This window comes from Peromyscus leucopus, chromosome 13 (assembly GCF_004664715.2).
Source record: "Peromyscus leucopus breed LL Stock chromosome 13, UCI_PerLeu_2.1, whole genome shotgun sequence".
Taxonomy (NCBI): domain Eukaryota; kingdom Metazoa; phylum Chordata; class Mammalia; order Rodentia; family Cricetidae; genus Peromyscus; species Peromyscus leucopus.
The window spans coordinates 24,417,548-24,561,726 of NC_051074.1; the positions used below are offsets into that span (position 1 = coordinate 24,417,548).

At 41.3% G+C, this 144,179-nt stretch overlaps 1 long non-coding RNA gene and 1 pseudogene across 1 annotated transcript; both read left to right on the top strand.

Moving 5' to 3' along the window:
• Positions 1-44,645: 44,645 nt before the first annotated feature.
• Positions 44,646-45,814, top strand: LOC114704082 (annotated as a pseudogene).
• Positions 45,815-56,172: 10,358 nt separating this feature from the next.
• LOC119088896 lies at positions 56,173-116,336 on the top strand. The gene is made up of 3 exons (XR_005092646.1): positions 56,173-56,474; positions 97,663-97,764; positions 115,580-116,336. It is a non-coding gene; the product is annotated as an uncharacterized LOC119088896 (long non-coding RNA).
• Positions 116,337-144,179: the final 27,843 nt, after the last annotated feature.

Consider the following 144,179-nt stretch of genomic DNA (forward strand, 5'->3'; position numbering starts at 1 on the left):
ATACAAGGGCAGCGGCAAAAAGCAAAACTTCTTCCTCAGTCTTCCTTTTTGTCTGGGCTTCCACCAGAAGGTGCCAGCCACATTTAGGGTGTGTCTTGCCATTTTAAATAACTTTATTGAGAAAAATCTTTCACAGGTATGCCCAGTTAGCTTATCCTTTAGTTGATTCCAGATCTAGTCAAGTAGACAATCAAGATCGTCACAAGCAACAACTGTCATGAACCTTCCCTTGCCAATCAACATCCAATCAATCTCCCTGTGCCATGTTTAATATCCAGATAAAAATAATAATAAGGGTGTAAGTTTTCCTAACATGATATAACTATCCCACATACAACCACAGACATACCCTATTTCCCCCAAAGTCCTGAGAGGAATGCTTAGTCTTTTAACACCCAAAACTTAAAGACAATGATACAGATTTATCATTCTTAACCAGTTTTCTAATTATTCTCATTCCAAGTCCCTGCCCAATCAATGAAAGCATTGGCTATAGCTCATGAATCACTATAGTACTGCAAGTCTGGCCATTTACCCTTCCAAGCAAAATATGCAACCATAAACATCGGCCAAAATGTTTCTCATTGCGAAGGCTTCTCTCCATCCATGTTTTGCATGGTTTCCTTAGGATGGGGATGTAATGCTGGACTGTCCACTCCTAGAAGGTACCTACATAGCATGCAGAATCAGCAGTAAACTGGTCCTAGAAGAGAAAGAGAGAGAGCCTGGGCTTGGCGTGGGCTTTTGAAACCTACCCTTAGTGACACACTTCTTCCAACAAGGTCGTACCTCCTAACCCTTCTAAACCTTTCGAAACAGTTCCACTCCCTGGTGACCAGGCATTCAAATATGTGAGCCTATGGGGTCCATTCTCATTCATACCACTACAGTAAACATTATTATGTATGTGCTACAGAAAAGGAGACTGAAGTATGGTGCCAGTCATTTAAGGTCACCTACACTACAAATCGCTCTGGTGAAACACATCTATACTAAAAAGTCAACCAGTGCCCCAATAAAACATACAATTTTAATTATGCATTTATTCTGGCCCAGAAATTGATATAAACATGTGGCTATTAAAAAATAGAGCCCAATGTCAAAGATGAATAAGGCATTTGAACAAATTCACTTATAGAATAGAATGTAACAGGACAGAACTTGATATCTTCGTAATACCATTAAAACTAAGTTTTGTCTCTCATTCTCCATCTTCAGAATAATCTCTGTGCTTCAACTTTTGGTAACAATTGGATAAAGAACAAAAAATGCAAAGAATAAAAACCAAAGAAGATAAAATGTAGCTTCTCAAACCTGTAGAACCTTTCCATCAAACTTAAGAGTAACGGAGGGCAGAGACTAGGGGTGAAGTTGGCCTTGAGCTTTCCCACATCTACAACCAGGAAGCAATGGCTGAGAAATTCCATTTCTGAGAGGAGAGGGGGCTGAGAGGCTCGAGTAAGGCAGGAGCCATTTGCAGGCAATGAAGGGGCTCCCACATTTCTGGAAAGGTTTGAAAAAAGAGTTTCTGCCACCACCAGAGCCTGTAGATTTCAGCAGACTTTGGCTTAGACAGAGGAGATGACAGATATGGCCACGAATACAGAAACAGGTCCACATCATATAGCTTCAGGGCAGAATATGCAGTATCCCTGATATACCTAAGACACCTTAGGAACCCAGCTTTATAAAACCAGCTATTCTTTAATTGATCTCTAAAATAAATAGTGTTTTCTCTGGAACCTAATAACTGGGTTCTAAAGTACAAAGTTGTATGCTATTTCACATCATTTTGGTTCAAGATAGACTACACATGTAACAATGGTATGGGAAGATTACTAATAGAGCTAAAATCCTTACTGCTTAGTGGCGCAGCTGTCCTGATGAAGCTATTGCAATGTGAGCACATGTTTACAGGTAGCAAAATTATTTCCTGTCAATCATATTAAAGTATCTATAACAAACAGTTATATGCAGTTGTGCTGGCTAGTTTTATGTCAACCTGACACAAGATGGAATCACCTGAAAGGAGGGAACCTCAATCGAGAAAATACCTCCATAGCTGTAGGGCACTTTCCTACTTAATGATCGATAGGGGAGGGCCTAGCCCTTTGTGGGTGGTGCCATCCCTGGGCTAATGATCCTGGGTTCTATAAGAAAGCAAGCTGAACAGGCCAGTAAGTAGCTCTCCTCCATGGCCTCTGCATCAGCTCCTGCCTCCAGGTTCCTGTCCTGTTTGAGTTCCTGTCCTGACTTCCTTCATTGATGATGAACAGTGATGTGGAAGTGTAATTGTATAAACCCTTTCCTCTCCATGCTGCTTTTGGTCCTGGTGTTTCATAGCAGCAATAGAAACCCTAAGTAAGACAACAGTACGTAATGCTTGGTAATAAAGAACTATGTTGAACCAAGTGTTATATCATAATCCTGGAGGCAGAGGTGGAGGGCTGTGAGTTCCAGGCCAAACTGGAAACATAGTCAGAACTTTTGATTCTAACAAAGGAAACTCATAAAAATCAAAACAGAAAACCAGATACATGCCTTTTAAAAACCAAAGCAATAAACCAGAAATACATTACTGGTTGATAGATCTACTTTACTTACAATTTTTATCCTCAGTTTAGAGTCCTTCTAATTATTAGAATTCTTCTACTTATTAAAAAAAAATTTGTCCTGTGAGGGAAATGTGACATGTCCCACCACTTGCCACCTCCTGCCTCTTATGCGGTGCTTACACGTTTCTTGATTATATCGTAAAGGAACGGCTGACCTATAGCGTTCCTGTGTGGGTAAGTACATGTCATGAAGTTCACATGCTGCATTTGCCCAGTGATGAAGTTCTCGGGGTGTGTGCCATCCCTGGACAATGTTTGACAGTGGAGAAGAGTAGAGAACAAGAGGTGATCTCAACAACTTTAGAGAGCGAAGATTGTAGTATTTATACCAGACATTGATCTTAAAATAAATGAAGCTAAAGTTTGCTGGAGGAGGAAATGATCTTTAGAAAGAACCAAGTCACAGCTAAATCTCTGTAGAAGTTAGACATATGACAGAAAGAAAAAATACTAGTGGAGAAATAAAGAATTCAACCAACGCTTTGAGGACAACTGATTGTCATGGGGAAAACATGCTACTCACTACCTCTTATGGCACAAACAAAAATCAGTCTGTAGGTAGATAAAATAGTTAGGTGTCAAAACATACAAAGGTGCATTGATGACATTATTTTTTGAGGAAGGTATAAAAAGAAGCTATTTTATTTGATAATTTAAAATGTGTGAGAAGAGGTGCAAGGAGGAATTCTTTGAATTATCATATATGGACTGACTAAAAAACCCTGAAAGCTAATAACTTTCCACTAGAAAATGATAAAAACTTGGAAGAGTATGCAGCCACTAAAATAAATGTGCTAGACCTACATATTTCAAATGAGTAAAACTTAAGTACCATCATTTTTAACATAAAAACAAAATTACAGAATGGAATGTATAGAAAATGTCATTTACATAGTATTCGAAATCTATGCTAAACTTGCCATATATTTTTAAATTTACATACATATTTAGACATATCATAGCAGTATACAGTCTCAATAAACACTGGATTGGGAGTGGGAATAAGTGTTTGATCAGCAGGGAGGTAGGAGTTTCAAACCCACTAACTACATTCTGATTCCGTCCTAACCACCTGTAAAAAGCCAGAACAAACAAAAAACAAAATGGAAGCAAGTAAGTATGACCAAGTGCTAACCTTTGAGATCCACAACTATGTCTCTTGGATGCATTTTTTATTATTGTCAATAATTTCCTGTCCATGTTTCCTATATGCTTCTGATAATTCTTTTTTTCTGAAATATGCAAATAAAAGATAGAAATTTACAGAAGCCAACCCTCAAGTTTCATAGATAATTCATTAAATGGAGCATTAGATAATTAGTAATTATAAATGGAAGTCATCGCACAGATTGACTTATAATCCCAATAGTTTATTTAATGAATCTAATTTTTTTTTCAAGACAGGGTTTCTCTGTGTGGCTTTGGAGCCTTTCCTGGAACTCACTCTGTAGCCCAGGCTGGCCTCGAACTCACAGAGATCCACCTGGCTCTGCCTCCTGAGTGCTGGGATTAAAGACGTGCACCACCACCACCCGGCTAATGAGCCCAAATTATATCAACATTCAGATGTCACTATATTCATAGAGTAAGTATGAATTATAAAGCACTGTTGGATCCAAGAATTACAAAAATATATCTGCTCATATTATCAATTGTTTTAGCTTTACTTGGAAATATACGTGACAAGCTATGAAAAATACTGGTTATGATTTAGCACAGTAATTCTCTTTGGAGCATTCTGGAAGGAAATAAGCAGTTTCGAAAATTATTTACTTAAAAATATTTATAGTAATGCTATTTGTGATGTTAAAAACAAAAACACAGCAGGGAAAACCCACATGTCTGAGACTAGGAGACGGCTGAGCAAAATATGGCCTTCCACAAGTTTACTGCAGAGCGATAAAAATGTCATCCACAGCGTTCATGCTGCTGCATGAAAATGCCCAGGAAAACTAATTTCACAAAATAGATCTATAAAGTGGCAGCTTTGAAAACCATGCAGACACATACAGAATCATAAATTAAAATTAATTTTGGAAAAGCAGAATCCAGCGCTTCCTGATTTCCACTAAGTGAAAATAATAATCATTGGGAAAATCAGGAGAATGTCTGAAAGGAAATAAGCAAATCAGATTAGTTGTGTGAGCGTCACATTCTCTCTCTTAAGGTTGTCTAAACTGATATATGCTTTTCAATAACGCAGGATGAGCATGATTAGATCGCCAGGGTGATGATTTTATGGGTAAATAGACACATCTGAGCCCATGTAGTATGATTAGCAAGCACTTGCCTTCTCTCCCCTAATGCTGTTCATCCTGCAAGCAGCTGAACACTTGATGACCTGGGAAAGAGCATTTTCCCTCAAAAATATGTGCCAGGTTTGACCCATGTTAAATTTTGTATGATGGTAATGATGGTCTGGGTTGAGAAAGAATATAGCTACTGTAGACTAAAGTATCACATCAATACATATAATATCAGCTTGGATAATTGAAAACAGGCAGATTGCCATTATCTAGAAATCAGGATTTCGTGAACAAACAACTCCATAGGTCATTCTATACCATAACAGATGTCAATTTTCCACCTGGATCACAACACATGAGTCAAAGGAACAAATAAGCCGTGAACAATCTGGCTTGTTCTGTCAGCCACAAAGCTTTTGTTGGATATGAATAAAATTATAAAAGGGGTAGAAGTCTAACAAAAGACAATATTAAAAAAATCAAATAGGTCTTTTAGGCACAGAGGAGATGTAAATATTTTTTTAAAGAATGAAAAAATTTTAAAGCCTCCTGCTTTATCTTAAAACCCAAGCAAATTGTACCTGTATTTCAAACTTATCTGCATCTATTTTAATATAAAATACTCTCCACCATTAGTTAAATAGTTATTTCTCCCACATGCCAAAGCTGGAGAGAGTAGGAGACAGAGACAGATGGAAAATGAAATGCCAATCAGGGGGTAATAAGTCAAAGGAGAGAGAGAGAGAGAGAGAGAGAGAGAGAGAGAGAGAGAGAGAGAGAGAGAGAGAGAGAGAGAGAGATTCTGGAGAGCTGTTTTGTAGTAGTGTGACTTCAAAGAAAGAAGGTGAATACATGCCATTAAAAAATAGATTATTTTGCATATTTTAGCCTCTAAAGAAAACAAACAAGTACTTCAAGGGATAGAGACCTGATTACTACACTTGTTCATGTACTGAAACGTCACACAAGACTACCTAGTATAACTTCTGTGTTAAAGCCAATCATTAAGAATCAAGAGAAGAATACAAACAGACTGTTTCGGTTCTAGGACCAGTGCTGCCACCAGACAAATTCCTGTTGTTGTAGTTCACAGACACCCACTCTGGGGAGGAAAGGACCCCATCTTCTTTGGGGAGCATGGTGCAATAGTACCCTGAGAGTAAGAATTCGAATGGCACCTCGGAGGTCGGGACAGATGGAGAGAACACTGAGAGCTCCTTTGTGTCAAAGATTGTTTTCAAAATTGTATTTTTACAAAAGAAAGTGAAATGAGTACACCTTTTCAAAGGTGACAGAGGTTTATTTATATTGATTATCAGAAATTTGTTTATAAAATGTTTTTCAGATACTGAGTTAGGCTTCCATGTGATGAAAACTGAGAAATGGTATGAACCTATGAGAAAATAAGATCCTGTCGCTGCTGTCCTTTGAATTTCAAACACACCACCTGGCCTAATTTCATTTCTACCACAGGGGAAACACTCTCAACAGAAAGAGTTTGTTCAGCTTATAATTCCAGGTCAGAGTCCATGATGTGTGGGAAGTCACAGTCGCAAGATCTGGTCATGTCACAACCACAGTTCAGAGAAGAGAGAACCAAAACGAACAACATGCTTCCTATTTAGGTCACCCTCTCCACTCTTACACTATTCAGGACCCAGCCCATTCACATTTAGGATGCGTCTTCCCACATCACTCAAGGGAATCATCCTCAAACATGCCTGCAGGTCAACCTGATCTCAATAACCACCAACACTCTCTTCTCATGTGATTTTAGGTTGTATCAAGTTGACAGTTGAAATTAATCATTGTACACTTCAAAACACACATATGGACTTGAGGCCATTGTGTGATTAGAAATTTGTGGAAATGCTGAAGAATGAACTGAGTAGTAGGTTTGAGGCCACCAGGATTTGTCTGCAAAGGAGATTATGGGACATCAATCTTATCTTTATCTTTTCTCTCTTTTATTTTCCAAGCAAGAAGTAAGCAGCCTTGTTCAAACATGTACCCTACAATAACATGCTCATGATGCATCCAAAACAATGGCAACATTTGGACTAAAAGTGACTTTTCTCTCCTTTTAAACATGTGTTCATTTATTGTGGGTGTCTGTGTATGTATGTGCATATGTCTGTATGGTATGTGTTCGTGCATTTGTGTGTATGCACATCTGTGAGTCCAGAGATTGATGTTAGGTGCCTTTTTCTATTGCTCTCCACCTTAGCCATTTTTCATTTTTCTTTTTTTTACTGAAAAAAAAAGAGGAGTTGCCTTGGAGTGTGGCTGATAGACCTAGTGAGACTTCATTGCAGAAAACTGATTCTCTCTGCCACTGGTTGTCAATTGCAGATAGCTTCTTGGTGGGACCCTGTTCTACTTACCCTCTCAACTCTGGAACTGCATCTGGCTTGAACTTATGAAGTCCTTGTGTATGAGGCCACAGTCTCTATGAGTTCACATGTATATCAGTTGTGTTAAGTCTGGAAGACACCATGATTTCTTGGAGTCATCCATCACCTCTAGCTCTTACAATCTTTCTGCCTCCTCCTCCACATGGATCTCTGAGCTTTGAGACAAGGGCTTTGATAAAAGCATCCCATTTGAGACTTAGGGCTCCAAAATCTCTGTCTCTCTGCACATTGTCCAGTTATGGGTCACTGTGTTAAGCCCCATCTACAGAAATTTCTCTGATGGTGGCCGAACAAGGCACTGATCTATAAGTATAGCACTATGTCATCAGGAGTCATTTTATTGCTGTTTCTTTTCCAGAGTCACAGTAGTAAGTTTTCCACTAGGCCCATGATCAATCTAGTCTCAGGTTCTTGACCACTTTATCAGTGATGTGCATTGGTTCTATCTCACAGAGTGGGCCTTAAATCCAACCTGAAAGTGGATGGTTATCCCATAGCATCTGTACCACTGTTACACCAGAAAATCTTGCAGGAAGCTCATTGTTGTAAATCCCAGTGTTTGTAGCTGGGTGATACTGATGATTTCCTTTCTCTCCCTGCACAGCACAGAGTAACTTGAATACTAGTCAGTAGGGGTGAAGCTTCTATTTAGGGACCAGCTTGACCTCTCTGTGCTCAATGACATAAGTGTTATCTCCAGTCTTACCATCAGGTTGCTGCCATCTTATTTTTTGCCTCTCACTAAACCTGAAGATCGCCAGTTGGCTAGGAGCCTCCAGGATCCTCTGGTCTCTGCCTTCCAGTGCTGAGATTGCAGGAATGCACTGCCATGCCCAGGTTTTTATGTAGGTGTGAGGGACTCAAAGTCAGGTCCTTGTGCTTACACAACAAACACTTCCCTCACCATGCTACTCTCCCAGCCTTTTTTCTCTTTTCAAACTGAGGTAATCTCAGGTATTTCTTATAGTAACAAAAAGCTATCTACCTTAAATAATCAGATATTTGATGCCACTAAGTCTTTTAGCCTTAGGTATATTTAAAATAGAAGATTCTAAACATTGTCCTAACTTAGTGAAACATTATTAACAAATAGAAAATCGTTTTCTGTTTAGAAACTAAGAAAAATGATGTCATAGTGTGGTATGAGTTGGTATGAGATATGAAAAGTAAAACATAATTAAAGCCCCATATAGTATGATTGTAGATTGTGTTGTGTTGGTTAAACTGTCTCTCAGAGCTTGAGGTAGAATATAAATATAAGGAATAGGTAACTGATGTAGCATTGATGGAAGCTCTGGGCAGATGATTATTGCAGAAAATAATTTCAAAAAGTCTTGTTCCAATGCAGTTTAAGCCAAGCAAAACACAATTAGAGTGTGAGTCTTTATCTGTGTGCTGAAGTCAATAGAACAGTTCAAGAAAGACAAATCAGTGCACGGTAATCCAGTTTTGTTTTAAAATAACAAGTACACATAATTTATTTAGATTATTAAGACTGTTAGTGACAAAGGAGGAGTCCCACCTGTGGATTCCTCTCCACTTACATTGGTAGTGGCTCACGTTCAGCTTTAAATCAGAGGCTGTGGAAGAGACGTGAGCTCCAATGACAGTCGGTGAGCAGGGACTCTATAATAAAACAGTGATGTCAGAGTCAGGATTTAAGTGTTGAACATGATGTGGTATGAATGAAGCCTGTGGTGTTAAGCCCCATTGTGGACTTGACTGGATTTGGAATTACCTAGGAGACAGACACACCTTTGGGTGTGACTTTGAAGGCATTCCTAGGGAAGTTTAGCGGAGGAAGGAAGACACACTGTAAATGTGAGAGGTGTGTCCCCTCCCCCCCCCACCGTGGGGTGAGGTCCTAGACAGAATAAGAACAGGAGAAGCTCTAGCAATCAGCAATCACCTCTCTGTGTTTCCTGAGGTGTCCACATGCCTGTGAGAAAACCCACTACCACAGTGACTGGTGGCTCCTGCCACTGAGCATCCCCCAAGCTGATCCTATGAGCTTTGAGACAAAAACAAACAAGCAAACACACACACACACACACACACACACACACACATACACACACACACACCCATACACACACACACACACACACACACACACACACCCATATATTTTCTTCTTTATTTTGTTTTTTTGTTGAATATTTGGTTACAGAAGCAGGAGATGTAATAAATACAGAACCTTGGCACCAAGAAGTAAGCATGTTGCTCTGATAACCCTGACCATTTGTGGGAAGAGTGCGGAACAGCTTGTAGCCATAAAAGCCCTCCAAGGCTATAAGCAGAGCCTAATTGGCCATTTTGGTGGCAGTGAATGAGAGCAGAATGCTGAGATAAAGGTAGATAGTAAGGCTGCCCACCAAGTTTCAGAAGGCATAAGAATTCTACAGGGACCTGAACTAAAGGGCATTTATGTTATAATATGGAAAAAAAAAAAAAACCACTCTGGCTGCTGTCTGCCTGAGTCCTAAGAACTTGAGTGATACTGAATTAAAAAAAAAAAATGGCCTCAGGGTCAGCTGTTTGACAGAGGTAGTACCAAGAAAGCATAACATTTCAGGCTGTGCAGCATGGCTGTATTGCTCACCATATTTACTGAGATGTATAATGAGGTCTAAAAGGGAGACGATAAAACTGTGTAAGTTGGTAAGAGAAAGAATACGAGTGTGGTTAACAGTTCAGATGCGATGGACAGAGCAAACAGGGTGGCTTCGGTTGGGAAACAGCCTGGTGCCATTAAACAGAACCTTCAAAGTTTCTATGGTGACAAGGAAGACACCCTGTACCCAAAGGGAGATGCCCAACCATTTAAGGCTCCAGCTTGAAGAAATCCTAAGGGGTTGACCTGTGACGCTTGCCTGAATTTGGGAACATTTCCAGGCAGTTTTAACTGAATGCACCCAGTGCCATCCCAGGGGCTGTGGACTGAGACTGTTTGTAAGGGAAAAAGAGAAAAAACAGACTAGCATCAGCATGCATCATCCCCCATGGCTTCCTGAACCACTCAGACGTGAACAAGCCCCCACTGCTGTCCCTGTACTGCTGTGTCTTCCTCACCATGATGGATCCTAGCCCCTTAACCATGAGCCGAAACAGACTTCTCCATCAAGCTGTTCCTTGCTAGGTGTGTGGTCACAGAGAGAAAAATGTAACTGGTACAGTAAGACTATTTAAGATTCTAAAAGATCAATCATATTGTGAACATGGAAGTTATTAAGTTGCATGACCAGAACTCTATTTAGTTGCTTCTGGGACACTTGCCAACCAGAGACCAAAGAACTGGTATTTAGCACAGAAAAAAATCTAAAAGAGGGAGAAATAAAAGGTGGGAAGGGTTGTGAAGTTAATTTACCAGCCAGAGATACATGAGTTCTGGCTCGGGCAGGACTGTTGGAAAAGGAAATTATGTCTAATCCAGGGTGAAGGTATTAGTCATTTGCATACATTTCACCATCACAATGACTAGAAAAAGTAGATGGAGAAGAGAAACTTTCAGGCTATAAGAGTGAAAACATATAGAAGAATATTAAACAGATTCCTTAGGGAATAGAACATCTTTGTTGTCACCAATTAATTCTTGAGCACCTGGTCACTGGGAACCATTTGAATGTGTCACTTTTCTTCAGGAACACCGTGTGCTCCTGGACAGGAAAGGAGTCTTGGGATTCTCTGTAAAGGAAGAATCACAGTTCACCCAAGCATCAGATCAGGCCTATACGAACTGATGTTCTTCACAGAATATGTGTGTATAATATTATTATATAAAATACGATATTATAACAATATATTAGACATTGTATGTAATAGTAGCATATGTTACAGATTATAGTAATTATAATATATTATACAATATATTATATTGTGTATTATATAATATAGAATGTAATATATTATACATTATATATTATAGTTGTCTATGTTTGTATATGTGTTATATATAGTATTATATGTGATACACACACACACACACACATATAATATTTTAAGTACTAGGAGTCAAACCCATGGTTTACCCTATGCTAGGCAAATACTTTACCACTGAGCCATATCCCAACCCCTTCTCTATATTATACTTCTGGTAAAGCCCCACTCAGTTTCTGCTTGGAGATAATGAAATTGTTCTGACTCCAGAAACTTCTTGGAATACTGTGACACACACAAAGAGCCACACAAAGTGCTGAGAGAACACAAAAGTCAAATAAAAAGCCAGACCTTAGAAAAGTTGCAGCATATAAACAGTGATTAGAACACATGAAAATGAAAAGCCAATCTATATTTCAGAAACAAATGCAAGCACATGGTGGAATTCAGGGGCTGTAACTGATGCTCCTAGGAGTTTCGTGGCCCTGAATGTAAGAGTTGAGTGGTGGTTCCAGCCCTGCCAAAGTGCTCTGGGTGTCCTGTAAAGTCTGCAAAAAGCCAGTTGTTGCCAAGGGCTACAGCATCTACAAATTTCTGTTCTTATAGGGTAGTCTTAAAAGGAAGGTGTAAGACCACATCTAGTCAGCCGGGCAATGGTAGTCAGCCAGGCAATGGTGGTGCACACCTTTAATCTTAGCACTCGGGAGGCAGAGGCAGGCGGATCTTTGTGAGTCTGAGGCCAGCCGGGTCTACAGAGCGAGATCCAGGAAAGGTGCAAAGCTACACAGAGAAACCCTGTCTTGAAAAACAAAACAAAACAAAAGACCATATCTAGTCCTTTCTGGCCTGGTGACTGTGTCTCCATGGCCTTCGATATCATCAGGATGGAAGGCCAGGGTACCAGGAGGAGGCCTGAATCTGACTGTGGGTAAGGAAAGCTGGGGGAAGAAGGTAGGAGAGAGGGGAAGCAGATTCCCACTCAAAAGCTCCCCAAACCTGGGTAATTAGCATTGAAGAAAAACAGTCAACAAATCAAAATTAGGAGGAGACTTTCCTGGCAGTAAAACCAAAGACTTGCAAGAGAGTGTGTTTACAGATCTAGAAATTAAGGAATGAAGTCTATGAAGCAAATCATTATGAAAAGAAAAAAAAAAACAAGCAAACAAAACCGCTATTTTAATAAAAGTTGAAAGAGCAACAGATACGATCCATATTTGTTTATGTATATAACAGAAACACAAGGGATTATGAAATTCCTTTAACCTGAGAAAGGCCATCTCCAAGAGTCCACAGTAAACATGGTGACCGCAGAAAAATCCACGCTAAAGTCATGAGCAAATTGAAATGGCCCAGAACCCTTTCCTATTTCTGTACGTGCAAAATGTGCCACATAACAGTAAGACTAAATGATATTTAAAAACTGTCATGATCTATCTGTGTAATCTTGAGTCAAGGAAAGACTTCCCTAAGAGACCATAAGGACAAAAGATTAAAGTAAAACACTACACACCAGATTCCTATTAGTGGCTGCCTCTGGAGAGGAGGCAATCAGTGAGTGAATGGTTGGGAAAGTTCAGCACCATAGAGTTCTGATTCACTGAGCATGGCCTGATTTGAAGAAGTGTTCATGAGTTAGTTCTCGTGCTGACTGGGGTAGGTCTGTCTGTTAACTATGTCCCTTCCTGCATTTTATAAGGATAGTTTAGAAGGGACAAAACTACAGGTGAATTTAACCTTTAAATAACTTGAAAGATATTGATCCTCTTAAGAAAAATCATAGAGTCCCAAGCGATTCATGTCATCAAATACATTATAATAAAATTAAAGCAATACAAATGCAGTCATCAATCAGAGTGTAAATGTCATGGGATGGAGAAGGACAAAAACAAAGGCAAGGAGATGGCAGCGTCCCCGAAGATTTCAGTAGCTGTGACTGCTCAAAGCTTGGCCACATTTTAATATTCAGAAAAGACCTTGAGGGAGGAGTACTCCCTGATAAGGCTGCTTAGGAAAATGGATCCAACTTGCAACTGTGTTGAGCCCAAGAACTATCTTGTCAAATAGTGACCCAGAGGGAGGTGGAGGTGGTGTGGCCTTGAAGGGTTAGTGACCAGCACTGTGGCTAGGGAGAGACAGGCTAGCTTTTGGGGAATAATAGTTGATCTGAGAGTTAAAAAGATCCACTCAGTGGATAGAGCTGAGAACTGGGGCGGCGAGACACCGGCAGAGGTTGGAGATGTGGGAGGAACTTTGACTTTGCAGACATTGGTTTATGTTTGTTGCCTAGCCTCAGTCCCATGGTGAAGATTGTCTTTGCATTCACTGTCTTCGTTTGTAGAATGAGGGAAATGTTTCTGAGTTATGTCTACCTGAAGAAGCAGCTGGTTCAAAACATGCTCTAAAAACACCTTGATTTGTCTGGTGAAGTCACCTTTTCTTCTCAACCACCTCAGAGGCAATTTTATCCTTCACCAAAAACCAATGGGAGAATTTGCAGATTGGGCTCAGTATCTATTTATTGTCCAACGTTTTAAAGGGGCCAGGAAAGTAGATAATGACAGGACTGAATTTGGAGACCTGGAGGCAATGATGGTTTTAAGAGTGCAGGGGGCAGATATGAGGCTCTTGAGAGTTAAAAACACAGATGTAAACTACAGGAAATTTTAAAGGAGCCAGATAGACTTATTTGTTGTCAAAGACAGACAGAGCATGGCCCAGGGAAAGCTCTGCCATTGTTAAGTAGGTTGTGAAAATGACCCCACTAAGTAGAACATTCCCAGAGTAGTGTAGGTTCATCACTGGGTTACTTGGACACTAGGACTATATGAGTGATAATACTGTATGCTGTCCTACATTTAGGCAAGACAGACTTTTTAAAAACTTCCTTGTGTGTGTGTTCCTGTGTGTTTGTACATGCGTGGTGGTCAGAGGTCAATGTTGTGTCTTCTTAAATGTCCCTGTAACTTAATTTTTGAGATAGGGTCCCTCACTGAAACTGGCACTCACTGATTCAGCTAACCTGGCTGGCTAGTGAGGCCATGGACCCTTCTCCTTGTCTCAGTGCTGGGGTTAGAAGTGTGTCCCACTGTGCCTCATTCTTTATGTGGGGCCAGGATGCGAACTCAGGCTCTCTTGCTCATACAGCAAGCTCTTTACCAACTGAGCCATTGCCTCAGTCCCATTGAATTCATTTTTAAAGATTTTTTTTTGTGGCAGTTGAGATTGAACCCAGGGCTTTGTGTGAGCCAAGCAAGCAGTCTGCCATTGAGCCACACCCTCTGTTCCTCTTGTTTGTTTTTGAGAGAGGATCTTGCTAGGTAACCCAGGCTGCTCCCAAACTCATGACAATCCTTCTGACCTCAGCTTCACGAGTGTTTGGATCACAGGCCTGCACCACCATGACCTGCTGTAGACCTAGACTTCTGCATTGTGCTCCTGCAACTTGATCCCTGGCATCAAGAGAAAATTTTGCACCGTTCAAGATTTCTGGAAAGGCAACACCTAGCTCATTGCTCACAGCGAAAAGAAACAATGGTACTTTATTATATCAATACATAAGCTTGGTGTCCAGTTTGCTACTGCTGAATTAAAAACTCACTCTGCTACTAGGGTACCATCCTGACCCAGGAATCTGTTAGTAGAGAAGCTCCTCAAAGCCCGTGGGTCATTCAATAGTTGTCCTGTTCTTAGTCTCAGGTCCTGTCACCTTTTCCTCCTGTATAGGGTAAGGGCCAAGAGTTCCCACCATCTGACCATTGGGCTTCTATGCTGAGCAGTTCCATTCTGATCTCACCAACATGCTCTACCCTGAGCCACTTTCATAGCATAATTGCGGGGGTGATACAAAGTGGCTCATGATGAATAATGAAATACATTTCTATTGCTCAGAAAATTCTGGTTTAACAAAACCTGTGTCAGGAGTCAAAGACTAAAAGCATTTCTTATTATAAACAAACAAACAAACAAATGAATAACCTTATTTTCAGGTAATATCAATGGCTTGGTAATGAACATTCCAGAATTAGGGAGCTATTGAACATTTCAGTATTTAAGTTCAAGGCATTCTTTGCGTACCTTGTAATCTAAAAGTCTAAAGAAAGGTACAAGTTTTGTCCCTGTGACAAGAGGCCTTTATACTTTTTTTGTGGAAATGCTGCTTGAACAGCTTTAGACCAACACATATTCTAAAATTAGAAATGAATTTTGTGAAGATTTTCATTTTCAGCGTCAAACTGGAAAAGAACAAATGCATATTCAATGCAGAAAAATTGAACTCTATTTTTAATGGAATAATAGATACTTACTATTAAAGTAAAATTATATTCTTTTTACTTTGGTTAATGTTTTAATAAGTAGAGAAAATTAAATCTAAAATAGAAATGATTCAAACAAGTTTAGGTTCAGGCTGATACATAAGGGGTGCCGGTAGATAATCTTTGGACATTTGGGAAGAAAATATGCACCAAAAAGCAAATAAATAAATAAATAAATGACTTATTTTGTGATGTAGCCTCTCCAAGAGATCATTTTAAGTGTGTAGCTGGTGTACTTTTCTAAAATATCCAGATACCATCAAGTTGATCAAGGAGTGACCCAAGGATTAGAAAGCAAGAGAAAAGTAGAACTCATTCATAGCTCCTGTAGCTAAAACAGCCTGGGTCTCCTCAGGATAGATTTTCTTCCAGGAGGATCTGGGTCCCTCTATGAGGATGCTGGGTCCCCCTATGAGGACACTGAGTCTCCTCAGGATAGACTTCTTTCCATAAAGATCTGGGTCCCCTTGTTAGGATGCTGTATCTCTCTCCTCACTATTGACCTTCCTCTGTGAGGGTCTGGGTCCCTCTGTGAGGGTCTGAGTCCCTCTATAAGGGTGTTGTGTCCCTCTATAAGGATCTGGGTCTCTCTGTGAGGATACTGGGTCTCCTCAGGACAGACGTTCCTTCATGAGGATGCTTTGTCAGGCAGTAGACACTTGTTAGCACTGTCCATTAAGAGCAGCCAGCTTGTTCTGCATGTTCTGATTTCCTGGTCACCAGGCAATCTTTGAACAGCGTTTGCCTTACTATGTAGAAGGCAGTGGGGGGAATGCGTTGATTGAAACATTGATCTTTGGTGCATTTACACCAGTCACGCTAATTGTCAGTCTTGTTTCAGCTGCTTCTTTTAGTCTTATCACCATTTCGAGTACTAACAGAATTGGCCTCTTGATGTAAATGTTTCTGCTGTGAACTAAACCTTGTCTTTGAACTTGGTGATCCCTCAGGTAAATTCAGTGTGCTGACTGACACACATCCACCAGAGCCAGCTGATTTCTACCATGACGGTCACGAGCAGAGACAGGAACAGAAACCACTCTCCCAGCTCCTGAGCAGGTGATCTATACAGTACAGGGCGGCAAGGGTCTAGCTATAGCTTTGGGGATGCATATGGCTATTACAGAAAATATGACCTACTTATGATTTAATCTCCCTTTCTTATTTTCTCAGTCCCTTACTTAGGATTGAGCATGGTTAAGTCAACAATACCTATAAAAAACCAGGTGAAAGGGCTGATAGTTTTCCTTCTGGAATTTTTCTACCTTTTCCCACAAACCCTGCATTAGTTTCTTCAGTACTGTATGCAATGGGAAGTGAAGTTTGTAAGCTGATGTGAGCATCCTTGTCCTGTTCAGCTGGCACAGATGAACTCTTATCAGGAATGCCAGTTGGAGATACAGTATTTTTTTAAACAAATTCCAGAATTTAAGGGTGTGAGGTACCCACCACCCACACACCCACATTTTAAGTATTGACCCTAAAGCAGCCCAGGCTAGCCTTGAACTTGGGGTCCTTCTGTTTTAGTCTCTTGAGAAGCAGAATTATAGGTTTGTACCATGAAGCCACCAGCACTTCATTACAGTCTTGTTCTACTCAAAAAGATTGTAAGTATAAATATAAAGCCACACGGTTTTTATATAGGTTTTAAATAATTTATTCAAAATGCATAATACGTATGTTATCTTGGTTATGAAGCCTTGTGTTGCCATTTTAAAACGTAGTTTAAATTGTTCAGTATAATTGACACTTCTTTCTGAACCAATATTTACATTTAAATAGAACTCTAAATTACTTATATTACAGCCCATTAAAGAAAATTTAGTAATAGGTAATCTGCTTAGAAACACATGCTCTAAGGGGGAAGCCGTAATAGAGAAATGATTAACAATGGAGCTAATATGGAAATAAACTTCATGGTGACAATTGAAGACAAATAGTGGCCGAGGAAACAGTGTGCTGCTGTGCACAGCTTGGGTTTGTAGTCAACCAGGCCAGACCAGGTGGAGGTATTCACTCCATGCTCGGTTTCAAAACAAAAGGACGGAACAGCTGCGAATCTCTCAAAGGCCTCCATCACTCCTCATCCCCACTATTGATTCAACAGTAAAGGAATGCAGCTCAATCCTATTCAGAAAAGAGATATAACCACCCAGGCACAAAAAAAAAAAAAAAAAAAAAAAAGCTGACAAACTCAGTGGATTTTAAAAAACCGAAGAGTGCCTTGAGTTAACGTGGTTACTATCTTAGCAAGCGGGAAGGGCTGGTCTTCACCAACTGCACAGAAAACAGACAAGTATAGAGGCTGTGATGTGGTTTCATTTGGAGGAGTTCCAGCTTAGGGCTCCTCCATGTTTTCCATGCCATCAGGGAGTGTCTCAACAGGAAAGCTTCTCCATCCTATCTCATCAGTAACAACGCTGTATTCAGAGTACTTTAGAATGAACTAAACAGAAGAAGGAAAATATCCAACAACCCCACAGTTCTTAAACGTTTCTTTGCTCCCAGGGTCTGTTGGTTAAGTTATAATAATCAACAGTGAGGCATCTGATTTTAGTCTGCAGCTGTTCAAATAAAAAGGATGTACTAAAACAGCCTAAAGGTTCTGTAAGGAGTGTGCTAATTTCTCCCTGCTTGGATTTCCATAAAATTTGAGTAACAGTGCTATTGGAGAGCAGATGCCAGCATCTTCGAGTACACTGTCTGGTCTTCAGTTCTCTTTAGGAGTGTGTTTACCTGGAAGTAGCCCTAAATGGGGTTTTCTGCATTGTTCACTTGTCTTAGTGGAGTGTCCTTTGGTGGGGGAAACTCTGATCCATGAAAATGGAGTATTTGGGAATTTTGTAATTTTCACCCAAATACCATTCATAAACATGTTGTAATATTTGTTTTAAAATTAGTGAAGGTAGGTTATAAAGGTGATGTAAATTCTGCCCACATAGGTCCAATGCAACTTTCCTTGTATAGAATACTGATCGTTTTTCTAAGGGGCAGGTAGAGCACTCTTGACCGTGTGCAAGAATGATGTTGATGTTTATATCTCTGAGATTTTGACCCTTTAAGGCTAAACACTACTGGGATGAACCAGGACTCCACTGCAGGGATTGAAGAGCTCAGCCTCCATCCGGCAGGAGTAATTGCTGCCTTCTCAGACCTGTGCTCCTATGAGTATCAGGGCAGAGGAACTCTGGGTACCCCTTCCTTCACTGGCTCCCCTCTGATTTGATGTGATCAGGTGCACAAGGATCCAACCAACCTTTCCTTCTTGCTAAGATAGCAACCATGTTAACTGGAGACACTCTTCGACTTTTGAAATTCTTCTGGGTTCCTTTGCTTTTTCTTCTGTCTGGATGGTTGTATTTCTTTACTGTTGTTAAGGAAATGAATGGACCACCAGCTCTGTAAGGTGGTCTCAGCACAAACACATTTAAACAGGATACAAATGAGCACACCACTTCACTAGGATTTATTTTACTGCTGTTTGCCTCTCTATCATTTTGCCTCAAATCTTTGTCTTAACTGATTGGAGTATGAGGGATGGGTTGTGTGTATCCTGGAACTTACAACTTCCTATGATCATTGTTCCTAATTAAAAAAAAAAAAAAGGGTATCATATTTTTCTTTTCAGTCCCTGCACATTATGTTTTAGCAAATAACCAATGTTGCCTAAAAGTTGCCAATCCTCAGTTTATGGTAACCAACAACTAACCAAGAAGAGGACTCTGGGTGTTGATCATGTTAAATTAACGGCTTTCTGGATCAAAGCAAAAACCTAATATTTTGTATCCACAAGATAACTATTGTTTGTCTGTTAGCATTTACACACCTCCAAGAAAGAAAAATTCATTTAAAAGTCACAAAACACAGCTTTCAATGACCAGCCATCCAACACAAAAAATGACTTACACAAGATATTCCTCAAATCAGTGACTGTGGCAGGCGAAAGGCCAAAGTTAGTGAGTAGGAGGACTCTAAGTTCCCACAGAGGAAGAGCTGGTCAGCTCAGGGTTCTCAGTGCACACAGCAAGGTCAGTAGCCTCCCTTCGCCCTCCACTCACCCACTCCTTTTCCGTGCGAAAAGCATCCTTTTATCTCGATCCCTTAGGTATCCCAGTACGTGCGTGCCTGTGGTGTGTGTGTGTGTGTGTGTGTGTGTGTGTGTGTGTGTGTGTGTGTGTGTGTGTGTGCAAGTAAAAATCCGGTGGTGGCTGGTGAGAGGTTTCACTATCCACCAGGGTGCAGGAGGTGAAACCCTGTGAGCGCCTGGGACCTGGTTGCGGTAAACCGGGTGGCGGGGGAGTGGTTGGGATGCGCTGGCCTGGCTAGGGCGAGCCAGTGCGGAGACAGCGTTAGGGGTGGAGGGGGTCCAGGAGGTGGGGCTGGGGGACCGCTGCTCGCCCGCCCGCCGGGAAGCCCAGCCCGCGTGCGGGGCTGCAGGGCAGGGAGCCAGGCAGGTGCGGCGGGAGCATGCGCGTGCGCGGCGGGGGCGTTTCCCGCGCCCCGGGGCCGGTGCACCTCGCGGGCGGCTGCTGCGGGCCGCTAGGGGTAAGCGGGGTGCGAGCTAGGGGTGCGGGGCGGGGGTGACGCGGCGGGGCAATGGGCGGCGGCGTGGACTCCTCCCTCCTCTTCGCTGAGAGGCTGAGGTGCACCCTACTTGTCGCCCACTTCGCAAGCTCCGGAGCTGGCGGGGCAGGGCGGGGCCGGACTGGGAGTGGCCCCGCACCCCTAACCTTCCCTAGCACCGCACTTGGGAGCTGGGGGGGACGTTTGGCTTTTGTGTTCGTCTCGGGGACTGAAGCCCTGGTCTGTCTCCAAGCTGTCCACACCGGTTCTGTGTCCTCTTTGCCTCATTGCCCTGGGCGCTTGCTCAGATCTGGGGAAGGGCGCAGGGCAGACGCCCCGCAGGGTCAGACTCTCTGTAACTACCCTGCCTAGGGCCTGGGAAGACCATGCTAGCCTCTGGCGCTCTGTCTTCTCTCTGTTCCCCAGGCCTTGCTGGGTGAGCTTGAGGGAGTGGGCGCGGGAGACACGCGTGGGCTAGCGCAGTTGAGTCCGGTATTGGTGTAAGAGTTTCTCTGGAGGTGGGGAGGAAGCTACCCGAGTATTTCGTGTGCAGCCTTTGATCTGTCAATGGTTAATATCATCAAACTGTTCTTCTTTGTTGTACTTCTGTTCACTTACAGGAACATACTTTTACTCACATTCATTTATTCATTCATTCATTTACTCTTTTGAGAGAGTGTCTCATGGAACCCAAATATCCTCAAACTTGCTAGTAGCTAAGTTATGCTAACCTTGAATTTCTGACAGTCACACCTCCACCTGCCAAGTGCTGGTACAGGGACACCCTAATGCACCAATGCCTTGAGACGCTTCAGATGGCCCGTGTGACTACTGAGACTACTGTGTGTCGTGGCTAAATGAAGTCAGCCTGGTTTGAAACACCCTGCTCTATTTCAGGAGTGTTTGGTTTCCTCAGGCTTGCCAGCAGTTTCTCCTACGGTCCTATGTTCAACTGTTCTTTCTAGAAGATGCTTGTAGCAGGTCTGGGCTTCAATTCTTGGCTAAAAGCATTAGTGGGGTATCCTGATGTTTTCTCATCCTCTTGATTCTGAAAGGAGGTTGAAGTGGTACACAGGTGGTGGGTGGGGGGTGGGGGTGGGGGTGGGGAGTGGGGGGTAGGGGTGGGTGGGGGGAGGTGGATGCGGAGTTTGCTCTTGGTGCTTAATCATGTAAGATGCTATAACTTCCAACTTCACTTATTATTCCTCGTGGTAACTCTAAGATTTCGAGAAAAGACTGAAAGAGGAGAGATAATTTTGAACCTCCAGATGAGTTTAATTCAGTTACACTGATTAATGTGTGCTATGAGGCCAGGGGGAGTTTTCATTGTATGGAGCCCTGGATCATGGGAATCAATGAATCATACGTTGCTGGATGATAGTAAACTCAATCTGATGCTTAAAATAAACTCTCAGCCCATTTCCTCCAAGTGTTGGCGGGGAGGTGGTCCAAAGACAGAACTAAAGTTGACCAAGCTTTCACCAAAAAGAAATGGGTTGTGCTGGTTACAGTGAACCACAAGATGCTCAGGAGAGAAGCCACCCTCTGCTTTATCGAAGCACCTGTGTGATGTGTACCTTGAACATCCGACTCATCTTTAGTAGTAAGGAAAGAGCCTGCAGTGCCTGGTCCTGGTGTGGTGCTGCATATGGTTAAGTACATATTCATAAGAATTGAATCAGTATGCAGTCGGGCAAACCCTGAGTTGAAACGTGGGCATCTGAAGCAGGGATCTGGAAAGTCCACTGATTCTGATGGGAGCTTTGCAGATAAGATGTTCTTACTAGGACGAAGTGCTGTGAGCCAGGCGGGTTAGGACTGCGCCAGTGGCTCACTCTCTGGCTCTTTCATTTATTGTGCCTCAGTTTCCCTCTCTAGATCTGAAGGAGAGGTGGAATGCACAATGATACCACTGTCCACTCTGTTGTTTTAATTAGGAAAGAATGCTGCTGTTGAGGAATTGGGAGAGTTAGGAGAGCCAGCTTCGGTGGGCTTGGGACTAGGGTGACTTCCGATCCGTTTGGTTTATAATTCATTAGAAGAGATACCGAAATCATCTTCAGCAGAAGAGGAGCCCGCATCAGAGAGGAGAGCTGGGAAATAGTCATTATATGTCAGGGTGGCCTAACTTACATCAAAACAACAAAATAAAACAAAAATCAAGCAGCAGCAGAGTGAGGAGAATGGCAGTGAGGAGCAGGGGCAGGGGACTGCACCTGAGGATGGAGTCAGTGAGAGGAACCACGATTTGGCTAGACACAGAGGCAAAGCAGGTGACCCCAGACCAGGAAAGCCCAGTGGCCCACCAGCTTAGGGAACAACCTTTCCACTCAGTTGCTAATGAGAGACCCAAATGGAAATGTTGGGTTTGGCTGGGAAGAGATGGTCTCCACATTACATAGTGCTTCAGTGGGGAATTGTTAAGCCTGGAAATTGTGAGAACAAGACCAAATCCATGATTGTCTAATAAAAAAAAGCTTTATTAAATACTGGTCAGGAAGACAGACGCTGGCCAGGTCCATACCCTGGATTCCCAGAGAATGGCACTGATGTAGGTTCATCAGATGCTTATAAGGGCAAACCCCACAAGGCTATATATTTCTTGCCTTCGTCCAGTGAGGGCAAGCATACATACAGCCTGGCATATTTCCTGCCTACGTACCGCCCACCTACTGTGATCAAGCACATCCTGCGCAGTTGGGGCAACCAACTTTGTTAACTGAAGAGAAAACACATGGCTTGTTATCATACATGAACCACAGCCTCCAGCATTCCAGGTAGTCAGTTATTTGTCCTTGGGCAAGTGGGCCTTACAGGCTAGAGGCAAATTTTTTGTTTGTTTGTGCTATAGACTGCTAAAGCACAGTAATTCAAACTTAAAATCATAACTTGGAGCCCTCATATTTGGAATTATTTTGCTTCCTGCTTTAGGAAGATGGATGTTCCTCTTTGACTTAAGCAGGGCTATGTAGTTGACAAAGCAACATGTCCATCTTTGTGGCACTGGCAGCAATATTTTGAGTATAAGGTACTGTGGGGACATACCTCCAAGTAAAGAAAACCGTTTAGGCCCAGTATTAATCACACAGTATTAATCACACATCCCCAAGAGTGAGTTGTTCGTGAACAAGATAGTGATCTAAGAGATTTGGGGGAGAAGAGAAAATCATCAGTTCCATCACCCACAAAAAACAATCTTTTTTTTCCATGCATTTGCATTGTAACATTTTTCCTAGAGTGGTGTCTGAGGAGAATTTATCCGTTTTATTTTGTAAGTAAGAATGATGTGTGTGTGTGTGTGTGTGTGTGTGTGTGTGTGTGTGTGTGTGTGTGTGTGTGTGTTGCGGGGAGGGCAGTGGAAAAAGCAAAACCTTGACTTCAAAAGCCGCAGGGCTGTCACTGCTTTGCTTTCTTGGCATCAGAAGCATCTTGGGAAGCCTGTCATCACCATGGGGGGGGTCGCTGCTCATTGTCACCTGCACAACCTTTTTTCCCCCTCATTTATGTTGATTTGAGTTCATGTGTGAATGGTTCACTCAGTGAAGCCAGACATGTTGGAGGATGCTACTTGTCTCTCTGGAAGACAGATGTTAAGAATGTTCGAACTGACTGGCCACCGAGCTCCAGGAATCTGCCTCTCCTCCCTTCTCCCCCTACCTCCTCTCTGTCTCTTTTTAACCTTCACTGATAGGATGATGATGTTATGTTGTGCTCAGCCTCCACATGGGTCCTGGAGATCCAAACTCTGGTCCTCATGGTTGCATGGCTGGAGCTTGGCCTACTGAACAATCTCTCCAAGTTTGTACTCCCCATTTCCTTGAGGGGGAATGATATGAGACATTTTTGTCAGGTGCCCGCAATGTGTCCATCGTTTGCTATGCGTCCAGCAGTCAAGGACAGGAGTCTGACTTCCGTGGTGTTTGCAGTGTAGCGCAGGGACAGATAGCAACCGGCCACACAAATAAATGAACCATGCAAGTCAGACTCGACTCTCGATTATGAGTGAGAAAGTCCAGCACGTGGACCTAATTTGCTTTGGGGAGTAGTAAAGGACTCTGAGGATGGGTGGCCTCAAGCCAGGTGGGGACTAGAGCAAGCAGAAAAGACAAGGGACTTTGCAGAGTCAGCAGAAATGTGACATGGTCTGTTTTCTGTCCATAAAGGCCACCTCTGGCCACCATCTGCAGTATCTATGGTGGTGTAAGTAGGACTCCGTGGTGGTGTGTGTCCAGTCAGCATTGCTTGGAGCAGGGCGAGAGGTGGGAGTGGAAATGGGTAGAAATGGAGCGATTCCAGGGGCCATTCGCCAGCATTGCTGATGCATTAGAGAGCCAGGAAAGGCAAAGAACCCAGGGCTCCTCTCCCCAGACCTCCCCCTGAGAAGCTGAGAGGGGGTTAGAAGAGACTGGGAAAAGTTTCCTGACTTTGACCATTTCCTACCAAGAGGGATGTTTATTGTGACATGTGTCAAGTGTAAAGGATCGCTCTGTGTGCATGGTTTTTGAGTTTGTCAGGGGTAGACTTCCTCCTCTGTTTCTGCACCTGTGAGGTTTTGGTATTCTGCTTGGTTCACACCACAGTCGAGGACTCCTGGGTTAAACTGCTAGCCTGGTGTACTTGCCCTTGTATACATGGATGCATGCATCTTAGCCCTGCCCGTGAGCAGGCTCTGAGCTTTTATTACCAACGAGGACCTTCTAAAATTTGGGGATGCACCAAAGGGTCTTTTGTTACTCAGTTTCCCCTGTGTGGTGTCCTGTATAGATCATGGCTCTGGAACTTTCCGAGTCCTGGAAGGGTTTCTGGTCCAGCAGTTATATATAATTTCTTATTTATGGCTGTCATTTTTCAGAATATTTTCAGACTTAAAAATGAGACTTTCTTGCATGACAGCATTTTAAAAACCACTCATAGTTATTGTAACTTATTTATTGTGATTTCTTTTTGATTAAGTAACAAGACACAGACAATAGTCACGACTTCAGGTCTGTGTGGATGATAGCTCAAAGATTCTGCCCTTGGCTTGAGTTTTTTATTTGGCCATGTATTATACATTGTCTTGGGTTCAACAAATGAGATTAAGACCTTAATCAAGATCTATTTGAATGTCTATAGGAAGATAACTGAGTGAAGCAGGCATAGAAAAGAAAACCCAGAGTCCTCTTGATGTCCTGTTGATTCTTGTTACCCATAAAAGGAAGTATTGGTTTGCTGCAAGGATTCTTTAAGTAGAAAGTCAGTGAGATACTCCCTCAGTGCTGTGGAGACATTAGAGGGTGTTGGAGGCTTGGGAAAAACAGGTTTTACAAGATCAGAAAGATAGTCACTAATATAAAAAACAGATAGGTAGGAATCTGCATTTTAGGAAAATGTGAAATCTCTGTACTTAAAATATCAGTTGCATTTTTAGGACATTGCTAACATAAACATTGGATTTCTGCTGACCGGATACCTTCTGTTGTTTATGGTCTGCTGTTTATAGCTTCTCACTGGTAGGTTCTGCTGAATGCTGAATAATTAGCTGGATGTATGTTTTCTTCCTTTTAGTTTTTATTTATTTTATTTACCTTTTTCTTGCATCAGAGTGTCTCTTTGTAGCTCAGGCTGGGGCCTTGAGCTAAATAACAGCCCAGATGGGCCTTGTGCTTAAAATTGTCCTGCCTCATCTTTCAAGTATCAAGTATAGGTCTGCACCCTCATGCCAGGATTTACTTACTTTATTTACTTATTTATGGTATATGTGTACACATGTGTGCACGTGGATGTGTGGGGGGTACGTGTCCACGTCTGTGCTACGGTTGTAGAGGCCAGAGGTCCACACTGGATGTTTTCTTCAGCTGTTCTCCCCCTCATTTTTAGAGGCAGGGTCTCTCATTGAACCTATAGCTTCCACATTTAGCTAGACTGGCTGGCCAGCAAGCCCCTGGGATCCTCTTCTGGGAAAGGATTACAGGCATACACCCCCTGTACCTGGCATTTAGGTGGGGGCCGGGCATGGCACTCAAGTTCCCATGTTTGCAAGAGGCAAGCACTTTCCAAAGGAAGCACCTTCTAGCTCTCAAATTTTGATCAAGTTTTTGTTTTTCTTATTTACCATAAAGTTCTTCTTATCCATAGTGTTATATGTATTAAAACAAAACAAAACCAAGAACTACCACCACCACCACCAACAAAATCCGCCAAAACAAAACTCAAACCCTTGCTGGTTTCTTCTCTCCTTGATTCCTGCCCTTTGAAGTGGCCATATTAAATGTAAGAGCTGCAAATTGGAAACGGAGACCGCTCCGTCCACTTTTTAGGCACATTTGTATGGCAGTGATGTTCAGGCAGCGCTTTGGGGTGATCGTAGGAGACACAACACCCTTTCTGTCTTGTGGGCTTTTGCATATTTGGACCTTTCTTTTTTGTGACTCTTCCTTGAGGAGCTTCTCTAGTCCCTAAAGCAGGGCTGTGACTGCTAGTCAAACATCCCTACCTTGACTGGTGTCACACTGTGTCACTGTGAGACACAGAACTCCGCTGGGCTGTGTTCTCCAGAATATTTTTGGGTTAAGCAAGGGTTTGTTACTCCATATTTCCAAAGTTTAACAACTGCCTGACACATTAGACACCCTGTGAATAAAATCAGAATGACTTCGAGTCCGTTTAGTGATAGCTACACAGGAAAGCAAGTCTACAAAGTTCCTTACATTTGGGATTTTGTGAGTAACTAAGAGTCAGGTTGATTGAAAAACGTAAGAACTGACCTTTAGCCCTACGTTTTATTATTATTATTATTTCAGATATCAAAGAGAAAATCAAGGTTCTTTTGTTTTTTTGCTTTTGTTTTATGGCAGGGAATATTCTCTGATTCCCATGCCATTACACCTCTGTTGACCTGGTCCTTAGCACCATAAAGCTGAATTATTCGGGATGCTACAAAGGACCCAAAGTCTATAGCCTCTTCACTCCATTTCTGTGGATGGATAGACAGAACAAAGTGGTTTTTTTTTTTTTTTTTTCCTTTTCTCACCCACTCAAACTCCCAGAAGTTTGAGTGTTTTCAGGGCATCTTTATACAGTGTTTTAGCTTAGAAAAGGTTAAAGTTAATAGACTATGAATTTGAGGCCCCATATTCACTTCTAGAGGTTGTTGAGGTCGTGTTTGTGTGGATGGCAATGCCCACTCATTTTATCCTGATAGATCATCAGGAATAATTAGGGCATTTTGCTTTGTAAGGCAATTATCATTGTCAGTCTTTCCAGAACTGGATTACATCTGTGTCCAAGACAGAGCCCATCGCTATGAGTGAGTGGAGAAAGAACAAAGGAACTATTTATAGTTAGAGATTACGCACCAACATGCTGCACAGAGTGAAGGTTAAACATGATTATAAGTTGCGTTCATATCTAAAGGTTTTCTTTCACGTTTCTAGAATTTTCAACGAGTAGCTTTCTCACATACCGTTAGCTTATGGAGATACTTCTGCTGTCCAGCCCTGGCAGAGACCATGGAGGAGCAAAGCTTGTTGACTCACTCACAGGCTGATACAACTTAGGGCCAACTAGGACGGTGCCAACAGTAGGCTGGACCCTTCGACATCAATTAGCGGTCAAGACAATGATCAGTCTAACCCCCTACCAACATGTTCCAGGCCATTGCGATATAGTTTTTCCCACAAACGAAGCTTCTCTCAGGTAACCCTAGGCTGGTTCATACTGACAGTTAAAGGGAACCAGGACAGTGTGTCTCAGCTGTGACTTATGAAGTGGTCTGGTTTAGTGTGGTGGGATGGGGTGTGGTGTGGTGTGCTTGAGACAGGGTCTTGTTACATACTCCTGGCTGGCCTGTCATTTACTTTGTATTCCAAGCTAGACAGAAGTTAGAATGTCAACGGAGCCCCAGAGAACCAGCTACTTAAATTAAAAGAAATTCTTAATATGCCCAAACTCATGTTCTCTTGTAAAAATAGTCTCTATGATAGTAGATGTGGCTGTTGATGAGTAGTTAGACAGGAAGTGCTGTTATTCTTAATCCTGGTGTGGGAAGGACCTGAATTATTAATAGCAGCTTGAAGAACTTATCCAAATTTATCCAACAGAGTAATGGCTGATTTGGAACTCTGATTTAGCCTTCCAGAGTCTCAGTTCATGGAGTTTTCTCTATGTAAGATGCCTATGTGTATGTATGTACACAGATATGTGTCCATCTGTCCTCTGTCTTTTGGTGCTGGGGGTCAGATTCACGAGGCATTTTCTTTCTTTCTTTCTTTCTTTCTTTCTTTCTTTCTTTCTTCTCTCTCTCTCTCTCTCTCTCTCTCTCTCTCTCTCTCTCTCCCTCCCTCCCTCCTTCCTTCCTTCCTTCCTTTCTTTCTTTTTTTTTGCATCATATTGACATTTGTTTTCGTAACCGAGTTTTCTAGCAAAGTTATATCCAATAGCTTGGTGGACTTTACTATAGAGTGGTATTTCTTTATGCGTTTGCTCACTTGAATCATGACCCTTCTTCTGTATTTGCTAAGTGAGAGTATGTTCATTCATTCTGTAAACGTTTATTATCAACTTTGACCAAGGCTGTGCTACGCCTTGGGCTGTAGAGATTTCACGAGCCAAACACATACCTAGATTTTAGTCTTTCTCCAGGCAACTCACACTAACACAGGCTGGTTCCTCTGAGTCTCCTCCATGTTGTCATGTGATACTCTTCCCGACTGATTCATTCATCTCCTGTGTCAGAAGTGTTTCCGAGTACAGGTGATGTGATTGGTCTCTGCATGAGTCGTGAGGCACTATGTCTTTTCTGCTCAGGAAATACTGTTGGTGTTTGTGGCTCTTTCAGGAGGGCCAGCTGCTGTGTCTGAGGCCCACAGGCTCTAGGAGAGGGGTTGGAATGGAAAAGGTACTTATGCAAGGGAGGGGGCAGGGAGCACACATGAGATTTAGGACATCCTTGTCAGGTCCATTGTTCTGCTCCACAGATGGCGCTTAGAGGAACCTGTGGAAGGCGATGTAGTGACAGGGCCTAGTTACCTTCACGCCAGCTCTGCTGTTTTGTCAGCTGGATTCTGCGGTGCTGTCTCCAGAGACCGTCTATTGTAGATGGAAGGAGGAGGGCAGGGTTTAATCAACCCTGTGCAGAGATGAGGGACACCTTCCTGGCTTGTATCATGTCTGCATTGTTCATGTGGCCCCTGTTATGGCACACAAGAAGTAAGATCTGTCTTACTCTATGAAAATTGCAAACCCCATCCTTTCGAAGGTTCTCACTGAGTGTTGGGTGGATGAAGATAAGGAATTCAACAGTAGTAACGCCTTCAGATTTCCTTTGGCCTGGGTATCTAAAGATGTCACTTGAATCCAGAAGTAAAAAGAAACAGCTTAAGTTATTTGCAGAGAGATGATTTCATGCACTAACTCTCTGTCTCCCTGTCTCTCTCTGTCTCTGTCTCCCTCTCTCTCTGTCTCTGTCTCTCTGTCTCCCCCTGCCACTGCCTCTCTCTAATCCATGCCACTGGAAATTTCTGTCATGGAGGCCATCATAGTTAAATAGATGTCCAGATGCCATGCATCTTTCTTTCTTCTGGAACTGAAAAAGTAAAATGGCTTTAAATAAGTTCCAGGAAGTAGAGTCTCAGCAGCCCCGTCAGGCACACAGTGGCGATGGCTTGAGATGCACAGACTCCCTCTCTTTCTTTTTCACTTGGAACACTGGATTATCTTTTTGTTCTTCAAGACAGTGTCTCAAAATGAAGCTCAGGCTGGCCTTGAACTTTCCAGCCGCCCGTAGCAGTCCCCCTAAGTGCTGGGGTTACAGTGACCACTCCAAATGTTTAACCTAATATGGAAAATTATTCCTGAATGTTCCTTGATAGGGGATTTCAACTCTGTCAGACCTTGACAAAAGACTTGTGAAATGTTCCTTAGGATCCTGAAGTGTAATTAGTAGGGAAATAACTTCCCTGGTGCTGGTAAATTCTCGAAACAGTCAATACATATACATATGTAGTGAAATGGAGAAATTAACAGGCTGTGAACTTTTGTTTGTTTTTGAGTTTTGAGACAAGGTCTCACTATTTGGCCCAGGCTGGACTGGAAATCGAGAGCCTTTTTCCTCAGCCCCTAACTGCTAGAATTACAGGTGTATGCTGTTGTGCCTGGTCGGGTTGATTAGCCTAGAGAATAAAAGTCTGTACTTGTGTCTGTATCTAGATTCACACTGAAAGGGGCCCATGAAAATGCTGGGGCAGGTGGGTCACATCTGGGAAGGAGAATCTTTGAGTAGGTTTTCACTCAGTGACCTCATTTCCCAAAGTTATAAGCAATACTTGGAAAGATTTGATACACAAAGTACGTGTTTCTCCATTTATCTAGAGCTGTATTCGTGTGAGAAAGCAGGAAACACTAGAGCAATGCTAAACTATTTTTTGACTCATGGGAAATGGGGTGAAGTTCAAAATTCAAAGACGCATACATGAGGTTTTTAACCTCTGTGAGCACCAAGTCTATGGTTCCACCTCTCTGAAGGCAGGGGGATTGTGTTGCAATGGTTTTTCCCATGCCATAGGCCTTGCCCACACCACTCCAGAAATGCTATTCAAAATGAAAACAATTCCCCTGTGAGTGAGAAACTTCCCTTTATTCCAAATTGATGCCCAAAGCCTTGGATAGCTTTAAAGAAATTCATTCAGTTACTTGCAATTATAAAGACATGAAATCATTTTCTAAAAGGCAAATTACTTTTGCTTAGAGTTTAGAAATACCAATTATTCTCTCCTGTCATTGCTATTATTTTCTGTAAATGAGCTTATTTCATATGAATTTTGATATTTCCAAAGTCATCTTCATTTTTCCAAAATTTAAACCCCATCATGAAAATATTATGGTTGAATGTTGGTTCTCATTCAATAACTGTTTTAACTGAATTTGCCGATTATTGTTTGTATTTACAATTAATCAAATTTCTGTTGTGTATTTGATGATTAAGGCTTGGTTTGAGTACCACCAGAGGTTAGACTGTGCATAGATCTATTTATTTAGCTTACAATGACCAGATGGTCTGAAGTTGGAGTGTGCTATCTAATTTGTACTTGGGATGCGTGTGTGCATTTATCTGTAAATTCATGCATATATATGTGTGCAAGCAGTTGGATGTAACACTTTATCCCAAATTATATTATTTTATTCTATCAGATACTTTGGGTGTTTCTAGAAAGTGAGAAAACTTATTAAAGTTGAAGTTCCTTTTCTAACATTCTAGCTGGTATAGGCATGTTTTTGCAGGATCCCTGGCAGATGGTCATATAGACTGTGTTTGGGATTAGAAAAATGAGTAACAGAAAAACTACTTGAATAAATAGATAGTATGCTAAAGGCATGACTTTGAGGAGATAAAAATAATCTAAGCATGTAAATCTTGGAATTTTGTTTTAAAGAAAACTGTGTTAGTACATCTTATGTCTCTAGGCTGACACAGGTATCTGTCACTTGAAGAGTGGAGACAGAAAATCATGTCTCCCAGCCCTGGGTACCCTGGCTGAAGCCATGCTTTAGAGACATGAACCCTTGTTTGAGAGCTAGGTTTCAGCTTTCCTCATCCTAAAGCATCTTGTTGCTGAGGTTTGGGTTGAGGCAGGAGCATGTCCCTTTTTTCCCTGTAATGGAGATACTTCTAGGCCTGTAACTGTGTCTTTGTGTATACTTAAATTTCTTGTTTTTTCCCAATGCCCCTCTGTCCCAGTCAGGTCTGTCCTGGTCATGCGGTGGGTGCAAGCATGCAGTGTGGAGCAGCTTTTTAAAGCCTAGAGCTTCCCTGTGTGTGCTGGGGCCACGCTTCCCTTGTGACTCTTACCTTGGAACAGTGGGGACCTTTGAAATACTCGCTCCTGTTTCTTTAAGAGCAGGAATTGGAGGAGCTACTTCCTTGTAGTCTGTGAACGATCTAACTGTAGTCCTGCTATGACACACAAGTCCTTTCATGCTGTTTCTCCCTGATTTGTACTTGTATCTTACGTACTTAACATTTTATAAGCCATGTTCTTGCCCAGGGCAGTTGGGTGAGAGTGCAGTGCGCTGAGGTTCCACTGTGCTCTTTCAGCTTGAATATACTGTAGGAAGCAATAAAGGTTCAAATTTACAAAGTAGTGTTTCATTGCTCTTCTGCCCTTACCTGTTAGAGTCATCTCTCCAGCTCCCAAAGTCACATTTTAATGGTGTTTGACAGCTGTGTAAAAATCAAGATTCTGAACTATATATGAAATAAATAATGATATCTGGGAATGACACTTATGAGAACTAGAAATTAACATGCTGTATATGGGCAGTCCACACCCTTCTAAACATGGATGTGATAATTATTGAGATTATTATTGATGTCACTGATGTGGTCACCAGTGTTGACTCAAGTCTATAAAGGCATTGTCTTAGCTACTTTTTTTAATCACTGTGATAAGACGCCATGACCAAGACAACTTATAGAAGAAGGAGTTTATTTGGGGCTTACAGTTTCAGAGGGTGAGATTATGACCATCATGTTGGGGAGAAAGGCAACAGTCAGGTAGACATGACACTGGACCAGCAGTTGAGGGCCTGAGGCTGACATCTTGATTAGTAAACACCAGGTAGAAGGGAGAGGGCATGGACAGGAGTGAATGAGAGGGGAGTACACGTTGACTGGGATGGCTTGGGATTTTGAAACCTCAAAGCCTACCCCCAGTGACACATCTCTTCCAACAAGGCCACACCTTCTAATCCTTTCCAAACAGTTTCACCAACTGGGGACCAAGCATTCACATACAGAAGCCTATGGGTGCCATTCTTATTCAAATCCAGGGTCTGTAATAGGGCTAGGGGTTGGGTGATGGTTCTCTGTTTTTTTCTGAATCTGTCTGTAGACTTTAGTTTTCAGACATGGTGTGTTGATTTTGATATTTATTTATCAAATCCACAGTGGATTTGATAATGTAAAAACACCTTTCAAGGCCATGATCCATAACATCCTAGCTTGGGATAATTACCCCAACATACCTTATTAATACTAAACCAAGTGTACTTTAAAAATATATTTTCAGGGTACTTTATACTTTGAAATATGCTGATATGCATTTCATATATTCTTTTTTAAAAAAAATGTTTTGATTATTGATTGGATGAAAAAAACCTGTGTTTTGCCATTGATCAGTGACTTAGAATGTTTGATATGGAAGATATGCTTGTAGAAAGAACCAAAAGTCTTCATATTTTGAATTTATCAGTGTATCAGAAAAGAAATTCATCTGAAGATATTTAAGGTTAATAAAACACATCATTAATCCAGCATTTCCTGGTTATCCACAGGGCTGGCGCGTGCGCTGACTTCAGGTGTAAGTTCAGTGAAGTTGACATTTTGCTCTTGAAAACATGGCTGCTGTGTATCCTTCCCCTGTGAAATCACCATCAGCTGAGATAACAATGGATTGCATGGAGAGGGGTATGACTGATAATTAATATGCAGTAACAAGAGGGAAAAAAAATCAGCCCCAAGAACAAAGCCTCTTAGGCAGTTAGGTGGCACTGTTTCCCTTTTCTTTTCAGAGGCTTGACTAAGTGTAATTAAAATATGAAGAGGCTCCATGTGGCTTCTTTTTAGCTCCCTTGGATTGAAAACAAACAGGGAAGGTGAATCAGAAAGCAGCTGGAGGCAGAGCTGGCCCCTCTCCCCCAGGTGATATTTTTGTCTTCCGGTCCACTAGCAGAGAGGGGAAGTGACTGGTTGCTTTATGGTTGCTGAAGGCACTTTGGAATTCTCTTTGGGGTCACTCAGGGGCAGGCTCCAAAGGTCACCCTCAGATGCTGTCAGTGTGGCAGGTACCCTGGCCCCGGGTTGTGCAGTGGCCTAGATGTTAAAGACAGGAGGGACTGGTGAGCCTGGGCTACCTAGGGTGTACATCATCGGGTCTGCAGCTGTAGATGAATGCTGCTTGGAAATCTGGAGGTCCTTTCCCTGACCCCCCTTCTCTCTCCTTCCCCGTTGTGCTCCCCATATGTATGAAACCTCGTTTTAAAAATGCTTGTGTGATTTCTTATTTTACTTTTTAATGTTTAGTGTGTGTGTGTGTGTGTGTGTGTGTGTGTGTGAGAGAGAGAGAGAGAGAGAGAGAGAGAGAGAGACAGAGACAGAGAGACAGAGAGAGACAGAGAGAGACAGAGACAGAGACAGAGACAGAGAGACAGAGAGAGCAAGTGCAGGATAGAGAAGGACTTCAGGGGTTGACTTTCCTTGACTTTCATCCTGTGGGTCCTGTGGATCAACAGGCTTGACACCAAGTGCCTTTTCCTGCTGAGCCGGTTTTGGTCCAATTTCCCAGGCTTTAAAACAGGCTAATTAACTACTGCAGGCTGCATGGGGCCAAGGCTTTGACTCCTGCAGACTGCATGGAGGCCAAGACTTTGACTCTTGCAGGCTGCATGGATGCCAAGGCATTAACTCCCACAGGCTGCATGGGAGGTTGAGTGGGGTGGGGTGGCTCACCTGGAGGAGCCTTCAGCCAAATGCATTTACCAAGCATAAGAAGGGGAGGAAGTCAGTGACCACCCTATACAACACTCTCTAGAGTAAGAAGTAGTTTATTTGGGGACCATATATTCTCATGACCCAGCAACGCAGATACAGGCTACCCTAAATACATGCCATGCTCCAGTGTGGTGATACTTTCATTACATATTTATAGTAACGAGACAAAGGGGATTATAAATCCAGAAGCTTTTCAAATACACTGGTAGAAACATGTTTTTAGCTGGGCGGTGGTGGCGCACGCCTTTAATCCCAGCACTCGGGAGGCAGAGCCAGGCGGATCTCTGTGAGTTCGAGGCCAGCCTGGGCTACCAAGTGAGTTCCAGAAAAAGGCGCAAAGCTACACAGAGAAACCCTGTCTCGAAAAGAAGAAACGTGTTTTCCTGCTGATGAACGTGTGAGAGCCTGGCTCCTGTCCTTCCCTCTGAGCAGGCCTGAGATGGTGCAATATTGTAAAAATATCTCCTACATTCTAAGAGACTGGAGTCTTCACTGGACCTCACAGCCAAGGTTAATAGTACACCTTGAAGCCGCTTAAGACTTCAGACTGCTGTCCTACTGTGCACTCTGACTCTTTGTTTAACCTGCTCTTAAGAGAACAATTTAACAATCAACCTTACTTGCCTCAGATTTCCCATGTAATCAACTTTTACAAGCCAAGATAATGCACAGCTGTAATCTCATCATCCTTGCCCCGCTCCCATCCCTCACCCCCCAATTCCCAATGAAGACGATGCATGTGTATCTTTTGCTGAATGTTGCAAACACAGAAGTTGAGAGCAACTTCCTAAAATCCACCAGAAAGGTTGAAAGTGGCCACCTATGGGTATTGGTGGACGAACACGGTGTTTTTGTCTAGGTCATTTGGGCCTTTTGGAACCAGTGACTTAATCTATGGTAGAACTCTGTTAAAGAGTTCTGTAAAATATCAATTCCATCCCCACCTGATTATTTCTATGCTGTTCAATAAATACAGAGCCAAACCCTTTGTTAGGTATAGACAGTAGCACTCACACGTACAGACACACACCGTCACACAACAAGACAAACACACAAAGACAGGCAGACACAGGGAAAAGTTTATAAGAAAGCCTTCTTCAGGCACACACAGATTCACTCATACAACAGAGAGAGGTCAGAAGACACAGGGAGCATGGCGCAGAGAATTCACATGTGGACTAACCGTTGGTTAAGCGACTCCAATGTGTGTGTGTGTTGTGTGTGTGTGTGTGTGTGTGTGTGTGTGTATGGGAGTGCATTTCTTTCTTTCTTTAAAGTGCTCAGTGAATTGTGGTGACTCAGTGTTAACCACGGATGTATATAGTCTGCACTCAGGTCTGCTGTGCCTGTTCCTGGCCTTGGCTCCCTCTCTGCTCCTCTGAATTTGGCATCTGTCAGTTTGGTTGCTCTGCTCATGTGTTTATCAGCATTTTTTTTTTTTCAATTCAGAATTCCCAACATCCATTTTACACATAAAACAGCTGTATCTTTGGTTGAAGAAACACATGTTTAAAAATGTGCCCTTTGTTCTTTGGCCCCTGGGTTGGCTTTGCGTAGCTGTGTGGACAAAGGCAACTTAGGTTTATTTCAGATGTGAGACCAAGGCAGCAATAGGGTTGCTGTCAATACTAAATGACGTTCTAAACAAAACATTTAGCACATGCTACAAAGGTAGCTACTGTTTAAATAACTGTCAGCAATGGCTTGCCAGTTGTTATAAGTACTTTTATGTATTATAATATTTCCCTAAATGGATGATATGTTTTGCTACTGAAGGAATTATATGCTTATTCCAAACAGGAAGGACCGAACGCATGATGAGGTTTTCCACACCATCTCAGTGCTTGCTAGGTCTGTTTTTAGTTGCTAGAACATACACATTAAAGCCACATATTCCTGATCTTCATTGGTAGAGGGAAATTTAGATTGTGCTAGGTAGACTTGAGAGGCACCTAGTACTGACCAAGGTCCAGATGACTTGGTGGGCAGTGGCAGGGAGGGTGTCAGAGTTGCGGTGGGAGCTGTGTCACCCCATGGGGACACTGCCAACTCAGCTGCCCCATCTCATAGCCTGAGGTCCTGGTAGTCAGTGACATGCTGTACAGAGAGGGATCCATACTGACTTGTGTGATAGACTCTCCGTGAGACTTCTGATTGTCCATGTGGCTACACTTTACAAATGATCTCAATACTATTAAAAGAATGGTTTGTTTGTAGGAGTAAAGAGACTCGGTCTGGATCATTTGGAGATACTTTCTTACAACTACTTAAATACTCCAAGGACTCTTTAGAATGTGAGCTAGTGTCGTTCAGATCAGAATAACACTGCGTTTCCTTACTTCATTAGTACTGGGTTGTTGTTTTTATATAAACTGATGACGTGAACGCTCCAAGGTATGATTCATTAGAAGGTTTTTATTGAAAATGTGAGGGAGGGAACCACCAGAGGCATCTGGAAGAGTGGAGAGCAAGGAGAGAAAGTAGTAGACTGAGTTTGTCCTACTGGACTTGTCCATGAGGGGAGAGAGAATGGGGAGCAGAGTGAGAGAGGAAGATAAAGAGATGACCAAGGGAGAGGGAAAGGAGGGAGAACTGAGAGAGAGAGAGAGAGAGAGAGAGAGAGAGAGAGAGAGAGAGAGAGAGAGAGAGAATAGCTGAATAGCAGGTTATAAGGACAGTGAGAAATGGGGGAGGGAAGGCCATGATGGAGAAGTTTAGGATAAGGAAGGGGCAGGGTGAGAAGAGCCTCGTGGACTCTGAAATGTGTAACATGTACTTGTGATCCAGAGGGAGCCTGGAGGTCTGCATGACTTTGATATGCTAATAGGCACCACAGATGGCCACTTAGCCTTCTGCCAGTGATAAAGAAATGGGTCCTTTGGTAGAGGGCAAGTAGCTTCACATCTTCCAGAGGACTGCTGGCATTTGTCTAACTGCCAGAATTTGGACCTGACAGTTTTAACCCTGGGGAAAAAGTCAGTAATTTTCATGCATTGCGAGCACACCAGCGTTAATACTGTAGGTGGCTGGGTTCTCATCTTGATTTTGTTCAAGTTATTTTAATAGTTTGGGAAAGAAATGCTTTCATAATGCCATGTTATTTTCTGCTTCTTTATTATAGATAATATCCCTGGAGGTTAATTATAAAAGTAACAAAAAGTAAACTGAATGCAGAATACCCATATACTATGGTAATGCATTTAGCTCCTATGCAGAAGTGATATCCCCACCTTAATTTTTCTTGTTTACCTGTGATTTTACTTACGTCAAAGTGAAAGTAATTTTGGCCTCTCGGATGCTGCTACTACTAAGAGTATTTTTGAGGCCACGATTATATTAATACATCAAACACATTGCAGTGTGTATTTTTAAGCCTGGGAACAGTAAATTGGTTGGGTAGGCACATATGTCACAAGTTGATGTCAAAACATCATTTTAATAACAATATTTCTTAAAATAAAAGAGAACATTCTCTGACCCTGGGCTGAGCTATTTTCTTTCTGCGTTTTTTGATATGGGGTGTATAGCTTCTCCACCAATCCCCAGTGTCAATAACAGTGGGGTGACTATATTGTTTATCCTTGCCAAAAGAATTTTTAATGCAATATGTGGGGAGCAGATGGTGAGCAGGAATAAGATATAGTCAGCTCTCCTGCTGAGTTCTGTGATGGAGGCCCTGAGGAAGACCATGAATAAGAATCATTTGTCAGTACCAAAGGCAATCCAAGGAGTGAGAGTGTCCATGCACTTTTAGGAAAATAAAATGTCTTACATTCAAAGAGGCTGGAACTTAATCTGGGCCTTTCAGCTGAGTGAATGCTACATTTTGGAGTGTAGTATATCACTGAAGATTGATACCGTGCTGTGCATTCAGCCTGTTAAACTTGCCTTTAAGAGAACAGTGTAACAGCCAACTTTATTTGCCTTGAATTTCCCATGTAATCATTTTTACAACCCAAGCTAATGCACAGCTTTAATCTTAACTTATGTATTCTTCCATACCCCTGAGCTAGAGACCAGTGCATGTCTGTGTGTGATATAATGATAAATTTGCTGAAAATAGCTAGCCAGTTGAAAGCAATAAATATCCACCATAAGCACTGTAAGCAACATACCAGTACCACTTGATAAAGGGTATGTTTGCAATATTTTTTGTTATTTTGTTCAGTTTGGGTCATTGATTTGATGCCTCATAAAACTCATTAAAGATTCCTATAAAGTATCCCCCATCCCTTCCCCCTGTGATAATTTCTGTACTGTTCACATAGAGTAAAGCCCTTTATGAGGGAAAAATGGAAGATGCAGGGGTAGAAGTGGAGAATTCACACTTGGGCTTGCTTTTGTTCAAAGTAATCCAAGAGGAAGTCGGTGATTTCCTTCCCTAATGTGACACAGGTTAATGTGATGTCTTTGAGGTTGCCCTCAGTGCCTTTAACTGACACAAGTGAGACTCTCACAATGTTTTATACAACAAGGGAACAGGCATTAGGGAAAGACATCCACAATTGCATCAGGCTACTAAGAATAATAAATTTGATAAGGAACGAGCTGTGTTCAGTGTATTGAGGAATATGCGTTATTCTTCTGAGGGAGCATTTGCAAATGCTGTGAGCAAATATCTTCCATTTTACCTCATGGAATCTCACAGATGTGAGCTAAAGAAACTTAAAAGGGTGTGTAGAGGGGAAATTTAGAACCAGTATATTTTTGGTGGTAGAGTGAATTATTTTTCTTTAAGAGTCCCGGTTCCTTCCTCAGTACATTTAGAAAATTAAAGAACTAAATAAATTGTTTGAAGTAAAATAGTTTCAAATTCAATAAATAAATAGTTTAAAATCCAGTAAGTCAATATTTAATACCCAGTTTCTTTTTCCCACACCATAAGTGTCGTAGGCTCTGATTATGCAAGGTAGGGTTTGGGCACCGGACAGTCGGTAAACCAAATGGGTGTAGATCCTATGTGGATCCTATAACTGAGTTGGGAAGAACCCATCAATAAATGGTGACTAATACAGAGGTAGATTATTTAGTGGTTTGAAAGATGATAAATATTACGTGGAAGCAAAATAGAAAACAAACAGAGTGGAAAGTACGGGATGTGCTGGGCTGTGTTGTTCGTAGAACTTACTGAGAAGGGGAAGGTAGAACAGATTGATCTGTGTGAGTGGAAACGAATTCTAGGCAGAAGGAGCAGCTAGGAAAACAGGGCTAGGTCACAGGGTGGGGGTTTGTTAGAAGGATCCTAGGGAGACTTTGGTGAGCAAGGTGGGAAGAGAACGCTGGGAGCATTCTTAAAAACCTCCAGTGCGCTTTGACAGGCAGGGGCATCCCTGGTAGGGGTTGGACGGAAGGCTGATATGCATGGACTTCTTAGTGGCCTTTGTTATTGCTGGGCCAAGGGGAGTGTTTTAGGGGTAAATCAGAGGAATGTAGAAGCAGCTGCATCTCTAATCTGAGGGGGCTGTTGGAGGTAGACTTTGGCCTTGTGTACCTGGTGTTGATTTTGCAAGCCAGCAGAGTGTGTAAGAGTTGTAGGATCATGGAGGCTTCCCTCATGATTTTAAAGCAAGACCCAGAAGACTAAGATTGAGTGTAGGATGGGAGTCCCTGCAGGCAGTCCCTCACAGGGAAATGCCTGAAGCTATGAGGGTGAAGCCAAGCCTGTTATGGAGACTTCAGGGTGTTGAAGAGGTCAGTGTACTGGGTGGTTTTGTATGTTAACTTGACACAAGCTAGAGTCATCAGAGGAAGGAGCCTCAGTTGAGGAAATGCCTCCATGACATCCAGCTGTAAGGCATTTTCTCATTTAGTGATCAATGTGGGAGGGCCTAGCCTATGGTGGGTGGTGCCATCCCTGGGCTGCTGGTCCTGGGTTCTATAAGAAGGTGGCCTGAGTGGGCCAGGGAAGCAAACCAGTAAGCAGCTCCTCTCCATGGCCTCTGCATCAGCTCCTGCCTGCAGGATCGTGTTCTGCGTGAGTGCCTGCCCTGACTTCCTTCAGTGATGAACAGCAGTGCTAAAGTGTAAGCCGAATAAACCCTTTCCTCCCCAACTAGTTCTTTGGTCATGGTGTTTCGTCACAGCAACGGTGAGAAATGTGGAATGCCTGCGGAGGAAGTCTGCAGGCGGTGGGTAGAGCCAGCTAAGGAGAAGCCAGTGTGCAAAAGGCAGAGCCATGGGAATTTGGCTGCTCAAGTCTTTTGAGCTCAAATCATGGTGTTATAGACTCTGACGCCAGACATGGAGCTACATTATTTCCTGTTTGTCCTGCTGCATCTGGTCCTGGCTTTGGTTTCTTTCACCCTCTCCATACCTCCATCATTCCCTTTTGGAATAGGAAGGTTTACTCCCAGCCATTAGACTTATAAACATTTTCATTTTTTGCTTTACCAGGATTCATAGTTAAGAGTTTGACTTGATCTCGGCAGAGACTTTGAATTTGGGCTTTTGATCACCGTTGGAACTGTTAAGACTATGGGGAATTTTAAAGTGGGACTGAATTCATTTTGCATTGTGAGATGCACATGAGACTTTTGTAGGGCAGGGTAGACTGTTATGGTTTGAATATTAAACATTCCATCGACTCCTCACATGTTGAGGGCTTGATTTTCATCTGGTCATGCTGTCTTGGGAGGTTCTGAAAAAGTTAGGAGCTAAAGGTGCCAGACACTTGGGGGTATATTGCCTGTGGTTCCTTCCTGTCACCTTCTCTACTTCCTGTCTACCATGAGTGAGCAGCCCTCCTCTGTCACACGCATGAGCTGCTGTGACATTTAAATACAATCAAACAACCAAGGATTAAACTCTCTGAGACCGTGAAAGAGAATAATTTTTTTTTCTCATTGAAGTTGTTTATCTCAGGTATTTTGTCAGAGTGATGAGAAAGCCAGTTAATAAAGTGACTTTATATAATATTTTAAGTAACTCTGTGTATGTTTTATGTTACATCAGTTTTTTTTTTCTGACAGAATTTGAACATTTCAAATTTCACACTTTTGAATTTGGAATGCTTAGCTTTAGCAAAAGTCCATTCTGTCTTGCTTCCTCTCTCTGTTCTTCCTTTGTGCTTTCGTTAAGAGCTGTATTTGTTTTCACTTGGTCCTTCCTTCTAGAGATTCAGATAATCTGTCACTACATCTAATTTCCGTAGGTTTTTGGCACTTTATATCTCTTTCTGCATTTTCACGGTGTGGTGGTCTGAATGAGAATGCTCTGTCCCTGTCTTAGGGTTTCTATGGCTGCGAAGAGACACCATGACCATGGCAACTCTTATGAAGGAAAACATTTAATTGAGGTGGTGGCTTACAGTTTCAGAGGTCAGTCCATTGTGGATCAATACAAAAGGTTTTAACTACTTCTCCAGTGCCATTCCTGCCTGCCTGCTGCCATGCTGCAAGCACAGATGATCATGGATTCCAACTCTCTGGAACTGTAAGCCCCAAATAAACTTTTTAATAAGTTGACTTGGTCATGGTGTCTTATAGCAATAGGAAAGTCATTAAGACACAGAGCTACTCCAGTGCAAGGGCAGATGGGGCCCAATCCCATCTTGTTACTTTACTCCTGCGTTCTATTCATTCACCAAACTTGGTGAACAATTAGCTAGGGCCATGTCCTAAGTGTTGGGGGAAGGATATGCTGATGAACAGAAAAGGTCGCCATGCCTGACTTTGTGGAAACTACCATGAAGACAGTTTAAGTAGGTCTTAAGTATGCAATACAAATGAATATACAGTCAAATTTTATCACATTAATTTTGTAAGGCAACTTCTCACTATGAAGCCCAGGCTGGCCCAGAATTTGAGACCCCCTTTGGCCAAGCAGACTCACTCTCCCAAGTGCTGGATTTCTAGGTGTGGAGTACTCAGCTCAAGTTCTTAATGATAGAACTGAAACTGATGCAGTAGTGAGTCAGAAGGGCACACTTGAGGTGGCTCTCATCACTGACAGAACATCCTCCGCTTGGAAATGGGACTTGATGAGAAACAGGAAGTCCAGTGAGCATATAGGTTCCATGTGCTGGGCAGGACATAGGTTCTGAGGGAATTTTTCTGGGCTGTGGAAATTCACTGTGACTAGTGAAGCAATACTGAAGAAAATGTGTACAAAGTGAAGTTGGAGACCTTGAGAGAACTGGGTGATATAGAGCTAGTGGGTCTTAGTAATGGTTTTGGGGTTTTACTTAATGTATTGATAAGCTGTATATGTCTGAAGCAGAACAATAGTAGATTCTTAGCCAAGACCCAGACCTTGAAAGCAGATGTCTTTGAACTCTCAAATTCATTGTCTATACATAGACCCCCCCATTGCTCCCTGAATTTGTTGCATCTGCCTATTTCTTGGTGAAGGTCACGGCTCATGTCTGTTCTGCCTCCAAGTCCTGCTTGGTTCTACCAGGTTCTCCTTCATGCTCTCTGCTGCTTCAATTTTATTGTTTCAGTTAAGCTATCATCTCTCATTAGGTAGATCAATATTTTTTTACTACCTCCTATGAGTCAGCCTTTATTCCAAGTGCGCGAGGTACAATGCCTATTTGCAGTGTATTAATAATGACAGATAAATAAAGCAGTTATGATGAAGTGTGCCAAATACCACTGTGAGGGAAGCTCTGCCTATGAAAGTATTCATTGATCTTCCTGGGAATGGAAGCAATTCCAGGATGCTTCCTAGAAAGTAATATTTGAGACCGGACTGGCCAGTATTGAGGGTTGGTAGTGGTAGGGAGTGAGAAGAGAGTAAGCAGGTAGTTTTGAGCACCATTTGGCTAGGGTTGGGATCACTGGTGTGGTGGTTTGAATAAGACTGTCCCCCTCATCCACGGGCTCATATATTTGAATGCTTGGTCATTAGGGAGTGGTGCTACTTGACAGGGATTAGGAAGCGTGGCCTTGTTGGAGGAAGTGTGTCACGATGGGTGGGCTTTGGGGTTTCACATGCTCAAGCCAGATCCGGTGTGTCTCTCTTCCTGCTGCCTATGGATCTGCATGTAAAATCTTAGCTACTTCTCCAGCACCATGGCTGCCTGCACGCTGTCATGCTTCCTGCCAGGATAGCAATGAACTAAACATATGAACTGTAAGCCAGCCCCTTTCAAATGTTTTCCTTTGTAAGAATTGCTGTGGTCATGGTATCTTTTCATAGCAATAGGGCACTGATTAAGATAGCTGGTGTTTAGGTTTGTATCTGAAATGTCCCACAGCCTCATGATCTGGTCCTATGATGCCCAGCTTGGGGTACTGTTCTGGGAAGCTGTGTTACTGCCCTGAAGTGAGCATGGCTGGGTGCTGCAAGGCATTGTTCTCTCAGCATCAGGACCATCATGTTCACGAAATCAGCGGCACCATCACCATCAGGCTTCCTACAAGAATAGGATAGGGAGGGTCCAGCCACTCCTCTCAGTCATTAGCATGCATTCTGCCCTGACTTCACGTGACCTTGCAGTCTCAGGGATGCATTAGAATATACAGACTGAAGAAGACTAGGAGAGAGGGCTCCATTTCTGTCATCATCCTTGCTGAATGAAGACTTTACAGTGTGATTGCTTTGGGGCTGTCTACCCTCCTGATGGTAACCCCTCACTGATGCTCTGTATGTAAGTTCAATAAACCCATTGGCTCCCCAGGGTGTGGTAGGTTATTGTCTTAGTTAGGGTTTCTATTGCTGTGAAGAGACACCATGACCATGGCAACTCTTACAAAGGAAAACATTTAATTGGGTGGTGGCTTAAAGTTTCAGAGATTTAGTCCATGTTATCATGGTGGGACATGGCGGCATGCAGGCAGACATGGTGCTATTGAGGTAGCTGAGAGTTTTACATCTTGTACAGGCAACAGGAAGTGAACTGAGACACTGGTCAGTATCTTGAGCATAGGAGACTTCAAAGCCCACCTCCAACAGGGATGCACTTCCTACAACAAAGACATACCTCCTACTGGTGCCATTCCCTTTGGGGGGCATTTTCTTTCAAACCATAACAACTGTGCTTTGGTTTGCTGTTAGGACCTTAGAGAGAGGGTAGATGTTACCCCTTCCCACCAGGGAGAGAACTTCAACAACACTGATGAAAAATGGTCGCCAGAGATGAGCCTTTGATTGTTGTTGCCTAGATCTTAGTTTTAGCTTGTTCTCTGCTTCATGGTCTTCAAGAATGTGAATAGTCTGCCACACATTCTCACCACTATGATTCGAGTTGCCCCACCACACCTTCCTCACCACAATGACCTGCAATTCCTTAAAACCACAAGCCAAATAAATCTTTCCTCCTTAGATAGGTAGTTATAATTGTCAACTTGACACAATCTGAATCATCTGAGAAGGGAGCTCAATGGAAGACTGTCTAGGACATATAGGCCTGTGGAGAACTGTCTTGATTATGTTAATTGAGGTTGGAAGACCCCCTCTATCCCCAAATCAGACAGTATCATTGGCCTGAACCCTGGACTGAACGGAATAGAGAGAGAGGGAGCTGAGCAGCAAACATATATGCATTTATTCACCCTCTACTCTCTACTCTGTGGCCGATGAGACTAGCTGCTTCAAGTCTCACTGTTCTGACATCCATAGTGATGGATGGTAACCAGGAAGTGTGAGCTAAAATAAATCCTTTCTTGCCTAAGCTGCTTTAGTCAAGGCATTTCATCACAGCAACAGTAAACAAAACCAGACACCTCTTTAACTTGTTTCTGCCAGGTGTTTTGATTACAGTAGCAGAAAATTAAGCAATACAGTTGGTTCTGTAGGATATAGTCTGGCCTTATCCTTAGCACAGTGGGGGACACGGATGGGACTAAGCAGGGAAAAACCAAGTCATGACTGAAAGGAGCACATCTGTCCTCTTTTCCTCCTTGCCTGCTGGAGGCAATTGCTGTCATGAATGACATAGTAACAATCCAGAGCAGAAGTTCAGACTAACTGTCGGCTTCCGAGGAAACAAGTGATCACTGGTGCCCTTCATCCTGGGAAGGCAACAGTACCAAAGACAGAAACTTGGGAAAAGCTAGCCAGCCACATGTACAAAACCACACCAGATGTTATCTTTGTACTTGCATCCAGAACTCATTTTTGGTTGACAATAAGCTTCAGGAGCTTCCTTGGGTTGTGCAAAAAAAGAATGAATGTAAACACAGACTCATTATGAGAGGAAAAAGACCTCCAGGAAACAGGGAAAGGAAGACAAGACTAGAATGAAGGTCAGGGGACTGGAGAGGACAATGTTTGTGCCGGCAAAAAACAAAAGGAATGGAAATTCTGCAGTGATTGAACCTGCTGTGACGGCACACATTTCTAAGGAGAGGATTAATAAGCTGTCAAAACTTTAAACAAATAGAATTTTTTGAGCACATAAAGGCTTTATTGAAATGTGTTGGTTGGACATGAATCTCATTTGAATATTGAATTAATTGAAAGCCTTACGTCTGAATATTTCCATGGAGTTTACTCTTCTTTATAAATCTCATTTGGCTTTGTGTTTTAATATTTAAGGTAACAATAAGAACTGATAATTGAAGAGTTTGTGTTGAAGCAACTGATGGTGAGAGGTATGAGGAGGCTGAATGGTAAATGGGCACCTGCTGTGGATATCGCTCTATATAAATAAAACACTGATGGCCAGTGACCAGACAGGAAGTTTAGGTGGGACAAGGAGAGAGGAGAATTGGGGAAACAGGAAGAAGGGGGGGAGACACACTGCAGCCACCGCCAGGACAAGCAACATGTAAAGACACCAGTAAGCCACCAGCCACATGGCAAGGTATAGATTTACAGAAATGGGTTAATTTAAGATAAAGAACAGTTAGCAAGAAGCCTGCCATGGCCATACAGTTTATAAGTAATATAAGCGTCTGAGTGATTATTTTACATGTGGATTATGGGACTGCGGGGCTTGGTGGAACCTGGAGAGAAGCCCTCTAGCAACAGGCACCCTTGTTATGTGGGAGGTGGGGCCATGGCAGAGACGAGAGATGTGGTGTGTGGTTTTCTGTTGGGAGCAGGACTGACTATAGAAGGGAAGTACCACTTGGTGGCTCAGTCTCAAATTTACCACCCTGCTGGTTTGAATTTCACTATGATCATTGTAGTTTTAAATGCAATAATAAGAAAGGTCACCTGCCTTTTAATGAAGTCAGCTCTTTGTAGTCAACTGTCCTGTATCTGTGATGACACTCTGGATATTTATTAAACACTATCCAGCCAAAAGTTAGGGATTTTGCCTCAATGAACATAGCCTCAAACTTGCCCTATCTCCAAAAGAGTAAATTTGTTTTGTTTTTATTTATTTATTTTTGTTTTTGCATCAAAACCAAAGTTTCCCCTCTCTCCTTTCCTCCCAGTTCCCCCCCTTCCCCATCCACTCTCCCTCTATTTCTCTTCAGAAAAGGGCAGACCTACCATGAATATCAGCCAGCCATGGTATATCAAGTTGCAGTGAGACTAGGCACCCCCTCTCCTATTAAGGCTAGATGAGGCAATGTGGTAGAAGGAATGGTTCCCAAAGGCAGGCAATAGAGTCAGAGACAGCTCCTGCTCCCAATGTTAGGTCTTCACAAGAAGACCAAACTACACATCTGTAACATATGCATGCAGTAACATGCAGAGGGTCTAGGTCAGTCCCTTGCATGCTCCTGGTTGTCAGTTCAGTCTCTGTGAGCTCCTATGATCCAAGGTTAGTTGGTTCTGTGGGTTTTTTGTGGTGTCCTTGACCCCACTGACTCCTATAATCCTTCCTCTCCCTTTTCCAAAGGATTCTCCAAGCTCCACCTAATGTTTGCCTATTGGTCTCTGGATCTATTTCTATCAGATGCGGGATGAAATCTTTCTGATGACAGTTGGGCTAGGCATCAATCTATGAACATTAGGAATATCATTAGGAATCATTCATTGGGCTTTTTTTTAAAATTGTCAGTCATGTTTGGTTCTGTCTTGGGTCTCTGGGGTATCCTGCCTCTGGGTCCTGGCTCTCAGGGGTGGGCTCTCTCTGATGGTATGGATGTCCAGCAGGGCCAGTCATTTGTTGGTCACTCCCACAATTTCTGTGCCATTTTTATCCAGCACAACTTGTAGGCAAGACAAATTGTAGGTTGAAGGGTTTGTGGCTGGGTTGGTGTCCCAGTCCCTCCACTGGAGGTCTTACCTGGTTACAGGAGATGGTTTAGACTCTGTATCCCCCATTGCTAGCAGTCTTAGCTAAGGTCATTCTCATAGATTGGTAGGAGTTTCCATTGCACTAGGTTCTTATCACATCTTAGAGATGCCCTCAATTCCAGTTGTCTCTCCTAGTACTCTGTTCTTCCTTCCTAGCCCTACCTAATCCCTCCTGTTCCCATCACCACTTTTCCTTCCAACCTGCCCCCCCATACACCTTTGAAGTCTATTCTGTTTCCCCTTCAAAGTGAGATTCATGCATTCCCCTCCTTGAACCCTCCTTGTTACTTAGATTCTCTGGGTCTGTTGATTGTATCATGGTTAACCTTTACTTTATAGCTAACATTTGCTTATGAGTGAGTCATATCATGTTTGTCTTTCAGGGTCTCTCTTACCTCACTCAGGATGATCTTTTTTAGTTCCATCCTTTCCTCATGAACATAGATGCAAAAATACTCAATAAAACACTCACAAACTGAAACCAAGAAACATTAAAAAGATCATCCAGCATGATCAAGTGGGCTTCATCCCAGAGATGCAGGGATGGTTCAACATATGAAAATCTGTCAATGTAATCCACTATATAAACAAACTGAAAGAAAAAAAAAAAACACATGATCATCTCAGTAGATGCTGAAAAAGCCTTTGACAAAATCCAACACCTCTTCATGACAAAAGTTTTGGGAAGATCAGGGATATAAAGAAGATACCTAAATATAATAAAAGCAATATATATCAAGCTAATTCCCAACATCAAATTAAATGGAGAGAAAGTTAAAGATTCCACTAAATCAAGAATAAGACAAGGCTGTCCTCCACTTTTCCCCATATTTAGTCAATATAGTACTCGAGGTTTAGCTAGAGCAATATGACAACTGAAGGAGATCAAGGGGTACAAATTGGAAATTAAGAAGTCAAAGTATCACTGGGTGGTGGTGGTGCATGCCTTTAATCCCAGCACTCAGGAGACAGAACCAGGTGGATCTCTGTGAGTTCAAGGCCAGCCTGGTCTACAGAGCGAGATCCAGGACAGGCACCAAAACTACACAGAGAAATCCTGTTTCAAAAAAACAAAAACGAAAACAAAGTCAAAGTATCCTTATTTGCAGATGATATGATAACATACATAAGTGACCCCAAAACTCTAACACGGAACTCCTACAGCTGAGAAACACCTTCAGCGAAGTGACTGGATATAAAATTAACTAAAAAAAAATTAGTAGCCCTTCCATGTACAGATGATAAACAGGCTGAGAAAGAAGTCAGGGAGCTAAAAGCCTTCACAGTAGCCACAAATAATATAAAATATCTTGAGGTAACTTGAACCAAGCAAGTGAAAGACCCATATGACAAGTTTGTTTTTGAAGAAAGAAATTGAAGAAGATATCAGAGGATGAAAAAATTTCTATGTTCATAGACCAGTAAGATTAACATAGTAAAAACAGCCATCTTACCAAAAGCAGTCTATAGACTCAATGCAATCCCTATCAAAATGTCATCACAATTCTTTACAGACCTTGAAAGAACAATACTCAGCTCCATATGCAGAGTAAATTTTTTAGAACATTTATTACTTTTTCAGTACTAGAGGTTGAACCCAGGGCTTTGTAAATACTAGCCAGGAGCCCTACCACTGAGCTGTATCCCTATTCTTTATTTTTTGAGACAAAGTCTTGGTAAGTTAGTTGCTCAGGCTAGTCTCATCTGCCTGCATATTTTAGGCTCACCTTGAAATTGCAATGTGTGTGTATGAAATGTGTGTGTGTGTGTGTGTGTGTGTGTGTGTGTGTGTATGCGTATGCTTCTCACAGTAGTAAGTAGGTTTGCATATGACTTTTTCAAAAGGTCTGTAGTTATTTATCCCTCCCTGTATTTCTATCTCTATCTACCCCTCCAGTCCTCTACCTCATTTTAACCCTTCCTGTTCTATTAATTCTCTTTAAGCTTTATATCACTGCTTTCTATCTCTCTTCCCTTGATTAATCACTTACTGATTTCTTGACCTCTAGATACAGCACATGATCCAGCTATACCACTCTCAGGCATATACTCCAAAGACGATATCCTACTTTAGAGATACCTGCTCATCCACATTCATTGCTGCTCTATTCACTGTATCCAGGAAACAGAAGTAGCTTAGATGTCCATCAACTGAGCAACAGATAATAAAAATGTGGTGTATTTATACAACAGAGTAGTATTATTCAGCTATTATGAAAAATGAAATTATGGAATTTTCAGGTAAATGGATGGAGGTGGGAAAGTTCCGAATTAACCCATAAAGAAGAAGGTGGCATGTTTTTTCTCTTTGGTGCAAGTTAACTCTCAGTCTTCAGATAGCACATGGCACATTTCCTTTGGAATACCCACAGAGGTCAGGCTATTGCTATGGTTTTCTAATGGTTTGTAGAACTGGCACAGTGAAGGGCTTTCACCTTGATGTCAACCCACTTAACATCTGGGCAGAGGTGAAGCAGTTTGTAAATAAAGTCTGCACTACAATTTCCTTTTACTTTCTCTGGGGTTGTCCTGCTGTGACTCCCCAGGAAGTTCATTTTGTGCAGTGCCTAATCTGTTTAATAGAGCACTAGCTTTGCTGATCTGACTTGGTTTCCATGTGTTGGGGATCATCACAGTTTGGGCGGAGTGACTTCTGTTTATACTTTGTCAAGCTCTAAACCTCTGTGCATGGAAGGCTGTGTGTGTTTGAGAGCTGAGTGACTGACACAATTTGCATGGAAGTAGGTATGGAAAAGATCTTAAACCTGGAGGAGAATGTACATGCTGCTTGAGGAACGGGGGTTTCTTTGCTGCATGGGAGTCAGGCCGTCCAATCCCCAGTGTGGATAGGGTTGCAGAGATGAGGATGTGCAAACTGGGGGGCTTCCCAGAATCTGTAGTCACAGATCTGTCGTGTACCCCCCTCATTATTTTCCTTGGAGGATTTGTCTCCTCAGAATCTTGTGAGGGTGGAGGGAACAGTCCTTAAATACTGACACAATGAAAAGCCAAGATGTGTATGTTTTTCTCAGTGTTCTCCATTCTGAATGATGCTTTGCTAAAAGGAAGTATAGTACATGTTTAAGTGTGCTTTGCAACAATAAAGCACTTAATGACAGTTGATTGATGTCTTCCTTGTTGAATTTAAAATTTTCTTCCCATTATTGCAAAATACAATTATCATAGGTTAAATTCTTAGTGGGAAAAGGGAAATACATTTTAAGTGAAAAAATTAAAGCCAGCCTATGCTTTCTCTCTTTTTTTTTTTTTAAAGCAAGCAAGCAAACAAACAAGCAAAAAGGATTTCAAACTAAACATTGAAACAGTTTGTATATTTTCAGAAATTATGCATCCATCCACTGGCTTTCAACTAGAATGATCAAGTAATTTAATGTAGACTCTAGTATACACCATCAAAGTGCTGGCTTGGAACAGTAAGCCAGAAGGTGTAAAATGAGGTTGTCTTGAGCAAAACCACCTATAGTATAAAAAACAACGAAAACAAACAAGCAACTTGTTCACATTGCAGAGAAAGAGAATGTAAGTAGTGGCAAGATTTATTTAATATTAAAGAGAATCTGTGTTATCTATGTGATTTAATTTTTGCTTTACTAACAAATTAACACATTTTGTTACTGTTTCAAGAATGCAGCAGAAAACATGGTGTCTTGGTCAGGGGCGGGGTCCCCTAGCATAGCAAGGAAAATGAGCATAATGTGACTTTCTCATGTCCCACAGGCACCCAGGCATGTACAAGTTAGAGCTGTCCTTGTGTGTCTTTGCCTCACACCTGAATGATGCACCGAGGGCCACGGGTCACTCTCAAAGCAAAAGGGACATATGATCATTGGGATTTGTCCTGGTTGGCACTCACTGACAACGTGACACAACATAGAGTCACCTGAGAAGAAAGAGTCTCAACAGAGGATTGCCCAGATCAAGTTCATCTGTGGCTATGTCTGTGGGGAGTTGTCTTCTTGGTTGTAGATTGATGTGGGAGGGCCCAGCCTGCTGTGGGTGGTGCCATTCCTTGGCAGACTATCCTGGATTATATCAGAGAGCTGGCTGAGCATGAGCCAGAGGGAGCAAGCCAGTGAGTGTATTCTTCCGTGGTCTCTGCTTTGGTGCCTGCAACCAGGTCCTGCTTGAGCTCTTGATGTGGCTCTTCCCAATGATGGACTGTAGCATTTAAGCTGAAATGAAGCCTTTTCTCCGAAGTTGTTCTTGATCAGAGTGTTTCATACTCTTGTTGCTTTTGCTTATGGTGTTTAGCCTAGTAACTAAAAACCCAAACTAATAGAACACATGTAGGCTGCCTTCCCAAAACCCCCACATGAACACATATGCACTTGCATGTAAGTTAGAGGGAATTTACTAGATTGACTCACATAACCAATGGTCAAATGTCACAGCATGGCTATCCATAGCCTTCAGAGGTGGAAAAGACAGTAGCTTCTCAGTCCAAGCTGCCTTAGAATGAGAAAGAGGCAAATGATGCAGTCTCAGATGCAGGACAACATCCTTGTGCAAATTCACACTCAAAGCTGAAGGGACCTGGTGTCTGATGACCATGGACAATAGCAGCTGTAAAATAAACTCACATAGAAAGGGTTCAACCTGTTCATGCTTCTCCAATCTTCCTTCCACTCTTATTCCATCTGGGCTCTATCTTCTTGGATGGTGTCCCCAGAATTCAAGGTGAGTCTTTGCCACTCAGTTGTTGATATGACAGTCTTTCTCTGTAAATAGATATGCTTAGGAATATAGTTTATCTCTTTTCTTGGTATCCCTCAATCCAGCCATATCAGAAACCAAAATCAACATTCATAGGAGGCCTAAGATTTGCTGTGGTTGTAGATGAAGGTGGGAAAGTGGGAGAAGCATACATTTGCCTCACTTCTTGAGGTTACTAGTTGCATGAAGGTACTTAAGGAATGGCCTAAGTAAAAGGAAAGACTGGATCCTGCATTATTAGCATTATTAGTTTATCCAGTGGATATGTGGGAAACATGAAGGCCTGTTGGTATCCCAACATTCCAATGTTAAGAAACATATTGTCTTGATGATTTCAGGGTTACAATTATTGTATTAGAGTAGAGGTAAAGAAACAGTGTTGCAGGGAGCCCATGGAATTGGAAGGACTTCTATATGGTCATGCTTATGGGAAATAGAGCCAGGTATCAACAACGGGAATGCCATACAGTGTTCCCAAACCAAACATGAGATCAAATCTTCACCTTCTACTTCATTGTGGGCTGGGGTTTAACATCAGTCAAGTGACATTCTCATAGTTGGCTTAACTAGGAACACACTGTGAACACCATTTGCCTTGCACATTTTGCAGTCATCTTGCCTCAGTACCTTAGAGCATCATGGGATGGGCAGTGTGGGAGCCTCTGTGGTGCTTGGTGAAATTTTGAACACAGGGCCTAATTCTCAAGATAACCAATCCCAAGTCTTCCTTAGGAAAGTGGACTTGCTTTTACAGCTCTGCTCCCGATGGTCTTTTAAGCACTCTGGTAGTCTATATTTCAGCTTATCAGTTAAGTAATAGTAGTCCAGGGCTGGCAAACTGCAGGCAAATGTGTGGCATGCTTCCTGTTTGTGTAAATATATATTTAATGGCACACTGATACACAGCCACATGCATTTGCTTGTTGGTTTTGTTTTGGTCTCTGACTCTTATTCTACAATAGCAGAGTGAAGCAGCTATAGAAAAACCCACGTGACCCTCGAAGCCTGAAGAGTATTGTTCGAGTAGGGTGGTGTGCACCTTTGACCTCAGCCTTGGAGAGGCAGGGGCAGGGTGAACTCTCACCTTGATTAATTACCCTTTGCAGATCCATTCATTTTCCTGAAAATTTCATTAGTTCATTTTTCTATCAGAAATTTAATTCTCAGGAGGCAGAGGCTAGCTGATCTCTGTGAGTTCAAGGCTAGGCTGGTCTACATAGTGAGTTCCAGGACAGCCAGACCATGTCTTAAAATAATGTAAAACAAAACAAAAACTAAATAACCACCTCCCCCTCCAGAAAACAAACAAACAAAATGTATAAATGCACTATATGTACAATGGTATAAGTATGGGTCTGAAAATATAGAAAATAGACAAAGAGAAGGTAATATTAGATTATGAGGGAGAGCAGAGATGGGCAGAACACATGGGCATCAAAGATGAAAAGAACCAGAAGTTGGGAGAGTTTACAAGAGGGCGATGCGGAAGCAGGAGGGACGGGGGAGAGGAAATTGGGAGGGGAGCCACAAAAAATACTTTGTTTGAAAATGCCATTATGATATATCTAATATATTATATGTTGATTTAAAATAATAAAAGTACAATAGAAGAGAAAGTCTTTGATGTACATTTGATAGCCAAGTAGTAAGTATCATCATGCTGATGAGATGCTAACGATGGAACTCCTATTCCCAGTCATGTGTACCTTTGCAGTATGTTTTCTTGTGTGTGTGGAGGAAGTTTTCTAACTCCAGAGGACTCACATGGGGGCATTTAATGGTGGTGGGGGCTGAGAGAGATTTTATTTGAGTGGAGACATCCCCTCTCCAGTCTCCATGCTCTCCAACATTTCAGATGTTTACCATCACATACAAAATGCCACGATGGCATCTCATTCGGCCCCTATCAGGGCTGTGAATCTGCTTTTACTGTGTGTCTGAGATGGGAGGAAGCATCGTCTGCCCTTGCTTTGTGCCTCTGCGAATACCACACAGAGCTGGATGGGAAGCTGGATTTCCTACTGTCACCCTGACAAAGGTCAGACAGTCCATTTGGTGTCGGGAGAATCATCAGCATTCCTCTCGTTTTACGGCCCCTTTAGAGGTTGGTTCTCATTTTCCAAGTCTCACTTTGTCTACGTTTCTCCTTTGTGTGAGAGTCTCAGAACCCAGTGACCATGTGACATGCAAATCCATTGTGCCGTGGTTCCTATATTGTTCCTATGTCAGCATGCCTTCTGCTGGGCATTGTCCCAAGTGTACCAGCAAGCAAACCAAACACAACAGCACCTGTCTGGTGGCAAGTGGGGGTAGTTCTTTCCTTCGTAACTTACCTTATTACTTTCTATTCTCTCCAGGTGCCACTGCTCTCTCTTTTATATTGATTTCTCCAAGCAAGTCTACTAGTTAAGCTCTGCGCTATCCCAGATCGGTACACTTGGTGGCAAATGCCTCTTCCTTGCTGAGCCATCTCCCTGGCCCTGCTTTAGCTTTGGAAGGGTTAAAGCATGCCAAGTACCCAGGAATCCTTTGTTGATAGTAATCACGGCTGTTTAGGTAAGGCTGATATTCTTTAGTACTGTGACTCCAGGACAGTAGTAAATCCAATGGATGACCAAGTCATTTGTACTCGGTTAGGGAAGTTACTGGCATCGGAGCCTGGGGGCTGTGGCTTCAACAAGGGTATCCTAGTGTTTCCCCTCTGATACTTGCACTCCAAGGATTCTTCTGCTGTGGAAAGCACTAAGAAGCTAATACTAAGGATAACTCTTAATCATAGAAGAGTGGCTGCAGCTGAGGATTAGTGGATATGGGTGATTCAAGAGCGTTCAGAAGATAAAGGATAGCAATACATGCTTTACCATTTGTTCACCGAGGGTCAGCTTGTCATGCATTTGTGCCAACTGCAGCTTCCTGTTCAGTGTTCTCCTAGGCTCAGTATGTGAATGGTTTGATTCCCAGAGTGGTACTACTGGGGATCCATGAGAGGAAGGATGAGAGAGGTCTTTGGGTCATAGGGGTGTGTTCTCAGAAGGGGTCATATGATGTACCAGTCTTCCTGAGTTGAGGTGTGACTCTTCACTTTAACATACCCTCCTGCCATGGTTTGATGTCCTTATCCTCGCTACAGACAAAACCAGTCCGTCCCTCTGACCCTGGACTTCAGTCTTAGCTAACAACCCTTTTCTTTTTGTACAGTTACTTGTCTTGGATATTTTGTTGTCATGTGGTAAAGATAATGCAGAGTATTTTCTTCTCTCCATATGACTGTTGAAGTCCAGAGATGTTATGCTGACACACAGTATCATTAAGTCACTCAAAAATTAGTCTCTTTCTTTCAATAAAATCTTTTTTTCTAAATAATTCCTTTCAGATTTGGTAATGAATTTCTGTTTTAGTACTTTGTATCTGTGTGGCTACTCCATAAATTTCAGGCCTCCAGGTTCTTTATAAAAAGGGGATGGGAGTGAGGATGGACATGGATGATGCTGTGTTCGTATTTTGTTGGGCAAAGCTGGAAGGTTGTGGAAAATTAATTGTGAAAAGATATTTTTGAACGTGGAAAATACTCTGAACATGCCTTCCGGAGAGGGTGGGGATCTGGAATCTGACAGTGGCCTTCCTTCAAAATGCTTTATCTGAGAACATTCTGCCTTAGGCGAGGTAGCTTCCAGAACATTCTGAGGAACTGGGACAAGATGTTTCTACTGGGCAGAGGGTGTGATAAGAGGAGTCAGAGACTGTCCTGTATTCAGCCTTCAAGAAGCTTCAGCAAGTTTGTCTCATTTCGTAGGGAAAAGCTAAGCGTGAGAACTTGTAGGCTTCTCTGGGAGCAGAGGAGAGAGGTGGGGAAGAGGACAGAGCTGTCTACCATCACCCACCAGAGCTGCTCCACAGCCCCAGCTCCAGCCCCACAGTTTCCAGGAAGACACCCCGACTGAGCAGGAAGGACTTTGGGAGAGAGTTTCTTCTGAGTCCAGTTAAGTTTGAAATGGAGACTAGAGGCCCGTGAGCCAACTCTTGGCCTTCACAGTGACTGATTCTAGGTGGGTTTTGTTGCTGGAGAGGAATAGTCTGGGTAATTGTGAGGGAGCCACTGTTTTGACTGTTCTGTAAAGATGGCTCTTAGGCTAAGGACCCATAAGGAAGGGTGATTTCTAGGTAAGTGCTCGGGTCTTGGTCTCTTGGCTTTTCCCTATGGTGCCTGTGGTGGGCCTTGGTAGGAAGAAGTGTTTTCTGCCTCACTAGTGTTTGGTGAATGTTTCCTACCAGGTTCTGCTGTTTCTCCCTTTGTCAGGAGAGATCATGTCTATGGAGTGTGGCTTCTTTGGCTGGAGTAAAAGATCAATGGGTAAATGCCAGATTCATGGCTTCCTTTAGAGTGCCTGTTCTTAGGACAAGACAGATCCTCACGTTGTGTGATTCTCATGGTGAATCTGTTCAGCCAGATTCTTGCTGTGCATAGTCTTTGATGGAATGCATGAACTGGAATAGCCATTTGAAGTTGTCATAGTTTCACTTGATGATGTTTGTAGAGACATATAAAATCTATGAATATAATTTAGCATTATGAACTTGTGTATGTATGTGTGTGTGTGTGTTGTGTGTGTGTGTGTGTGTGTGTTTAATATAGAAACATTCAACTTTTCCCTGGGTTCTGTTTTATGAGTTTTTAATATTATTACTGCTATTCTGATGATAAGATCATTATTTAAAAATGTTAACTTTTCTGTTTTCATGATTCGGTGACACACTGAACACTTTCAGATGTGGGAAGATGACCTTAAAATAGACATTTATGATACCATGGTCTTGTCTGCCGTGATATTTACTGGTGTTATTTTTTAGGGAGTACAGTATTTAATGAAGACTGTGCTCACCCTTCTGTGGACAGGGATTTTCACTTATTATTATATTAGAAAGTGAATATTGTTAGAAGTTGAATCTGGACTGCCCTCACCAAGCTCATGTTTTGTTCCCAGTTAGTGGCTGTATTTTGGGATGTTTTGAAAACTGGAGATAGGGTCTAGTTGGAGGAAGAAAATAAGTGGAGATAGGTCCAGGATAGTTTTACCTGGCCTGTGAATTCCGCCCATCTCTTTTTGTGTTCTCTCACCTGCTGTGATATGAACAGCCTGTCACATGCTCCTGATAGCATGATCCCAGCAGCTCCAACACCCTTCCCAGTGACAGGCCACACCCTCTGAGACTGTGTTCCCGGGTGAGCCTCCCTTCCATTATTTCTGTATGGAAGAATCCCAAGTTTCTCTGTATTTGTTAACTTAGTGCAGAATTAAAAAAGTTGGAAGTTGCATTCTGTTATCCCAGCCCACGTTAGTTGGATTTACTGTAGCAGGTAATGGTATCTTTGTCCTAAAGAAATGCAGCCCACTTGCTGTGACCCTGGTGAGGTAACCTTGTCCAGGGCTATGTGGCCTTTTTCAGACTGTATATATACCCATAGCCTCCTCTTGATTTAATTCAGGTGAGTAACCTTACTGGGCACAGTGCTGCTTCGGTAATTATGACCACATTGTGACCAAAGGCAGAATATGGTGTTTCTGGAAGAATAGTGATAATTTGAAGATTCTTTTCCTCAAACAATAAGAGCATTTCACATCCTTTTTTAAAAAGATGACTTTTTAATTTTTTTCTGAGAAGAAGAATGGAGCAGAGGAGCCAGTTTATGCTAGGAGAGAGTAGCCTGGATTTTATTATTTCTTTGACTTTATGCACTGTTCTTGCTCTGTGGGCCGTTTTAAATTTCTTTATCTAGAATCAGACAAGTCAAAGCACACTGTGGTCACTGCCTTATCATTGTAAGAGAAATCTGTGCAGTAAAAAAAAAAAAACATGATTAAAATGTCTATTTTCAAATGGACAGTTGGAATAGAAATTTCCTGCCCTTTCTTCTTCTGAGAAGGAAGTAGACAGAGTAATTTAAAATCAGTGAATATTAGTATAAGTAATTATCATGTGTACTTATGATTAACATGTTAGATGTTCCTTTCAGTATTTTTAAGTCACAATGACAAAAGGAAATAGCAACTCTTTAGACGCCTGTTGGGGGCTGCATTTCTCTCCTGTGTCAGTTTTTCTCTTTTTGCTTGTGGTAAGCATAGTGTTCACATATTGTATGCTTATGTATTTTATAATCTTTAATGCTTTCTGTCTGGGAAGAAGCGTTTGTGACACATGACATACTCACATGCAGCCTTATACCGTTATCTGATCATCTTGGGTTTTTTTGTTTGTTTGTTTTTTTGAGACAGGGTTTCTCTGTGTACCTTTGGAACCTGTCCTGGAACTCTCTCTGTAGACCAGGCTGGCCTCAAACTCAGAAATCCATCTGCCTCTGCCTCCTGAGTGCTGGGATTAAAGGTGCATGGTGCCGCCAAAACCCACCTATCTTGGTTTTTAATGGATACTTTTGATGATATTTGCAATTGCATTGATTTTAGGTACAAATAATCAAACCTAAGTTGTAGATGATAATAGACATACATAATTGAAGCAACATGAATAAACATTTTGAAAACTACATTATCCTTATGTTTTCTTGCCGCACTACATTAAAAAAATAAACTACTCTCATATTAGTTTTTTTTTGTGTGAATGTTAACTGTGTCTTTCATGTCACCACTTTTGAAATATGTTATCAACCTTCATTGTTTAGTTGTTAAAAACTTAGCTGCTACTGAAGTCTGAGATTAGCATAATGAACCTACTGGGTATTATATAGAAAATATATATGCTAGATACAACTTTGAGGTATTAGAATTAATCTTCCACAATTCAAAATATGTCTCAGAAATACATTATTTTATGTTTCTAGTAGTATAAAATTTTGTTTTAAGTGTACATTTAAAGGATAATCTAATTGTATCAGTTTAACACTTCACAAGGAACTAGGTGGAAAGAAAATAATGCCATGTGATTTTTATCATCTTCTTAACTAACACTGAAGTATTTAATTTTGAGCAGCATGCTCTCTGTTCCTGTAAATATATATATATATATAATAATATAATATATATATATAAAAAGTATACACTCTTAAGGGTTTTGTCTCTGATTCTGTTTCGCCATTGAAAATTGTTGAGGTCCCCAAAGGTGTGTTTAGGGAATGTAGAATATATTTCTACTAGTATTTATTTCATTAGCAATTATATACAAATAACAACATATCTCAGCTTATTTAGGATAATAAGCTCAATTTTAGGTATAAATTTTATTTTTATGGGAAAAAAAACTATTTCTGAAGTGAATTATTTTTCAGATTTTTCGATTTGACCTGCTAGAGGAGAGTTGCTTTTTAAATCTGCTTCTGCATTTAGTGAATTGTAGTGTGAGATGCTCATTGCAGTGTAAAGAAAATTCAAACAGGCCTGGATGACAAGGGGACACTAGGGAGGACCTGGAAGCCATAAAGGTATCCTTGGTTTCCCCCACCCACCCACCCTTTCTTTCTTCAGACATTAGAAGTGACTATGGTAACAATGAGGAACCATGTAAACCCCCTGAAGCACAATTGGCTCATCCTAGCAACTGTGAAAAACTCATCACCCTGGGATCCACATTAGCCTACTAGTCACCAGGCACTGGAGTCCCAGCCTGCCTGGACTCCGATCCCTTAGCTTATGGCTCTACTGGCCTACTTTGTCACGGTAGGCAATTTCATGGTCTTTGTCAGTTTCAGTTTATTCTTTCCTGTGTGCTAGCAGTGGCCCCCGTCTCTTGGACTAGTGAGATAATTCATATAAAGTAATTCGTATAAAAAGTTTTCAGGTCTGAAGTACAGTAAGCACTTTGCAAGCCAGCAATTATCTTGTCATCTCTGGATTTGCAGGCATGTCATTGCTGTGTCACAGGCTTTCGGTCTGCCGTGTGACACACAGGCATCAGTGTGCTTGTCTTGACCGGCAGCTTTCAGATTAGAGCAGAGCGGAGGTGGTCTGGGAAGACGTGGGTTCTAGAAGTGCACTTGGGTACCTGAGAGGCCTGGGTTGGGTAAGCAGGTTGAGTGGAGAGGGTTTGCCTGTAGATGTTTCAGCTGTGGTTTTCTTTAAAAGACTTGGTTGGAGAAAAAGGCTTCCAAGGTTAAACAAAGTGTGAAATTCACTTGCCGTTAATGGCCACAATTTACCAGCTGTGAAAATGGAGACTTGATCTTTTTTTCTTTGGTGATTTTTCTCTTACATGTTTTTCCACTAAGGATAAAATGTCTGTGTCTAGCATTTAACTTTGTCCCTGACATTTGTTCTAGGCCATTATCTCTGTAAGACTTCATCAAAAACAAACTTCTTTATTTTCACAGAAATCACAGGGAAGTTATTTTAGAATAGGCTGTTCTCTCAGGGTCCATAGGCAGTAGGATGTGGTAGCTTTCTTGATTTTCTGGAAAGAAAACACACCTCACCTCCCTTCCCCTTCCCTCCCTTAACTTTCCTTCCCTTGAAGAAATTGGTATTGCTTGGGAATTGTGATTTAAGAATTTGTAATGAAAATTGTAATGTTTCCCCATAGTTTGTATCATGTTTCTTTTGCAACTGACTTTGTAACAGCATGTGTAGAAAGTGGTCAGAAAATACTGGTTCAATGGGTTGCTGTTAAGATATATTAGTTTATAAGGGAGAGGGAATGGTGTGAAGGAAGTTAGCATTTTAGCATCAGAAATTCCTGGGTTCGGATATTGGTGTAGTTCATTGTCAAGGTTTAGGCTAGATGCTTACTTCCTCTGAGCCTCCAGTAGAGAATGGTTGTGACTCCAGTTCATAGAGAAGTTGTAGAACTCCTTAGGCTATATTGTCAAAGGTAGACATCCTCCAAGAGACACACAGGGCTAGCTGGGGATAGAAGGGAGATTTCCACCAGAGAGGAATTCCATTAACAGGAGAGACAGGTACTAAGTAGGCAGATATGGAGATGGTAGATGTGAAGTCTTCTGGGGGAAGGGTAGGTCCTTGTCCAGTTTTCTTTCCAGCATAAGTCATAAAACAATCTATGGGACTCTCCTCTCACCACCTCCATATTAGTTAGTGCTCTATAGGGGAACAGAACTATAAGAATGAATATATTACAGCAAAGAGGAATTATTAAATTGCCTTACAGGATATGGGCTAGTAGTCCAACAATAGCTGTCTGGATGCTCACAGTCCCTTAGCTGCTCATCCCATGAGGCTGGAGGTCTGAGCAGTCTCTGGCACTAAAGGCCTGGAGCATTTTTTTTTTTTTAGGAGTGGCTGGTCTTCAGTCCATGCTGAAAGACTGAGGGAGCTAGGTTCTGATATCAGGGAAGTATGGCAGCTACAGGGTAGATGCATTTACCAGAAAGAAGTGTAGATGGCCAGGATATAGCAGGACTGCCTTTCCCTCTGACCTCATTATGTCTGAGCTACCACCAGAGGCTGCTGCTCTCTGGTGGGGAGCTATAGGAGAGGGCCTCCCCTCTCTAGTTAGTCCTTCCCAGAAATACCTTTACAGGCTCAACCAGAGACGTGTTTCTGAGCTGATTCCAAATCTAGTCAAATTGACAACCAAGACTAGCCATCATAATTTCATTTTCAAAAATAGCATCATATCCCATCACTTCTGTATCCATGACTCCTATCAGCTATGCTTGGGCATGGGGAATTTCTTGGATAGGAAGGTGTTCAACAGGTCATTTGCTTAGAGCTGAGATCTAGCAGAGGTAGCCTAAAGAGAACAAACTAGAGCCCTCTGAAGGTCTAAGGAAATCCACAGGCAGGACTGACCCCACTAAGGAGCAGGAAGCAGGATTGTACACAGCTGAGGACTCTCCTTGCATGTCTCTTTACATATGTCTATTATTATCCTATCTCACTGTAGTCTGGTCTGCTGCATTTCCACATGTTTAAAACAGATACTTCTAATGAGTTCTCTCCCAACTATTTATTGATTCCTCGGCTCTGTGTACTTCCTTACACATTTCTCAGACAGAAATCTGACTTGACTAGCTTGAGTAAAGTCTGTCTTGTTCCATCCATATCACCAGTTCTATAGTCATATGCCTACACAGAGCAACTTCCTATGTACATGAATGGCCAGGGCTGCCAGGAAGGGAGGCGGCAGGGAGATGGCGCAATTCCTCATCTAGATAAAGGTGTTGGGAGGAGAGTCTGGTAGACAGCTTGTATAAGGATGCTGGAAAAAGATGATCTTCCCGTGAGGTTGTCTATTGAGTCCTTGTCCTGATACTTTGAACTATAGTAGTCTGGAGCATTGCTCTCAACAGCAGGGTGAATCTCAGTGTCCTGCTTATGTCACATGCTCAATATGTTGTGGGCCATAGAAGAAAGATCAATAAGCTCGCTTGCCACTGCTGCTATTTCTGTAATTATCCTATGGTTATTGCCACCACCGTCTAGTCTATCCTTTATTCTTGCTTATCCTCTTCTTGACATCATAACTGGCTAATGTATGTGAAAGGAACATAACCACACAAACACATGCTATAAGGTATGGTGATGTTTTAATTGCCGTCTGATAGTCTAGTGTCCATCCTTTCACTTATCTTGCTTGATATCTCATTTCACAATTTACCTCTTATGGCACTAAAGTAATAAAGCCTTTTTCTGAATTAATTTTGTGAAGTTTTTGATTGTTTACTGTGAAAAGTCTAGAAAATCACGGAATCGAGAAAGAGCTATCAAGCTGTCAATCCTGTCCATGCCAGGCCAGGTGAGTTTTCCTAGAATGCAGAGCAACTGACATATTCTCCTATCTCACATTCCCTGTGATTGGTCTGTTTCTACATTAACAACATAAGTTATCGATATACAGTATAATAATGCATCTATACATTAATATGCATACATCATTATAATATAGTAATATATAGTAATATGCATTATTAATATATTCATGCATCTCATATACGCATAGAAGACAGAATTAATTCCCTTATACTTGTCAACTTGTTGATATGTTACATGGTAGCTTTGAATTATGGACTCACACTTGAGAGAGGGAAAAACAAAGAGCGTGAGTTGCCAGCTCACACATCCTTTATGCCACCTTCTCTTGGCCATCCAGAGGCAGCACAGGATGAGATGACTCCATAAAGCATTGACATGATCTTACTTTATCTCTTAGACCTCTCTGAGCTGTTGGTGCTTCAGCTATGTTGGGTTTAGTTGCTCTAGCTCTGTGGCTAGTTTTTTTTTTTTTTTTTTTAAGAGTTGAAATGGATTCATCATAAGATTTTTGTTAGAAATCCCCAGGACGAAACTTATTTAGACTGCTTTAGGAGAAAAAAGTGTGTGTGTGTGTGTGTGTGTGTGTGTGTGTGAGAGAGAGAGAGAGAGAGAGAGAGAGAGAGAGTGAGAGAGAGAGAAAGTGAAAGTGTATATGTACATATACTAAGTTAGCCTTGAACTCATAATATTCCTGCCTCAGCTTCAGAATTACAGGTATGTTCCACTCTGCCTGGAATAATATTTTTATTTTAAAATAAATTTGGTACATCTTACATGACTGGTTAAATCTAGGATGTGTAAGTTTACTGGCACAAAATGGAAATGTTACATTCTAATCGGTCAATATGGAAAGTCCGGATGCTGGCCTTCTCCATATCTTCATAGCTGAAAAGTATCAAGACTGTCAACTGGAGTATCTAACATGTTAGAAACAAAACTTTCGAATTCACTCAGTCAGTTTCCCACCTTCAGCTTCTTACCCTGCTGCATACAGACTTTTCCTTGGAGAGACCCCAGAGCGGTGTATATCCCCCCACTTCCCTCAAGGGACAAGGGACTGTCCTCCTTTCTTTTCTTCCTGTGCAGAAAGAGCGGTTGGTGTATTTGAACAGCCAAGTGTGCTATGTGAGGACATTATAAACATGCTTCCCACACTTGTGTGAGGTCAGATCCTAGAGGATCATGGGTTTAGTTTAAGGAGCAGTGGGAGAAGAGGCAGGAGAGTGGGAGATGCGGGCTGGTGAGATAACGATAACGCTTGGATCCACAAAAGCAGGAGCTGTTTACCTTCTTCACAGTGTGTGTTCAGAATCCTCCATTTGATTCTCTTCTAAAATTCGGTGTAGCTTTGGGGGAATCTGACTCAAAGGGTGGTAACATCATTTTGCATTGCTGAGGGTGACATTTTATGAGGTGTGGGGTGAGGAGCAGGAGTCCCCAGGGTCAGCTAGTTGCACGACCTTAGCTCGGCTGCCTGGGCCTCAGTTTTCTTTTGTTGTGAAGGAGGGAGGTCAGATGGAGTTGAATCCCTGTTTTAAAACTCTGTTTCCATCAAACACCAGTTTACTTAGGAGACACGTAGAAGCATGTGTTAATATAAACATAAGAAGAATAAAGCAGGCATGGAGAAGTCCTTAACTGTGTCTGCTAGGGAAGTCCAATCCACTGATGTTACAGAGTCTGTCAATAACTCCTGGAGCAGCCAGCACTGTTTAAAGTTGTGTAATTAATAGAGAGGTCGTTTTCTCCAGGGGCAAGGCAGGTGATACCTGATCGGAGCACAAGCATTCTTCATGAAGTTTCTCGGGTTTTCTTTTCTTCATCTAACCATGACTTGTTGAGGAAACTTTTTAGTGGCTCTGGTTTGTGGCTTCCCATGGGAAGGAAAGAGAGCACTGTGATAATAAGATTATGTTCTGAACTTTGAGGCCTAAATGAAGTCAGCTTGAAGAAGCTTTTAATGGATGGATGCATAAGTAATTCCATTTTGATGGTTGCATTGCAATTTATGCATTTTACATAATCTGCTGCGCTTAGGCGCTGGTTTATTCATCAAGTGACCGGAGAGCTGCCTCTGTCCTTCATGCACACAGCTTGACTTTTCCTCTGGAGACTATTTTTTTTTTTTTAAGTCTTGATTGTTTGTAATTGGGACCCAGACGTCAAAAGGAATTTTCACAATTGCATATGTGTATGTGGCACTTTGATAGCGCAATTTAAAATCAGGCAATCAGCGGGTGGAGGACTCCTGCATTCCCATTAAGACTAACACCAATCTGTCTTCCGCTCGGATCCTCAGTACCTGGAATTAGATCATTGGTTGAAGGTGGCGGCAGCAGGAGGAAGGGGTAAGCTGGTTCTGTAAATGATGCTGAAATGAAAAGAGTTGCAGAGTGGAAGAAGGTCCTGGTTATCTAGGTGATTAGGAGTTTTTATTTCACATATTTCTGGATTTTCTCTTATCACATTTTTTCCAGTAAAGATTTAGGGATTTCAATCCTATTCCAAGGTTTGATGAGAAAAGCAAACAAACAAACAAAAACAAACAACCAAGAAACCACACAGTGGTATTGACAAATTCAGCTAATCCTTACCTTTGCTTTTAAAGATCAGTCCTATTTCTTAATTGCACAGTTTTGTTTATTCACTGTACATTTCCACAGGTCAGAACAAGGTTTTAGGTGGGAGTGAAGCTGATCCCAGAGCTTTGGATTTCCTAGAGTGAAACAGTGGTGTGAAAAATCAGGAGAAAACTTCTACTCAAAGAGGACCCAGCAGAGTGAAGCTGTAATCCTCAAGGGGGCATCTTACTGCTTTCCAGACATTTCCATTGCCATTTCTTCTCGGAGATCTGACTGCAGTTTTTTCCCTAAGTGGAGATAGTTTTCTCTGTGTGCCCCTTGCAGGATAAAGGTTTCCTTGCATCAGGATGGCTTAGCGGCTTTGTGTTGCCGCTGAAGACATTATAGAAGAGTAAAGGGGCACAGAAAGTCTGGGTAGCTCGTGGAGCTTTTATTTGTAGGTACAAAGAGAATGTGGAGTGAATAGAACAGTGGGGAGGTGGAAAAAATGGGAGTTGAAGAGTTATTTTAAACTGGAGCCCCAGACGTCTCAAGCCTAATTGGTCTCTTTTTAAATGTGTGTGCACCACGTGTGTACACAGTGTGTCAGTGCAGGCATACAGCGGTGCATACGTAGAGGTCATGGGATAACCTTGAGTGTCTGTTGTCACCTTCACACCTTCACCTGTCACCTGTTAGGGTTAGGGTCTCTTGTTAACCGCTGTGACATCCAGAGCAGTTGGCTCAGGCTTCTGAGGATTCTCCTTCTCTATCTCCCATCGTGCCTTTAGTCCAAGGAGTATCAATGTGATGCTGCATTTGGTATTTGTGTGGGTCTGGGGATTCAAACTCGGGTCCTTACACTTTACCCACTAATTTATTTATTTCCCTAGCTCCTAATGTATTTGACTCAGCCATAAATCCTGTCAGTTCATGGATTTTTTTTAATATTTCAGATAGTTGACATGTGAATTTGGTAAAATTTGAGTCACCGAGATGAGCATATTGAAAGAAATTGAATGATAACTTTTGGAGCAGTTCTGCTTTTTAGACATTTACTTGTGGGTGGCTGTCTTTGGTTAGTGGGCTGTTCCTATTGATAAGGATTCTCACCTCATTGGACAGTACACGTTACTGTCTGCTTGTGTTTGGGATCTAAATTGCTTCCTAGTCAAATTGGAAGGTTATTGCATCCCAGGGTTCCGGGTGTCATTTCTCCTTCTCTAAAAGAAACAAGTGAAACAAAACAGTCTTGCCTCAACCAATGTTCTTGCTTCACTGAAAGTAAAGAGTTAATTTATTAAAAATGTTTTAGGGACCTTCTTTACTGTGTTCTTGGCAGACGTCGTTTTAGGAACTCCACTCAGATTTTTGCATCTTTTATTTCATCACGCATCTGCTCAGTCTGTAGAATTCTTGCCTCATCACACATATAAAAATACGCTTGGTCGTAAGGGTGCTCATTAAAAGTATTGAGGAGAGGGCATACCCGACCGTCAGCGAACGCACACGCACACTCCTTTGCTTTAACGGGTGTTTCGAAGGCTGCAGCTGGGCAGCCTCAGCACAGACTGGTAGTTGGTTTGCTCCCTCTGAGTGGTGCAAGCCAGTGTATTTTTCTTCAGATTGTTCAAGTTGGTGTTTGATAGATCCACAATATGTGCAAAGCTTGCGAGACAGACTGTGTCCTTTAAAAAAGACTCCAGTCTTCACTTGCTTGTAGAAAGTTATAATTTACAAATGTTTAGCTGAGTTTACAGAACTCCGCCGTTTTGTTCATTTATTTTATTTTAGAAGGTCACAGGAGATGTTTGGGTTTTTGGAATGTGAACTTGCATTAGTTCTGTATGATAACTGTTCTCTAGGAATGTATACAAGATAGGTTAAGGGAAAATGGTACTGAAAGAGGAAAATATTTTTGACACTTTAAAGTTCTCCTCTAAGTGTCACTTTTAAATTTTTTCCAGCTTTGGGTCTAGCGACTGTTTCTCCGTCTCTTTATGTTCTCAGCCTATGGGAAAACAGAGAAGACGTGGAGAATTCATTCTGGCTGGGCTGAGGCCCCCCTGTTCCTTTCACTGGGGAAGCTGCTTATGTCCGACCTTCAAGGGAGTCTGCTGTGGGGTTTCCTGGCTTCTGCCTAGGGAAACCAAAGCTCACAGTGTGGGAACTAGTCAGAGGTTTTGGGCTAGGAGCAGCAAAGGGTCACTAGAGACGTTTTGTACAGTCAACTCGTTTTTTTTCTAGATCAGAAAAACAAATGTGAGATGGAAGTTTTCTCACCTAGTGTGAGAATATTTACCCTTCCTTTTGATCCTAGCAGGATCTAAATTTGTGTTTTAGTAATAATGAAGTTCTAAAACTTATTGAAAAACCTGCGGTGGGATGAACTATTCTTGGTGAATCCATTAATTAATCAATCTAAATTGATTAGTCAACAACAGGTGACTCATAAAGAAGAATAGATTTGTTCTGGGTGAGAGGGGAGAGATAGAATGCTGGGTGTTGGGATGGTCAGCTATGAGCTGTAGGTGATCATGCATTCCAGATTTTAAGATTTGTAGAGAAAGCTGAGTGTGATTAATTTCTGAGTGCCTACTAAAAGACGTGGAAAGGGAGAGGAATCACTCACTTTTATTAGAGATTAAGATATAGTCCGAAATGTTAGCATAATGATTAAGAAAGTAAAAGATAATGGATAAACTTAAAGACATCAGATTTAATAAGAATTGGAGAGAACCTATTTGGCAAAGGGTAAAGTGCCTGGATTTGATCACCAGCACCCACATAAAAGACAGGCATGGCATCATGAGCCTGTAATCCCAGCATTGAGGAGGTGGGTAGAAGAGGATCTCAGGCTTGCTGCCCAGCTGGTCAGGTTGAATCAGGGAGCTCCAGTTTGAGTGAGAGATTCAGGATCAAGAAGAGGTGGAGAAGGGCTGGAGAGGTGTTTCTGTGATTAAGAGTACTTACTGTTCTTACACGGGACTGGGCTTGGTTCCCAGCACCCACATGTCAGCTCACAACTGCTTGTCATTCTAGTTCCAGGGGATTTGGTGGCCTTTTCTGGCCTCCTTGGGCACCTGAACTCATGTGGGTAACTGAACAAAGCCCAAGTGCATTTGTAGATGACAATGTCATGTTGTGATGTCAAAATATAGGACACCCCTGTTGGAAGATAGTCTAAGGTTGTAGTCATTGAGCACATGCACCCAGAGCACAACAAAGAGTCCATGTGAGACATATGCATGCAGGGACTCATAATTATGAATGGGACTTATCATCACACAGAGGAAGGCAAGATGCTTCTTTCTCTTATTTAAGTTTTCCAACAGTTGATGGGTGTTCTTAATGTGGTCTCGAGGCTGTGGGGACTCAGAAGGGGCAGGCTGTATTCTAGAGAACAAGGTCTTGTTAAGTTCATGAGCTTTTCAAATCTGGGTACCCATCTGAGAAGCTAGACCTGTCTGCAACCTAGACCCATCTGGAGCCTAGACCCATCTGGAAGCCAGACCCATGTGGAACCTAAACCTGTGGTAGTATTGTGTTTCTCAAAATATTGTGCACCCTAATCAACTTATCTGGGGTCAGAGAACAGAACAGCCACTAGATAGACATAGAGGCCAGAAAATGGTGGCGCACATGCCTTTAATCCTATCACTTGGGAGGCAGAGATCCATCTGGATCTCTGTGAGTTTAAAGCCACATTGGAAACAGCCAGGCATGGTAACAAGAGCCTTTAATCCCAAGAAGTGAGCCTTTAATTCCAGGAAGTGAGGGAAGAAAGCAGAAAGGTATATAAGGCATGAAAACCAGGAACTAGGCCTGGTTAAGCTTTTAGGCTTTTAGCAGCCATTCAGCTGAGATCCATTTGGATGAGGATGCAGAAGCTTCCGGTCTGAGGAAACAGGATCAGCTGAGGAATTGGCAAGGTGAGGAAGCTGTGGCTTGTTCTGCTTCTCTGGTCTTCCAGCATTCACCCCAATACCTGGCTTCAGGTTTGTTTTTATTAATAAGAACTTTTAAGATTCCTGCTACATAGACCCATCTGGAAGATTGACCCATCTGGAAGTTAGACCCATTTGGGAAGCTAAGCTCAGATGAAAATATCGAGCATTGCCATGACCCCAGAAGGCCTCTTCTCATTCCTCATAGTGACTTCTAGTACTCCTCCCACTACAGGCTTTCAGTGGTGACTTTGTATTATACAATTTTAATGAATTCATTTATTGGTTATGAAAGTATTTTGGTGGAATTTTAAGGGCTTTCTTAAGGGTACGTATAATCATACCGCCTGTAATGAGAGATAATTTTACTCCTTTCTTACCAATTTGGATGCCATCTCTTTCTTTATCTTGACTAATAACTCTGGTTAGGACTTCCAGGTATCCACTGAATGGAAGCGACTTTGTGTGGTCAAGAGTGAGATCTTCGTCTGGTTCTGAAGAACCTTCAACTATTCACCCCTGAAACGACGTTCGCTGTGGACTAGCTGGTTACACGTGGCCTTAATTTCGTTGAGCTCTATTCTTTCTGTATATAATTTGTTGAGAATCTTATTCTTACAGTGAAGATATATACATTCATTTGAAATTAGATTTATAGATTTATGAGAGAGTTCTCTTGGTTTTCTTTTGGTCCGGGCCTCTTTCTGTAGCCCAGGCTAGCCTTGTGAGACTCCTCCCTCAGCCCTGGTGGTGCATTCATCCTGTCGTCTTAGGCGCGTTCTTCAGTGTTCACCTGAGGACGTGATTCATAAACTTCATTTGATTAAAGTGGAGAGTGTATTGACTTTCAGCTGTTGAACCTCTTACATCCCCGAGATGAGTTCCATGTGACAAGGGCATAGGATCCTTTGAGTGTGCTTTAAGTCCAGTTTGCTTGTACTTCACGGAGGATTTTTGCATTCATATCCAACAAGGTTATTGGCCTATGGTTTTCTCTGGTCTAGCTTTGGTATCAGGATAATGGTCTTGTAAAATGAGTTTCCACTCCACACTTCAGCATTTTGAAAGCTTTTCAGCAGTGTGAGCTTTTTTTTTTTTTTTTTTTTTTTACATTTTGATTTTTTTTTTTTTTTTTTGCTACAATTTGAATCCTTCTGATTCGGATTCTAGACCTTTCTTTGTTTTTTTTTTCCCCACCCTGCCTGTTTTAAAATCTGGCTGAAGATTCATCAGTTCTGTCTATGATCTCAACAAATTAGCTTAGTTTTGTTCATCTCAATCTGTAGTCTAGCCTGGCCTCAAGCTCGTAGTAATTCTTCTGCCTCAGTGCCATGGATGTTGAGATTTGATCACTGACTCAATCTTGCTATTGATCTGTTGGGAATCATTATTTCTTCATGTTTGGTTTTGGTCGGTTGTGCATTTCTGCAAAGTTAGCTATTGACGTGAGCTTAGTCTGTTAAGTGGTGAACAGTTGTTTGTAGCCTGCTGTGGACCTTTGTATGTCTGCAGCATAAAATGTTTCTTCTTAGGCCAGGCGGTGGTGGTGCACGCTTTAATTCCAGCACTCGGGAGGCAGAGGCAGGTGGATCTCTGTGAGTTCGAGGCGTGTCTCAGCGAGTTCAGAAAGGCACAAACTACAAGAAATTGTCTCGACCAACAGTTTCTTCTTTTATTTGTGGCTTACTTTGGTTCTTTTTTTTACAAAGTTAATTCAATCGATGGTTATAATTTTGTCTATTATTTAAATACATTAACTGAATTTTATTTTTTTCTGTCTTCCTAATGTCTTTTCATTAGTTTTGATTTAGTCTTTATTATTTCCTTCTTACTACAAAGTTTGGGCTTAGGTCTCTTTTTAAGCTCGGTGTTGTGTAAAATTAATTCTTCATTTGAGTTTGCTCTTTTCTAATGAAGGCATTTATTGCTGTCAGCTGTCTTCCTTGTCCTGCCTTGCGTGCCTCCCAGAGGTTTGGGTATTGTGCTCCTGTTTTGTTGCCATGAAGATATATTTTGATGGTTTCTTCTTTGACCTATTGAGTTTCAGGAGTGTGTTGCTTGGCTTACATGAACCTTACAGTTGTCCTCTTGTTGCTAATCAGGCAATGGATTGATTGATTTACATTTTCTTAGGTTTATTAAGACTTGTTTAATGGCCTGCCATGCTCATTTCGTGCATGTGTGCTTGTGTGTGTGTGTGTGTGTGTGTGTGTGTATCCTAGAGAATGTTCTGAGTGCTTTAGAAAGATGTAGATTCTGTTGTTGTCAAATATGATGCTGTATATGGCCTATGGTGTTAAACTCTGCTGTTGCCTTGGTTTTCTCCCTCTACACTGTTCATTGCCGTGAGTTGGGTCATTACTACTGTATTGCTGTCTATTCCTCCTTCCATGTAGCCCACGCTGGCCTTGAACTAGTGGTGAATCTCCTGCTTCAGCAATCCAGGTGCTAGGATTATTGGCATGTCCTACTATGCTCAATTTAGTTATGTCTTCTCATGAGTTGTGATGTCTTTCTTTACAACTTACAGTAGTTTTTGACTAAAAGTCTATTTTTTCTTCTCCCTCTGCTCTTTTTTCATTTCCATCCACTCAGGATGACTTTTATCATCCTTTTACCCTCAAACTTAGTGTGACCTTTAAGGTAAAATGAGTTTCATCAGATTCTATGGTTGGGATTTGCATTTTTATATACACTAAGTTACTCTGTATTTAGTTACTTTACACAAGGCATTTGCTGTGAAATTGTTGGATTCCTAGGAATGACAGAAGCTACATTCATGAAGTCTCACCAACAAAAATTTACCTAAACATGAGCTGGACAAGGATGACACCAACAGACATGTGAAAGTGGATGGGGAGAGCCCTGGAGGCTTCAGCCCTACTTAAGAACTACAGACAACCATGGGAAGCTGAGGGTGGGAGGAAAAGTCTTCCCTAGTGCAGACATTTAAAATAAATATCAACAGGTGAGGACCTGTGTGCTCTTTGTCATCATCTGCCCTTCCTTCCTTCCTCTCACCATCTGTTCTTCTAATTTGATGGCCTGATTCGATTCCTGACCCCTCTTATTGACTACATGGTTTTCTTTGTTGTTGCTGTGAGGCACAACACAAAACACCTGGAGTTGTAACTTAAAATCTATGCTATTATTTTCCCCTTCAACTCCATTTTGTGTTATTGATACTACAACTTAAACTACTTTGGTTAGGCTCTATTAACTGTACATATTAATTAATGGTGCCTATTGTGTTTTATGCACTATGCATATAATGTAGCCTGATCTTGTAAAAACAGTTTTAATCGACACTCTCTCCTCACACGCCTCCCAACCCTAGTAACTTCTTGTGACTCCTTTCTTCTCCTCTTACAGCATCCTCCAGCATTATTGATTTTGCTGCAATGTTGGGATTTACCTCTTCTTACGTTTATGTACCATGGTTTGCTAGTTCATTCATTGATAGGGCCTTAGGTTGATGCTCTTTTAACTAGGATGTGTTGTTACAATCAGCTGAGAAGGCAGGTATCTCCCTGGCATGCTAATTTCATTTCCTTTGTATATGTAGCCAGAAACGTATAGGTGTCACACAGACTTTCATGTACGGATTCTGTATTTCTGCTTGCTATATTGCCTAGTTTTTAAATATACAATGTTAATAACAGGCTTTTGTGAAAGAATTTATAAAAATAGTGCAGAGTGAACTCAGTAGTCATTTCACACACATATTTCCTCTGTATTTTTACAACAGAAGGCCTTCTAAAACTTAAGAGTTGAGGACCTGCCAGCTTCAGTGGTAGCTGTTAAGCGTCTTGTCTCAGAAGTCATATAAAAATCAGGAAGTACTGCCCAGGTAAATTTATGTCAAAGTTTAGCCAGGTTTAAGGCCCTCTAAATCCAAGCTCTGAAATACAAATCTCCTGGGTCCCATCTGTTTGTGTTCGAGTTATATGTACTTCCTGCCAACCAAGGGCCCCGAACTTCTCTTTAAAAAAAAAAAAAATCCAAAATGGAAATACAGAAGACATGAGTAGAATAGAGGTTGTGTTAAATAAGAGTTAGCATAAATAGCGTTAGTTGCAATGTAGTCAGGGAACTCCACACATTTCAGTTGTAAACCTTGTCTACTGTTGGATGCACAGCAATGTTAGACATCAGGTACCCAGTGCAGCCACGATCATCATGTCATTCACAGATGATGACAAACCAGCCTTTGCATCTCTGTGTTGTCAAATTAGTACAGGATTCCACTCTATTCATTCTGTTACAGGAACATCATAATGCTGCCACCCACAAAGTTGTCAAGGACAAACAATCCAGTGTGTGGAAGGAAATATAAGTGGGTCAGTACATGAAGGAGAAGCGATGGAATTCATGAGATGCGCGTGGTTCAGCTGTGTTAACCAGACAGCCAGCTTGCTAGTCTGTGAGATGGCGTCTCTTAAGAAAGGTTCTATAGGGGTGTGTGGTCAGTGGTAACTTTGCTCCTGCCTGAGGCTGCAGCAATAAGTTGCTTGTTTTTTACTTTTCTTCAGTATCATTGTAATCTCCACAATCATTTGTTCCTCTTTCTTCAACCATTCCCTTAGAAATCTGAGCTCATGGTTTTCTGCTAGATGAGGACCTGGCTCTTCATCTTATGTCTTCAGCTTTCTTTGGACCAGCTTCTCCCCTTCCTCTCTGCTTCCGTAGAGGAGGCTCATGTAGAAATCCTTCCAACTGCTCTTCTCTCTGTGCTTAAGGGATCTTGAGCTCCTCCGTCCTGAGATTTGGAAGGAGAGCTGCCACTTCTTTAAATAACCTTTTCTCCCCTTGTCTTTCTTGGACTCTTGAAGTACGACTATTGGTTCACTTTTGGTGTTCTGGAAGGCTGTAGACTTTCTTTACTCCTTTTCCTTTTTCCTTTTTTTTTCTCTAAATGGGTAATTTCAAATTATCTGGGTTTTCTTCTTATTTTTAATTTTTATTTTACTAGATGTTTATGGATGTTTTGTTTGCATGCATGTCTGTGCATCATGTGTGTGCAGGGTCTGATGAAGTCAGAGAAGGTATTGGATCTCCTGTCATTGAAGCTACAGATGGTTGTGGGCTACCATGTGGATGCTGGGAATCGAACCTGGGTCCTCTGGAAGAGCAACCAGTGCTCTTAACTGCTGAGCTGATTCTCCAGCTCAGACAACTGATCTGTTTTTGAGTTCACTGATTTTTCTTCTGTTTGATTGACTCAGGCACTGAGTCTCTGTCAGAATTTCCATGTTAGGCTTTGTTGTCTTTGGCTCCAGATTTTTTTCTATTGGTGTTTCCTATTTTTACATTGAACTTCTCATTTTGTTTTTATACTGTTTTTCCTGGCTGCATTTCAGTTTTCTTAAATCATTGTTCTTGTATGCTCACTGAACTTTTAAATGTCTATGTTTTATTGAAAAATGTGTTTTATACAATATGTGGGTCATATTTTCCCCTCCCCCAACTCCTCCCAGATCCTCCCCCATTTTTTCTTTCTTTAACTGATGGGGAATGTCTTTCTGTATGCTGTGAATGTGTTGCTCTGATTGGTTGATAAATAATGGCGTTTGGCCTATGGCAAGGCAGCTTAGAGGCAGGTGCAAAATTCAAAGAGAGAGACAGGGAGAAGGTGGAGGAGACGCCAGCTAGCCGCCCAAGGAGCAACACGTGACGGATGCAGGTAAAGCCCTGGAACATAGATTAATAGTTATGGGCTAATTTAAGATATGAGAGCTAGCCAGCAAAAGGCTTGAGCCATGACCATACAGTTACAATTAATATGAGCCTCTGTGTGTTTACTTGGGGGATTAGAGTGGGAGAGATTTGTCCTGACTGCTGGCAGGCTGGGACACAGGAAATCTTCCGTCTACATTTAACCAACAAAGAAAAGCACCAAGAAACAAAAACAAAAAACACAAACACAAACCCCACAAAAATGAAAATGAAAACAAACAACAAAAGATCAAACAAAGTAAAATAAAACATAAGTCCCCACACAACACTGAATCCCTTTGTTTTGGGCAATTACTCTTGGGAACGAAGCCTGCCCTGGAGTGTGGATATTAATTGCAGATAAATTCTTTTTAGGGGTAGATGTCCATGACCACATCCCCCATCAGTGCTGGGACCCTGTCTGGCTTGAACCTTGGCAGGCCTTATGGGTACTTGACCATTTGAAAATCTTCACAGTTTTTATTTCTGTGTGTGTGTGTGTGTGTGTGTGTGTGTGTGTGTGTGTGTGTGTGATAAAGATGGTGGGGGGAAGGGCTGCTTATATGGGGAGGGGTGTCCTGGTACCTGTGTGAGAGGCCAGAGGAGGACTTTGGATGTTCTGCTTGGTCACTCTTCTCCATAGTCCCTTGAGACAGGGTCTATGTCTGAACGTGGAGCTAGGCTAGAGGTCCGCAAGCCTCAGGTCTTCATGCTTACACAGCAGGCTCTCTTAGGTATCCCAGCCCCACTCTTCACTTCTTTGCAGTGTGTTGCTAGGGACTGGTTTTGTTCCTTGGTAGTGTCCTACCTCCTTGAGGACTTGCATTGCCTGCTTGCATTTGGGATCTAGTCATTCCAGCTAGTCTTTTCTGATTGGCTTCAGGAGAGGAAGATCTCCAGTCAGCCTTCTCACAGGATCTGAGGCCTTCTCAGCCCCTTTTCTAGATACTCCCAATATACCCTACTCATGGGGCATGTCTTGTGATTGTGTGTATTCCCTGTGTCCTGAAAGTCCAGTCCTGGTGTTGCAGTTCTCCTGCTCATTCTCCCCGGGGCTGTGCCATGTTTTCTTTAAGTTATGGGTCTTCTTTAACCCAGCAAAGTTGAAACTCCTGATAATCACCATATTGTGTAGCACTGTTCCTATGAAGCCACGAATGGCCATCTACTCACCCAGAGAGGGAACCAGAGACAGATCAAAGTAAGGGTACCTCTGTAGTCCAACTGGGTGAACCAACGAGTTGTATTGGAGTTACTTACTGGTGTATGGGTGAGGGGCCCCTTGCAGGAGCAGAAGTGACTTAAAAACAGTGCATCATGAAAGCCCTGGAGCCCAGCACAGCCAGCAGACAGCTCCACAGCTTGGAGAGTATCTCTTTTGGGCACTTCCCAACGCTCATGCTTTTGGTTAGTCTTGCCTATTATTGAACGTTGTATAAAGGCATCATTTGGTGTGCTTTCCTGCTGATGGCTTTCTTCTATTAGCATGTTTGTGATACTTGTGTGGATGCATACTGTGGTTTTTACCATGTCTGTACCGTATTGCTCATTGTACCCGATAACTCTCCCATAATCTATCCATTCTATTTTTACTGAGCATTTTATTATTCAAAGCATTTAATGGCTTATCATTCAGATTACAGAAGTGTCCATCTTTTGGGATACACGTCTGTTGTATTTCAGATATTTTTCCAGTTCTAGGATTTCCATTTGATGCTCTATGCACACTCCAAATAGCTCATTAAAATTTTTGCCTTTATTTATTTCACATGTTTTCTGTGATTACTTTGGAACACATTAACCACAATTGTTTTAAAGTTCTTGGCTATTAGCTCAAATATACACATCACTTAATAGTATAGTGTGGTTTTAGGTCATATTATCTTACTCTTAGGCCTAATATTTGTGACTGGCTAAAAGAGATTGTACATAAAAGTGACGGCAGCCTTGCATTTCAGAAACTGCTATATTCCCCTAGAGAGGGCTTTCTATTTCCTTGGCAAAACTGAAACATTAGACCACTGACCTCTGTAATTATTTCATTAAAGCTTTCAGCCACTAGGTTTAATCTAATACATGATTATATATTTAGGCCTAAGGTTTCCATTTTCAGCCCTAGCACCTCACAATATTGCATACTTCTATCATGATCTTGGCTTTGTGCAGATGTAACTAGGAAAATGAGGCAAATCAATAATTATATCTTTCTGAGGCTTCACTTTTTGAAAACAAAAAGGTAATCTTACCTTTAATTATCTTCATTGCTTTGATAGCTCCCAAAGAAGAGGGCATCGGATCCCCTGGAACTAGAGTTACAGGCATCATGAGCTGCCATGTGGGAGCTAGGACTCAAACTCAGGTCCTCTGTAAGGGCAGCCCATGATCTCAACCACTCAGCCATCTCTCCAGCCTTGTGCTAGGTGCTTTGGAGGCATGTTGTTAATTTTAAACAAGCAGAATTATTTTAATTTTCAGATTCCTATTGATTTAGGATCAATCAACAAGCTTTAATGTCCGCATAATCAGTGTATAAGAAAACAGTATTTTCATTTCTAGCAGCAATTACTTTCTGAGAGCCTTGATTCTTTAGACAAATTTTGAAGGGAAAAGTAAAATGTTCACAGTTCAGGAAAAGTCACATGTGTTCTTTCACAGCATCACTTGGTTTATATTTTCCTTTTTCCATCTTTCCCCATGTGCAAGGGTTAATTACAGAAGTAAATACATATGGCATTTTTATACATTTATATTATTGCTCTCGGGTAATATTCACTCCCCTTAGTGTCCTTCCTCATTCCCTTTCCCATGTCCGGGTCCCCCATCTCTCTCTAAATAGTGTCCTTTCTGCTCTCCTGTTATATAGACATAGAGTTGAATCTAGATTTCCTATGAAGGAAATTGGTATATTTCATCTTTCACCCCATTATCCTTTCCTATTCCCCTTCCATTTAGATACTTCTTCTCTGCTCATAGCCCCCTTTTTTTCTTTTACGTGATTTGTGTGTATGTGTGTGTGTGTGTGTGTGTGTGTGTGTGTGTGTGTGTGTGTGTGTAGACTGTGCCTCTGAGAGAAAGTGTCATGTGTGCCTTTTGCCTTTCTCAATCCAGGATATTCTGTCAACATAATGGTCTGCACTTGTGATCATCCTCCTGCAAATGACATAATTTCATTCTCTTTTAATGACTGAATAAAACTTCATAGTGTCAACATACCACATTTTCAGAAATAAATTCAGATATAGAATTTGCTAATTGAAGATAAAAAGATACAATTATCAACTGAAAGTTAAAATAGCATGGGTGACACTATAAGGAAATCCACTCATATCTTTCTGGAAATCACGAAATTCCATCAACATTTTATCACAATAGGAAAGGGGCCAATGAGGCTCCTCCTTTCACTGAGTGGAATGGAGGAGTCAATGGATAAGCATTCATTATAGAAATGTCAGCTTGTGAACCAGTGATTAAATTATGAAAAAGAAATCTCTTGCCCCAAACAAATCAGCCATTCTAGAAAGTTAAAGGTAGATGTGCTGTCCACCATAGCACCCCTGCATCCCCCGACCACTCCTGCTTCTAGCCAATGAGCTATTATTGCTTGTAAAACACTTCATTCTTTTAAGTACCACTGAGAAGAAAAATAATGCCAATTAAGTACTTACGTTTTCTTATTCTGAGAATGCATATTTATTAAAAGGATCTTACGTTATTGTTTCAAGCATTCTTATTTATCTCTCATATGTATTTAACATGCAGCATATTAGTCTAATAAATTTCTAAAGCTTTATTGTCTTGTAAGTCTGAGCACTGAATCAGTTTTGACTCAACCATCACTGCTGTGTTTCCCACACATTGTCAGCCTCTGCATCACCAAGGGTATCAATATTGAACATTTCTTTAAGGAGTGTTTTAATAGCGTCCCTGAGCTTTTCTTCCAAGGTGTTGTTATGATATCTTCATACAGTCTGCCTGATGACAGCTAGGGTGTGTCCCATCTTTCCTTCAAATGGCCTGCTCATGGCGCATGGACCAAAGTAGCTTAGGATGACACCAAAAGCCAGCTCTCTTCAATCACCAGGCAACCGAGCCAAGTTAGTACACACAAGGGTGATGATCACAGAAGGGCCGCTCCCTGGCTGACAGTAGCACAGGACTTTTATGATTTGAGAAGCACTAAAATGTACATAGTGTGCTTGGGTGGTAGACTTTGGAATATTCTAGGCCACTTTGTATCTGACTTTCTTATGCGTGATGTGTTCTTTATTCCTGGCCATGGGTCATGTGTGTCTTTCTGCAGACAGAATGTAGAGAAAAGGCTAGTGTAATACAGTGTTTGATATTAAGCCTTGACACTCAGGGATTATGGGGCAGATTATTGTAGCATTATTGAGTGATTAGGAACATAAACAACGAGCCCTTGAGAGAGGATGACAGAAGCAGGTCTTGTTTTCACTGGTTTCACAGGGAGGCTGCTGTAGTCTCTCCTGACTTCTATTGCACCATATGTTATAGAAACATGGATGTGAGTGTTCCTCCTCCTCCACCCCCATGATCTTTCATCACATTCTTACTTCTTTTTGCCTACACACCATTCAAAACTCATTGATTATCATTGCTATCCATTCCTATTTTTAAAGCTTTCATTGATACTGGGTTTCTTTTTCTTTTGATTCAGGCACTCTCTCTTTTGCCCAGGGTACCTTCAGATTCATAAACTTGAATAGTCATCCCACCAGAGCCTTTTAAATAATGGAGGCCATGAGCATTCACAATCATGCCTGGGTCAACGGATGCTCTTTTTTCCCCGTGGCGTCTTTTAATTACTTAAATATTGTAAATGTCACAATTTCTTACACTTCAATTAATTGATTCCAACAACAAGTTAAATATCATTTGGTTTTTAAACCACTTCTAATCTTGAGAGACTTTCTAGTATGGTTAGATGAACTCTATAAAATGAAGATTAGGCTTACAAAGTAGCATAGGGTTAATGAGTTGTGGGCTTAGAATCGACATGATTTTCAGTGTTTTCCTGAGGAACTCCTAGGGAGTAACTGTGCTCTTGTTATCTCTGTTGTCTTTGCTCCTTCCTAGCTCTTAAACTTTGTGTTAGATTTGACTCTTTTAGTTAGAAAGATAGGAACACACCTCAGAACGGCTTAAGCAGGAAGGGAAGTTATTAGCTCAAAAGCTGCAGAGCCCTGGGCTGGTATTGGATCAGCTGTGGTTCCATCTGGCAGCTCCTTGCCCCCAACACTTGAGTCTGTCTTCCTCTAAGGTCTTTGGTCTCACTGAATCTTTCCTTTACTTGATAGCCTCTGCATTTGACTAACCTAACAGTTCTGGGGAAAAAATTCTGTTGTTTATTATCTCGAGTGAAAGTCTTAAAATCGGTTGGTTTTAGTTTGGTTTATATATCCATCCCTGAATCAATTACTCTGGCCACAAGGATGGGTTTCATTGAACTAGCCCTTTCCTGGTTATTTTTTTTTTTTACCCTGAAACTCTGTGTAATCAGAGTGTGGCTCCCTTAAGTTAAATCAATTAACTGTATGAAGGAGGTTACTTGGGTTGCTTAAACCTCATGCTTTAGTTTAGATTTGTAAGTAGAAGCCTGGTTTTGTTTCTGATGCGCAAACAAGGTGAAGTAAAAACCATCAGGGTGAATCAGAAAGTAGATTTAAAAAGTAGAACCTGAAACTTGGCTGTTATTCTCTCAGACTGGCAAGGTGGCAAACAGTTTGAAGAAAAGCCATGTCTGTTCAAATTCAAAGAATGAGAAATTGATAGTGTAACAGGTACTCCCTGGATGTCAAGAGTTCCATGTGCAACCTCCAGGTCTGAGAATATAGGTCAGTTAGCATTCTACTGGATGATGCACTCTGGGGAGCAGGGTGTGATCTTACCTTAGGAACTTCCCCATCTCTCTGTCTATCTCTCATCTTGTAAACCTCCCTATTGGATGTATGTTGGTTGTGATGTCAGTTTACGTTCCAAGTAGCTTCTCTCTCATATTTGTTAACACTCCCTCTGATAATTTTTGGTGAATGTCTCATGTCTGAATTCTAGTTTACCAGTTTTCATTTCTAAATAGAATATCTATATAATGTATGTGTATGTATTTAATATTATTTACTATTTTCCTATTTATTGAATTTGTCGAGGAGTCCATGTTTTCATCCATTTCTTTGAGAGCTTCTGTGTGCTTGCTTTCTGACTTCAGAGAGGTGGGGAATGTTCAGGTTAGCATGTACACTTACTTTTATGTTCCTCTTGACCTTGTCTATTATTATGAAGATTTCCAAGATGTTCATTCTTTGCATCTTGCTTTTTCTGACTTTTATGCTATAGATTTCCTCATGAGTTTTCAGTTAACAGAAAAGTCATGAGCTCATCTTGGGGGAGGCTTTCTTTCCTATGCATTTGAGGCATATCTGGAGGCTCTGGTACGTTGCTATGGATCAGCTTTGCTGTCATGACTTTGGAATCTCTGCGTTGCTATGTGGAGGGAGGTGGATCCTCTTACTTTCTGGTTGTAAACTTTGAGTTTCTGACTTCCAGGTGATTGTTTTGTTTCAGTATTTTAATAAAGTAATCCTTTTCTGTGCTAATGCCTAGCACAGTAGGTGGAGGCATCTCAATTCTTAATCAAGGAAGGAACAAACTTTCCTTGGCCCTTGACTATTCCGATATAATAGATTTTAGCTTCAGACCATACATACAGTACACAGCTTCCATTTCCAATCACAAACAAGCATTAAATAGTCAAAACCCTTGTCCAGGTTCCATTCTGAGAACATGGTGTCCAAAAATGCATGTTTGGCTTTTAAGGACGACCTCTCATCCTTTACTTTGTTTTAAGTATTTATGGAATGTTAAGGTAAGACAGAGTCATGTGATCAGACAAGGCTATGGTGGTGATAGAAAGTTGTATGCGTGGTATAAACTCACCATTTTAACAAAGCAATACTGTTTCTGTAAAACATAAAGACCCTAGTATTCAGGGATGATTTCCTCACCTCAATTTTATCTCTTATTTTTCACATTTCTCTCTAATAATCTAGAACTTCCTTACACCATACAAGTATTTTTGGTATGTTTTTTCAGTATACTTTCCCCCCACTGTTTACAATTTGCCCCAAATCAGCTAGTTATTTTGTATTTTTCTAGGTACTGGGACACGGTGTAACAAAATGTCTATATTAATTTATATATAGATGTACAAATTTAAAGTTTTATTTTTGATTCTCAAAACATAGATTCTAGCAATTTAATAAGACTCACAGGACAAACAGAATTAGTGGGAGCTGCTGCGTGGAAAAGAAGGGATGAGTTTGCTATATGGTAATGTCAGATTGGTCAAATAAAATTTAAAAACACTTTCAAAGTAAACATATACTCTGGGAGGAAGAACTATGGCTCTCAAAGATGTCTACCTGCTGTTCCTTAAAGCCAGTGACGGTTGAAATTGAAGCTATAGTTAGAATTGATCTAACTATAGTATAGTAAGAAGTAATCTTAAAATGGGGGGATAACTCTGGATTATCCAAGCTGACTCGAACAATCGCACGATTCCTTTAAACATGGAGGAGGCAGGTCAAAGAATCACTGTTAAAGTGTGCTGTTTGGAAAAGACTTGACCACGTTTACAAGGTAAAGTATGGGACTGTGAGGCCAAGGAACATTGACAGCATCCACAATCCAGAAAAGGCAAAAAGAAAAATCTATTTTCTATAGCCTATAGAAAGGAGCACAGCATTGTGGGAGCCTTGATTTTAGCCTGATGTGACCCATGTAGGACTTTTGACCCCTGTTCCTGTGTGTATAGTGTGTACCAGCCAGATGGTGGTGGCACACACCTTTAATCCCAGCACTATATAAATCTGTGTATTTTAAGCCTTTGGCTTAGAGATATTTTGTTACAACATTGATAGGAAATCAATTCATATACTCTATGACTTGGGAAATCTAGCTGTGGCCCTAACAAAACTGGACTGTGTGTTCATTTTAGCAAAGAAATATCATAGATGTTCAATTAGCATTACTTTTAATACCCTAGACCTGAAAATGCCCCAAATACATATTAGTAAGAAAATCCAAAGACGAATACTCCACAACGGTTAAGACTGGACAAGTGCATCATACTGACAGTGTGGTGACTGTCACAAACATGCTTCTAACAATGACAAACCATGCATAAGAACAAACGCACACTGAAAAATTACATCTGTACAATATCCCATTGCATTAGGAGTTGAGATAACCATCAAGATGTCCCAATGGAGGGAATCAGCTAGCGATGTTCAGTCTCTTGATCCAGGTGTTAGTTCCATGTCCTTAATGTATGAGCATATGTGGAACTGTATTCTTGCATGTACTGTTCTGTATATATGTTATCCTTCAGCTGAGAAAAGACAACATCTCTCCACACCAATTCCTTTTTCTCGAGAACCCCCAGTCTGTTTGGTATGGGTGTAGCTTGATGAGGTTGGGGTTCACGGGCCTGGTGCTGGTGAGACTCCACTGCTCCTGCCCAGCTGGATTCCTGCTGGACTTACACTATCAGAGTAAGGAAGTCTTTGTAGTACAAGCTTTGGTTTGCTTGATGAGAATTCATAATAACGGTGTTCACAAAGACCTACTACTGTTCAGAAGTGTTAAGGCACAGATAACAAAATGGTTTGATTTCTGCCAAAAAAACAAAAACAAAAACAAAAACCCAAACAAACAAACAGGTTTGGTGCCAGCTGGGCAGCATGCCATTCTGAGCAGTAGTCAGGAGTCAGAGATCCAATGTATTGAGGGTATCCCTGGAAGATAATTTTTCTGGGCAGTACTTAGTGATGCTAAGGACATTTCATTTTATACAAGGATTCAGCATGGTGTTTGTTGAAAATGTGTTACAATGAGTTTAGTCTGTCCTCTGTATGGTATGATATTTGTTATTGTTTAAACATGACAGTCTGTTTGAGTTCTGCTACCAGCTGGCTCTGCAATGTTAGGTAAGTAATTTATTGGTACACACTCTTTTTTTTTTTTTTTTTTTTTTTTATTTCTGAGACAGGGTTTCTCTGTGTAGTTTTGAGCCTTTCCTAGAACTCATTTTGTAGACCAGGCTGGCCTCAAACTTACAGAGATCCTCCTGCCTCTGTCTTCTGAGTGCTGGGATTAAAGGCGTGTGCCACCACCACCTGGCTGGTACACACTCTTACTCTCAGAGAAAAATATATGCTGAAAGTACTCCTATGCATCAGCCCAAACTTTGCCTCCATGCTATGGTAGAAGAAGCAGTGACATTGTTTTAGGAACGGAGAGCCTGAGTTTAGCTGTCCAGATGGGGAGCTGGGCAAGTTCTAACTTTACTTGTCTCAGTGATGTCCCTTTGGCTGGTTCTGCCTCGGCGGGCTGTTGTGAGGCTACAAAAGTGGCATCTGCAGAGAGCAAAGGACCTTAGGGCTACTCAGGGGTCCACATTATTCTGGCTGGAATAAATGAGATTGAGGGAATGGTTCCTGGATCCTTGATGGATGCCCAAAACTTTGGAGGCTTGCCCTCTGTTTAAGGAAGCTTAATGTTTGCATATAACCTACCCACCTGCGTCTATGTAGTTCACATCATCTCCAGGTTATGTAAAATACCTAACAGTCCTCACACAGCACTTCATGTGGGTTCAGAGTAGTGGTTAATATGTGGTATATTCAAGTTTTGCTCTAGGTTTGTATGTGTTTATGAGCAGACTTGGCAAACATGATATCCACTGAACACCATTCTGCCTCTAATCCTTTTTGCTCAGCAAACTGTATTTTATAGATTTGTGAAGAATTGGATGTGTATCAATTTCCCTATTGACTTTAAATGCTATGTGATATTCATTTTCAAATAAATAATAACATGTTTTTCTATTGATGAATATTTAGGGTCTTGTGACCCTTGCCTCACAGGAGATAAATTCTACAGTGAACACCACAGGTTTTGTATGCGTGCTGGAGTTTTTCTGTGTATCTAGTAACTGCTGCATCGTGGCTGTGTAGAGCATCAGCCAGAGCTGGCTTTATCAAGTACTTCCAAATGCTTTACTAAGTAGCTGGATCAACTGCCACTTTCTCAGCACTCTGTAAGGATTCCTGTTGCTTCCATCCCAGCTCTGATCTCCCTTTTCTTTGCTTTCAAATACTGGTGTGAGACATTACCTCTTAGTATACATTACCGTGGTTTCTATCAATAGTTTTGTTTCAATGATTATTATGTCTCTTTGAGTTTTCTCAATATTCCCTCCCTCCCTCCCTCCCTCCCTCCCTCCCTCCCTCCCTCCCTCCCTCCCTCCCTTCTTTCTTTCTTTCTTTCTTTCTTTCTTTCTTTCTTTCTTTCTTTCTTTCTTTCTTTCTTATTTTTTGTTTGTTTTTTATTTTTATTTTTATTTTTATTTTTTATTTATTTATTTATTTTTTTATTTTTTTTTTTGAGACAGAGTTTCTCTTGTAGCTTTGGGGCCTGTCCTGGATCTCACTCTGTAGACTAGCAGGCTGGCCTCAAACTCATAGAGATCCGCCTGGTTCTGCCTCCCGAGTGCTAGGACTAAAGGCATGCGCCACCGCTACCGGCCAGTGTTTGTTTTACACTTATTTTTCTCTGCACAAAACCAAATATCATGTATAGTTAAATCAGTTATTTATTGTGAGAGGTAAATTCATAGACATACATCTAATGCTTGCTTTTTAATAAGAACTTGTTAATACTATCACCAGCAACGATAATTATAATGTTTATCAGTGCAGCAGAATTTTGAATGGTATTTATTTTCCTTTTTCTGTTGTTTATCCCTGACGTCCTTCCTTCAGGATTCTCAGAATCCTCTATCTCCCTGAAGGGAGCCACAATTTATTTAGGTGGAGACTGATAATATCTAGAAGGCAAAATGTATGGCAAAACATGTGGTGGACACATTCAGTGCTACTGAGCTGTTGCTTACTCCTCCTGAATCTTGGTGTAGAGCTGAGGAGTGTGTGAACCCATGCCTGTAGGCTGCACCCCATGTGCAGTATGCCCGCTCCTAACAGGTGGCAGATGTGGGTCTGTCTGCCCCCGTGAAGACACCCACCTGCTCCACTAACATAGTACCATGGGGACAGAGTTGTTCCGTAAAGAAGGGAAGGGGTTGATGAGCAGGAGGAGACAGAAGCGGCCGTGTCTGTTGTCAGTGTGTGCAGGGCCTGCGTTAGCATCTTCACATAGTAATTTATCTAATTTCGTTGTGACTCCCATGAGGCAGTGGAGGGATTTTGTAAGTGACAGCCATTATGCACGCTAGGGTTGAACAAGGGTCACTGCAGCAGTTAATTGGAACTACATTGAATTGAGCAAGGGTGGAGATCGCTGACATTCCTGTGTGATGGGAGAAAACACAATCAGGGAAAATTCCAATTATTTTTGGCTCGAGGGTGTGACTCTCCTTGTGGCAGTATCACTTATTACGGTATTTATTATTTGTCTAGTAATTTGTAATACTTGTTTGGATAATCGTGTTTTTATATGTAGCTGCCTGTATTTCATGGCGCTTTCATCTGTTAAATTGATCTACTGGCCTATCTCCTTACAAATATTATACTACTGTAGTAATGGAAGCCTTATGGAAGAATAAAGTGAGGAGAGGAGCACTTTCTCATAGTTCTCATAGCTATTCTTAGCTGGGCTTTTTTTTTTTTTTTTTTTTTGTCATTTGCTTCTTTGATTTACAAAATGTTTGACAAGTTCTTTGGAAAATATTAGGATTTTTCATTGGCGTAACATTGACTTATAAATTAATTTCAGTGTTATTGCCATCTTTACAATACCTGGTGAATATGTCAGTCATCCTGCTAAAAACACTCACTTCTGTCTCTGCTCAGTGCCTTCTTCAATCTCTTTTCCAAATCACTTTTAATTTCTTTTTACTAAGTCCAAATTCAGCCTGTTCTTGCTTTTGAGCTCTCCCATGACCCAGGTTTTAATTAAAATATAAAATTTACTTCATTTTGTTAAGAAAATGGCTTTTTTATTAGTGAATTCCACTCTTTCACAGTTTCATGTATGCACAGTATCTATTCTGCCCTGCCCCCCCCAGATCTCTCCTACCATGTTCATTCCCCACCCACCCCCCACAAGTCTTTTCCTCTTCTTCACTAGTCTTGGTTTTATTTCGTGTCTCACAGCGTTTAATCCTGGCTGTCTGTGAGTCCCGAGTTTGGAACTAACCATCAGAGCATGGAGGCTCACCAGTGGGTGCATAACTGGATGCCATGCTTCCCCTGACTCCATATCTGTCTGTTTCCAACAGATCAGCAGTGGGTAGTAGACCCCTGTGCATCCCTTCTGCTTCCATGGCTGACTGTTGAGGGCTTGACTCCTTTGGACCCAGTGCTGGCATACACTGCTGCTGGGAGTTGGCATGGCTGTATCATTTTTAGATGGTATTTTGCAGCTCCTCTTCCCATCCTCTGGCTAGTTCATTATTTCCACCTTCTGTGTTCCCTATTCTTTAAGGGTGTGGTAAATGCCATGTCCAGGCCTGAGCAAATGGGCTTTGCATTTACCCCCTCACTGCGAGAAGAAACTTTTCTGTTTAAGGCTAAGAGTAGCCTTTTTCTGGTTGGAGCAGGGCCCCAAATGTCTTCTCAGTTTTCCCTTCTGATATCAGTAACTAGAATTTGCTTTTTGTCTTTTTAACCACTCTTATTTCAAAGTGACACATATTAATTATACATATAAATGGGCTAGTCTTTCAATATGTGTACAATGTGATGATCACATCAGAATACAAGCACCTCAGACAACTCTCTCTCTCTCTCTCTCTCTCTCTCTCTCTCTCTCTCTCTCTCTCTCTCTCTCTCTCTCTGTATGCACATGTGTTCCAGTGCCTGTGTGGTGGTGAGAAGACAATTTCAGGAGTTGGTTCTATCCTTCTACCATGTGGATTTCAGGATGGATCAAACTCAGGTAGTCAGTTTGGCAGCAAGTGCCTGTACCTGCTGAGCCAACTTGCCAGCCCTCTAGGGGGTATTTTGCAAATGTGAATTCATTGGTGCAAACCATACTTACGCTATGGTGTCACAGAATATAAACTATTGTTCTCATGCAAGTACACACCCGTGCCTTGCCTGTTTCCCGGCCTCTCTCCTGAGTCCTTACCAGTTTCTGATAACCACTATTTTATATTTCTTTGAGACTGACTTTGGCTTCTACATGTAAGTGAAGCATGTGGCATTTGTATTTCAGGGTCTGACTTATTTCACTTGCCAAGAATGTCTTCAAGTCCAACTGTATGTCCACAAATGACCAGATTTCATTCTTTTTATGGAAAAATAATGTGCCATGGTATATGCACACCACATTTTCTTTTATTATTTCTTGGTTGGTGGATACCTTGGGTGATTCCGTAGTTGGGCTGTTGTGAGCACTGTATAAAATGGGAGTGTGGGTACTGCTTTAGCACACTGGTCCTCCTTCCTTTGGATGTTGGTCCGCTGTTGAGGATCGCTAGATCACATAGCAGTCCTGTTTCTAGTTGTTTTTTCGGAGCCTTCCCATTATTGCCTGTAATGGCTGGACTGACTTACATTTCACTTTCACTGTGTTCTTGCTAGGTTTTCTTTGTTTTTGTCTCTGGTAAAATAGTCATTCCAGCCGGGATGAGATTATATTTTATTTTAGTTTTGATTTGCATTTACTGGTACTTAGTACATTTGAGGCGTTCACACACACACACACACACACACACACACACACACACACACACTTGTTGGTAAATTACAAATCTGTTTTTGAGACATGAAAGACTACGTTTAAAGAGAGCTTCATGGAAGTATAATGATTCACACATCTGTGGCATACAATGGGATGCTTTTTAGTTTGTTTGCAGGGCTGTGAAACCATCTCTATGATCTCACTTTAGGGCATTTTATGTTCTCTGAAGATACACAACACCCAATAGTAGTCATTCCTTAATCCCCTCACTCCAGGCACAGGGAGTCAGTTGTCTATTTTCTGTGTCATCTGTGAGGAGATGTGCTGTCCTTTCATGGCTTGTCTTTGGTGATGTGTCCCTGTGTTAGTGACGTGCTGTATTTCAATGCATTGTTTCTTGTTTTTGGTTGTTGCTTTGCATTATATTCCAGCTTTGGACCTTTGGTTGTTTTCACATTGAGCTATTATGAGTAAGTACAGGAGTCTATGTGGACTGTGTTTCCTCTTCCTTGGGTGTGGCTGGAGAGAGACAGCTGGATCACTTTAATTTTTAAGAAACTTCTGTACTGTAGGTATATTATTATTATTCATTACTACTACTACTACTAATATTATTTTGTCCACCAGCAATGCATGAGTCTCTCCATATTCCTGTTACTGTCTACTTTTTTAAAAAATCATATATACTTAGCTGCTGAATGTCCTGGTTTTTATTTCCACATCCCTAATGGTAAATGATAATGAGCATTTTTATGTGGTTAGTAGACGTTTGTACATTCCTTTTAGCGAAATCTTTGTTCAGATTTGCCGTTTTTTACTCACTATCTCTCAGTTATTGAGTTGTAAGAGGTCTTTTGTGGTCTAATATGGGTCCTTTAGACATTTTGATATCTATCATTTTGCCCACTCCATGGCTTTTCTTTCTCTTTATTGGGTATAATTACAGCACAGAGAGTTTCAGTGTTGATTTATTCCACTTTAACCTCCTTTACTTCTCTTTATTATTTGCACCTATCATGTCATATCTAAGAAGCAATTATCCTAACCCAAGTGCATAAGGGCTCACCCCTCTGTTTCTCCAAGATTTAAATGACTTCAGCTCCTATAGTTAGGTCTGCAGTCATTGAGCTATTTCTTTCTGTTTTCTCTGCAGCACAGGGTATCTTTCTTAGCACATTTGTTGAAAAGACTGAAATTTCCTTATGAATAGTCTTCACACCTTGGAAAAATTAATTTTCCTTAAATGGATTATTGACTTTCAAATCTCATTCTATTTATTTAGTCTGTGTCTGTCTTTAGGTCACGACCAAACTGTCTTGCCTACTGTAACTTTGAAGAAATTTAGGGAGTAAGGAAGTACAAATCTTTCTACTGTCTTCTGCTTTTGCAAGGTTATTTTTGGCTGTCTTGGAACCCTTGCATTTCCACACCAATACTAGGATCATTTTATTACTGTGTGCAAGAAATCCAGCTAGGATTTTATTAGTGGTTGTACTGAACCCATAGGTTAACTTGGAGAGTAGAACTAACACAAAATCATGAAGTCTTCTAACCCATGGTCCCGTAATATGTACTTCCTTTATTATTTTCATTTTACAACACCAGATTTACAGTTTATAAATCTTGCACTTCTTTTTATTATGTTTACTCTTGAGCATTTTAAGTCTTGATATACTGTAGATGTAACCATCTTATTAAATAAGAAACACAGAGCCGATACAGAGATGAAAGCCAAGGGGTCAGAGCAATAGCTAAGAGCTAAAAACCTTACCCTTCACTGCTGCTGTTGTCCTACCTCTCCGAAAGAGACCTACTTCCTGTGTGTCTGTCTTTTTATAGTGTTTCTGTTCTGCCTTCTCATTGGTTGTAAACCCAACCACATGACCTCCTAGTCACTGCCTGTGTGTACAGACCTCCAGGTCTTCTATGGTTGGTATTGAGATTAAAGGCGTGTGTCTCCAATGCTGGCTGTATCCTTGAACACACAGAGATCTACCTAGCTCTGCCTAACAAGTGCTGGGATTAAAGGCATGCACCACCACTGCCCAGCTTTTGCTGTGGCTTGCTAATGGCTCTGACCCCCGGGCAACTTTATTTATTAACATACAAATCACATTTTAGTTCAAATAAATATCACCATAATATACTATGAGTGGAACCAGTTTAAAATCTGTTTTTATTTATTGTTAACTGCTTATATATAGAAAGACACTGGACTTTTTTACATAGTGACTTCATTTTCTCTACCTTCAAAGGTGCACTCATAATTTCTAGCATTTTAATGTATTTTTAAGATGTTTAAAACATCACATTATGTGATTATGAGTAGACTTTTCTTCCTCTTTTCTTACCCAGATGCCTTCATTTTCTTGTTCTTGATTAATTTCCCCAGCTGGATCTTCTTATACACTGTGAAATAGAAATGGTGACTGTCCTTGATAGGTGATGTGTAAACAGCTGTTTCTATGTCCGACCACCCATTCTCAAATAACTGTCTCAGAGGCTAAAACATGAATTATAAATGCTTGGCCAATAGCTCAGGCTTATTACTAGCTAGCTCTTACATTTTAAGTTAAGCCATATTTCTATTTATGCTCTGCCACATGGTGGTACCTGTATTAGCATGGCATGTTCATTTCCTGCTCCCTCTGCATCTGGCTGGTGATCCCTTTCTCACTCTTCTCTTTCCCATCAGCCTTAGTTTGCTTGTTCTGCCTATACTTCCTGCCTGGTTACTGGTCAATCAGCATCTTATTAAACCAATTTGAGTGACAAATCTTTACAGTGTAGAAGAGGATTACTCCACAGCAGTGATCTTAGGAGGGAAGTTTAAATCTTTCTCCATTTAATGTGATTTTAGTTATGGGTCTTTCTTTGGGCTCAGGGAATTCCCTTTCATTGCTGTTATGTTTATTGTTTCATTGTCACTGACCTTCATTAGGGGCCTTTGCCTATCAAGATGGTCCTAAAGCCTTTTCCTTCCTTCTCTTAGTAGCTGTGTTTTTGCCTTGCATTCCCCTTCCTGCTTTGCAGCCTTTTATACACCACTGGTTTCAGTTTCACAGAGTTGTGTTGGGGATTTTTTTTGTCTACTTATAGTTTTCAAATCAAATTAATAGTGAAAATTCTTATTTACTTGTTAGGATTTTTTTGCTTTGCTTATCCTTTGAGCACCCTACACTTCCTGCCATTGGAGTTTTATGAGGACTGAATTCTTTGTCTGGTGGTGAATCTCATGATTCTTCACGTCTCGCTTGTAATGCACTTGGAGCGGAGGCTTTGTGCTCATAGCAATGCACCCCACTCCTCTGACTTTTTGTTTGTTATGTTTGTCTTCCTTTGTCTTCTTAGAGGTGAAGCTATCACCACTGCTCCTCATGTTCATGCCCAGTTCTGTTTAAATTCTAACTCACCATCTAGGGAGCTTCCTGCTGACCACCTCTTGGCTTCAAGGGAACAAACTGATGTCACCCTCCAGCTCTTGCTGCCCTCTTTAGGCTTCCATTGCCTCATGGGAACCAGAGTCTTAACTTCTGCCTTTTTCTTACTCTGAGCACACTCGACTCAGCATTTTACCCTCACTACTTGTTTACTGCTTTTTTTTGCAAAGAGAGTTATTTTAATTTTTAATATTTATTTTTTATTCATGTGTACTTATATGTGTTTATATGTCTGTTTGTATGCCATATGTGTGTGGATACCCACCCACAGAGAGCGTCAGTTTCCCTGGAGGTGGAGAGATGTGAGCATACCTAACCTGAGTGCTGGAACTGAACTCAGGACCTCTGGAAGAGCAGTAAGTGCTGTTAACTTTGAGTCATCTCTCCAGCCGCCAAAGAAGGAAAATTTCAGGACTCTGTTCTTTGTTTAGAGTGAAGGAATGCCTGGAAACAAGGACGCACAGTTTGGACAGATGCTCCCAACAGGGAATAAACCTCTAAGAGATACTGCCTTATGAGGCTATGTGCTAGTCACTACATAATTCTTGGCGGAATATAAAACGCTAAATATCATTCTAGAAAGAACTGAAAGAAGGCAGGCCTTAAAATGACACACCTGGCTGAAAACAGGGATAATAATGTTGCTGTTCTCAACCTGAGGCCTTAACTGCTGTTGCTATTGCAGTGTGTGTGTGTGTGTGTGTGTGTGTGTGTGTGTGTGTGTGAGAGAGAGAGAGAGAGAGAGAGAGAGAGAGAGAGAGAGAGAGAGAGAGAGAGAAGGAGGGAGGGAAAGCTGTATTTCTGATTATTTGGTTTTGTTGTAGCAGCCTGGTAACAGGAAGGTTCATATTTAAAGGTTATGTAGGAATGTGCTTGTTAGAACCTGTCAGTTCCAGATAAGCCAGTGTGATATCTTTTGAGTTGTGAATCTTGGGGGCTCCCATGTTATCACCATATGATGTAAAAGTATACAGTTAATATATAGTTAACCAGCTACCTTCTAAGATTCCAAAATGGGTAAGGTAAAATAAAATGAAATAATGAAACATCGTGAGCCTTACTAGAGGTAAAGCAACAACACAAAGACACTCCACTGAGAAGTTCAGCAAGGGGGTTGGAGAGTTTCAGCTTCAAATGACTAAACTTAGATTACAGTTACAAGAGCTGCTGTTAGGTTTGAATGAGGGACTCGGGAACTATTCTGCCTAGGCGCTGAGACAAATCACTTAACCTCCCAGTGTTTCTCCATCTGTAAAGTGGGGTATTAGTGGCACACACGCCATTGGGGCATCGTATGTGTTAGCTAAAAATTCCGATTATAGAGATGCCTAGTATGTGAGTACTTAGGTAATATTTGCTGTTGTTAATATAATGAAGAAGTACTAATAACTTATGCATAAGTAGTCACCATTATTTAATTATAACCACCTATTAATTTATTTAAATACTAACCATTTTGCTTTGTTAACACTACCAAGGGATGAATGAATGCTAGCCTGAATAACTACTGGAACTAGTAATGAATCGGGGTAGTAATCCTGTATTTTCATTCAATATTCAGATACTAAATTCACTTTAAATTCTACACAGTATCTTAGAAGCAGCCGAAATGTTCCTTCTCTGTTCATGTTGTGGGACATAGTTTCCCTCCTGGGAACACCCAACCCAGAGTACTTCATGTTTTTAAGTGCTATGGACTGCATTTCTTACTCATAGAGTACCGTAGGCAGCGGACAGACCTTGTCTGTGTTATCCCAGGCATGTGCCACATGTCTCACCCTTTTTGGGGGTGTTTGAGGAAGCATCTTTAGGTTCCATAAAAGATGGAGGACAACTGGTGACACTAACAATACAGGAATATGGATACAGATTTAATCTGAAGGATTGGAGATGTCAAGATGCCCTGTCAGTAAAATCTTGATTTGTGCTCATATGTTAAAGGGTCAAGATGACAAGTGTCTGGCAACGTGTGACTGAGGGCTCCCAATGGGAGGCTGAGGCTGATGGTCAACTGGAATATTAACAAAGCACTTCCAGTTTTTTACCAGCATATACATACTTTTTATATATTTACCTATCTCACTTTTTAAAATGTGAAACATTATTTGGAATGTTTTCTAATTAACAGCCCACTGAATCACCTTGCTGATTGTAGATAGTGCCTGGGTTCATTACAACCTAAGTCTACTGCATAGATCAGTCTGACCATCATTTGTCATTCTTCTTTTGATAACGTGCTTTGTAGTTGCACATTGTTCTTTCTTGACTTTTTAACAACTTTTTATTTCCTCGAAACCAAGCAAGAAGATAAGTGGCTGGTGTGCTATTTTGGACCCCTGGGGAGCAGACCATTTATCAAGGACAATCAGAATAATCCATATCATTAGAGACTGTGCCTAGAATATAAAGTTAGGTCTCTGTCAAAAGAAATGCTCTGTTTTGTTGACTAGAACAAGTTTGAGAATTGGCTTTCTAAGTGGGTATACAGACCTTCTCTGTAGGTCTGTGAGTTTTCCTGAGTGTCTGTCAAACCACCATTACCTGTCATTCATGTTCTATTTTGACAATACTTTATTGATTCTTTTACTCTCTGGAACAAAATATATGGGTTGTTGGGTACCTTTTATATTTATGCTTCATTATTCCTAAATTGAAAGGGAATTCAGTTGTTATCAAATTTTATTTTGAAACTCTGTGGTATAGAAGCTTTCATTTTGTTCCTGACATATAATAATAAAAATTCAGATTTCCACGATTTACACAAACCAGGGCTGCTGAGATAATTACCAGGGATTAGCAAGGCAGATCACCTTGTTTATGAGCAGAGATGCCAGTAGCAGGTGATGTCTGTTTGACAAGCTGTGGGGTGTTATTCACAATAAAAGACAAGCCAGCCTTGCCAAAGCCTATGTCTGGTGCAATAATAATCTGCTAAAGGCACTCCGTCTAAGCTGTTCATTTGCATAGATGTTCACAATCTTACCTGGAGCTAGGCATGATGAATTGTATTTACATCTTTTCAAATGATTGCAATGATACTGAATTTACTAGGTAAGTGCCTGTCTTAAGAGCATACTATCTGACTAGAAGCAAATGGATGTGAGGAATCAATTCCTTTGTTTACATTTTGTGTGTGTGTGTGTGTGTGTGTGTGTGTGTGTGTGTGTGTGTGTGTGTTAAGGAAAAAGAGATAGGAGTTGAATTTGAGAGTGATACTCTAGCCATACCGCACTCTAGAAGGAGTAATGTTTGAATCAGGGACTGATGTCCATTGGAGTAAGGGCTCTGAGGTTCCAGTATAAATCAGGGAGACGTGTGTACTCAGTTAAACCTAACAAACACATACAGAGAGTCTTCTATGAGTCAGGCATAATTGGGTAATGGAAAATTAGGATGGGCTGTTCATGGTCCTTGTTATCAGGTTGCTTGTGGTTGCACAAGGAAGGATATATGAAGAAATAAAAAATATGTAGCTCAAAGTATTAAATGCTTGTCAAGGGCATGCACAGTAACCATGAAGTGTAAGAAATGCATGCAAGATCCATTTGAGACAGGAAGTAATTGAAGAAGGCTTTTCTGAAGGATCTGAAGTCTCCTTAGTTGACTTATAAAAGGAGTAAGTAGTGATAGATGGAAAAGGGCAATATACAGGAAGGAGGGAGGTATCCAGAGGCTGAGGGTCAGAAGAAAGTGGGAGCAAAGAGGTGCACATTGTGTTGGATAAAACTGTGAAATCATTCTATTAAGTGTAACATAAAGTTAAAGGTGGAAAGAATTTATATAGAAGAAGAGAATTCAAGAAATATTCACTACATTAAAAGATAGGCAAACCTGGAAACTGTGACCTAAGGGAACGGAACAATAATCAGTCCCACTCTGTGGCTCAGGCAAAGTCAGAGCTGCCATTAGCTCCAAGCATGTCACTCTTCTTTTGGGTAGGTCTGTGCAGGGGGGAGCAGGACAATGTGTGCTGAGCACAGCTGGATTCCAGCCTCTGCTGTCTGGCCTGCTGCTGTCTAGCAGTGTGCACGTAGAACACTGTAAGAAAGATAGTATGAGAGCTCTTGAGGGGCAGTGATGAGCTTGGCTGTCATGTTTGTCAAAGACAACTAAATCTGTCTTAGGACTGGCAATTTCCTGAATATTGTAAGTTAGTTGTTGAGGCTAGGTTTTAGAATAGTATCTTCTGGGCTACATGCATATCTGTGGTATGTGCATATAACTGATGCTTGCTTCTCATCTGGTTGCCCTGTGAGGTAAAAAGTCTCACTTCAAATCACTTTTCAAAGAATCTTGACTGCTTTATGCCGATATGCTGAAGAACTGTCCTGATGGTTGAATTGTTATACATTCAACCTGATTCCTGTTTTGGGGTGCCGTGCTGTGTCTGATATCCTTCTGCCATGGCTCTTGTGTACGGTCGGACCCTCTGAGCACAGAGGCTGCAGAGAGGTACCAGTGCGTCCTAAGTCATCTAAATAAACCAACCATCAGAAGCATTTATCATAGATAAGGCCAAACACAACAGTATCTATTTTCTTATGTAAATTCTAGGTAGGAAATGAAATCTGTCACCCTTCCCATTATTTTCATTCTTTTATTAAAAGTTTTAAAACCAATCATATATATTTGTCAGCAGCTAGTTATAATAAATAAATTTGTTAAGTATTTACATTACTTAGATTCTTTGTTCTATAATAAAATACTTGAAGCTGGACACATTTTTAAAAGGCTTATTTAGCTCATAGTTCTTGTGTTCAAGGGCATGTTCAAGGGCAGGGTCTGGCATCATCTTGGCTCTGGTGAAACTCTCAGGACAGACAATAACACAATGTTGGGATAATTTATGGTGCCAGAGATTGCAGAGCCAGACCGAAAACCAGAGTGGCCAGGCCTACCTTTTCATGACAGCAACTATCTAGAACTGTGTGGATCCTTTTTAAGGCTGGTAGCTCAAGTGAACCTGCTAAGCTGTGCTTTTAAAGGTTCTCTACCCATGAGCTCTTGCAGGACAAACTCCCGACTATCCAGACTGCGGCAACGCAGACTGAGACAACGTGTGTTTGCTTTGCAATTGTAATTGCAAAGGGGCCGAACTCCCTCCAATGTTTAATGTGCCACTGTTTTACAGACAACTCTGCTAAGGAGCACTGAAGTGGCGATGAGACAGCCCAACCGGAAGCGGAAGCTCATCATGGAGTCCAAAGAGCACATGACTCAGGAAGGGTGCTTGGTAAGATGTCAGCAGCCTCTGCATCCATCCTGCCCGTTGGCGATCACAGCCGAAACGCACAGTGGAGTGGTCCCACTGGTGTAAATATACCTGAGGGTTCCAGCTGCTCAAAGATACATGATTATGGATGAATTTTATACGTTATTCTAGAGCATAAGTGTTCTTAATGTCTGGTATATTTTAAAAGTAAATATATATATTTTTTTTGCTTTAGTTTTAAACTGATACATCAAAACATAAAAATTATATATTATATCATGTTTTAGCCTTTAATGTTTCAGTCAAGTTAAACATGTCTGTCTACTCAAACATTTGTTGTTTCCTATGCAAAAATGGGTGTGTTTGTACATGTTCCTGTGTGACAATCAGAAGGCCACTTTAGGTGTTGTTCCTTAAACACCTTCCATGTTTTGTTTGCGGCAGTGTCTTAGTCACTGTTCCATTGCTGTGAAGAGACACCATGACCGCAGCAACTCTTATAAAGGAAAATATTTAATTATGGCTTGCTTACAGTTCCAAGGTTGACATTGTCATCATGGTGGGGAGCCTGGCGGGGAGCATGGTGGCACACAGGCAGACATGGTGCTGGAGAGGTAGCTGAGAGTTCTACATCTAGATCCACGGGCAGCAGGCAGAGGGAGAGATACTGGGCCTGGGTTGAGCATTTGAAAGCCTAAAGCCCACCTCCTCAGTGACATGTTTCCTCCAACAAGGCCACACCTACTCCAACAAGGCCACACCTACTTCAAGAAGGCCACACCTCCTAATCCCTGAAAAGTAGTGTCAGTCCCTTCAAACCTGTGAGCCTATGGGGTCATTCTTTTTCAAATTACCACAGACAGAGTCTCTCATTGGTCTGGAACTTTATCACATAGAGTCAGCTAGCTGGCCAATGAGCTCCAGGAATCTATGCTCTCTACCTTCTCTCTCACTGTCATTGGAACTACAAGCCTTTGTACCACACACAGCTTTTAGTGGGGTTCTTGGGATCTGAACTCAGGTCACCATGCTTTAAGGCAGTCAGTTTACCAACTGAACCAATTTCCCTTGTCCCATTGGTTATTTCATTGGGGTGAAACTTTATTTTCCTTCCCTTCAATCTTTGAAATCTTCATTTCCTTTTCTATAGTCACCCTCTGTGGGAGTTTGAATGTCATTGGCCCCATAATCTCATAGGGAGTGGCACTATTAGGAAGTGTGACATTGTCGGAGGAAGTGTGTCACTGTGGGGGTGGCTTTGAGGCTCCCTATGCTTAGGATACTGTGCAGCGTTCTCAGTTGACTTCCTGTTGCCTGTAAGCCAAGATGTAGCCAGCACCACATCTGCCATGCTCCCCACCATGATGATAATGGACTGAACTTCTGAAATGGTAAGAGAGCCACTCCAGTTCAATGTTTTACTTTATAAGAGTTGCCGTGATCATGGTGTCTTTTCCCAGCAATAGAAACCCTAAGTCACCCTTGGAGTAATGTTGCTTCAGAGCTTGCTCCTGTGTATCTAAGTGTTAATTAGAACCCGGGCATCAACTGTCCCAAGCACACTCCTTCATTTCACTCTTCCCAGACTCTGGTAACAGCTCTTGTTCTCTCAACTTCCTTGAGAACAGGCTCTTCTAGATTCCACATGTGAACAAGATCACAGGGAACTTGTTTTTGTTCCTGACTTGTTTAAGGTGTCACAATACAATTAATCAGGTTTATATGTGGAAAGAAAACAAATTTTTTTTTTTTACAAAGATACAGACAAATTGGATATTATCAAGAAAGGAATGGAGATTATGAACTGCAGAGGTTTTATTAGAGGTCTCTAGAGAATCACAACTAATGCTATATCTATCCATCCCTCCACCCATCTGTCTATCTAGAAATCTATGTAGAGAATTATTTAAGGATTTGGCTCATGCAATCATTGTGACTTCCAAGCTGGAAATCTGTATGGCAGGCTGGAGGCCCAGGAAAGAGGTGCTACTGGAGGCCTGAGTCCCAGGTTTGTTTGGAGATGGATTTCTCAGTGACCTCTGCCTTCTGTCAGGGTCCCCAGTGTTTTGAATGTGCCTTTCCCAGATCTGCTTTTTATCAGCTTCTACTGATTTCAGAGTTAACCTCACCTAAAAATATCTCACAGCAATATGGACACCTTGAAGTTATAATGTTTATCTCTACTTCTCTGGTCCATGCTGTTCCTTAAGACAACTTTGTGCCTTGTGGAAACTTAAGGTTGGACAGAGTTGTCTGGAGACCTCTGTGGTGAATGTTTCTTTTTGATTAGTGGCTGAGATCTCCAGAGACTTATTCTCTACTTTGACCAATGTTGAGCAAAAACCACCATCTAGTGCTCCAAGAAGCCTCTCTGGTGGGTCTGAGTACTGCACTAATCTATGGGTAGAGAGATATGAATTTAGAGGGCAGTTTGATAGTGTGTGCATGTAGCAGAGAAATAGTATTTGGTTCACCCCGAGGCCTGTGAACTCCCCAAGCATGGGGTATTAACTAAATTTACAGTACCAGGTATGTGTTTTCTCTCCTGTGGGTAGGCCTAAAATCCATTCAGAAAGCAGTTGGTTAAAATCCATGACACTATTGTATCCATGGACATGTTTTGCTATACCAGTCATTGATGTTCACAGGGCAAGACTTTTGATGACTTTCCCACCTCAGCAACCTACAAGTAATACCCAGTACTATATAGCTCGTCAGCAGGAAGTTCTCTGGTCATTATTAAATTAGAATCTTCATGTTGTGTGGCCAAAATGTGTTTTTCATCAGGAATAGGGTATTTCCACAAGGTCTGGTGGGTAACCAAGAGCAATGACAATAGTCTGTATTGTTTGGGGTGCTTCTGGGATACTCCTAATAAAAAATGAGTGGGCGGGTTATCCCATACCTGGTTCTGAGTTTTTCATTTGGTGACCTTCTAATGCATTTGTGTATAGAATTTTAAAGGGATTTATTTACATTTTCAAAAACGAGCATATGGTTAAAAAAGGCAAATACAGATAGGCACTAAGGGAAAAGGGGAGTTTTTTTAAACCACAGTCCTCATACTTACATTGAGTATCAAGTATTTTCTGAATTAAATATCAAATAATATTAAATATTTACTGAAATATGTAACTACTACTACTAGTTTGTTGTATATCTGTAAGAAATATAAACAAAAAGGAGAGTGAAAACCCCCATATCCTATGTATATGTATATGTATATGTATATGTATATGTATATGTATATGTATATGTATATGTATATCACACATTCACAGTGCTTATCCTAAACAGACTAATATTTTACTTGGGCTTAGGGCCTTAGGCTTCCTCTGCATGCACCTCATCACTGAGCTATGTCCCTACTCCCACCCCCTTTTTGGCAGGTATGATGCATACTTTGGGAACTCAGGTCTGTTTATTCTTTTTTAGTGGTACATAACATTCATTTTGAGAATGTGCCATGGTTTAAAAAAACAAGATTGAATATTTGTGTTCTAGTTGTTTTTTTTTTTAAGTTAGCATAGAAAGTAACAGGTTTTATAGTTTATTCACACATTTCTGTCAACTGTATGTAGTTCTAGTCTATCCCTGTCTACCACCCCCTTCCCTTGTGGCCCAGAGTGCTCCCTTCCCCCCAAAAGTTTCCCCGTCTCTTTTCATGTTACCTGTATTTTTATTACCCTCATTTTCTCCCTCCCTTAGGATCCTTTTCTCTCTTCTCATGATCCCCTTTCTAGTTTTAATGCATATATGCACACACACGTGTGTGCACACACATGTGATGCCTGCACATAAATAATTTTAAATTTAGGTCATGTATATGAGAGTAAATTTGCCTTCCAGGTCTGTCTTATTTTCCCTCTAGCAGTTTTAGAGTTTTTAGACCTATGTTTGAGATCTCTGATCCATTTTGAATTGATTGTTGAGCAGGATGTTAGTGTCTGCTATCAGTGTTCTACATGGAAATCCAAACTTTCAAGCACAATTATGTAAAAAGTTGTATGTTTTTGAAATATTTTGTGGAAAATTAGGGGTTTGTAGCTGTGTGGCTTTTTTTTCCTGGATCCTTTGTTCTATTCCATTGGCCCACACGTCTGTTTTTTTGGCAGATACCACACTGATTTTGCTACTGTGGCTTTGTGATGTAATTAGAGATGAGGTGCTGTGAAATCCTAACCCTTGCTCTTTTCGCTAAGGTTTGCCTTGGTCATTCAGTCGTTCGTACTTCTAATATGAAGTTTAGGATTTTTTTTCTTTTTCTGCAAAGGATGTCATTCCTATTTTGATGGGGATTGCATAGTATAGTTGTTTTCTCAGTATTAACCCTGTCAATCCATGATCAAAAGAGATCTTTTTATCACCTGGCATCTTCTGTTTCAGTCTCCAGTGTCTAGAAGTTCTTGTTGCAGAGGTATTTTCTCTTCTTTATTAGGCTCATCACTATATATTTTATTAATTTGGAAGCCTCTGTGAAAGGAATCCCCCCCTCCTGACTTCCTTTCTTGGCAAGTTTTTCACTTATGTTTAAAAGCTACTGACTTTTGTATGTTAATTTTGTGCTCTCCTCCTTTGGTCAAAGAGATCTCATTTCTGGAATTTCCTGGTGAGGTCTTTATAGTCATTTAAGCACAGTTTCATGTCATCTGCAAATAAGGATAATTTGATGTCTTTCTTTCATTTTTTTGATCTTTATTCTTATTGTTTTAAAACTTTGAGCATTGCAATTGAATAACACTGGATAAACAAGCACCCTCAGATATTAGGGGAATGGTCTCAGATTTTCTGTATATGGCCTTCATTATGCTGAGGTGTGTTTCTTTGATTCCTAATCTTTCTTTAAAGCTGGTATTGGGGATTGCACCTAAGGCCTCACATCCTCTACTCAAGCAAACCGCTACTGAGCTACAACCCTACCCCACATAGATTCTTCAGAGCTTTCATCATAAAGGGATGCTAAACTTTGTCAAATGGCCTTTCTGCATTGCTTGAGATAACCATGCCATTTCTGTCCTTAATCCTGTCAATGTGGTGTGTTATTCTTACTGTGTTCTGTATGTTAAACCAAATTTGCATCCCTAGAATGAAATGAACTCAGTTGTGGTTTGTGATTTAAATTTGTTCTGGAACTCTGTTTATAAGAATTGCATTAGCAATTTTTGTTCTCTGTGTTCATTAAAAGATGGTTCTGTAGTTTTCTTTTTGTTGTGTTCTCATCCAATGTTGGCATGTAGTCTACACTAGCTTGGCAGGATGAGTGTGGAAGTGTTTCTCCTATTTTCATTTTGGAACAGTTAGAAGAACATTGATATTCGCCCTTACTTAGACAAAACTAGAATTTAATAGTGGTTGTTTGTTGCTACCTCTATAGCAATAATGTCTAATTAAGTTTTTATTGATACTACATATGCTTCTATTAGCATAAATATTTTGTATTATTATTAGATATTTTTATACATGCATATAATGTAAGTTTTGCTCAAATCCACCTCCATTCCCTCCCTTGAACTCATCCTGTATCTCTTCCCATTGCTTTTCCCTTATTCTCAGACAGCAGGTGTATCAGATTCATACCTGAAAAGGAGGGTCCTGTGAGCTGGTAATGGACAGGTGGTCTTTAGGCAGGCCACCAGAGGTTGGGTGGAGTTAGTAGCACAAGTCTGGGATCTCAAATTCAAGAGGAAAGGCTGTCAGATGGGCACAGGGCATGCAGTCCTTAGACAGGTAACATGTGGTGGCAAAACATGCTAATAGCTTTATAAATAAAAAAGAATGTTTTTGCTGGGTATAGCAGTCTAGGCTGGCAGTTATTTATTTTCAATAATTGACACATCTCATTACACATTGTCCTAGGTTTCAGATGAGAAACAAGGTGTTATTTTGTTGTTTGCCTCTGTGTGTTAACATTTTCCCCTTACACCTTTTAATATTTTTTCTTTGCTTTGTGTTTTCACCATTTTTATTATATTGTAGAGATGTTCTTCTTGGCCATGTCTATTTGAATTTCTAAATGCCTCTTGTGTTTCAATGTCTGTTTTTCAAGATTTTGGAAATTTTTTTGTTCTAAGTTTATTGAATAAATTATCTTTGCCCTTCCTATATGTCTCAGCCCCTTCTTCTATCCCAAGGATTCTTAGATTGGCTGGCATAGTTCTTGGTTGTTGAAGTCATGTTCACTTCTTTTTCCTTGTCGAGGCTTCTGTCTAGTGTTTCCTCAGCCTTATCCTCCAATCTCGATGCTTTTTCTTCCTTTTGGTTGGGTCTGTTGATGATGCCTTACACTGCAGTTCTTTAATTAGCTTCTTTGAGATTTCATTTCCAATATTTCTGGTTTTCTTTTCAAAATCTCAATCTGCTCGCTGAATTTTTTTGAACTTTTGAAATAGCCATCTGATATTTACCCATTTCAGTGTCTTTGAGTTAATTATGTAAGGAGTTACCTTCTGAAGAGTAACTTTGCTTTGACCTTTTAAGTTTTGTGTTGCAATCTGATCAATTTTTTGTTTGCATATCTCTTGTATTTTGTTGGGAACATCATTTTATTTTTATTTTTACTTTTTTTGAGATAATAATTATAACATTTCTCCTTTCCTTTTCCTCCCTTCCAACCCTCTCACATACCTCTCCTTGCTTTCTTTCAAATTAATAGCCTCCTTTTTCATTGTTTGTTATCATTTGCATATATGCTTATATCTATCTATCTATCATCTATCTATCTATCTATCTATCTATCTATCTATCTATCTATCTATCTATCTATATGAAATAAAACTACAAACATTTTATAAATACAATAAGTAATGCCAAAAGTGTGATGAACTAGGATAAAAAGATCACAAGTCCTAAACAAGCTCCATTCTGGTCCTTTGAAAGTTGGAGACTGCAGTTGTGTGTGTGGAGGTCCATTGAATGTGTAGCCTCTGCCTTCTAGTTCTTTATGCAGACTCTGTGGCTGAGTCTGTATTGGATAGCTGACTTATGTCTTCAGCACTGTCTTGATGTTGGGAGCGTTCCTTTCTTGTATATATACCATGGGCTTCTGCTGGTCACACTTAGCTTTACACATTGTGTTTTTTTCAGTTTCTTTCACCCTTCCGAGACTCCTCAAACTCTTCCCCTAGAGAGGCTAATGTTTTAGCTGGGGGATGGTTCCACTGCACAGAGAAAGTGGGAAGTAACCACAACACTAGATTGGCACAGGTAGAGGGCCTGTCTTCATGCTTTTAAGAACACTTGAATGTTAATCACCCTGCTGTGGGACGCAGCTGTGGGTCTACTCACTGGGGCCATACTCAGAGCTATCACACTACAGCGTTGTTCTTGGTTGATGGGAGCTTTCCAAGCCAAAAGAGAGGACTATTTTTTCCTCATGGTTATTCTAGCTTAAGCTGTGCCTTCTGTGTATATACTCTCAGGTTTGTGAGCAATCTCCTGTCTCTGTGCTCTCAATAACTACTTCATTGGGCCTTTCTTCGTTGAGCAGATAAACAGAGAAAATTGAGGCTCACTGACCTGTAGTTTTTCCCTAATTCAGGCTCTGCTGATAGGTCTGGTTCCCAGGGAACTGTAGATTCTGTATCAGAACACTGGCCAGCTCCTTCCTTGAGTCACAGAATGACAAGCGATGTTGCTCTTCACCACAGCCTGTCTGCTCTAAGAACCACTGTGTCACTAAACACAGCTGAGTGTGACTGTTGCAGTGTTGACCTGAGGACAGGGTGGCCCATTTCTGGCCTGACTTATTTTTTGGAAGCACTTTTTCTGCCACTCCTCCAACCACATCCCTTGCTGGGGGCCAGCAAGACTGAAGCTGGGTCTAATGTCTCTGTGTCATGAATCTTTTTCTCCTGACTTTTTGGGGTCTTGCTGTTTTCTTCCTGAGCTTCTAAAGTTCTTCGTGCCTTTTTCATATTCCAGCTCTCTCATCATCTTACCCAGAAGTTCACAGGATTTGTTTTCCTAGTGTCTTACTGTAAACATTGACTTCACTTTTATTCTTGTGGTTATACATGTTACAGTCAGTATTCCTATTTACGTATCTTATAGATGTTTGGATACTTTTGTCCCCAATCCACAGGTAAAAATCTTATCAGGAAAATTTTTGTATTAAAGGGATTTATCAGCCTTTCTGCACCATCTTCCAGAAAGGTCACATTGGTTTATCCTTTCTGCAATGGTCTCTGCCATGGTGGATCTTTCCCGTGGCTGTCATTACACATCCTCCATCTTTGCCTATGTGGGTCTTGGGTGTAAGTGACCTTGTGTTTCTGCTCCAGTTCCAGTACTCTGGAAGAAGCAAAAGAGGGGAAGTTTTCTGCTCCCTGGAGATTATTTGTTGCACCCTGCTTTTGCCAATATCTGGCATGAAGATCAGTGACATTTTAAGTCCTCTTTGTTAGCTTTTTTTACCCAGCACCTTGTGAATTGTCTAGCCTAGTATAGGCAAAAGGTGACTTGGAAAGATTAAACATTTTTTTCAAAGTGATTTTATAGATGCTTGATGTATATATGAGTGCTTTGGACTCAGTAACCTCAAGACAATATATAGACTATATAATTTTAAATTGTACTCCCCCCAAATATGAGCTTCAAAAATTTAAAGGATATTTTACTTAACAATAAAGAATAGAATATATGGCCTCTAATTGTATATGTAAAATATACAATATAAAAAATATAAAATCTAGAGTAAACATCAGTTGCTATTCTTTCTCCTTCAGACCTCTCAAAAGTAGCAAACCTCTTTAAATATTGAGTCTAAACTTTGAAGGTTTAGTGAATAATGAGACTGTCGGATGTTTAGGACAGGATTGGGTAGTCCCTCCCAGTTAATCTTCATGTCATAGCTGAAGAAGTTGTTACTCGATACAGTGGCCACTGGCCTTAGAGTAAGGATGCCAGAGAGCCATGGTTGACCTCAATTTTTTCAGGGTGAAATGAAATCTCATTATTAGCATCCTTAAATGGATATTGAGGAAATGCTGAGTGTGGAGTTATTTGTTTCCTGTCGTCCCCCCTCCCCGGTAGTTCTTAACTCTTCACCATTTTATGGCCTCAAATAAGACTGATGCCATTTCCAATAATCAATTGAGTCAATTTATAGATGGACTGCAGAAAGAAGATGTTTGTAAACCACTGGAGATGTCAGCCATTGCTTTTGTATAAGCCTTTGAACAGTGGCCTCCTCTGGAGACTGTAGCCATATTATCAAGTATCTGAGCAAATGGAAGTCCTTTTCTTCTCTTTGATTAAATAACATTTCAGTAGAACAGTGGAGAAGGGTCTCATATATTCCTATATTATTTCTCTCACTGGTTAATTTCATTTATCTTTGGTTCATATCCCACATGGGATCAGAGCACACAAGAATTTGAAAACTGTGTTTGAAGCAGCAGATAGAATTCAAGTAGCAGTTTGTTACTGAAATTATTCATCAGAAATCCACATTTCCTGCAGTTCACAGAGCCAGCATGTGTCACCCTGAGGCAAGTGTCAGCTGCTGGAGCAGGGACCCCAGGGCTCTCAAAATCCCTCCAGCCTTCCAGGGACCTTTGTCCAGCAACAGAGGTCCAGTAAGGGCACTATAGGCATGCGAGCAGCTAAGATCCTTTGGCTAGAACCCCTAGACAGATACAAAGGCACTGTCTAATTAGAGATCACCACTGAAATTTGTCCTCAAGGGACAGGATGTGTCCCAGGCTACCAGCAGGGAACAGTATGTCCAGTCACACTGCTCATTTCACTGTCACCAAACCTCCCTTTTCAAATGATAGGTTTTTCAATTGTTAGTGGGAGTGTCCTATAGCAACTTTTATTTTATATTTCTTCAGCTTTCAGCACTTACTTCCTCCAGGATGCTGTTCTTGTTTTCCTAATGACTCAGCTTTATTTTGAGTTTTTAAAACTGAAGCTGAACCCTGGGAGGTCACAATCGTGGCTCTCTTTTCTTCGGACTGTGCTGATTTCTCTGCTTCTCCCAAATGGGAGGAGAAGACATTTTAAAGTATGTTCTGCATTCATTAATAGCAGTGCAATTTATTATTTTTGTAAAATAATTAATTAGTCCAGACAGGAATGAAGAATATTAAAACTCCAAGAGCCAGAGGGAACTTTATTTTAGAAAAAAAAAATAGAAAATCTAGTTTTAGAAAACTCAGGTCTGGATAATATAAACCGGTCATTCAAGTGTAAGTAACTATTCATGGCTAGGTTGGGATTTGACCTTAGGTTACCTGGCCCCCAATTCAGCATATTTTGGCTCTGACATATGATATTAAGTAGTTTCAAACAATAGAATGAGGACAATATAAGATAAATGTAAATTGCCCTGACAATAAAAAAAATCATATAAATGTTTGTGTGTGTCAGCCTATACAAAACCTTGTTTTAGCTAAAGACTATACAGACACAGGGAGCTTGGGTAATGTTTGTCCAGAGTGAGAGGTAATATTATTATTTTTTTGATTCCTTTTCTTTCTAGGCAGAATTTCAATAGCAAATAAATGTGTGAGCCAAGTATCCTAACCCACTCGCCAAGTGACAGATAGCATATTCGAGATTTCATTTCACTTTTGAATGATACCGTGATTGTCAAAGAGCCCCGGCAGCTGCCATACAAGCATCATCAGCTCTTGAATCCCGTGTCTTTCACCATTGCTGTTTTGCTGTGGAAGAGAGTTATGCGGCTTTGAATTATGCAAATTTCTTGTATGTTGACTGAACGGAGAGAGCTCAAACTGGTACAAAGAGCTACTGTAGAGAATTAGGCCTGATTTGGGAGTTCATCTCGGATGGAGAATAATAGAGGTTGCTGTGGTTGGATTACCCCCGTCCTGTCCCCACTCCTTGCCTTGGTGAAAGGTGAAATGCCCATAGCTCTGAGGTCATCCATATGCTTTAGGCAGGAGCTGACAAACTGTGCGGAGCCTCATGGGAATCTCAGCCCCGACCCCTCTCACACCAAGATGTGCATGCTGGCAAGATTCCTAGGTGATTCGCATGTGTGTGGAAGTGGAAGGGGCCTTGACTTACTGTACCTTTTATTAAGTTGCTGCTTCATTAATTGCACAAAGATATCCTTTGTGACTTTGGATGTGACGTCTGCCAGGCAGAAGAGAACTGCTCTTGAGCCTTGTCTTCATCCCTTTCTTCAGCGAGTACTTGTGGAATTGGACTCAGCACCAGGGTATGAAAGCTGGGCGGTGGTGGCACATGCCTTTAATCCCAGCACTTGGGAGGCAGAGCCAGGCAGATTTCTGTGAGTTCGAGGCCAGCCTGGGCTACCAAGTAAGTTCCAGGAAAGGCACAAATCTACACAGAGGAACCCTGTCTTGAAAAACAAACAAACAAAAAAACAAAACAAAAAAAGAAAGTGCACCAGGTGCCAGGGAATGAAGCATGGTTCAAACACGGCCTTCCTTGTGTTGCTCACCAGACTTGGGGAAAGGAAGGAACAGATTAAGAGGGTACAGTGCAGTTTCAACAGCAGGTGTTGGTACAAGGAGCCTCTGGACATCAGAAGGTTCCCCAGTTCCTATGGCTGGAGGGAAGGAAGAGGGAAGCTGGGATGCTTGCTGGGCTGATGCCTAAGAGATAAATAGGACTGAGGATGCTTTCCATGGCTGTGTATCAAAATGCCTCAAATGTAGCAGCTCAATCGTCCTTTTATTATCATTGTGTAGTTTCTGAAATGTCAGGGCATGGACTGATTGTGTTCACTGTTCCGTCTTAGGGTGACAACTATGATGACGTGGCCAGATTCCTCCTTGGAGCTTAGTGTCATCACTGGGTGCCTGGCATGGTTCCTCGAGGCTGGAGGACTGACTTTCTCAATGGCTGTCAGGCAGGATTCACTCAGCTTCTTGAGGCTACATGGTCTGCTGGCAGACTCTCTCTGCATGGTGATCCACATCCTATAAGCTGGCAGTAGAATCTCTTAGTCCATATGCTGAGTCATATCCTGTTGTACAGCCAGAAGAGTGGCTTTTACCGTGTGATCCAGGTCACATTACCACCTAGCAGGGGGACTCATTGGAGTCATCTTGAACTGCTGGGATATCAGGGCAGGAAGCTCTGTTGAGAGTCAGGAATTTGGAGCTGAGGAAGCAAAGGGGTTCAGAGTGCAAACTAATGAACTCACTGTGGTGATCATGGGGTGTCAGGCTTTGGATCTGTGCATGAAAACTCAAAGGGAGGTACAGATGTCGGCAGTTGTTTTGGTGACTGTGAATGGTCCCTCTGGTATGGAATTAGTAGAGTGAGAGGGGACACATGGGGCGGGAACTGCAGAGTGATGACAGCGAAGCTATGTTTGGAGTGGCATTGACGGAGCACAAAGGAGAACTCAGGCTAGGTAGGAAGGACAGCAGTGAGCATGCACATGTGCATGGACGTCACAGCCATGGGTGTGTTACGAGGAGATGGGAGAGCCAAGGAAACCCATCTCCCCACTTTCCTGCTAGCCATTCAGCAAGGTGAACCCCTGACACAGCCAGGCCACTGTGGCTTATTTGCCTTTAGCTAACCACAGTGACTAGCTCACAGTAATTGCTCAATAGCAGATTGAACTCAAATGGCAGATTGACTCGGCTGTAAGATTCTTGTTTACTCTCCCCTAATGCTTCTTTCATGAGGGATTATGCTCATTTGGGACATGTTTCTTTAGTCAATAAATACAAACAGGCCAACAAATTTAATTTTAAAGTCCCTGGATACATTATTAGCAGGCTGAAGTCTGGCCAAGTGACTGATGGCTCCAGTTAGTTGAAAGTCTGGCATGTGTCCTGTGCTAGGCTAAGGATTTTACCCACAGGACAGTAATCCTCAGAAAGTCCTCTAAGAAGATAGGACTTTCTGGGAGACACACAGGAAACTGAGATCCATGGAGGTTAAAGAGGTCCCCTGCCTGGAATCATACAGATAGGAAGGAGGACACTTGGAATTTGAGCTTTTGGCTGTCTTGATTCTAAAATCTGTACACAAACAGAACTGTCTTATTGTGTGCAAAGAATTAGGTAGCCTAGAAAGCATATGAAACCATAAGGCTGCAGTAGTGAAAACAGTGTGGTACTGGCACACAAATAGTTAGACAGACAGAATAAACAGAGGAGGAAGCCAGAAATAGGCCGGAATGCACAGGTCTCCAAGGCTAATGAGGGAAGGAGGCTGTTAAGTAGGGATGCGTGAATACCTCCCTGGAGACAATGGCTTCACTGTTCTCACCTAGCACAGGTTAGATACTGAGGAGTGAAGTGGTGTCAGGAAAGAGCCACAGAGAAGCAAAGGGGAAGGGTTGTCCTCGTCATCTCAGAATATAGAAGCTTGTCTAGCTGTTTCTCAGATCTCCACACCATCAAGCAAAGGCTTGGCCATTGTATTTCTTAAAAGAAACATTAAAAATATATCATAATCAAGATGAAAATAGAAATTGTCGTTGGTTGTTTTTGCTCTTTTGCGGGCCCCCACCACCCAGCTCACCAATAAACCATACACAGAAGCTTATTCTTAATTATAAATGCCAGGCCTTAGCTTGGTTTGTTGCTTGCCAGCTTTTCTTAATTTTAAATTATCCCATCTACCTTTTGCCTCTGGGCTTTCTCCCTTTCTTACTTCTGTATATCTTACTTTCACTCTTGCTCCATGGCTGACTGTGTGGCTGTGTGGCTGGCCCCTAGCATCCTCTTCTCCTTGTTCTCTTGTTCCTTCTTCTTCTCCTCCCCCCAGATTTCTCCTTCTATTTATTCTCTCTGCCCCCCCCTCCCCTATCTGGTTTATCTCCTGCCTCACTATTGGCCATTCAGCTCTTTATTAGACCATCAGGTGTTTTAGACAGGCAAAGTAACACAGCTTCATTGACTTAAATGCAACATAAAAGAATGCAATGCAGCTTTGCACCATTAAACAAATGTTCCACAGTATAAAGAAATGTAACACACCTTAAAATAATATTTCACAAGAAATGACAACCTGGGAAAAATAAAATTTATATATAAAACACAACAAAGTGCATACATGCATACACACACACACCATAACAGAGGTAAATAACTGGTTTTCCTAGATTATTAAGATCAAAAGATGGGCAGTCATTCCAGGAGAAAAAATGGATCACAGATAGAAAAATATTTTACTATCCATAAAATACAAATGATCTTCTAATCAATAATGTAATGGGTTTCTCTGTCCCACCAGCCCCAAATAATGACACAGAGACTTCTTATTAATTATGAAAGCTCAGCTTTATCTTGGGCTTGTTCCTAATTAGCCCTTATAACTTAAATCATCACATTTCTATTAGTCTACATGTTGTCACATGGCTTTTGGCTTTTACTTCTCCTCTTGAATATTCTGTTTCCTCTGTGTCCAGCTGGTGCCCCCCACTTCTTCCCAGAGCTCTCTCTGCCCAGAAGTCCCATCTATACCTCCTGCCTAGCTATTGGCTGTTCAGCTTTTTATTACACCAATCATAGTGACATATCTTTACACAGTGTGATCAAAAATCTCGGAACACAGTAATGTGACCTTTAACCTCTCCATGACAGAACAAAGGCTGATGCTGCAGTGAGATCTCACTTTGTCACTGTGCAGTAAAGCCCCAACTAATGGCAAAGCTCTTGAGATGGATATGGGGAGACAGGAGCTTGTCAGTCTTTTGGACATGGAGTGAAGCAGCTGAGGAGAGCTTAACTCAGCAGCATCTAGCAACAAAAGGGTTCATGCCTCCTGAGATTGCAGTGCTGTACTGCAGCCATTGCACAGAAATTTATAGGTGTGCAGAGAAACGCATTTGTAGGTTTCCGCTGCAGCATTGTAAATTTGACTAAGACAGGATGGCTAGCTAACAACCTAAATATTTGTAAATAAGGAGCTAGATAAATCCTGACATACTCATTTATTGTAATGCTGTGCAGCTATGGGAGATGAGTAAAGTGCCATTATATAAATCTACCTTGTAGGAAAGACCTCTGTCAAAGAACAAAGTACTGGAAGAAAACAGTACTACCTAGGATATTTTTGGAGACAAGAGCAAGAAAATAAGCACATGTAGTCATGTTCCTTTGTATTTTCAGAAGGAAAATCCTGCAAGGATATACTACAAACTAATTAAAGTGTTTGCTGCTTAGGATGCCATGCATTAGCCAGATGGAGGAAGGCAGGTGGGGATGTTTTCACTGCAACATTATATTCTGTGTGTGTGTGTGTGTGTGTGTGTGTGTGTGTGTGTGTGTACAGATCTATAGACCTGGGGAGAGGGAGAGAGAGAGAAAGGCAGAGATACAGAGACACACACAGAGACACCGAGAGAAAACAGTAAAATATTATCCACATATATGTTGAATCCCATGAACTCAAACACAACACACATTACTACCTTAACAAGTCATGCATATAGAAAGACACTGGGCTAAAGCACGTCCAGGAATCATCAGTTATAACAGCATAAACAATTGGCAGTCTGGTGCTGTCGTCGGTGGAACTGTTTCATTTGCTCCCCCCATTGTGTGAGTTAGCTTTCCTCTTCTGTGACAAAATGGCCAAGATAAATATGAGGAAAAGGAGAAATGTATATCTTGGCTGGAGGTTTTAGGCTTTCCAGTCTGGTTGGATGACTGCTTTGACTGTCGCCTGGTAGCATGACACAGTATTCTGTGAGCACAGCACAGCTTCATCCCTCAGGATGGGGTCAGCGAGAGCAGGGAGGGAGGGGGTTGTCAGAGAGAAGGGTGTGGTGAGGGGAAGAAGAGAGTGAAAGGTAGTCTTCTAGTATCACCGCAACTGCTCTTCCTGCAGACTCCATGGTCTCCTAGTAAAACTGTAGGCTGTTGCCCAACCCTTCAACATGTGACCCTCAAGAGACCTGTGATATAAAAATAAAAATACTTACTGATAAGCTTAATCATATATCTGTATTTATTTAAGGTCATTTGATTTACTATTGCATAAATGGCATTTCATATCATAAGCCTGATCTCAAAAATACCAAAACTGGGGTTGGGGATTTAGCTCAGTGGTAGAGCACTTGCCTAGCAAGCATAAGGCCCTTGCTTCAGTCCTCAGCTCCAGAAAATAGAATAATTAAAAAAATATCAAAATCACAATATAAAAATGAAATTAATAGCATTTAACAGTTAAAGAACTAATAAACTCTCATTAAAATGAGCATGACCTATTGTTGAGACTTAGTTGACAGCTTGTGACATGACTGTATAGAGCCTCCGAGCTTTAGTTTATTGGCTGTCATCACTGGGGTGACCAGTCATTCCTGTGGCCTCAGATGGGAAGGTTTACCTAGACATTGCCCTTCTTATTGCTGTGTTCCCCGGTCAGCCCTAAGCAATTGGGACAGTCAGTTTCTGTTACAGCTTGATGAGAGACAGCCCAAACTTAGGTATGGAAAACTTGAGGAGATGATTGTTGGCTGAGTTTACAAAATCATCCAACTCATTTCCATCATCAGTCACTAATTATGAAAGATTTTGTGTAAATCACCTGCTAAATTTTCATCTTCTCTGATGACAATTTGTTTGAGAACTCATCAAGAGGGATGCATAACCATCTTTCCAAAAATGAATTAAGAGCCCACCCGTACCTTTTATTTAGAGGATTCTCATCGGCAGAAATTCTGTTCTTCCATTTTAACTTTTCACTTACTTTTGATGGGTAGCATACATTGTGTATGGCCACAAAACCATATAAGTAAGATGTATGTCTAGATATCCACTTTTTTTTTTCTTTTATTGAGACAAGGTTTCTCTGTGTAGTTTTGGTGCCTGTCCTGGATCTCACTCTGTAGATCCTGGAACTCACAGAGATCCAATATCCGCCTAACCCTGTCTCCCGAGTGCTAGGATTAAAGGCGTACACCACCACCGCCTGGCTAGATACCTACTTTTAAAAATGGCTCTTGCCTCTCTTTCAGTAAATAAGCACATAATTTAAAAACTGGAGTACCCTGGGAATTGTGATCAGCACATCTGGTGAGTGCTGTGACCTTGAGGAAAGGCTCCCACATATCTCTGGTCACTTGGGCTTGTTTTGTGTGTTAAATCCAATCTGTTGTTGTTGTTTTCAGGCGTCTTTACAGCCATTTGTGTATTTTGGATGGTCAGCGTGGTTACAGTTAGCTAATCTTATTTTAATTAAGTACTGATGCGGGGAAGGTTAACCAGCTAGCTGAAAGAAGAAATGAGAGCAGAGCCTGTGTTGGGGGAGGGGGACAAACCTCCTCCAGTCAGCCACCAATATGCAGCCCTCCGAAGCAGGTGTGGGGGTTGTGGGGGTACCTGTTTCCACCGTTATATTAAAGGCAGTGGGAGCTCACTCTCTCTGTACATATCCATTGAACAAACGAGGCTCTCTGAATGAATTTCTGTCATGAGAAGAGATGATGGTGGACGGCTCTTGGCACCCACTGGAAGGTGCTGGCTGTAAACCCTGGGTTATATGGATGTTCATAGATTTGCTACCCGCGAAGCTTCAGTTTTCGGTGTTATTCCGGGTGACAGCATTAAGAAGGTCAGCCTTTGGGACATGTTCAGAGGGGTCATTTTGATTACGTTAAGTGAGGAAAGACCCCAACATCATTCCTTACACTTGGATATAGGGTTGGACAGGAAGGAGAAAGCTGGGTGGGCACACGCATTCTCTGTTCTCTGACTCCTGACTGTAGATGCGGTTTGACCTGCTTTCCCAAGATCCTGCTGTGATGCCTTCTCCACATTGACTCCTTCAGTAGTTGCCTTCATCCGGGTATTTTAGGTTGGTAGCAGGGAAAGTAGTGAGTACAAGCAGTTATCCATGACTAACAATCTAAACCACATTTTCTCTATTCCAGGGGCAAACTGAAGAAGAAAAGAAGCCCAGAGGTGGTGCCACAGTTTTAAGTCAAGGTAATTATCACTGTCTGGTACAGAGTCAATTCACAGTGAACAACTTTCACATGAAAATTTGGTTAGATTGCTCTTGTTGTTTTATGCTTCTTAGCTTAAATATAGAGCACTATTGTCTCCAGTTTACTCAGGGTCTTACGTACTCTGGTGCAGACTTTATCAATGTCATCTCATTTTAGGCATATTAAGGAATGCAGCTCTGCGGCTTTTATTTTTGTATGCATTTGCCTTTTAAACAAGCTGCAAAGGAGGCCATTTCTGGTTTCTATCTCCGTTAGTGATAGAAGGTGGTGCCGAGTTCATTTCTATCTCCTTGCTTCTATTTTTCTCCAGATTGTGTAAATCATCTGATATTTGTGCTTGTTCACTCCTGCTGAAGCCATGTTGAAGAGATGGTACATTTAATCCAGACTGAGTATCCCTCATGGTTATTCACTCATTTGTAGACTTTAGATATGGGCTTTTTTAAAATTAACTTTTTTCTTTTGCTATTCCTCTGATTTTCAGATGCCTTAAATTTAAATCAACAAATAGAGTTGCTGTTTTGTGACTGTTTCCATAAGACAATTGCTATCAAAATTTCTATAAAATGCAGTTGAATATCCAACAGGATTTTTTTTTACCATTCTCTGGGAAGAAAGGTACATAAATTTGATAATATGCCTCTGGAAAGCTCTAAAAATACCACCGATATTTAGTTGAGTAGGCTTTTTTAATTTTTAAATGATAAAAACAACTAAAATATTAGGATTTTTAATATTTTGATTTCTAAAAGACTGCTTACTGTTTCTTAATTTTGGAATACAGTATTGAAAATCTGCAACCTTGAAAGTGTTTTCTACTACAATAAAAATATTATGTTGCTTTAAGTGGATAGTCTTCTGTTGCTACCACCCGAGGCCTGTCATGTTCTTTGCTGAACAAGCAGAACAGGGTGCAATACTTTGATAATTATGTAACTTGATGTTCGGATCCGCTGGAATATACTTCAGTTATACAACACTGGAATTTTAGAAATGAAATTGCCCCGCGCGTGGCCCAAACAGTAGGGTTCTTTCAACATCTTTTTCATTCTCAGAGATAGGTTGATATTTATTAAATTGTCATTTCTCCCCTGGAGCTATATTTTCACACTAATGTAAACTGAGTTTTTTTTTTTTTTTCATTTTGGGGTTGAATCATTCCTACCGGAAGAGGAAAACTTGGCTGAGATGAACAATGTAAAACTTTTCAGTTCCTTTGCTACAGTTCTTTCTAGTGTATGCTTGCATTTTGACTATGTGCAAGGATTTGTTTCTCTTGAACTGTTTTCTGGAAAGTCGGTTTGCGTTGTTGGTCTCTGTCTGCTGGCTCGTTCTGTAGTTCATCACTCCTGCTCAAAAGTGTCTGGCTGTGCTCTACTCTGCCCCAAATTTGACATTATTAATTGCTTCTGGAATATAACTAAATGTTTAGAGGAAGGATTAGCTCTGCTTTATGTCTATACATGCTATTAGTTGCTAATTATATTGAGAATAGGCTCATCTGGAGGCTTTAGGATATAATGTATATTTTTACCATGTTTAATGGAGTGAGTGAGATATATCTCCCATTGTCATATTATCATAGCATCTTAAGGAGATTTTTCCACCTATAGATTGTGGAATAGTCATTTTTTCCTTAGAATCCTTAATAACCTGAAGAAACGGAGCCTCTTATCTGGTATCTTAAAAATAATAACAAAACCAGAATTGTGTATGTACACATCGATATGGATATATGCCTAGAAAATTATACTGAATATAAATACATAATTCCCTGTAGCAATTTTGTATCTGGTGTGTGCTTCCTTGGCTATTGTTATAACATAATTTGAGTGCCCAGCTTTTGCCACTAACATTAAGCTATGTGCAAGGGACCCTCGAATGCCATTTGACTTTCTCAGAATAAAGTTCACTAATGGTCAGTGAATCCAAGATTTGAAACTATGTCAGCAAGTTGTAAGGCTGAGTTTTTTCTCCTCTGTGCATGTGCTTTCTATGTTATCATCTTCCTCTCCTGTGCAGGTATTGAGACAAAGGTGTAGAAAACTGCAGTATTGCTTAGAGATGGGCCAGGGAAAGCAGCTGCTGATAAAGTACTAATGGTGTCTTGTACACTCATAGGTGTCCTCGGAGATGGGCCGAACTAGATTTTCCTTGAAGTAGTCTTTCCTTGGGATTTATGTTTTCAATCTTTTGGAAACTCTTTGGCTAAAATTCTTCCTGGTGACTAAAAAGTTACATAACTCTTCTGGATCCATCTCCCTGAGAGAAGGCTTGTATCAGCATTCACTCATTAAAACTCACTTGTCAATAATTGGCTGTGATAGTCAGAGAATTATTCTTGTCAATAAGTGTGAAGCTCAGACTTGTCTGCCTTTTATTTTTGACATCTCCAAAATAAAAACACCCAATTTCTTTGTGAAACAAATGATCTAGATTTTTCTCTCCTTGATTTATAAGTGTCTTTAAAATCACTGTTTGTTTGGTTACTTGTTGGGGCAGTGGGGATTTTATGAACAAAAACCATGAATGAAGGAAGTTGTAAAGAAAATGTAGTTGTACTCATATACAAATTAAACTCTGGATGTAACATAAAATAATAATAAATACAATAGAAATAGAAATCCAAAAAATGTTGTTCATAGATATAACGGAGAACAAGCCATTAATACATAAAGGAATTAGGTAAAATCGTCAGTTGTACTGTGATCTCAGTCATTACCTGGAAAAGGTTGAAGGTTATTCACTGAAGAGATAAGAGTGACTAAAAATTAATATATTGAAAATATCAAACTTCAATAGAATGTAAAGAAATACAAGTTTAAAAGTAGTGATGCTAGTTTTGATTGACCAAATTAGCAGGGGCTTTAAACTTTTGGCTCCTCTCAGTATACAAGGAGACAAACTCTGGGCTCATGAGTGGAGTTTGCTCTGGTTATCAAAAGTGTTAAATAAACATTTTCTTTGATTTAGAAAGTCTTCAATGAATTTTTCCTAATGAAATCAACATGTGCATTCCACTTATGCCAACCTTGATTACTGTGGCACTGTTTATAACCACAAAAGTTGAAAAAGAATGTTCATGCATATGGTTTAAAGGGAAAACATTGTGGCTTGAATATCTGTAGATATTTATGTCCCTTATGTTTTTTGGGAACTTTAAATCATCTTAATAAAAGCTCATGGTAATATTTGATATGTTAATATTTTTAACAACAGTTATCTTTAGGTTTTTGATTTTAAGAGTGTGTTTACAGCAGTCACTTGTGGTCTCAACATATGGCTGGGTCAAGCCTACCTGCTTTTCTGAATTAAATAGAAAAATCTACCTTATCCATTTTCTTCCTTGTATCTCTCTCTTTTTTTATTCTTTTGGATGCTGTCCTAAACCTGACAGTGTTCTCTGTTCCACTCTGGGCTTCCTTTTCCATCTTCAAAGCTCTTTTCCCATCACTCTGGCCATGGGGCTGCTTGTCTGCCCTGTCCTGACCTCTATGCCTAAGTCAGAAGGTGTGGATTCTCCCTCCCTTTTCCATCTAACTCCTCCACATAGCTGCCAAGATTTACATCTCTGCTGTCCTGTGGATTTCTTTTTCAAAAATACTCTTAATGAAATTTACACTAAACTGTCTGCTGAGTCCATTTTTAATTCTTTTGTCAACGAGACTAATAACCCTGAGAAGGGACCCTAATTTCATGGTGTGTGGTAACCCAAGTGAATCTCCCTATAATTTCCTCTAATATATGGTGACCTTAAAAGGACTCAAAAGATGTTTATTCTTCCGAGGACAAAACAGGGGATCATACTTCAGGACTTTAGCTACTGAATTTGCTCCATGTTACTTAAGGACAACTAGCAACCTCTGGAAACAACTGTGACTATAGCTTCCTTGCATGGTGTGATGGGATGAAGATACTGGCTCCCATAGGGTTGTATATTTGAATGCTTGGTCCACAGTTGGTGAGACTGTTTGGGAAGGATTAGGAGGTGTGGTCTTGTTGGAGGAGGTGTGTCACTGGGGGTGGGCCTTGAGGTTTCAAAAACCTATGCCATTTCCACGTCCCCTCTCTCTCTCTCCTTTGTGCTTGTGGGTCAAAATATGTCCTCAGCTACTGCTCTAGTGCCATAAATGGCTGCTTGCTGTCATGACACCCACCATGATGATCATGGACTCACTGTCTGAAACTGCGAGCTCCAATAAAAAAGTTTTACTTTTGTAAGTTGCCATGGTTATGGGGTCTTTTCACAGCCATAGAAAAAGTAAGTATGACGCATGGCATACCATTTCTTCCTGTATCTGCTGAAGAGGACTTAGAATAATTTCAGATTTATAGAAAAACTACAGTTATAATAGTGCATAAATAGATGTAACTATTCTGTACCTAGTTTGTTTTAACATTAACAGATTGTATGGTCATTGAACATTTTTCAGAACTGAGCATTTAATACTGCCATGTCACTGTGTATTAAATTACAGACTTTTTAAAGGTAGAACCAGTATTTTTTACCTGTATTCTTTTTTTAATGCCAAGCTTCAAAATACTACTTTGGATTTAGCATCATAGGTAGTTTCTTTTGCTCTCTGTGTTTTTTAATCTCCTCTCATAGGCAGAGCCCACATTCCTGGGCAACTATATATTATTTCCTTACCTGCCATCCACTGACCCTGTTTGCCACCATCTCAGTTCTGCACTCAGCATGCCATTCAAACTCCTTTTGCTTAGCTTACTGGTATCCAATGGAGAGTTGTTAGAGTTCTGTCAGTTGGATGGAACCATTGCTCTCCCAGATCAGTAGATGTTTTCATATTCTTATTGTCATTACTATTGCACTTGCACATGTAGGCTCATCTTGTCCTTGCTTCCTAATGTCCAGCCTGCCTTGCTGGAAGTCCCTTACTAAATAGCACCATCATGGACCAGTAGTCAAACCATAAACCCATAGATGCCTCATTCCTTGCCTACTCATTCCTAATTCCAGCCAAATCTGGTCACCTTTCTTTTCATTCTTCCTGCTTGATAACTCTCACGTAAGATCTCCCTTGTCTGGTGATTTAGAGCTATCCTTTAGTTCTCTCTCTCTCTCTCTCTCTCTCTCTCTCTCTCTCTCTCTCTCTGTGTGTGTGTGTGTGTGTGTGCATGCATGCTTTGTGGGCCATCCAAAACATGCCCCCTAGACTTAATATCTGAAGAATCCCTCCCCCCACCTTGAGGTCTTTCTTCTGGATGGCTCCTTCAAAACCTGTTCATACATTCCCCTCCCCCCATGTGTGTGTTTGTATTTTTGGATAGTTCCCATACCATAGAATATTTGGCTTTAAATATTTTCAGTTGTATAATATGACGTATCTTCTCTAAAGTTAGACATATTTTTAAAGGGCATGTAATCAGGTCCAATCAAGTCCACAAGACTTATTGTTTTGTAAACTGATATAATGATGTATTAAAGCTCTTTAGTATTAATTAGCCAGATGGCCTGGAGAAGAATCAATATGATTACAGAGGTGCTTCTCTCACTTCCAAGGGTTGGTTGTGGGGCTGGAGGGTGTAGCTCATTTTGAGATTCCAACAGCTTCAGAGATGGGACCCTTTATTTATTATCCTGGATTTCTTCACTGGGGTCGCTAGCACTTTCTACCTGGGTACAGTCACAGAAATGCTTTCTTTCAGAATAGTTGTGTCAGTGGAACTAACTAGAATGTCTGCACCTGCCAACCTTAGCAAGAGACTAATTCATTCTGAGTGACATTCTTCCTCACCATAATGGATAGTAACATTATGAAAAAGGAGAAAAAAGGGATCTTATTTTATTCAACTCCCATTAATATAGATGGCATTTACTATCACTGAATAATCAATTAAACATTTAGGCATTTGTTACTTTGAACCAAAAAAATTAAATTTCACTGTGTTATGATGTTCACTGGAGGATAAACTTTTTTTTTAAATTTTAAATTAATGAACTTTTCTTGGGAATCCTGTAATAACTGAGGTATTCATGTGTACTTTAATGAAGAGTATTACTCTTTAATAAGTAATTTTAGTACATATTTTCACATCGTTTGCCTGTCCTCACCAATGGCTTATAAACGAGCTACTCTTTGTGCCTACCTTGTTTAGCTGCCAGCCCTCTCTGTGGTATCCTGCCAATTCTGGGTGAATGAATGGGGATGTGAATGTGGGTACAATGAAAGAAACACATACACTCTCTTCCTGGAGCTGCTGACCATTGACTGAAGCCGGGTGAAGCACAAGGATGGGACAGGCCCCGTATCCATGAAGCCTGTTTTATGTTGGTGATCTTTACACTATACCTAGAACCTTAACAGATGAAAGTACACACCACAGCAAACACCTCCCTCATTGAAGAACTTCATGTGAAGGCATCAGACGATTCATGCATTCAAGTTGCCCTATAGAAGAGCACCGCGGAGGCACCATCCATTGTCTGCTACAACTGTGGTCACTCTCTGGTGGAGAAGGTCACCAGACTCTGAGAAGATGAGCGAGCTCTTGATGCTCCTATCGACTTGATTGAAGGAACTGCTGAAGATCAGCACTTAATCCTAGAGCAGACATGAGGGCTTTGCACTGTGGACAGGAGGCTCCAGAATCAGAAACCATCTTCCCTCTCAAGGTCTCAGCTCCTCTTCCTAGAAGCTTTTGTTTGATTTGGATCCCTCATCAAAGAGTTTTTACAGTAATGTGCACTGCACGTTGAAGGTGTTTACGTTTGATCAGGTATGATTACCTTTTAGTTACCAAGATTACAATGGTAATGTTGGGGATATTTTAATGTCCCTTTAGACCTAAACCTATACTCTTTCATTTGAAAATTTAGACCGTGGCCTTATTTGGTAATTTAAGGCCAATTTCTGATCCCCATGTTCTCTAGTTTGGATTCTTGGCTGTTTCTTCACAATGGAGATTCAGGTCATGGATCTCTGAGGAGCTATCCCAGAAGTGACTCCTTTCTCTTTGCCCTCATGGCGCTCCATACGAACTCTAGGTTCCTTATTTCATTCAGTGTATTTTAACCCATTTTCATCATTATTTTTCTACTCAAGTTGCCCCCGTTGTCATTTGGAAAGTTGAGTCCTTTAGGTTGGCCTGCTGTCTCTGAAAAATCCCTATTGTTATTTGAGAACTGACATTGGAGCATTCAGAGACTGCTGTGGCTTTTCCTCCATAGCAAAAAGCCTGAGGAACCAGATGTGTATACTTTATCCGTTGGTAAAGTTTAGTGCTATTTCACTTACTCAGCTTGTAGCCTTATGCATACAGTAGATCATTTATAGGATGTTCAAGACTGGAATCACACTTTCCTGCTGATGTCTATGTGTGTGATTAAGTGTCATTCATATTTCTCTAAGACAGTGTCTAACACAATTATAAATATTTAGTGTAATATATGGCTGCATAGAATACTTAGATCAGACTATGTATGGCTGGAGGGAGGGAATGAAGGAAGGAGGGTTAGAGAGCCATACAGAGACAGGCAGCTTAGATCTTGAGTGTCCAGCCGTGTCTTTGTCTTCATCCCGGGGTAAATGTTCTCTTTATATATGTTCTTATTTCAGGAGGATGATTTTTTGGTATTTGAAGCAAGCATAGGCTATGTGCCTAGATTCAAACAGATAGGTCTTAACACTTGATTGTCCCCACTAGTCTCAACAAATCACTTACCTTCTTAAACCTCCATTTTCTTTCTCGGAGAAAAGGAGAAATAGATAAGATCATTTGGTCATGAAGTTGTCAGGATTAAATGAGGAAATGTTAATAATGTCTTGGCCTCTGGGTAGATATTATACAAATGGGGTGTTTTGTGAGCAGTTTAAGAAGGGAATTTATGTATTATTATTATTTTTTAGTAACTGTTTGGCTGTTTCTGGATTGAGCACTCATATTTTGCTTTGGAGATTCCTATAGGAGTAATTTTGAAAAAAGTAAGCTACAGAATTGACACCAGCCAAGATTCTTTCCTGCAGGGATGAAGATGCTTGAAGTTTGGTAAACACTTTGTGTGTCAGCTGCACAGTTGGAGCCCTGGGGACCATCTTACTATTTCCCTTCTCCCTGTCTTGGGCAGTCTGTCATGGAAGGCCACTGCTTTTGATTAAGGAGTCTATCTAAAACCGGTGTATTTTTCACCGTCACTGCTTCAACTCTAACTATTGTTCTCCACCTTGGCTTCCCAGTTGGCTCCATCAGACCTGCTTTTGATATGACTTCATGCTGGGGCCACAGTACAGCTAGCTCCTTCTTCTCATAATGAAAGCTGGATCCTGTGGATACCTCCATCCTTTTCTTAAAAGTTTTTGTCTCTCCCATTGCCTACAGGTTGGGACAAGGGAACAATCCTAAGGCCTCAAATCCTTAGATTCTGGCCTCCAGTGGTTCCTCAGTCCTGCTGCCCATGGTCTGTGTTACACCCCTGTGTTCTGAAGGGTGCCAGCTTTATTTGAGATCTGGCCAAAGGACCCCTGTACTTATTGTCCCTTCTGTTTGAAATGTCCTTCCCTCTTCTTCTCCGTCTTTATCTTTTGCCTGCTTTAGAAACATGAATTGCCAAAGGATTTAGCTTTGATGCCACTTTTTAGGGAATTTCCCGTGATCTTCTTGACTAGGCTCTCATGGGCCCTGTAGTCTGAAAGCCCAGAATAAAGCTTGTGGTCACATAATGCAGCATTTGACTCCTCACTACATTTTAAAGCCTGCAATAAAATTACTATTGTTTCTACAGAGCCTTGTGCACAGAATGTCCTCTATATTGTTTGTTATATTAATAGCTACAGAGACCAGTTAGTAAGGTGGAACATTGGGATTAGTCTCCATGGACAAAGACCTTGTGCACTGTGTTTAGCTATTTGGACATTTTCCTATAGCTAATAAAGTGAGTGAAGCTTTGCATATCATTTTGTGTAGAGATAAAAATTGCCAGGACTTGATAAGTAGACTTTCTCAGTTCCTGCAGTGGTATCCGAGGGGCTGACAGAATCCAAAGAGGTTCAGGAGGAGGGGCCGTGTATCTCATGCCAGTAGAGCCACTCGTTATCTTAGGATTTGGGGTGTCTTAGGATCTAGGAAAGCCAACACAGGGTTGGTATTTGTGCAGAGACTGAGGCCTAGGGAATATGTGAAGGGCCTGTGTAACCAGAGATTTCTCAGTCCCACCTGCTCTCCCCCCCCCATCCCCACAGCCATTTATAAAATAATCACTCAGAGGCTTATATTAACTACAAACTGTATGGCCTGTGGCTTCAGATTCTTGCTAGCTAGCTCTTTCATCTTACATTAACCCATTCCTATTAATCTATATGTTGCCATGTGGCTATGGCATTACCAGTCTGTTGGCATTTTGTTGTTCCTTGGTCTGTATCTCTCTGACTCACCTTCTTCTCCCTGTATCTCTGCTTGAATTTCCCACCTGGCTGTAAGCTTTCTTGACACAGGCCAAAACGGCTTTATTTATTATCCAGTGGGAGCCACACATATTCCCAGCATACAGAAAGACATCCCACAGTAGGTCTGAGGCAGAAGCCATGGAGAGATGTATCATGATGCAAGTATTTGGGCTCATCAAGTACAGATTAGCTGTTGAACCTGTGAGTACAGGGCTCCTTTGTAGAGGAGCAGGCTTAACAGAGGGAAGAGTAAATAGACACCTTGGAGTACAGACTACTCCCGAGTGCGTAGAAGGAGGCTCATGGAGCAGGTAGGAAAGAACAGGGTTCTGAAAGCTGTGGATGTGGGGCGATGCCAGTTCTGAGACTGTTGGATGCTCTGTACTTGATATCTGAAGGGAATCTGTGGTAGGAATTGTGAAATAGAACATTTTCTCCAACTAAGACTCAAGCTCTGCTAAGTGATGCTTGCGAATGTTATGACTCTGTTATTTTATTTTTGCTATATATTGACAAGTATTCTACATAAAGTTTATTGTTTTCTTTGTACCCTTAGTTATTTATAGCTGTCCTCACAGTACATAGGATTTTAGGAGAAATCATTTTTTTTTTTCAGAAGCTTGTCATATTGACTTATCTAATAGCAATATGAATCCAGTCATTTGGTATTTAGGTCGACAAGGATGCTGTATTTTACTGGTGATTTTTAAACATAAAGGATGCCTGAGATTTGTAACCAGCTTTTCAAGTTGGTATGCATTGAAGCTTATCAGAGTAATTGGTCCATGAAATCAGATATTTATGCCCATGGATAAACTTGGGAGAGATCACGTTTTTCATCTTAAAGTGATTAGCTGTTTTATTAGATGCATTTTGTCCCTGTAGGTCTATGACTACTCACCACTGTTCTAGAGAGTTATTTTCCTTGGTGCTACATATACAGAAATGATGGGACAGCAAGAGCTCTTGGAGTCTAAAAGATCTATTACAAATTACTTTCTTGTCTACTGTGAACCTTAGTTCAAATCAAGACACAGCACCCATGTCTGATAAATATTATTCTAAGATAATTTACTGTTTATGGATTCCTTCCTCAGAAAAGATCAATATGATTATTTGGTAAATTTTCTATTTCTTGAACTTTTAGAAATCTTGTGGTGCTGTGTTTGTACAGTTTACTAAATATCCCTGCCTATCATGCCTGCTCTGGAGCCCCGTTAATGTCCTAATGCTGCCACGGCCACTTGGCACACTTGGCAGTGCAAGCGCTGTCTTAACGTTCTGTGACCTAGAGGAGGCTGAAGTGCACTCACAGAGTCCAAGTGTGTCCCAGCCACATCGTTCCAGCATCCCCAGAGGGGCCTCAATCTCTTGCCTCTTCTAGTCTCTAGAAGCCACCTGCATTCCTTGGCTTGTGACCTCTTAATTCTCCTTGCAAAACTAGCGAGGTCCCTTCTTTCAGACCCCTGTGTATTAGCCATGTCCTCCGAACATAGCCACTTAAGGACTTATGGGTCCCACAAGATTTTCCCAGACATGCTCCGCATTTCAAGTATCTTACCATATCTCCAAAGTCTGTGTGTGTGTGTGTGTGTGTGTGTGTGTGTGTGTGTGTGTGTGTGTGTGTGTGTGTTTGTGTGTGATAAAGCAACATTCATAGTTTTAGGGATAAGGATGCAAGCATCTTTGGAAGGGGGCTACTCTGCCTATCACAAGTAAAATCACTTGGGGAATAGCACCATCATCATTTTTTTTTTAAAGCACACAGTACTGAGTTTTAGTCATTAGGTTTAACAGCTGCTGCATTTGTTTATCATGTTAACATACAATTATAATCCAGTGTGGCCAAAAAAGGTCTCTTTTAAAGTGTCTTGGGGAAAAAGCCATTGGTAACCAAGGTTGTGGGATCGATAGCTGCTTTGAATCTAATCTCCAGGAATTTTTGAAACTGTTTTAGTGTTTATACATTCAGTTTTTCCTTTAAATAGTGCTAATTAAGTTTTCTCCTTTGACCCTGCGTAGTAAACTGAGGTTGAATTTCAAATTTACCTTCACCAAGAGTGACTGGTGTTTCAAAGGTTAGCAAGCTGTGAGTAGCTGAGATGTATCTTGAAAGTATTTTAGACAGTCTTAGTGTCAAAAGAAAAAAGGAATCTTGGAAAGCATTTAAATTATATTCATTAATTGGAGATCACCAGGGGATATTGAAAATAGAAGGTCAAAGTGTCAGATTGGCAGAATTACTGAAAGTAACAATGAACAATGTATTTAATACATTATATTAGATATTCCTTTATATTAGATACACAGAAAAACAAAGCCAGGGGAAATAGTCTAGTAATCACTTTATGAAAGGAACATTGCCCTCCCTCTAATAAAGATGGCTGCTAATTTGATGACTTACAGGGTAGAATTCATGGGAGAACATTTTAATATGAGCCTCCTAATTATATGGATTCTGTGTGTGTGTGTGTGTGTGTGTGTGTGTGTGTGTGTGTGTGTATAACTTCTATGATGAACATTGTGTTTATTGACTTCCCACATATTCACTAGCTGCCAAAGGAGTAATCAGTTAATAGGGGAAATCTGCTTGCAAATGTGTTCCTTCCTATCAGTGTGCATGCCCGAAAATGCAGAGACCAGGGTTCTTAGTCCATTATCCCCCTGCACAGATAGCAGGGTGCAATCAGAAATTCTGATCCTCCTCCAAAAAAAGGGGGTACAATCAGAAATTTTGATCCTCCTCTGGAAAAAGGGGGATACAATCAGAAATTCTGGGAGGGTTCTTTCCTGTGGTGGAGATAACCTCACATCTGCCTTACAAGTGTCACATTCATCTCTCTGATTTGACCCCTCAATTGAGATGCTAACGCTTCTGCTCCTTCCTCTCCTCCTCCATCTTCCTCTCCTCCTCCATCTTCCTCTCCTCCTCCATCTTCCTCTCCTCCTCCATCTTCCTCTCCTCCTCCATCTTCCTCTCCTCCTCCTCCTCCTCCTCTCCTCCTCCTCCTCCTCCTCTTCATTGTTCCTTGGTTCCTCCTTGTTGTTCCTTGGTTCCTGCCCATCATTCTAATACTTCATTCTTTCCTTGGTTTTATGTCTCGGTGCACATTCCTCCTCTACCTTACATTTAAGATCTGGGAGTCACCTGAATTTCAAAAGTAATACACTTTTTACTTGGCGGTTTTCCTCAGATGACTGACATTACCATTGTCATGCTACTCTGGTTATTTCTGCTTTCTTGCAGATCTATGTCTTATGCTGGAAGAGGGGTTCACCTGCTCACCCTTCACATGGATCAGCTAACTCTTTCCAAAATACTCTTTTTCTTTGTGTTCTTGGCTACCTTTATTGCTGTTACTCTTCTCTTACATCCATAACCAGTAGGCTCTGCATGATCTTGAGCTCAATTACTAAACTAGATAGAAAAATTGAATAATCTGAGACTTAAAAATGTAAGTATGAGAAAGTATAATATGTGCATTTTGATAGAAACACATTGAAAAGGTGGAGGAATGGATTATTCCCCATTAAACTAAAGATTATCAGAATGTGTGCATGAAAAGGTAGAAGATTCGAGGAGATCTGTAGAAGAGTCTGGGAACAAAGGCACACAGACTCACACTTCATTTCAAAGGAACAGTGAAGACAGGCCAACAAATGAAGTCTCAGGACAGTAGTGTGAACACAGAGACTCTAGAATGCCAGTGCATGCTATGTGTGGACAGCTGAAATTCTAATTATTTGTAAATATAACCTAGCTGTGCTTTAGAAGAATGAGAGATTAGGATCAAGGAGAGTATGTTATGTCAATCATAAGTATAATATCTAACAATGAAGTGGGATTCAGTATTGCAAAATCTGGCACATAGTTCCTATATTAACAAATTAAAAGGACCATGTCATGTATGATTTCCAAACTGAAAAAGCTCCTGAAAAATTTTTCATTTTTTTGAAAAATCACTTATATAAAATGTGATCAAATGTAGTAAAAGTTATTTTAACAATTTAGTAGCAAATACACTATATAGCAAAACATTAAAACGTTTACAACTTAAATAATTGAATAGGAGTGCTGTCATATTGAATATTCAGACATTTTGGAATTTTTGTTGAATTAATAAGCAAAATCAATATGAATGCTACAAATTTAGGAAAGAAGAGCTCAAACCACACATAGGTTTGCCATTTCTGTGATTTCATACATAGAAAACTAATTATAAAATATCACAATTAATAAAAAACATTGAGTTATTTTTAAAAAAAAAAACATTAGAAAAAGAAATAGCCTACAGGACTCTAATACATTGAGAGAGAAGTGGGAAGAACCCTACTTGAAGTAAAGTAGAACATTTTATCAATATCTGGAAATATGCAAAGACTGATACCCTTCAAATGCCAATCCTTACCAAAATGAACATTTAATTTAATTCCAAATTGAGTCCCATCATATTTTAATTTAAGTTGAGTATAAAACAACTTTCTACTAGAATTGTCGTCGTCGTCGTTCTGGTAGCATAGGGATCAACCAAGAGTCTGTGAACACAGTGGAGAACCTGGACTAAGACATCTGACATCGTGACGTGGTGGCGGGGGCAGTCAACTAAGAGAACAGCTCAGTTTTACTCAGTGAACTGTGCTAGTCCGCCTGGCCTTGGCCCATAGCAAAACAAATTCAAATAAAGACAACCTTTTAGAGAAGAAAGATCTTTTAAAGATGGTTTTAAGGAACTCTCCAGGTGAGGGAGAACTCAACCCAGAGTGGAAACCTGTATTCTGCAAGAGAAATGATACCCATCTCAAAGTAAGTTTGTTCTTAATCTGAAATTCTGCTCATTTTACTCTCACATTTTCCTTAAAATTTTATTTTATTTTATTTTATGTATTTGAGTATTTTACCTACCTGTATGTCTATGCACCACATCCATGCCTGGTGCCCTTAGAAGCTAAAAGAAGGCATTGGATCCCCTGGAACTGGAGTTATGGAAAGTTGTGAGCTGCCATGTGGGTACTGAGAATTGAACTCGGGTCCTCTGGAAGAGCTACCAGTGCTCTTAACTACTGAGCCATCTCTCCAGCCCCATCATTGTCACTTTTGAAAGCTGTTCTCATTGTGTCATTCTTTCTTGGCACTCTATTAGATCATAGTGCTTCAAAGATGCCATTGCATCATCTTCCCAATTCCAGTATTGATGATAAATAGTCACCATGTTCATAACCATCAGGGTCCCCCTCCTGCGAGTGTTTTCTACCCCCTGCCGTGTTTTGTCTTTTTCTCTTTCTGCTATCTGCCATACTATGCATTCATTTGTTTTATTTCCTGCCTTTACCTGGTAGAATTTATTGTGATAAAGGCAGTTAGGATTTTGTGTATTATAGGCTCCTAGCACTTAGTAAATACCTTCTTAATATGTGTTGAAATAAAACAAAACCTGAACGAACAGCATCGCCAAGACAATATAGATTGCCCAATTCTCTGTCCTCTTCCCTTTCCTCGTGTTTTCAACAATTGAATTTTCATTTCTATATTGTGGTAGTCATCTGTTTTCCCCAGTAAGCTGCAGGCTCCTTAAGGCAAAAGATGTGACTTCCCTTTCTTTGGATCATTAGTAACACAGGGTCTGTCTCACAGAATGTGCTAAGAAATGGATTTTGAATCAATGTATAACAGGCTTGCATGGATTTTTTTTCCTTCTTCATATATATATATATAACTAAACTTTGAAGACTCCCTAAATAATACCAGCTTGTGGGTCTCTGAATTGTCCCATCTAATGGTCACCATGCTGGATAGTTTTATATCGACGTAACACAACCTAGAGTCATCTGAAAGGAGGGACCCTCAATTGAGAAAAGGCCCCCATAAGATCCAGCTGTAGGGCATTTTCTTAATTAGTGATTGATCAGAGGGAGGGCCCAGCCCATTGTGGGTGGGGCCATCCTTTTGCTGGTCATCCTGGGTTCTATAAGAAAGCAGGCTGAACAAGCCCATGAGGAGCAAGCCAGTGAGCAGCATGGCCCCTCCATGGCCTCTGCATCAGCTCCTGCCTCCAAGTTCCTGCCCAACTTCCTTCAGTGATGGACTATGATGTGGAAGTGTAAGCCACATAAACCCTGTCTTCTCCAGTGCTTTGCTGACGGTGTTTCATTGCAGGGATAGTAACCCTAAGACAACCACTGTTTCCAGGACCCTCCATGTGTAGCTCTGTCCTCGTTACAGATGTTTTCTTCTGTTCACCCCACGCTTCCTTGGGCCAGAATTGACGCTCATCCTTGGTTCTCTATGCTTCTCTGGCTTCAGATTTTGTCCTTTGGCTTCAGTCAGTGGCTACTCAGGGTTAAAGGATTATTTTCTGGTTCACTTTCTGTTGTTGTGACCAGAACAACCTGGGGGAAGAAAGACTTCCTTGGCTTATACTTCCAGGCCACCAGCCATTATTATTATTATTTTTTTTTTTTTGGTTTTTTCGAGACAGGGTTTCTCTGTGTAGCTTTGCGCCTTTCCTGGGACTCACTTGGTAGCCCAGGCTGGCCTCGAACTCACAGAGATCCGCCTGGCTCTGCCTCCCGAGTGCTGGGATTAAAGGCATGCGCCACCACCGCCCGGCATCCACCAGCCATTATTGAGGAAGACAGAGAGAAGAGAGACTTGAGGCAGAAATCATGGAGGAAGACCCCTAGTTTGGCCTCCTTCTTCCTGGTTCATGTTTGGCCAGCATTCTTACGGTCATTGGTCCTCCTGCATCAGGTTCATCAGGTTACAATCAAGACTGTAGCTGTATTCTACAGACACGCCCACAGGCCAATCTGATCTAGCAATTCCTTCATCAGGGCTTTTGTCTTATGGGACTCTAGAGCAGACTGTGTCATTGACACTAGGACACACCTTTCTGCTATTGAAACCAGTTGTCTTTGTTCAGTTCCTGTGGTGAATTACTTTAAAAAAAAAATAAAGTAACAGTGTAGTACTCTACTTCTTGAAAATTATTTCCACTCCCATTCTTTCTTTTCCTCTGGTTGTCCCTCTTCTTTATACCTTTCCTTCCTATTTTTTCTACTCATACCCAAACCTCCCAAACAGGTTCCCAAGTCTCTATTGTTGGTCTTCTGCATGTTTTACTCTTCATAAATTCTGAGATTCAACTTTTTTTTTAAACACTGTGTACATTGATGGTGACTAAATCTAAATTTCCCATCTGAAACTTTTTTTTTGCAAGACCTATGTTTTTAATGTCTCCTGGATAGTTCATCCCAAATGGCCAGACTTTAGATCTCTTTAAATTTCAAAAAATTAGCATCTCTGAAAACATATTCTACTTGTTCTCCAAGCCTGTTCTCTAGTTTTATCTTGCTTAGTGGCAAACATCATTTCTTTGTTTAAAATAAACCTCTGGCTTCATTGTATATGTAGGCTAAAGACATGCTTAGCATGGTGTTTTAATTACAGTCTTCCTTTTTCTGGGAAAGGAAATAACTCAAGGCTGCTCAAACAATGGGATGTATAATAAAAATGCATGTTGGGAGCATGGAAATTCATGGAGATTGAAGATAGAAGTTCTGATTAGAGAGTGTGCACACCACCCCTGTGCTGGAACATCACAGCAGGAATGTGGTCCCTCTGTTTTCAGCTAGGAATTGCACAAGCTACCTACAGGGCTTGTGAAGAATGAATGCTGGTCCTCATCCCCAGCATTTCTGATTCAACAGATAACCACATTCTCAATGGTGCTCCCACAGTTTATCTTCCTAAGTATTTTTCAGGTGATGCTCATGCTGTTGGTGCCACATTTTGAAACCTTTAAGCTTCAGGCACATCATCTGTGAAAACTTTGATAACCTCCATTAGAACTGATTTTTTTCTCTGCTTTCATAGGTTTTCCTTCATGTTACATTAGACTAGTGGTTCTCAAACTTGAGCAAGCATCAGTTTGTTGAAAGACACTGCTGGTTGGACCACACAGAATTTCTGTTTTATCCATTTTGGAGTTGTAGCCTCCAAATTTGCATTTCCAGCAATATCCAGGGACTAATTATCCCTTTAGAGAACATGAATTCTAAGACCTTCCTTACTCACCTTTACTATCTGCTCACCTCAGAATTCCTTCATTGCTCTCCTTTCAGCTTGTTGATGTTGTTAAAGGTTCCCAACCATATGATTATTGAACACAATGAATACTCACCATATCTGGAATCAGGATGACCCCTCCTCTAAAATGTGTTTATGGATCGATATTATTATTATTTATTAGTAATGTGGTGGTGGTGGTCTGTGTGTGAATGTGTGCATGTGTGTGTGTGTGTGTGTGTGTGTGTGTGTGTGTGTGTGTGTGTGTGTGTAGGCATGTACATACATAGGGGTCAGATGACAATTCTCTGGTGTTAGCTCTCTCCTGCCACTTTGTAGGAATCATGGATTGATCTCAAGTCATCAGACCTGCAGGCAAGTGCCTCTACCTAAGAAGCCATTTTGCTTCACATATCACTTTCTCGATTTTATTTCCGTTCCCTCTAGGTCTCTCTTCTTCTGTTGTCTGGACTTAAAGTCCTGGAGATTAGCTTTTCCTTTCCTTTGGTTGTTACTGTTGGTTGTTTCTGACTCTACTGCTTGCAGGACCAGGGTCCCTCAGACATTCTCTCTGCTCTTCTCCTGGCTTATGGCTTGTGTTCACTGCCTTCCCTTTATCAGCATCCAGATGTCTGCAAACTTTGCCATCTGTTCTCACTTCTAGAGTGCCAGGAGCTACTGGAAGATTCCCTGGGTGGAGTTGGCTCCTTCATAGCAATTAAATCAATGAGTGGATGTCCCAGTCTTGGTTAAATGTCCCCAATGTTCCCTTTCCTCATGCTTCTGATAGTGCAAGTAGTCTTCAGTCTTTGATGAATGATCTTCTGAGTTGACGGTCAAGGCCATTTGGTGTCATTCCTCTCATGTTCTTCACTAGCATGCAAAATTCTTGTTTTCAATTTCTCACTGTCCTTTGAATCTCAGTGTGTGTCAGTTAGCTTTCTTTTGCAGTTATGAGACATCTGAAGTAAACAGCATAAAAGTGTAAATGTTTATTTTATTTCATGGTTTCAGAGTTCCATGGTCACTTTGAGCCTCTGGGTAGATAGAATGCTTCGACAGCAGAGATGTGTGGTAAAAGAGGCTACTTACCTTTTAGTGGCCAGGAAGAGAGGCAAGGAGGGAAAGAGAGAGGAGGGAGAGAGAGGAGGGTGGGAGCATAAGAACTCATACAAGGAATAGGCAAGGGTTTTAATACCCCCGTTTAAAATTTTATTTAATTTTTATACATATATAATAATTAATTAAGATTATTTTTACCCCCCATTACTCTCTCTCCACGAAGCCCTTCTTCTTCCCTGTTGATCCTTATGCAAATTCTGTGTCTTTTTAAATGGCCCACTGAGTTTACTTAGGGTTGCGCACATGAGCATTACAGGGTATTATTTTATGGAGACGATAAGACAGGTGACAGGAACATGTGAGGGCAAAGAAGAGAGCCAACAGAGGTGGAAAAAGAGGCTTTCAGCTCATCAGCTTTAGGAACCCAAGGATGGGAGCGGGGAAGCTCTTAGATGAGTCTAGGGAGACAGGAGGCCTTAGAACACAGGTAGGAGTTCCCTGTAATATTCAGGCCTTGAGAGTCCTCTTGAGAGTCCTCCTCCAGAGGCCTGCATATTGAAGACCTGGTTCCTAGCTGATGCTACTATTGGGGGGGGGGGACTTGAGTAGGTGAAGATTAGTGGAACTAAATTTTCAGTGGCTATACCACCGAAGAAAATGGCAGCTATAACTGCCTCAAGGAGAGGTGAGGCCTGTCAGCTGCTCTCCTATTCATGATGAAATGTTGATGGGCTTAATCTTTTTCAGGTCTTGGGCAGGTAACCATATCTGACATGAGTTATATGTACAATAGCCATATCATAGCCAGAAGATGCTACTTTAGAGTACTCTTACATCCTTTTTATCCATAGTTCAAGATGTTTGCTGAGCCTTGAATTGAGTTATGTATTCTCAACACTTTGGCCAGTTAGGGGCCTCTGCATTAACCACTGCTCATTACAGAAAAGCTTTATTGACAAAAGTTGAGAGTATGCCTAATTTATAGGCATATAGATGCACATTTAGAAGGCAGTTTGACAACATGATCATTTGGCAAAACAGTAGTAGGTAGTAGTAGGTTACTCCCTGTCTTAGTCAATGTTCTGTTGCTGTGAAGAGACACCATGACCATGGCAACGCTTATAAAAGAAAGCATACATTGCTTACGTTCTGAGGGTTGTCCATTATCATCATGGTGCTGGAGAGGTAGCTGAGAGTTCTACATCAGGATCAGCATACATCAGGAAGATGAGAGAGACACTGGGACTGGCTTGAGTATTTGAAACCCCAAAGCCCCAGTGACACACTTCTTCCAACAAGACCACACCTACTCCAACAGAGCCACAACAGCTCCAAGAAGGTCACACTTCCTAATGCCACTTCCTAAGCTTTCAAATATATGAGTCTATGGGTATAATTCTTATTCAAACCACCACACTCCTTAAAGACTATGATGTCGTGGTCTCTGGACCAGGTTGGCACACAGTACCAGGAATGAGTTTCCTCTGTGGAATGGACCTCAAATCCTATCAGGAGCTATTTGTTACCCACACAAGCATCATGGCACTATTATACCATTGAACACATCTTGCCCAGTAGGACTTTGTTACAACTTACAGGTTCTCAGCTGGGTGGGATTGCTGATGACTTCTCTGCCTGCAGTTTGTTAAACACGTCCTGGCACTATGAAAGCTCGTCATCAGGGAGAACCAATCTAGATCAGTTCCGGCATAATTTCTGTAGGTCCAGCAACCAAAGTGTGTGGCATCTTCAGCAATAGTGTCTATCTAGTTCTTGTGCAAAAGGGTGGTGTGCCAGCATCCAGGCATCTGCAGCAGTGGGTTGGTTGTAGTTACCGCTGCAGTGGTGATCTGGAAGAATGTTGTGGCAATAAACAAGTGGATCCTGGGGTTGGGGGATCAGCTGGTGGAGTGATACAATATTCCTTTGTCCTTTGTTTCCATAACTATGATCAGCCACTCACTCCAGTGTGGTTTCTAAGCAACTCTCTTACCCAATATCCCCTCTGAGTGCATGTCCCTAATGACTTAATTTTCTTCCAACCTCCTCCCAACAGCACTATCAGCTAAAAACCAAGTCTTCAACCCACAGGCCTCTGGGGGACATTCAAAGTCCAAACCATGACAAAGTGCTTCAACTTGTGCCATCGAAGCCTCATGTTTCCCTGGTCTCCCATCTAAGAGCGCATTTTCTCTCTTGGGTTCCCACAGTTGCTGAACTTAAAGCCTCTTTTTTTTAAAAAAAAATTTAAAAATTCTTAAAATTCATTTTACATACCAACCACAGATCCCCCTCTCATCCCTCCTCCCACTCCCCACCCCTGCTTCCCCCCTTGACCCACCCCTATCCCCTCCTCTCAAAGGGTAAGTCCTCCCATAGGGGGACAGCAAAGTCTGGTACATTCAGCTGAAGCAGGACCAAGCCCCTCCCCCCTGCATCAAGTGTGAGCAAGGTGTCTCACTATAGGCAATGGGATCTGGAAGGCCAGCTTATGCACCAGGGATAGATCATGATCACACTGCCAGAGGCCCCTCAGACTGACCAAGCTGCACAACTGTCTCCACTATGTAGAGGGTCTAGTCCGGTCCCATGCAGGTTTCACAGCTGTCGGTCTAAAGTTTGTTAGTTCCAATGAGCTTGGTTCAGTTGTCTTTGTAGGTTTCCCCATCATGACCTTGACCCCCTTGCTCATGTGATCCCTCCTCCCTCTCTTTGACTGGACTCCCAGAGCTTGGCCTGGTGCTTGGTTGTGGATCTCTGCATCTGCTTCCATCAGTTATTGGATGAAGGCTCTATGATTACAGGGTATTCACCAATCTGATTACCAAGGTAGGCCAGTTCAGGCACCCTCTCCACTATTGCTAGTAGCCTAATCTGGGGTCATCCTTGTGGATTCCTGGGAAATCCCCTAGCACCAGGTTTCTCCCTTTCCCCATAATGTCTCCCTCTATCAAGATTTCTCTTTCATTGCTCTCTCACTCCATCCCTCCCCCAGCTCAACCATCCCATTCCCCCATGTTCTCATTCCCTATCCCCTCCTCTCTATTGCCACCCCCCATCCCCATCCCCCATCTCCACTCATGGAGATCTCCTTTTTCCCCTTCCCAAGGTGATCCACACATCCCTCTTAGGGTCCTCCATGTTTCCTAGCCTCTGGGGAGCTGTGGGTTGTAGTCTGATTATCCTTTGCTCTTAACACCTGTCTTATCCTGTTCTGTTGACTGTCTTTGCCTTCATGCATTCTTGTTATCTTTCTCTTCCTTTGCACTTGCAAAACTTTCAAATCTGGATAGCTCTTGCTACTTAGCTGGCATGTGCCTTTCATTGCTGGCCTGTTAGGATGACCTATAAGTTTGTTCATCTTCTGTCCTGTCACAGTGACATTAGAGCTTCAGGGCAGCAGCTGCTTCTCTAGTCTTTGTTTTGTCCAGGAACATTTCATAGCAATGACCTCTTGGTCCCTTTGGAAGCATCTGCCACCTTGGCTTTCACACCTCTCTGCTTCATGGGAACTCTGAATACTTTGCTCTTGTACCTCGGGGCTCTCATTCTGTTTCCTACTCACCTTCGATAGGAAAAAAAAATGAGTTGCTATGTCGCAATTTGTATTATTATAGATTATTCTACATGCCTAGAATATAGCATCTCTGAAAACACTTATTTTTCTTGAGCATTCTGCATTTGCACACATTTATTTCTTCTTGGAAGCTCAGAATGGAGCCTTAGGATCATCTTTACTCTCTCTCTACCTCCCCTCCCTGTTGGTAGGTAGTTGCCGGCTGGCTGTGGCATGCCTGTGGAATGTCTGCACTTTCCCTTAGTTTCCTTCCTATCTGTCTCCAGGGAACATGCCTCTAGCCCTTGCCGCCTCTAGCCCTTTCCTCCTCTACCCATGGTCATTCTCTGACATCAGTCTTCTTCTCTCACTAATTCCATTCTTGTCTAGTGCTGGCTCCTAAGTCCTGCTGGTCTTAGGAGCCTCCTAAGTCCCCAGTGATTCAAGAAACCAGGAGAGTCAAGGTCAGACTGCGGTAGCTGACTCTCATCCTACACAGTCTTCCTCTTCCTCTGAGGGCTCAGTGACCCACCACCTGCCCTGAGGACTCCTATAGGATTTGTGCTCAGTGCTATGGAGATGCTGGCATTTGCAGAAGCCTGTTCTTATTTTCCAGCTTTGCTCTAGCTTCGTGCTGCTCCCCACTGGGTTACAGGCTAAATTAGTTTGTCTTAAAGAACGGTGACCTCCCAGACCTTTCTCCTGATCAGAATGAATCCTCCTTTTGTGCTTTTCCCAGATACACTGCTTGAATTTCTCAACCGGTACAAATTAACTCTGTGTGTGTCTTTCTCCATCATATCATCACACACAACCATGTGTGTATGTGTGTGTGTGTGTGTGTGTGTGAGAGAGAGAGATATGTATGGGTGATCTTGATCTGCCTATAGCATGCCTCTCCTCCCCCAAGAAAATGGTAGGTATAGATGAGAGTCAAATTCTCTGCATCTCAGAGCACACATAACCTACGTGGCCCTGGGAGATGAATGGTTTTTAAATTCAGTAGGACTGAAATGAAAAACAGCCTGAATGTGATGTGCAAATGGAAAATGGCGTAGATGGAGCATGGAGAAGTTCTTACTGGAGTGACATGACAGAGGTATTCAAATGAGACTTTGGAGAGGTTACCTACAATTGAAGGGTTGCTGCTTCAGGGGCTTTGTTCCTGGCAGTGATATGCTGTTTCTATGAGGACATTGCATTCCTTGCCATGAAAGGTTCATTGTTCAGAACATTGCATCATGAAGACAGTTCATGGTGGTACCAGTTGTTTCTCATGTCTTCTCTGATGAAGCCTTGCCATCTATTCCTTTGGAAACAGAGCTGAAATATCACACGAAGGATTGTATTCGTGGCAAATGGAGTCAGAAAGGAACTGTTCTGAGACACTGGTCTCATTGCTCATGCCATAATATTTTCATTTTAGTTCAGAAAGTTGCTATGAATGCTGTGTGGTTTCCCAGTACCGAGTGTGCCCAAGTGTGAGGCTCCTTTGCCATGGACATTTCAGCTTCAGTCTCAGACTGTGCTCTCTGAGGTGGGGTAGGCAGGAACAAAGCTGAATGTCAGAGCATGGAGCAGCCAAAGTTCTGTTCACAGAGCATGGGTATTGGGTTCTAAATAGGACATCTTTGTAAGACAAAAATGGAGGCATATAAGACGAAATTTAAGATTTGGAAAAAAAATCAAAAGGCCAGATGAATACAAAGGCTTGTCCCCATTTAAACATCATGCTATGCTTTTTATGTTAAGAGATTTTGTGATTGCCTATGTAGTGTGTGTGTGTGTGTGTGTGTGTGTGTGTGTGTGTGTGTGTAAACTCATGCCACAGTATGATGTATAGAGGTCAGAACACAACTGATGGAGTGGTTCTCTCCTTCCACTGTATAAGTTCTGAGGATTGAACTCAGGCACAATGGTAAGCATGCTTATTTGCTGAGCCATCTTGTCAACCTATGTCCAAGGGACTTGTATAGGAAACACTGAGCATAAAAATGTGATTTTATGCATATAAAACATATTTGTATGAAGAATTAACAAAGTAAAGTTTTTATTAATGTAAGTAGCCTCAGTTACTCAGAATGATAGACCCGAAATGATAACATAAGACATGGCTATTCTTGGTGTAATCTCAAAAGCCCCTAAAGGTTGAGGTGTTCCTGGCCTGGGATAGGGAATGCTTAGTCTGTGAACCTCCTTTTGAAATGTGATAAGGCTACCTGTGTCTGTTAGATGCTGTGACTGGTTTGGAAGAGGAATACATTGGGGGCTGAAACTGTTAAGTGGTCTCCTTTAGTAAAGACATGGCTGCCCCAGGGAAGTGTGCCTATATGTTAGTAGCAGGGCATATGAAGACCTCTGAGATCATCTGTCATGGTACCAGCCTTCTTCCCATCCTGACCATGGATCTACCCTTCTTGCCTTAGGTTCTAAGCTGGTTATTTTGCCACATCCTTAGACCTGTTTCTCCCAGCCATTGACTCCATGTCACTGCCTAGCTCAGAATTGGTCTCCTCATCCCACTGTGCCTGGTCTTGGAAAGTCTCTGGCTACACTCAGTGTGCCCCCATCTCTTCCCTTCACTGATAGTGTCTGTGGGTTTGTACCTGGGGCTCAAGACAAGACAACGTGTCAGTCAGTGGACAACACTGACTGTGGCCACTTAATGTGTTTTGTCAGCTAAGACTGCTGCTGAATGTGAATGTTCACAGCCCCGTCATCTCCCACATTCACAGAATAGCACACTCAAGCGTTCCCAGCCAGTTGTGGGCTCACAGTGCCACTTGGTCAGTGAGTTCTGCTGCCAACATCTTTCTTCCTCTCTTGACATTTTCCTTGGGTCCTCTTATGCTTTTTCATTCCATACTGTGCTTTTAATTTCTTTCCTTTACTCACATGGGTGTGCTGTAAAAGCCAGTATACCTGAAGGTGTGTATGTGTGTGTGTGTTTGTGTGATGAATGTGTGTTGTGTGTGCATGTTTATGTGTGCATGTGTATGTGTATGCATGTGTGTGTGCAAGTGTGTGTTTGTTCATATGACAAACCTGTATTTTGTGACTGATTCAGGGTCAAGCTGTCATTTCTGTAAACTTTCACTCAATGGAAGAAGTCATTGTGGATTGGGCTGAGGTCAACTGTAGCAAAAACTGTAGCCTCACAGATGAAGCTGAAGGCTTTTCAGATGCTCCAGCTCACACTTTTGGTGAAGGAAAAAGATGACCCTACTTATTTCTACACATGAGAAGCATTTGTGTTGCTATTATTTTAAAGCCAGGCCCAGTCAGTCCTGTAAGACAATGACTTCACCACGGAAGCTTGATAACCTCTCATGTCACCAAATAGGCCACGATTTAGCTGTAAGCTACCTGTGTCACTCAGAAAGACCTGGGGTCCTCTGGTACATGAGAACATGAGAGATGGGTGCATACCTGCTGCTCATGTCCCCCTCCCTCCGAGTGCTGTATTCACTCCCGGGAGCCACTGGGAGATCATCTCACTCACACCATTACCTGCCCCTACACACCTCAGTTGTGATGATGTTGTGGACTTTTTACTTCACCCATCAGGAGATCAGCTGTGGGCTAGGATGCTGCAACCAGGCAGCATCAGTGAGCCTCTCGCCAACAGGATGCTGGACCATATATGTTGCAGGGCGTGGTCTTCGGTTTATACCACTTTGTGCCTGGGGTGTGGGATGTTGGAGTGTGGGGAGCTGTGGGTATAATCAGCTGACTAAATCCAAGGAAGAACTCACTTTTCCACCTACCAGAGCCATGCTGCTTGACCGCACTCATCGGCTTTGTACACAATCTGTATTTCATTGCTTTATGCTCTTATTCCTGTGTAAGCATCCACACTTCTAATGAAATATGCATATGAACTATGCTCAACTCTATTTAATGAATATTTACAAAATGATAATTATGTTCTTGTCATAACCATACTTGTTTAGACTTACATTTGGATATTTTCATTTTCTCCATCTTGTACTGTTGTACAGACTACATTTATTCCTTTAAAACTTTTTTTAGAATAAAATACTACATTAGGGTTGAATAGATCAACAAATATTAACACCTTTTGGCTATAAATATGTATAAACTCAACTTTCAAAACTTTTAATTAAAATCACAAAGCCACCACCAATGAGTGAGCTTATTAATGTGCCTGCAGACTTAATTTTATAGTGTTGCTGAGCTAAAATGGTAATGATTGGGTGTGCATTTCTGTGATGTCTTGACTGCATATGGTAAAGTCAGAGTCCTGAGCAGTGGGTGTGGCGGGTCTAGGAACAGTTTATATCAAACCTTCTGAAGCTGGGTGACTTCTCTATGCATCAGTATAACTCCAGAGTTGAGTTACTGATCTAACATTCAGTGTGGAAGCTGGGTGCAGCACAGCGAAGTTGGTAGTCCTGCTACTCAGCAGGCAGAGGTGAGAACTCTTATACCCAGGAATACAGCCTCAGTAACATGCCAGGACCTGCCACTCCCTCCTTCCCTACCCATGTGTGTGTGTGTGTGTGTGTGTGTGTGTGTGTGTGTGTGTGTGCATGCTCACACATGGGTGTGTGTGTCTGTCTCTCTCTCACACACATATACAAAATATGAATGGAAAGAAATATATACATATATGCTCACATGTATACTTGTGTACACACATATATCATATCTGTGCTACAGCTACATAGTTCAGTACCCAGCATAGACTAGTATGTATATTAAGAAGTGACAGATAGTATACAATCACAGATATTTCCTGCACCAAACAATATTTACCAGAAGGCTAACAATTAGAATGGTTCACTATAGCCGGTGAGTGGAGTGGAAAATGAAATTTAGGATTTACAGATCTGGATGTCTGATTTGCAAATCTATATGTCTGTTTAATGTTCTATAAAACAAGTGCTGTGTTTACAGAATGGTTCAGAGAATTGCATAAAAAAGAATATGTGAGTTTGAGGCCAGCATGGGCTACCAAGTGAGCTCCAGGAAAGGCGCAAAGCTACGCAAAGAAACCCTGTCTCGAAAAAACCAAAAAGAAAAAAAAAAAAAAAGATACACTGAAGAAGTGTGTATAATTATTGGATTATTGGTTCTTTCTCTTCAGGATGGTTAAGAGAAATGAGTGGTCAGATATCCATGAATAATTTTTTTGCTTGCTTGATTTTTTTTTTTTTTAATGAGGCAGAGTCACATGTAGTCCAGCTAGCCTGGAGCTTGCTCTGCAGCTGGGCTCTAATTCTCTTGCCCCCATTTCCCAAGTACTAGGATTACAGGTGTATGCCACTAGCAAGCTCTTGAATACATTATTAAGGCCCAAAGTGGTATTAGGTCTGCCTTTGCCTTTAAGTCATCAGACAAGTATTTATGATCAGGCAAGATAACAGCTTGCAAAGATGGGGAAGAGCAAAGCCAAGGACATGCTGTCTTCTTAGTGGCTTGTGTTCTAACTCAAAGGAGACAAACTCAGCTGGTGCCTCTCAGTAATTCTCACACTACAGAGGCAGAAGCAGGGGGGTCCAAATTTCAGGCCTGCTTGGGCTACATAGTGAGACCCTGCCTGCCTCAAACAATTAACAAAGTAAATACACTGTTGAGTTTCAGCTAATGTAAGTCTTGCAGGAACTAGAGAAACCATGTGATGGGAGACAGAGAGGGAGCAGGTGGTGGGAGAGGGCCTGTCCCCAGGCTGTGGTGGCATGTGGCAAGCCATCATGCAATCCATGTCCCTTGAAGGTGCCATATTCCTGAGTCATCCTCTTGCTCTACTAAAATATTTAATTCATTGGAAGTTTCTATTGTCTGATTTTATGTATTCTTTTTATGATGATTGTTAAAAGGTTCTCTGCACACTTATATAATCATAACAGGAAGTCTTAGATATGATTTACTTTGGGCGAAATGATAATGTATGACAATCAGAAATATGATTAAATTGAGAAATTACACAGAGTCTTTTTAAGAACCCAGCTGTTGCAGAGAATGAGATATCTATATTTGCTTTAGCATCAGTTCTGCTGTATTTTTTTTTGTAAAGCACATAATTGTAAGGCAGTAAAATGCTTGTGTGAAAACAGGGAAGTTGAATAATCTTCCTGGAACATCATCAGGGTTTGTCACATCGCTTTCTCTGGGAAGCAAATGAAAAATCTCATGTTGGGAGATACTGAAGCAGCCACAAAGCTTTCAGCAGCGCCATGGGCCAAGAAGCTACAGGCTCCTACATGGGCTCCCATTAGGATGGCTTGGTATTTCAGAAGAACTAGAAAATCCACCAGTCATAACTCCGCTAGTTTTCTTTGATGATTAAACTGCTTTCTCACACTCCGTGTGTTTCTCAGCAGCAACAAGCTAATGCTGTGGCGGATAGAGGATGTTAACGTCCATGCTTTTGGTGCATGTTTTAGGCATAAGTAAAGTTGCCTGAATTTA